At 33.1% G+C, this 103,894-nt stretch overlaps 2 protein-coding genes across 2 annotated transcripts; one reads left to right on the top strand and one right to left on the bottom strand.

Annotated features, from left to right (window-relative positions):
• Positions 1 to 36,485: 36,485 nt before the first annotated feature.
• Positions 36,486 to 75,052, top strand: LOC133335420 (uncharacterized). The gene is made up of 2 exons (XM_061543691.1): positions 36,486 to 36,662; positions 74,528 to 75,052. The coding sequence occupies exons 1-2, from the start codon at positions 36,486 to 36,488 to the stop codon at positions 75,050 to 75,052; spliced, it is 702 nt and encodes a 233-aa protein (XP_061399675.1).
• Positions 75,053 to 79,951: 4,899 nt separating this feature from the next.
• On the bottom strand, positions 79,952 to 95,896 carry LOC133335421 (endothelin-converting enzyme 1-like). The gene is made up of 2 exons (XM_061543692.1): positions 94,135 to 95,896; positions 79,952 to 80,298 (listed from the first exon to the last, which is right to left on the bottom strand). The coding sequence occupies exons 1-2, from the start codon at positions 95,894 to 95,896 to the stop codon at positions 79,952 to 79,954; spliced, it is 2,109 nt and encodes a 702-aa protein (XP_061399676.1).
• Positions 95,897 to 103,894: the final 7,998 nt, after the last annotated feature.

The raw sequence follows: 103,894 nt of genomic DNA on the forward strand, positions 1-103,894 counted from the left end.
TTAATTTTTATTATTCGATAATGTGAGAAGCCTACGAGGGCTGGCTTGAAAACCCGAAGTTATGTAAAGACCGGTATAAATAAAAAATCGTGATTTTTGAGTTAATGATGCAGAATTGTTCGATTTCATATCAGATCAGGCTTGATGTTGTGTATAAATTTAGAGAAATATCTCTATCGCACATTTATTGAGAAGCTGAAGAAGTGCCTCTGTTCCATATAAGGTGGGAGTCAATTGTATGCTTAAGAAGCATTTACTGCAAAATCGATTTTTTGATTTATGCCGGTCTTGTATGATATGAGCGATATGACACAAAAATGTGTCAAACATTTAGAATTTAAAATTAAGTTATTACTATATAATTAAAGAATACTTAGGCTTAAATTTGTTCTTAGATATTGAACAAGAAAATGTATTAACACAATAGAAATATTTGATTTTGGTATACTTGAAGCCTTACTCGACTACCCTTGATTTGAACAATCATGTCTATTTTGTTAATAGGCTATTCTTCTATATTTCTTTAAATATATTATCTGTGACAATATAACATTGATATAACCTTGAAGTTTCTGTAGTTTTTTTCTTTATTGTATACGATAATTGTTTCTTTGTAATGGCGTTGTTAAGTTTTTATTTTGCTATGAAAGCCACACAAAGAAGACGGAAATAGACTTGGAAATGCGTACTTACTTTTTTCATAACTGTAAAATAACACACACATATTGAACTTTAGAAAAAGAATCTTTTGAAAAAACCAAAAGATAACAATTATTATCAGAAGCGAGAAATAACAGAAATAATATCATAAATATAGAATCATTTATCTGCACGTACGAACTGTAACATTTGCAACTTTAGAGACTCAACTTGACGGACTGACTGGCAGAAAGATAGGTCGGCATTCAATCAATTTCCGTTTTTGTTGCTGTTTTGTTTTAATTTTTCTTTGTTGTTTTCTTATTACGGCATATTTCAGTTGATCTGCTAAAAAGAACGGTGTATCAGATAACAAATTAAGCAAATAAACAATAAAATATTGTAAGAAAATATAAATGAAAAATAAAGAAACAAGACCAGCTGAATCATTTAAAAAAACTTAAACACAGATAAAAACTTAATGCAATAATGTTTTTCAAGCATTGGAAACCTTAAACGTAATATTTCTGTATAGCATGCTCAAACTGTAGTTATGTTACATCATATATAACGCCGGGATATAATTAATTTATTTGGCAATAATATGTCCAAACCATTAAGCGGATAAGATTTCAGATCGGAATATGGTTGCCAATTTTCACACACAAGTCTTAGACTATACTGATCGAGACAGTCATAAATATTCGTAGGACAGGCTCCCTTCCTAGTGTAAAATTTCATAATGTTCAGGTCATAATTGTCACCAAAAACCTTACGCAAACTTCGCCATAAAGTGTTTTGGTTTTCTGAGAACGACATGCAATTGATATATATCGGCAAGACAGCTTGTTATTTCCAGTCTTTGGGCCAAAAAATGGAGTACACCCTCTATCTGGCAGCGACTCGAAAATGTGATCATCGCAAATTCCCACCCTGAATTTGTAGACGTTGTACTATGCCCAGATGAAAATATTGAATCTTTTGAATAAACTGACATGCCCGTTTGACTATTTGTCAAAATAAGTTTGTATCTGAGAGCGATAGGGTCGAATTTTTTATGCACGCTATTATCAGAAAGCAAAAAGCCAAAATTCTAGAGCAATTATAAATGTGTAGTTATTCCATAAATATCTGCGAGAGGGGTTTAAATTCCTCATAATTCCCCAAAAGTATTAACAATTTTAGACAACCTCCACGTGGATTAGGAAATGATACTGGGATCTTTGAGAGCCTTAAATGTGAACTATGTTATAATATAGATTACACTATGAGGGTGGGAAATTTTCTATTGGGATTAATGACCATGGTGACTATATGAAAACACCACATGGAAAAAATTACCCAAGGTCAAAGTTCGGAGATATGGCATGATCCATTTTTTACTGGCAACCATATTCAACATGTAAAATCGAATGAGGAAATTTATTGTAGAACATTTCGTCCGTCCGTTTTATCTTCGCAATATTCTACAAAAATGTTGCTCATTATATTTTATGTAGGCCTCAAAGTCAAAAATTCTATATTTTAAAATTTTTTTTTAAAATTTTATTGGTCTATTCCCAATTTTTTACCTGTTTCTTGACACTAAAATCCTATATGTATGTAATTCAATAAATTCAGTATATATTCCTTATTATGTTGAACTGTCGGATTCGTCCGCATTTTTTCTAAAAATTATTATTATTTTCACTATCTATGAGCGTGTAATACCAAATTACAGGCCCATTCGGTTTGGAAATTAGCTTAACCTTGGAAATACTAAAAATTAAGAGACTTCTTTATATGGGGCTATCCCGACTGATGAATTCGATTTTGAGTAGTAAACATCTTAGGTGTGGGAGAAATGTACGTAAAAGTTTCAAAGCTGTATTCAAAACAGAAGTCTGAACAGTAATATATTCATAATGGGTTCTCCGTTGAATATTTGGAATAATATGCCCTTCACCTTATTGTAGGGGACATAAAATCAATCGAATAGTCGAACACCTTCGAAAATTAAATTTGACTTTTTATATGTAAAAATCGTTAGGTTTTCTTGAGTTCATTTCTTAGTTGAATATGATTTTTTTATTTTTCTCTAACATTTTCTAACACCAATATCAGCACACCACAAGTAATGTTTTTAATGCATTACTTTTTTTCCCAGCAAGTGACGTTTTATGTTAGCGACCCCACAGCTCTGTTTTTAGTAACAAGTCTGACGTGATGTATTTCTTATTTATGATCAGCCTGATGCCCGGTATGGTAAAAATATTTAAAAAATCACGTGGATTAATTTTTACTAGCCACCATCCTTGTAAGTTCAATTGTAAATAACTGGCGATCAAAAGAGCAACTATTATTAAAGCACAGTGGGACAAATGATACGGAATACATGTACTTTCTAAATGAGAAGAATATTTTATTTTAATAATAAATAATTGTCAGTTAGAAATGTAAACTTGGGACTGTGTGCGATGGGGAAGGATTTTTATTACAAATTTCTACGGAAAAGTATTTTGAACGTTTTTAAATATTCATGATAGAATTAAAAAAAAAAAAACATTATAATATTATTTGCGAAAACAAAATACCACTGTATTACAGTGTTTCAAATATCTTGAACAAAAAAAAAAACTGCACAATGTTAACAATGATGGTAATAATACCTTGTTTGGCGGTAATGACGTTTTTTCTTCAAACTCCTCTATTACACTAACGGGCGTTTTTGGTATTTTTTGAAATTTTTTGTTTTGTTTGCAATGTCTGCTTTGTTGTTTCTGTCTCAGATTTAAATGCTTTTTTTGCAGTTTCGTTTTTTTGTTTTGGAATACAAATTATCAGTATGCGCTCTCAACCGTATGTCCGCCTTAAGTTTATCCGGGGTTTAGTTTAATTAACGGCACGTCGCCTATTCAACACTCGAAAACAGGTTCATTCGTTTCCATATGAAAAGTGGAAAATGGGGAAAATTGTGTGTTTTGTTGTTGTTTTTCATTTAAATTATGACATGATCTTCATTAACGGAGAATATTTTGATTTGTAGCTGTTGGCATTGTGTCTTATTGCCATTTTGTTTTGGTCAAAGTGATTGATGTTGTTGTTTTTGTTGTCGTTTTTAATGGAGAGGAAATAAAAAAATAAATTTTGAAATTATATGAATATTTTTTGTTTCGTTATTTTTATTATACGAATGGAAATAAATAAAAATAGTGAGGAAACCTTTAGATAACATTTAATCTGTTTAAAATTGTTATGTTTCACTTTCTGAGAATATTCAATTAAAATTAAGGGAGCACGAAATCTTTATAATTAGACAAGAAGTCATCAGGTTAGCCTTGATAACTTTAGATTCGTTCTCGACTATTTATTGGGCAAATATTTTAAATACATTGTGATTAGAAGCACATCCAGCTTAACAGAACAGTAAAGCCTTTTCCATTTGATAATTTTAAAAATAATGAAAATTAAATGTCTAGTTTGGTCATCAGGATAACACAATCATAACTCTTTTTAGTTAGAAACTATTATAGATTTTACATACGAACTTAAGGAAGTATTTTAGACACCTTTAAATGGAGTCTTTATAAACGGGCTGAAAATTTTTGAAAATTACAATTCTGGTCATCAGGATAGCATACCGTAGTTGTTTTTAATTTACTATTTTTGATATTATAGACGAACTTAAGGAAGTATTTTCTAAATAAGCTGAAGAGAGTCATTATAGACGAGTTGAAGGGAGTCTAAATGTGAGCTGAAGGTCATCTTAGTAGACAGTTTGTATTATATATTATTGGATTGTAGTAAAAAACTAAAGTAAAAACTGTTTCCTATTGAGAAAGTAAAAAAATCGTTTGATATCTCTAAAAAATAATCAAAAGCTCGCTACTATTTTGGTCATCAGAATAGCACAATCAAAACTGTTTTTAAGGTAATAACAAGTTTTGATTGTATAGACGAACTTTTTTTGGTCATCAGTATAGCATACTAAAGTCGACTTTAATTTATTTTGTATTATAGACGAGTCTTAAGGGAGTCTTATAGAGTAGCTGGTGCGAGAGGATATTTAGACTATTTGGATTTCGCCTTAATATAGTAATATGTGCCGAACGGATATTCCTTTCGCATCACATATGATTTATTATTTTTGTAAATTATAAGGGAGAGGTACGAGAAAGTGTAAACCAATAGACCCCCTTTCCAAAAATTATGTAGATTTGATAAATTGTTAAGTTGTGCACATATTGGATCGGGTTCTCTGTTCGACAATTTTGTGGTCGAGGTACCAGAAGGAATAACAATTACGATATTCTAACATTCAATCAAATCGGATATTCCTTCCGTTTCCCTCAAACTGGATTTACACAATTTTCAAAACTTTTCCGGTAAAAGATCATAAAAAAGGTTATAAAAAGCTTTATCCAACGTATACTCCGTTCAAATGATATTCACTTGTGAATGTGAAAATGTTGTGGGGGTGGTACCAACAAGATTGGACCGATATGCCATATCATGCTTAAAATGTGGATGAAATATTACGATAGGCACAGTTTGGATAAAGATTCCGCGGCAGTCAGCAAAACAGACAGAAAGTCGGTAATTTGGGTTTTTTTTTTTTTTTTTTTTTGAAAGTGGGTTAAATTATTATTTTCATTTATTCACACATTCAAAGCTTTGGGTTTGGTTTGGTCTAAAAACATATTTTCTGCGTAGGTTCACATTTCATATCCTTCATTTACTATGCATCCCAGTTAAATGCACGAAGCTCAATTTTTAGAAGTAACGATCTATTTTAGGAGATTTCCAGATTTGTGTACCTGATTTTATGCTGTGTTCTTGATATCACTTCTGATAGATATGTAATTTATTCTTGTTAATTTTCTTCGCATTCTGAAAGAGATCTTCTTCCGATCACATACAGTTTTTTCTTGCCTCAATTGTTTGCCAAATGTCCCCTGATTTGAATTAGTTAATTCGTGAACTGTGCAACTCAACTCCCGATTACAATAAACCGTTGAAAACAATTTGTCTGTGCTAACTTGATGACCATTATCATTATATATAATGCACATCACTATGTTATTTTCTTAAGAGCTACTTAATGTTGAGATTCTCAACTTACGGCAGTCAAAAAATAGTTGAGTCAAAATCCAATTGTCCATAGCCACCGTTAAGAATAATTTTGGTAACTCTTCAAATAACATTTATACCACCGATCAAATCACGAAGCATTAATCATCCGTTAACTTTAAGTGACCCTACCTAGACTATTCAGATTTGTTTTCCCCCACAGTTGCTTTGAACTCACATTGACCTCAAATTGAATCGGATTCCCAACTGAATGTGAAATTTCTACATTCAAAATAGATTTTCTTTAAAAAAAGAACACCTCGTTCATAATTTCTATGGAAAAAATCTTTACCTACAGATTCTAAATAAAATAATTCCTCTTCTTCTTTTTCATCGTGATGAACATCGTCATCGGAGGCCATTATGACTCGGCTTGTCGTCATAGACATTCACAGATGACACGTTGAACCGTTAGAACCGTTGCTGACAATTGTAATTAATTCGTACTTAAGTTTAGTACTTGGTGTTTTTTTGTTCGACAGTCATTGAGTCGGTCGTTCGGGCGGTCCGTCCGTCCCTCTCTTACAATTTGGCCAACAGCTAGAGAATGCCTTTTGGTTGTTAATAGTTTTAACCGTTTACGGTGTTAATGTGTGTAATTTTCGTCTTCTTTTGTCTCGATCACTTGTTTATTCTGATCTGTTCATCTGTTTGTCCGTATGCCTGTCTGCCCGTTAGTTGGTTCTCAGCCAGCCAGCTAGCTGGTTGGGGCCTCAGATCTTGTTTATATGAGCTGTTTGCTGGTTGCCATCGGTGCCAGTGTCTATTCTGTTGCTATTGTCGGGATCATAATTTGTTTTGATGTTGTTTGTGGTTTGTCTTCCATTGTTTGCTCTTTTCATAATAATTCTTTTCTTTGGCCAGCATTTACACTTGTTCATAGATTTCCGTGACGAACTTAGTCAGCGGTTGTGTGTGAGTGCGCTCGCTCACTCGCTTTTGTAGGTTTCATAGGAAGCTTTGAATTATCTTTATTATTGGTTTGGTTTTCTGGTTTATGATTACGTCGGGCGTCTGAGGGCACACAATTGCTACTAGGCTTTTGTGAGCTTATGGCCTTTAACGGTTTTCGCGCTTAAGGTTATTCTCGAAACAACTCCAGCCGGTAAACAATTCCGAAACGCCAAAACAAAGAGGCAGGACCGAAGCTATAATGGCGCGTCTATCAGACAGAAAAGAAAAACACTAGGAAAAAAGAACAATAAATCCAATGGGAAGAGAGAACAAAAGGAACTTTGTTTGGTTTTTGTTGTTGTATTTGTGAACCACCTCCGGGTATTGGTGTTGGTTAAAGCCAATATCGACCATTGTAATTGTAGTAAAGTTGTTGTTTTGTGAAAAAAACCTTTGAGCCATTAAATAATATTGTTTTTTCTGAACAACAATAATGGATGGACACTTTAGAAGAAAGCAAAAGAACGGTATTGGAAATCTCGAAAAAAATAAAGCACATAAACAAAATTGTAATTGAAGATGACTTTTTAAAATATCCATCCATCCATTGAAGCATTAAGTACTGCTTTTTTGGAATTATGGCTGTAAACACCTGTTGATGACCGCTCAGTTGAACTCAACTAAAGTTTGCTGTTAGGTTTATGGACTTTAATGAATATTCAAATACCAATAATTACAAAATTAAATGTTTACATGTGTGTAGTTATCTTTTGTTGATTTATGTTTTTTTGTTAGAATATGTTTGGGAAAATATAACATAAAGTTCAAATCAGGGACCGAAAATAACAGTTATTTTTTAAAATGCGAACAAAAAAACTTGAGAGACATGTGACACCTATATGGTCTGTTCCAGTACTTTTTTAATAGTAAATCTAGTAAGAGGGAAACATTTCATAATTGCTCTCAGAGTACAAAATAATATGAAAAGTTCGGGAACGCAAATCTAGTAAATATGACAAAATAGATGACAATACTTCAAAATCAACATAACAGCCAATCAGAAGTAAGCATTGCTGTTTACCATTTTTACTCGACCAAACTTCTCGAGTAAAAAGTATACAAAGAGAACGCCATTTTGTTTTGTGCTCTCTTAAATTTGATTCAATGTTTTACCAGTTTTGTGGTTTGAGGATCGGTTTTCGAGTAAAAAGTTGCAAAACATGTAAAATGAGTAGATTCTTTTAGGTTCTGGAACGGAACTATAGTGTCATATACCAATAGATTCGTATTGAGAAGCCCATTAAGGATATTGAGTGATCTTGAGAAAACACTCTCAGTTCCCATGTTAAGGCTTATTATTCAACGGAAAAAATAAACGTCGATTTTTAACTGTTAAAAATTATTGTTATTTTTTCCGTTAACAAATAAATAATTAAAGTGGATTTTTTTATTTAGGCCACAAAATAACAATTATTTTTTATCTGTTTTGATATAACTTATAACCGTTACGGTCCCTGGTTCAAATAATTTATTTTCATATAGTTGTTTATTACAGAATTTAAATTTCGAATTGCTACTTTTCAATAAATTTAAATAAACATGGGTTCTGTAATATTTCGAATTATATATACAACTTAATTTAAGCTTAATGCTTCTTTATATATGTTTTTGAGAGCGGCCATATCCCTTTATAAAATGTAATAAATTTAGTAAAGATAGTTTAATTTGGGTATTTTGTCACACATTTCTGACTACTATTCGGTTTTTTTTTTTTTTTTTTTTTTTTTTGAGAAAAAATTTCAAAGTTTATATGGATTCCATTAAAACATCTTCCTGGATTGTGACGCTTTCTTCGGAAAATTAGAATAACATATACACGCCACTTTTTATTTCATATTAAGATTTTATATATAGAACTGGAATTGACTAAACTTTATTTTGCGACGCATCAATCGGGTTATTGAGGAAAGGAAACCCTTATAGATTGCCAGTTTGGATTTCAAGCAAAATATTCAACAATCCACACACTGGCCGCATTCTCTACATATGTCACCGAAGGTTTCAAACTGAAAGAAGGAAATAACCATTACTATTGGTCAGGACTTTACCTAGGCTTTTGACACAGTATTGCAGCTTGACATTCTTTATAAGATGCAATTGCTCTGAATCGATAGCATGGTGGCAAGTTTTCTCAAGGATCGAGTATTTCGTGTGAGTGTTGAAGATAAGACGTGTGAACAGCGAACGGTTAAATCAGGGGTGTCACAGGGATCACTACTGGGACCGGTTATATAAAACCTGTACGTATGCGACATACCAGAGCCACCTGAAAGAGGACTACTATTAACTTACGCTAATGATGTTTTACTTGCTCTACGAGGCCGCTTTGGAAGCACTGTGGAAAGAAGATTGAATGTGTACTTCACAACTACGTCAGTGTGTGTGTATCGGTGGTTTTCAAGGGCAAATCCAAGTTCACTCTGAAGAGCTTCCGAAAATGCATTCTAACTCTATAAAGGTTGGAAATGAATTCATAGGAGTGTTAGACAGGGTGAAATACCTTGGAATCTTCCTACACGAAAGATTCGACTTCTGTCGCCATGAGGATTATGTGCTATCAAAGGTCAAAAAAAAAAAAAGAACTTTGCCTATCAAAAATCTTTCGGATGCGAGAAGGACTTTTTTCGCAGGTAATGTTGCTAATATACAAGCAAATGATTCGATCCATCATCACCTACCCCATATATACAGATTTCTCTTCCTCGGCGACTTATACTAAAATTGTATGGATAATAAATTTGTCTTTCATATCATTCTTCTAAAACGAAATCTTGAGGTAAAAATTGGTACAAACTCGGAATAAATGTGAGTAAGCTTAAAATGGGTTTTAATATTTTTATGATTAGATTCAGTGCGGCTTTGTTTGTAGTGATATGTGCTCACTTTTTTAGGTAAGCCAGCTTAATCCCTTTCTTGTTGGTTTTAAAAATATAAAAACAAATAGACTTTTATTTTAAAAGTGGGTTATTGTCACATTGATTACTTCTGGGAAAGGCAGGGAAGACTATATACTTTAGGATTTTTGAAGTCTATGCTGATTTTTGAGTTTGGGTCACTTCTGAGAATTATAGTAAATTTTATAGAATACATTTTTTATAACTGCATCCATAAAACTAATAGAACTTTCAACTGAATTTAAGAGATGATAAAAATGCCGTTCTCATTTTAAACCTCTTACTTTAGAAATTTGACGGAGTACATGATAACCGGTAATGCAAACTTCTGATTGACTATGATATTGATGTTGATCAACAATTTTTTTTTTCGTTCTAACTTGTATTCCAAAGCCGATTTTGAAAACGTATCCATTTATTATTAAAAAGTACGTTGGTCTCTTTCGACTTTAATCCTTTCCCTAGTCGTTATAGTACATATATATTCTTACAGGAATCAAATAACTTGTTCTTACCTAATAAATTTTGGATTTCATTTGAAATGCTTATGAGATAAAATTAAATATGTTATTATATAAATGTTTTGTTTATTTTAAAGTTTGTATCCCGCCTTATTCCCCATTAATCATTTTAGTAGACAATAATAATGGTTTAGCAATATAACTTTGAACTCGTCTCTTTTGATATCTTTATTTGTTGTTTTTATATTTTTCTTTTGTTTCTCATTATTCAGATATAGTGATCAAATGCTTTATTCCAACAGAATTGAATTTTGTAAAATGCCAACAACTTTCCATTTTATTTTGTTTTGTATTTTCGAAAAATACAACACAGCATCTCAAAACTAAAACAAAGCATTTTGCATACCCAAACCGACATTTTCTTGAATAACTACAAATATTTATTGACTGGCGATCATTGATCTTTGCTTTGGTTTTGGTGTTTTGGACAAATGTTACTCCACACTATTGCCAATTCGTTCGTTTGATTTTCCTAATAACTGGAATTTTCGCAAAAGAAAAACAAATAAAAAACCTACAAATGGTCAGAAAATCATAGCCCACTTGTCCAAGGTAATTCCCAGAAATTAACAATACGAAAATTAAAATCTACAATTTTAGCGAAAGATAGTCGTCGGGTTGTGACTGGGCTGTGTTGGAGTTTGATAACAACAATTAAAACAACAACAACAAAAAACCAAAATGTCTTTGATCACACGATCGCTTTGACTGACGACTTATCTGGCTAGCTGTCGATCAGTAGTGCAAGTTGCATGCTACATGTTTTGCCACAAAAATAGTTTTGTTGTTTTTGCTTTTTTTTGGTTAACATTCAATTATGTATTGCACAAAATTATGTACAAACAACGGATGCATTGGCAACCCCAACTGCAACTGCAACAACAGGTGATTTGCTAATACACATACAGTGAACTAAAACATGTACACGAGCAGTACAGATAAATATGTATCTTCCTAATTACTATTATTTTGTTATGCATGTAAACAAATTTTTAATTATAATTATGTAATTATTGTTTAATTTGGGCAATATTTAAGTTGTTGTGAATCCGTCCTTCTCATTATAAATTCTGTCTGGGATAATTGGGAATAATAACAATGAGAGAACAGATCAGAAAAGTAAAACGATAAATGTTCAGAGTAAGAACAAAATGTCAGGTGATTGGGCCAGTAATTCACTCTTTGGCATTACTAATGATGTCCTACACCCTAACCACCCTTAATATCTATAGAAAATGGCGCGCTTCTCGGTATTGGTCCATAAGATGGTTAAGCTTAAGTATAACGTTGTAACCTCTTGTTCGGATATGTGTGGTTGCAGTCTGAACTGCCAATAATTTCCTAAACATTCAAATATATGAGTACCAATCATCAGCACATCATGTAAAAACAATGTTCATAGCCTGCGAATATTAAAATTCCTTGAAATTATTTGAACAAACTTCGAATTTTGTATTCTTGATTTCTCATAGTAATTTAAAATTCGAATATTGAATCATTTTTACCAATTTATTAACAACCCGCATTTTTTTGCCGCTTCTGAACTTAGCGCCGTTTTATATGCTTGTTTTTTTATAATTTTGCATACTAATTTTATGTTTTCTATATCGCCTACAAAATCAAACCTTTGAAATGTATGTTTTGAATTAATTATATATTCATTTTTGCGTAGGTGTCGTTCGATTTTAATGGCAGGCATTTGAATTCCATTCTCCCTATCGAATGGTATCATCTTAGTGCGTGGGAGGTATTAATTACCGTGTTATTACATATACCATATTAAACAGATTTGAAAAAATCGTTAAGGTTTAAATTTGTCTGTGCTAAACAAACCACATCTTTATGTTTTTTAAAGCGCGCTTTGCTAGCATATAAATAACAATTTTTATACCATACATCAGAGTGTGTGTTTGTAACATTTAGAAGAGATTAAGGTAGATCTATAGTTTCAATGGAAGAAAAAATTATAGCATTTTTTTTAAATTCGATGTATGTATCTTTGAACGTATTTGAATTGTATCGGCTCGGTTTAAGCCGATTTCATATACATGATGGACCGTATACGCTATCTGCGTGCGATATGTGTTAAATTGGGTTCCGAATTTGTTATGTAAAATTTACTTTAAATCGGTTCAAACAGTTAAGATTTTGATATACCTCCCGAGTCCATGTATAATTTTATAATATATACACCGTACGTCTTTGATCCTTTCTTTGTTAATTATACCACCACAATAGGGTTGATACATATTAAGTTTTCCATTCCTTTTTTGTAATGCCTTGACCTCTGACGAATAACTTCTTAACCCTTCTCTGCATAGTGATGAAAATTTCCATCATAATGCCCAACAAAATATTAAAAAATATATACATTAGAAAGGTTTCTAATATATGTTCGTGTTATATTAAAATTGATTTCTGAAAAAGTTTGGATTTAAATAAAAATATCATATCATAGAATTTTACATGGCGTAGTAGTTTTTTGTTACATTTATCTTTGTTGAATTTATTATTATTAATATTTTGTTTCTTCATTCTGAGGATTAAATCTATCACCTTGAGTTTTTTTTCACAAAATAGTTTTCTATTTTCATCCAATAAAGGGTTAAGCATTTATATTTTGGTCATAGTAAACATTTCCCCAGTTATCTGTCTGTTCATCTGTTAAAATTTGGAACATGTTTTGCCACTACGCCTAGAATATTTAATTCACGTTTTGGTATAGGCCCCATATATCTGGATCACAAGTTTTTAGCATCATTTTAAAATCGTAGCGACTTCAATTTTGTATTCGAAGTTCATGGAGATAAATAACTGCTCTTCAATATGACTTGGCCCCTATATAAAGAGATAAACATATTCGTATACAGAGTATAAGTAAACAATATTTATAATCATGAGAAAGACACTATTTTTTTCCAAAAACATTTAAACATTTCATTAATATAACAACTATTTTCATAATTGGCTCTACTTTATCACTATTTGCGCTCACTTTTCCCATATCTCTCTCTATTTCTGACAAAAACAAATATACTCCTCCCATGAAAAAATACCACTACCACCAATCATTGTTTGGCAATGTTTTGTTTTGATGTCGTTCTCCGTCTCTCCCTTTACATCAGTGTTGCTCACCCCTTCACATTTTCGTGACAACAAACCACACGTATTATCTCTCAATTTAGATTTGCCCTTTGTTTAGCATAGGCGGGAGAGTAAAATACAAATACCAATGCAAGTATTATGAGCATCACTGCTTTACATGGTGTTTGTTATTTTTGCAACCGTTTATTTTACTACTGTTTCTGTTTTGCATTCCATTGTTTCTTTATTTAAGACTCTCTTGCCGACCTCTGCATTGGTGATACAAAATTCGCATATTTATTTTCCAAATTATTTCGATATAAATGCTAAATACGAACAATAAGACCAACCGAATGTTTAACATTGTATATCCAAAGTTGTTTTTTACTCTCTCTCTCTCTCTCTTTCTCTCTCTAACAATAAGCCAATATTTAATGATTTATAAATTTCATTTATAAAATGCAGAAATCCGGACATTGACAACACTTTCTGAACATTATTCATATAATATACGAATTATTTGTTTAGGTGTAGATAAGTCAAGTCAAATCCTCATATAAAAGTCACATTTTATGCTCTGTAATTTGGCATTCCACGTTCTTGGGGATAAAAAGCTGTGCGTAAATTTTATTTTATTTTTATTATATATAATTTTAAAAAATTAAAAAAAAAACTAGCGGGTCTGTTGCGATGGTTCAAGGTGTTGCAAACAGGGTTCAATTACTAACCAAATATGTGGGTTACTAATTTTAACCAAATATGTGGTTATTTTGGGAAAAAATTGACTTTGTCTCTGCTGATCAAAAAGTGCTAGGAAATAAAAAACCATATAACTTGGAATACTACCGATATGTTTTATAAGTATTTGAAGTAGCGTAAAGAGAGTTTTAGTAGTTAGAATGATTTAAACTAGTTTACATTGAAAACAATTCGAATTAATAATATAACAAATTTATCGTATGTTACTAAATTTATACTTCCCTCTTATTTGCAGGTAAGATTGGTTGAAAATGTGTTTCAAACATCTTTTATAAATTAATGATTATTTGAGGTGAGTATAGTCTTTATAAACTGTTTTACGTAGAACAAGTGAAACAAGCAGTTTGATGGACTAATACAAATATTATCAGGCGACAGTTGTACCCTCAGTAAGTACTCTCATATCGAAGAGTGGCACCCGACACTATTTCAGCGAAATTGGGTGCGTTACATAGTACAACACCACCAATCGATTGGCTAACAACCTGCAGTATTAATGTAACTTTTTGACCTTCGGTGTTCAAGGCTGTGTGTTATCCATTTTAAGACATTGGTCACATAGGTTGATTTATTACAATTACCACCTTTTTGAAACAGTTTGGGTTGTCTTTTGAAATTTCATAATTGTCGAATGAATACGCTATTTATTTTTTAACATGTAGACGGTTTTCAATCTACCTCTAGAATACTACACAACACAAGCTCTATATTTTAGTCTGAAGGACTATGTCTTAATTCTCACAGTCTAGAGTCTGCTTGAAGTTATTATACATAATCGATTCATGTTTTCAATATATATATATATATATATATATATTTAAAATGCTGTTTTTCTACTCCCCAATCATTTCAAGGTTATTAGCTAAAACTTTCGTCGATCATTAATTAAAAATACCAGACATTTGTAAATTGAAACAATACATTCATTTCCCTTTGATAAGGCGGTCGTATTTTTTTTAATTATTTAAATATCCACTTTTACTATTTAAATCAAAACTTTCGCTTTTCTTTCTTTCATTTTTTATATATTTTTTTTATTTTTTTTCTTGAAATAGAAATTATCAAAAGAATGTCAATTCAATTGATCGCTGTCGCTGCTGCCTAATAATGAAGACACTTCTTCTGCAGCCATTCGGCTAGCCGCCCAGTCAACTGGTCGTCCCACTGTAAACGAACAAAATGATCAATTAAATATTCAAAAGCATGACAATCATGCTAAGTTCTGATACTAAACAGACAGTTAATTTTTGTCCCCAACTCTGCGATAAACGATAAAGAAAATTTCCCTTTCATTTTGTCTTTCATGCCACGCATTTGATTAGCTATAGCTATGGAATCGGTTTATAGGTTTTTTTTTTTGAGAAAAAGAAGAAGAAGCAGATATAAAAAAAGAAATTACCTTCTTTGTAAAGAAATCATAAACACAAAAAATATATGAATATTAATTATAAGAAAGAGCTGGGCTAAGCCAGGGTGAAATGTTGTCATTTACATAAATTTTGTTGTAAATACCAATATTCATAAATAATGAAAGAAATGTAAAAAATACTACAAAAACAACAACTGCTAATGATGGATGAATATAAGTTGAATATTTAAAAAAAGTAGATAATTGTGACAATAAATAATATTAGTTATTGTTAAAGTAGGTCAGTAAGGTTGGAATGACTTCAGTACGTTTTTCTAAAAAATATTGAACATTGTGTATTGATAAATTTCTATATGCAATATATTTGGTATATTATATGCGGCAATGTAATATAAGAACAGATTTAAAACGGCTCTTTGTGCAATGTTCCAAACGCCCTTCGAACTGAGAAGATGGTGTCATATCAACATTGGACTTTTATGTAATCGGACTACACTTCCTGGATTCAAAATTGTTTTTAGTGCACACAACAGACCTACATTGGTGTAAATGTAAGTCCACCACTTTCAAATATAAAAGAAAAAATAAAAAAATTGTATCGATTATTATGGAGTTTAAAAAGTGAACTCGATTAAGTTTTTCAATTTAAAAAAAAAACACAGTAGGTCTGCTGCGAGAGATTATTTGCAAAGAATCAAGAAATCGTTCTTGTCGGGAACATAACAATTTGAATTTTACAAAAATAAGTTCTGCAATAAACAAAGTCAATGGTGCATTTCTAAAAAATACTTCTTCTTGTTTTTATGACACATAGATTTCCAAAATGGGGAAGTAGTCCAAATTTACAAGATTAGGCTCCACCTTCGCCTGAAACAATGTTATCTCATTTTACAAAATTTGTAGGGAAGGTCTCATATTTGAACTCGAACAAAGTTTGGATTACTTTTGTATCAATAAATTAGCTTCATATCCGATTAATGATTTATCAAAATGTTGACCTATTTTGTGGGAAGTACTCATTTTTGATATCATAACGTTGAAACATCGGGGTATCCGATGTTTTTCATGTTCTATACCCTCAGCCTTATAGGTATATGGGAAATTACAAAATTCTTTTAAAATTCCATTAAAAAAAATTTGAAAAATTTTTTTGCAAGCACATTCATGATTTTTGGTACATAGGTTAAGAAAAATATGCTGATTCGAAATATGTTCGCGTTCACAAATTCGGATGATGCGCACAAAAGTTATAGCGGTTTTAAATCTTGTATTTCAAATATAAATTAAATGAATTCCTATTTGTTGTAATTCGCGAATTTCTTCACAAATGGTTAAACACATTTGTTTTCTTTGCATACTTGTCGAATCACATTGAATTACTGTTAAATTTTCGCGAAAAACAAATAGAAGCATGAAGATATCTGAAAATAAAATAAATTATTTTTTTAATTAAATCGAAATGTTTTTTGAATTTTCGTTTTTTTTCGGTATGGTTAAGGGAATACGGTTTTGCCTTAATAACAGTTTCAACTGTAAAAATGACTAAATATATTGCAGTTACTATACATAAAAATTATCAATATTTAAAAGCATGCAATTCGCGTATTAGTTGAAATCAGTTGATGCGCATGCGGTTTTCGTATAAATTATGAATTTTTCGATGTTTAATTTAACACTTTACTATGCAAAAAGCATAAAAATTGCTAAAAATCACGCAACGTGCATACGATTTTTATGCGCATCCGATTTCCGTAATCTCCTATGAAAATACACCAAAGGACACCTATTTTAAAAGGATCGGTTAAGAACCGCGGATGTGCCTCCACAATCGATTTTGGATAAAATACGCATATTATTCGCGTATCGATATATTTTTGACCTATTTTCACACAGATTCGCGAATATGATAACACAAGAATGCATGTGAAACCAATTCGAAGAAAAACGCGATTATATACGTGAATTTTTCAAAATAAGTTTTAGCAGTTTTTTCCACATTCAAGGTATCTATATCCGCCGTTTTATTGGGCGGAATTGAACATGGATGGGCTCATTAGATCCGGCACGTAAAAAAACTAAAATCACGCGGGGTTCCACGGAATTTGAATGGACTTTCTTAATTTTAGACTCAAAAAATATGTTTTTCATAAAAATTTACGCACCAAATTTTCGTCTTTGGAACCCAATTGCAAAGAAGCTACGGTGAGCACAATCATGAGATATACACTAAACGAAGCAAAATCACGAGTTCTACAATTCTATAATTAGTTTAGTCCATTATCTGGATGCGCATCCTAATTATAACAAAAATTCAAAAAACACCGAAAATCCCGCTTAAAAATATCAGCATCCGTTTTGGGTGGATGCAGTGAATATATCGAAAAATCATACATTAGAACTATATTATACATGGGGTATTCTGCAACTTAGTCACTGATCACATGTGCGTGCGTTGTGTAGTTTAGCCACAAATCAGGAACGAACACAAAAAAACTCGTTGGCTTCAATACATTTATACCCATTTTTTTCCATTACCACCATCACAGCTTCCACCAAACCTATTATTTATTAACAATATTTTAAGATTTTGACAAGAACACTTCATTTTATAGAAATGAATTTAAATTATATGCAATATGTTAATATTTCGCGAGTTATAACCTTGCAAACCTCAGCTTCAAGGAATTTAAAAGATTTTTGTAATTTCCCTATACACTTTACTGCGGCTAAAATGTGTTTCATCGATATGTTGGTTTTAGACCCGATGTTTCTTTGGACCAAATTTGGACCATTTAAAAAATTTTGGAGTCGATTTACGAATGTTCGTCTATTTATCTGGCAGGCTGATAACGGTACGATAACTTTCGAAGGGGTAACCGATTTCATCCAAACTTTGCACATTGTAATGTTTCTTCCAACATAGTTCAAGTTCGAAGATGGGGAATATCGGTCCACTTCTGTTGTACCTCCCACATAAAATGGTCAACATTTAGTTGAAAATGCATTTTATAATATCATGCAAACTATCTGATTTAAGCTAAATTTTGCACAACCTAATATTTTCACCAAGCCTGTAAAATGTTGGAAGATGGGTCAAAGGGTCGCAAAAAGGCCAAAATTTTGAAAACTAGTTTTTCTCATATGGAGCAAACATAATATCCAATTTCATCCAAACTTTGTACATTGTAATACATATATTTACCTTACATAGACCAAGCTTGAATATGGGACCCGTCAGTCCACTCCCTATAGTATTCCCCAACAAAGGGTCAAAATTTTGAATGTTTGTAAATCTTATATGAAACTTATGGAATATCAAAATTTCATTCAATTTTGCTCATAGTAATATTTCTACCTAACCTAGATCGAATCCAAATATGGGAACCATCGATCCACTCCTTCTGGTACCCCCACAAAGGGTCTACATTTTAAATATGTATAAATCAAATATCAGGCGAATGGAATTTCCTCTTTGAACCAAAGTTTGCACAACCTATTATATTTACTAAGCCTAGATAAAGTCCAAAGCCTAGATAAAGTCCAAATTGAATAACCGATTTGATCAACCCTGTTTTATAAAAATATATGCCTTATATAAAACGAAAAATAAAACCTGTGTGTAACTCCGAAGATCTCCGCAAACCATAGGCTAAGGGTATATACCTGTCGGCAACACCGACTGACACTTTTTTACTTGTTTTATATAATTTTTTTCTTCCAAAAATGTTACCATCATCGGATTGTTCTAAGTTTGAAAAATGTTGCCCGAATTCTTCTGCCTTCGAATGGAATTAGATCAATAATTCGTCGTCAGTTCCGACTCTCTCAAGCAAATCTGGTTTATTGCAGTCTGAGTCAAATATCGCTTGAAATTTAGCACATCTGGTACAAAAATTTAACCTAAATACATCCATGCTTCAGTCTTCATCTCCTTTTCGCAAGCCATGAGCAAGATCAAACTTCATAAATAGAGAAGAATAAAATACCATTTTCGATATATTAATTTTTGTATTCTATATGCATTGTGATGTTTTTTTAATACACACACATTACCTTATTCGTCTCATTTTTTATATCTTCAAAAAAAAATTCCATAAATAAGTGGCCATTGAACCTTTTCAGCCAAAGGTAGCAAAAACAAATTGTTTACTCGAACTGAACACTTAAAATTGACCCAAATCTTTAAAATTTCTTTTTTTGGAGTTCGAAACGATGACGCAGCTCCAACACCAACGAGTTTCAATTCATTGGCAATACAAATCGGGTTTCAATTTTATTATTATTTTTTTGTTGTTTTTGTTAAATTCGACCTTCAATAATGCATAAACAAATGCACATGTGTATGGACGCAACGATCACGCACAATCCATAATTCAATTATTGCATTACCGATTTTTTTATTTTTATTTTTTCTGTGTTTTAAGATTTTGTTGTGCTACTCTTCTTCGTAGTTTTATTTTTCTGCTGTTGTTGTTGATTTTTTAATCTCTTTGCCAAACCTGCTGACCGACCGACTGGGTGACTGACGTCTGGTATTGCAATGCAGGTAATTGTTTTTTGTTTTCTTAAACTCGGCATTGTCATGCATTTTTATGACTGACTAACTGACTGGCCATTTTGGACAGCAGAGGACGTATAAGAAGAGGCAGAAGTCGAAAGAGACCTGTTTCGATTTTTTTTTTTGCTGCGACTGGTCATAATGAAATTCTGTTGATGTTGCGGTTGGTAATGAGGGTAGGTGATATTCGTTGTTGACTCTTAAAATTTCAATTTCGATATTTCGAATGTTGGAAAAACTCAATTTCTGTTGCTGCAGTTGTTGCTGCTGCTGCTGCCGCTTCATGTAAGGTCTTCTGTGTTTCTATTTTGCATTTTCTCGTTTGAAATAAAGTTGTTAGTACTGACCCCGTTTTGCTATTCTCCTAGCTGGCGATGCAACAATTAAACAACAATTAACTTGCTAACGATGTTAATGCTAGCAGCAACAACAACATCAACAACATTTAATGGTTGGATTTTGTTGTTTGCCTTTGCATTTAACGCATTCAGAATAATGGATTTTGTTCGTTGTCTATTTGTTTTTACTTTTTTTTTATTATTGAATGCAACCAGTGGTGGATTAAAACCGCTGAAAAGTAAACCAGTTAATAGGCAAATACAAGAGAATATACATAAAATTTCGTCTTATGTTGGCCAAAGTCTTAAACTGCACTTTTGTGAAGAGTAGAAACAATTGAGTAATTAAAAAATATGTTGTTATATGGAGTAAGAAAAAACAGATTTCTAATTCTTTATAAGGGGAAACTAAGTGGAAATAAGATTAATTGGCCCAAAAGGACATATTTCCAACTTCTTATCACAACATGTTTGTTTCATTGACTGTGATGGATAGAATAAAGGGACAGTTGGAATCTCATTTGTGCCACATATGAAATGACGGGTTTCCTAAAAAAATATCACAGTTGCTACATGTTTTGGTTCCAATACATATATATGTTATTTGGAAAATATGTGCAAAAATTGAATTCGAACAGTATTGTTTTATTAAACACTGTAATGTTGACGTTCAGTACGCATATATTTACGTATTTAAACTTCACGCTACATCAAATGACAATAAAAAACAAACTACAAAATTTGGCTAATCAAAGTTTGTTAAACCCGACACCAATTGTAAATATTTATGAGTAAATATTTCTTAAAATTCCGCAGTTTAAAATCGGTTTAAATTTTTATTAATTTAGTGATCATTTTTATATTTTAAAATTTTTTATAAAAAAATTACATTCAAGTACGGTTATAATGAACTTATATTAGTTCGTAATAGAGGAAGTTCATTATATCCAAGGTAAGGCAAAACAAAGCAGAAAAAATGCATTCATTTATATCAAAATTTTGACAAATAAATTTATTTAATAAAGGTTCTTCATTGCTTTAGATGTGAGAGATCATTCACCATAAAAAAACTAATATTTTTGGAAAATTTTGAAAGCCCTAACATAAAAATGAACTTTTGTGATGATTAAAGTTGGTTACAAAAAATTTCGTTATAAAAACGTTAACAAGATGTTAAAAAATGAATGGGCCCATTGGATAAAAAATCCCAAGCAATGATAGAACATTGATTATATCGACCAAGATTATTGCATAATAGCGTTCAATTGGGCTATACCAAAACGTGGGTAGTGAAATCATTTTAGATGTGCGGGTACGTTTATATGTCACTGTACTCAAACTTGGTTCAGTAATAATATCTTTTAGTACAAGAATGTGTTATATACTGAGAACCCAAAATAAAAAATTACAGTCAATTTTATTGAACAACGTGTAAAAAATCCCAAAAATACCGAATATTGGGGGTACCGTTATATGAGGGCTACCCTTGAGTAAATATAAATAATTTTTGGTACATCCATCAAAGACATAGAAACCATAAAGACTTGACAAAATGCATTTTGACAATATAGTTTATGAAAAAAATATCCGGGGGGAATCAGGCATAACAGAGGTATGTTAACAATAAAAACGCAAATACGCGATAATATGTGTATAAAATGTAAATAAAATTAGATATATGTACTAAAAAAATATGTTTTTATTTTATAAGCTTGCGATATTGCGTTTAAAACGTTTAATATTGTTTGCTCTGTTGTTATGATATCGTAACAACAGAGGAAAATCCATCTATTGGAAATTGTTGAGGTATTGATTGTCGTATCTTTATGCTTTAATGTCTTTGCATCCATGTGCTATACATCGAGAACCCAAAATACTAAATCGGTTGAAAACCGTGTACAAAATACCGAATATTCGAGTGTATTGTTATATGGGGGCTACACGGAAACTTGTCAAATATTCGAGTGTATTGTTATATGGAGGCTACACGGAAACTTGTCAATATACGAAATTTCAGCCAATTCGGTTGAAACATGTGTCAAAAATCGTATAAATACCAAATATACCGTTATATGGGGACTAGCCTGGAATTAATATTTTTTGGTACGGATATGTGCTATACAATGGAACCCAATATACTAAAAGAACAGCTGCTTCGTTTCCCAAATCCCCAAAATACCCAATATTGGGGTGTACCGTTATATGGGGGGCTACCCTCAAACTTGGTCAATAGGAATAATTTTTGGTACGGAAGCTACACCAAAACGTGGACCCACTTGCCATACCGAACATCCTAGGCGTACTATCAATGTCTGTGCAAAATTTCAGAGATCTATCTTAAATATTGCGATCCCATTCATGATTTAAACAGGCGGACAGAAAAATGGACACAAGCATATATGGGTCTCGGGTGAATATTTACCATTTTCGCTAAAATTTACTACGATTTTAATAAAAGATATTCACATAGAATTAGTACCTTCATAATCCGGATTATGGAATACACAATGTAGTCCGGATATGCGAGTTCCGGATTATCGAGATTTTAATGTACCTAAAATCTGTCGATTTTCCCAAAATTGGGTTCTTTACATAAATAAAAGTGTTCTATAAAGAATTTATTTGCCCATACCCCGTAATTTCAAATTAAAGTAATTTGGTAAACGCTCAGTCCTTGTCCCACATATCCAAGAAGAAAAAAATACACTTTGTTACGATAAAATTTGTCTCATCGAAATATCGGTTGAAAACTCCAAAGTTTATTTGGACCAAATACATTTAAGACAAATTGCAGTCGATTTACAAATGCCCATCCTGCCTGGAGTGCTCGATAAACAAGCAATGATTAAATCAAACTTTGTACATCGTAATAATTTTTCCAAACTTAGTACAGTTCGAAGATGAGTAATAACGGTCAACTCCTTCTAATGCCTCCTCCACAAAATAGTTAATATTCCGCTGAAAATTAATGTTAATTAAGTCTTTATAATGCTTTAAATTAGAGCTTATCGGTCCACTCTATCTAGCGAAATATCCAAATTTATCCAAACTGGACACATAGTAATAGTTTTATTTTTAATTAAAAATTTGTAAATACAATATCAATTGAATATAATAACATGTGAATGTACCGAACCTACACATGCTCGTTTATTAAGTTACAATAAGACGGATTTGCCTCACACAGTTCATTTTTTAGAGCTTGACGGTCGGTATAATAAAATGTAGGTCTTGGACCAATTATTCGTGGTGTTATATCTCGAGTGAACACACTTTTCAGATTAGCTCATTTTGCAAAGCTATTAAAATATAATTTCATTTCAAGAATACATACACATATCTATAATAAATGTCTTAGCATATCTTTGAGAGTCTATAAATTAATTTTGTACAAACGTATTTCCTAATTCTTAAATAAATATTGTTTATTTCTTTGCAATGTTAAAGGTCATTTGTACCGCCGGCCACATAAATATGCATGTATGTATGTCTGTCTGTACATCCATCAACACTTACAACAGAACACCAAACACAAATTTTATTTGTTCTCCCACAAGGAATTTATGTTTAGTCGTTTGTTTCGTTTTTGGCTATTTGACCCACCACTGTTTTATTCGTTTTTGTTTTTTTTTTTTATGGAGAAATGTCGTGTTATTTTGTATTTGATTTTAGATTTTGTTGTTTTTGTTAGATTTTATTCTGAAAATGTTTTTTTGTATTTTCTTTACAATTCGGATGGTGCCACCTTGGGATGTATTGATTTCACTCATTTACTGCAAGACCGACAAAAATTAAAAAAAAAAAAAATATCAATATGAAGTCTATTATAGCGAATAATACTGCCTCATTAACTCAAAAATCGCGATTTTTGATGTATGGCGGTCTTGCAACAATTAAGTGATCAGTCTTTATAAACGCCGATTCATTAATGTTTAGGCCAATTAAGAAATAACCACGATGAGACCTATCAACAGACAATTTTCCGATAACATCCACAGATTTGCATTAAATACATAATTAAAACAAACAACTGAAAATGTATTAAATTCTGCTGGTCCGAACTTGTTATACCCTCTACATCAGGTGAACATTCAAAATATCTCAAATCAGTAGGGTATACTGTCAAAACCAAGTACCGAATAACAGACCCAAAAATTACAGGTTAGAAAATTCTGCTAGAATATCAACATACCGGTATGGTGAAGTGATCTTTATATGGTCAAAATATGAACATATATTAAAAACTTTGTGCAAAAAAGTTGTTTAAAATGTGTATTTCCATTAAACATGTGGCAACTCCCATTTTCTTTGCAACTCATAATAGAGAACAATAAAGCGTCACAAGAGAAAATATTTTCTTCTTTCCGTCATTTTGAGAGAAAAGCCATAATATCGACACTAACGATGACGCTGAAAACATGCACACACACACACAGAAACGAACGGTTTTTCATTTATCAAAATGATTTTCCCTTTTGCTGTTGTTGGTGTTGTTGTTCATAATAATTTCAATGTGCTTAATAAACGCAACACAAACGACATGGCATGGCAGTTCTCAGCAGCAACAACAACAGCGATATAGTGCCGACGCCGCATTGTCAGCGTGTCGAAAAGAGGAAACGTGTATTTATTTATCTATAAATACCGATGCCGACACAGGGTGCCTATTCAGTGGTCAACTCTAGCACAAAATGTTAATATAATCCACAGTGGACTGGAGGATATATCGAGGAATATTTATCAATGGCAAAATTTTATTTATTGATCTCCTATAACATTACCTAACGATTGAAAATATGTGAAACATTTTTAACCCTCCACCATCATTTAAATTGTACATACAATTCACAACACCTCGGGTATCCACCGGAGATCACATGTAAATTCTTTAACAGAATAAAATTCTATGTGGATTTAACGATGTCCTTCGTGTAGTGAAATCACCACAGATAAATGTACGTTGCTACTATTCCTAGAATTTTATCGGTACGCTTTTTGGCGTATACCCCCAATAAAATAGCGCCCCAAATTTACGGTTTTTTGAGGATTTCACATACGCTTTTCAATTGAATTAGCCATAATCTGATATATTAGGTTATCCTTGGATGGCAAATGTTCCCATAATCAATATAGGTTTAACGATATTTTAAAGTCCCTGTAGCTATAATCCAGAGAATTTTGAAATGGACCATATATAGGCCCAATAATACTGTGCCTATAATAATTTTCAGTACTTTAAAAGTCTTAGCCGCACTTTCAGCCAAAAAGGTTGTAATTGGCATTATTGAATGTCCTAGGCAAACTTCCCAACCTGTAATTTTCCTGATATTATCTTAATACATCCATTCGCAGATGATAACCTGCAATTAGAACGACCGATTTTACGTATTTTGAATGTCCACCTCAGGTTGGGGGTATAGAAAATTCATCCCGCTCGAATTTTGAATATTTTAAAACTTACGTGGTATATGAATATGAAATCTACCGGGCCTCGAGATCCTAGAAATCCGCAATGGCTACAATGATTGAAAATTTTACATCTGATATGTTCCTTTTACCATGAAGGTAAAAGATGTTCGACTCAATCCCTAGGTTAATGCCGTTCTATTTCAAATACCGATTCAAATCAAATTGATCCTTCAGCTCCACTGTACCATACGATTTTCACGTTGACACCCTGTTTTTCATTTTCTTCATTATGAGTATATCCGAGAGTTTGTGTGAGTGTGTTTGCATGAAGACATTCACACGCTTCTTGCCCATTATATTAACCCAAAAACACCAACAACAACAACAAAAATTATCAAAAAGAAAACTTTTTTTTTTGTTTTGCCAAAATATGTTTTTATTTTGTTAGCATTTTTTTCCTTCGTCATTTAGTTGATTGTTAACATTCGACATGTTCTCGCAAGAGCTAGCCTCTGGTTCGATGTCTTCCGACCGATATTGACTGCCTGTAGTTTCATTGTTTCGAGTTCCGTGTGTTGCGTTTGCGTTTCGGTAATAAAATATTTCAATTTTCATTTGTTCGAATATAAAGGCATTTTACTGAGAACGGTAGTCCATTTTATGATTTGTGTTTGGTCTAATTAGTCCAAATTAGTTGTGTTGTTGTTCTTGTTCTGGTTCCGGCAATATTAGCCAGAACAGGTGAGTGAGTGCTAAACAAAGTCAAACGTCAAATAAAACAATGGTTGTCGTCCACACGTACATATGGCAGCAATTAAAGAGCAAATGAAGTGTAAATATTTATAAAAAAGAAAATACCAAGTGAAGAAAATTGCTTCTCGCGCTATCTTCTACATACATATATAAGTATGTATATACAATTTTTTATCTGTTATGAAGTGATGTTTTGTCATAATATTTGATAATCGTCATCATTATCAAGTTCATGGTTTACAAAAAAATAATACAAAAATCTAAACATATTAACAATGACTACTAGACGAGCACAAAAGCTCTCAAAACTATTTATAGTTTAGGAAATATTTTAATTTTGTGACAATTTAAAACCAAAAAATATTTTGGTATTTTTATCACACAAACGAATTTTTTAACATACCTCAACATCACAAAATTAACCCATTTGAAGGAAAAAAACAATGTCATTGAAACGAGGGAAACATTTGGTACATCGTTTTCAGTTGTATGTGGTTGTGTGTGTGTGTTGTATCTGTGTTAACCTGATTAAGATACAGTAAAATATCGATAATTTGTAAATTTGAAAATTATTTTTCGCGCCTTCATCTGGTCCAATAAACCCAATTTTTACTAAAAGTATTCTGAAGAAAGTACTAAATGATGTGCCGTAAATAATGGATGAGGGTTGATATTTTTGAATTATATATATTTTGGAAATCCACACTATAAGAATTTAAAGAGCAACACTGCTTCTCAAACTTTAAACTAAAACTATAAATCCATTCTGTTCAATATTTCAATACGTTATTCTGGGCCTACATAGCTATTGTTTGAACTAGGATACATGTAATCGGTCATGATGACATTTTCCTTATTTTCCAGCTTGGTTTATGGTCAAAAGTAGACAATTTTTTCAAAAATAATTTTCCTAGGTCCGCCATTTTACTAATATTCGAAAGAAAGTCAATAAACCTAGTTCATACCAGACACAGATGTGTATTCTTTCTAATTGCGTTGGAATTTTGAGATTCAGATGTTCCGGCAATTATACCTGTCGTCGATAAGAAGGAACTTTCTTTAACTGCAAAAACAACGACAATAACATTTTGTCAATTTATTGTTTTCTTTATCATTTGTCAGTTGGTCGAAAAGAGTCTGTTTGCCATAAAATACTAATTTACAGCCTTTTACTGCGAAAATCTGCTGAAGACCGTCGAAGTGTTTCAAATGGGTTTTTTTGGGGATTATTTGTCCAAGCCTACCACAAGGAGAGTACCTTCATCGTTTTCCTCTGTTGAAGAATTCCCACTTCTTTGTCAGCAGTGTTTTGTTATGCATCGTCGAAAATGCGTTCTGCCCTGTACTCGATGCGGCAACCCCTGACAAAGACCGTTATTGAGGAATGTGTGTTTTCCTCACCAGCTTGAGTTTGATAGTCTCGCTTATCGATACATTACTTGCAACTAGTTTTCTCAGGGTGTTGGTGCTCCTTGATGACTACAAATAGATGGGGTTCCACTTGCGATAGGTGCTCCATGTTCATATTAGTGGCTGTGTCGATAACTGCATAGCACAGGTCGTCTCTATTTCGCTTCCTGGTTATCATTGCGTAAGATGGTGGCTCCTCACCAAGTGTTGCTACTCTCTTCCTCTTTCGAAATGTATGGAAAGAAACCGATGCAATGCATCCTTGATATAAGAGCGAGTTTCGGCTCTCTCTGTCAATTGATTTCCGTGACATTTTCTTTTGACTTCGGGTTGGCTCTACATTTCCTTTATATCAGCTGACGGCAAACACTTTTTTCCTTTTTTACAGGTTTGGTCGCTTCTGAGGAAGTTTATCTGGTTCATTCCGGCCAATTTTTGCATTTGCATAACTTCTTCTTTCTTGCCTCTTTTCTCCTCCTGTATTCCGGTTGTGTTTTAGTCTTATCCTCATGTTCAGATTCGGACTTTGAGTCCCAGCTTGAGAACGTTGGATCCCTCGGCTTTGTTTCTTCAGAACGTTTATTTTAGGATGATTGGGTGGTGTTTTCAATGTCATAACCACACACTCATGATTCGTCCCTTTAGTGGAATCATCAGACCTTTTACTTGTAATTACGATATTGATGCGATTCGGTCGTTGATGAAACTGTTAATCATATTTATGAATAAATTTACGGGTTTTATTTTCCTAATGTTATATATATATATATATACAGTTCCGGTCACGTAATTATCACACATCTGTAGGGAAACATGTTTTGATTGACCCTCTAATCGCTAGGAATATTTTTAAATTGTTTTTTTTTATTGAAAACTTTAATGTGTACTGTACTAGATCGATCTAAACGAACGAATTCGAGTGACTTACGAGAAAACTCCTTGGTTTTTAAAAATATGTCATTTATTTTTGTTTTGTATCAAGAAACATTTTTTTACATAAATAAAAAGGAATTTTACAAAAACAGGCTGTAAGTGTAAGAACAGAAAATGATCACGGGAAACTTGTGATATATAACGGTATTTATGTAACAAGTCAATTTTGAGGGGGACACGTAAATAGCACATCTTGGAATTTTTAAATTAAGGGAACCCACCCCCCCCCCCCCCCCCCCCCCCCCCCCCCCCCCCCCCTTCCCAATTTTTTATTTTTAAGATTTTAAATGGTCTGACAAATGAATACCAATGCTTGTTAAGGTTTGTAACTTCGAACATATATATTTGAAGATTTAAAAAGGAAGAAAAATAATTTACAAAAAATGTTTGTTGTTGTTTTTTGTGATATATATTTTTGATGGCGGGCATGATAACTCCTCACTGGAACATATATAACAAGTATGAACTAGGATTATTGACTTCGCTCTAAAATTAGCAAAATGGCGGACCTTTGAAAAAAAATTTTTGGAAAATCGCTTATTTTTGACCACAAATTAGGTTAAAAAATAAGGAAGATCTTCACCGATTGGCTTTATCCTAGTTCATACGAGAGCTATACAGTCCCAGAGAAACGTGTCAAAATTTGGGACCGATTGGATTTTTAGTTTTTGAGTTATCGTGCCCGCCATTCGCATCGAGAAAAATGCGTTTAAATTTTGAGAATCACTCTTGCCGTCCCTTAAGGCTGATACAATAAATCGGCTATATCTTCAAGAGTTCTTGAGATTTTCACTTGAAATTTTGTGGGGACATTCTAGAATTAGAGTAGATTCGAATCATTTTGATGAATCATTTTCAGAAGAAAAAAATAAAGATGGGAATGGACCTGAAATTGCTAGAATAATTAGACATCGATAAATATTTATAAAAATAAACAAAAATTCGAAATAAAAACTCAAATATTAGCAATTCACTTGAAGGACACCTTTGACATCGAAAGGCTTCGGGGAAGCAAATTAGAATATTTTTGCATAATGCAAGGAAGTAGCAATTTGTTATGACATTTGATATATCAAATCAGTTGTTTGAGTAGAACAACAACATATTTTATCGAAAAAAATATCAGTCGAAACTAGATAATAATGGATGTATGTGTATGTTGATCAGTATAAGTCTATATCACACAGCTAAGATATATAACAAATTTATAGAAATAGGGTTTCTAGATCTATGATCATTAATATATTCCGAAATTGAGAATACGATCTTCAAATACATCATTAAAACATTTGCAAAATACATCTGTAATATGTCCAGTATTTTTTTTTTTTTTTTTTTTGTATTTAATATTATACTCATGCATTTGCCGTCAATTATATTTTTTTATTTATTATTATTACTTTTTTTGCAATTTGTTATTATTATTTTGATTTCTTTCATTTATGAATCAAATAGCATTTCATGCATATAAATTGAAATAAATTATAATAAACTGAACGCCAATGTTATACAAATATTTTCATCTCCAACAAATGTACACGTTATTGTTGCTGTCGTTGCTCCAACAACTTTGTCTCTGGACACTGCACAACAAACATCGTTAAGCTCTATTTTCAAGTCAAACAACGAAACAGTCATTGCATCATTGCCGCTGTTTCAAGTGTCCAAAACAATTCAAGTTAATTGAAACCGTATAGGAATTGTGGGGGCGGTTATTTGGAATAACCACAAAACAAAAAAACTGAAACACAGACCGACTGACGATCCAAAAATGCCAAAAGCGAACTATAAACAAACCACGAAAAAACACTTGCAACGGAAAGTAATTTTATTTATTTCCAAAAATTCGATTTGCCAGTTGCCGTTGTTGTTGTTATTGTTGCTGCTCTTTTGATTTTGTTTGCATTGACAGAAAAAGGAAGACCTTGCAAAAGTTCAATGATGTTTGTTTGCATGTACACACACACACACATACGAGTGTATTTCTTTATTTACCTCTCAAATATTCGATAGCTTCCTAAACTGAAATGATGAGCAGTGTAAATAAGTCAAGTCAGTGCAAATAAGTCAAATGTATGCTGAATTGTAATGCTCAACTCAAACAGTAATGATTGTATCTCTTTTATGTTGACGATTTAAGCACCAAAGTCATACGTTTCGATGAAGCGAACTTGTTGTGGTGTGTTTTTAGATAAATATGAATATATTATTTTTTTGGAATTTTGCAATTCAAAGTTTTTAACACTTCTTGGTGTAAATATTAAAAATTATCTCGAAATTAACTTGATCCACTTCGAGGAAAGAGTTTTAAATAATTTCAATTCGTTTGGACATAAAATGACGTAGGTGTTATGAAAATGCTTGGGAAATTATTTTAAAATGTGGATTAAACCAATGATATAAACATCAATATCGCTACTATTTATAATAAATCGGTTATCATTGTTCATGATATCTGCATTCAACTTCGTATATATACACAATTTGCTGCGCTCATTTGCTGCAAGACAGGTATAACTAAAGCCAATGTTATAAAAATAACTAATAAAAACAATTTTGCAGAAAATGCGTTTAAAGTTTTTAATTTACACAGACATTACATAGAACAGAGGAAATTCAATCAGAGTGTGTAAGAGATATTCATATGAGGTCTATTATAACGAACAATCGTATATCATAACTTGAAAATCACGTGAACGGATTTCTACGATATTCATTCATTCGATATTCGGCTAAGATATTTAGTATACCGCATATGCCGCCATGATTGTCATTGTCATTCCAATCCTTGATTGGCAGAACCTGGAATACTGAATTCCAGTAATTTCAGTTGGAAAATTTTATACTTCCCATATAAGGACAATATAATATTTTCCAATACTATATCAAAACATGGATCTATACTGATCATTTTCTACCAAGATATTTTGTACACACGCATAAACTACTATGCCAAAAACCACTTTTTCAAAAATTCTTCCAGAACCAACGAATATACCTATATTGGGTCAATGTCATAACATAGTCCTAGTCCTCATAAGACTATCAAAAATACTTAAAATGGGGCGGGACCTTACATATGAAGTATATACCATAACATAGACGTCTACTGACAATATTCTATGAAAAATTAGTTTAAGCTCCAAGCATGCGGAATGTCAAGCCATGGCATATTCGGTAGTAAAATGCCCTTTGGACCATGCAAATGCCTAGAATGAGGCCAGACCCTTATTAAGAAAACATGAAGCCAAGGTATATTAAGAAGGTAACCTTATCAAGCCAGTTGATGGTAACATTATATGTCATAACAATTGGTCTGTTCCAGTAAACATTTCAAAATTGCTCTCAGAGTACAAAATAATTTGAAAAGTTAGGGAACGCAAATCTAGTAAATATGCCAAAAATAGATGGCAATACTTCAAAATCAACATAACAGCCAATCAGAAGTAGGCAATCCTGTTTACCTTTTTTACTCTACCAAATTTCTCGAGTAAAAAGTTTTCAAAGAGAACGCCATTTTGTTTTGTGCTCTTTTAAATTTGAGTCAATGTTTTACCAGTTTTCTGGGTTGAGGAACGGTTTTCGAGTAAAAAGTTGCAAAACATGTAAACTGAGTAGATTCTTTTAGGTTCTGGAACGGAACTAATTTAATGTTGTTGTTTTTTTTTCAAAACCTATTCCAAATGAAATTTAGAATAGGTTTTGCCATCGAAGATTTGGTTCGGTGGTACCTTTTTTCTTCTTTATATAATATTGCTTTTCAAATTTCATGTGAGGGCATACTACGGAAAAAATAGTCCAAATCTTGTTATATCTCCATACATCCGATGCCAGCAACATTATCACATTTAAAGCGCACTTTTGATGTATCTTTCTCCAAAAGCAATTATTAAACAAACAATTTCAATTTTAAAAACTTTCAAAAAGTAAACAAATATTTTTAATTTTTCAAAATACTTAATTCTGATTGGTTGAATTTAATTTGCTTCGAGTTTTGTACGTCATGGCGAAATTATTATTATTCGCCTTGTTAACAATTTTGACATATCATGTTCCCAATTCGCCGATGCGGCTACCTTATATATCTACATTGCATGAAGCAATACTGACAATTTACTGGGATTATGAAAATGAGGCGTATGTATTCCACAGCATTACAAAATATCAAATATATAGATCTATCGCCTCTAGTACCTCTCCCACAGAAAAGGCAATTTTGAAAAATCATAAATCTCATAAAACGGGAAATTAGTCCCCAATTTAACTTAATATTCTCATTAAACATATGATTAGTAATAATATTCGGTCCCGATACACAGGCTCCATCAATCTACTTTTAGGCATAAATCCCACATAACCTTCCGTACCTTCCGGAATTTGTACATTTTCCCAAAGTTTGTTTGAAATATTCAGACCTGATAATTTGGAAATCTCCATCGAAAAAATATCACTTTAACGGTCGGAAGTTCCAAACTTTCTTGCGAACAGAATCCCTACGGTACATTTTGAAAAATGTTAAACATTTCCTTAAGAATACATCGCATCTTAAGAATACATCGCGTTACTCCGAATTTCCTAAAGTAAATCAATATATTTCCACATCTTTTCATACGCTCCCCCGTTAGTTTGCAACATTGATTTGTTTACAATCTGGTTTACCAAATAAAATCTAGTTTTTCTATTATAATTACAACTATTGCAAGCATAAGCATGTTAGATTGAATTTGTTTGGATGCATGTCGATTGTCGGTCGGTCGATCGGTTGGTTTATCGCTGGTTTACTTTGCTCAAATAACATACATACATTCGCATTCGCATCGGAGGCATCAATCGGGGAGTTGGGAGTTACAGTAACCCGAACAGCGTAATGAACGTTAGCTAGCTAGCTGGCTAAGCTTGTAAAGTAATCTAATGTCTTAAGCAAACTATTTGTTACGACGAGCTATGTGGCAGCCAGCTTGCTCTACTCCAGTATGTCATGATTGTTACCTCTGTGCTGCTGCTGCCATATTTTTTTTCTATACGGATTATTGTTGGTGATGGTGGTTGTAGTGGTGGTGCTGCTGCGGGTTGTATATTTCTTTGGTTTCGCTGCTATTGTTGTTGATTATTAGCGTCACGACATTTTAACATTGCAACATAAATTAGAGTTGCTTCATGTTGGAGTTGTTGTCGTTGTTGTCATCATCATCATCACTACCATTATTACTGTTGTTGTTGTGGTTGCTCGATTCTGTGCTGTGCTGTCATAAGATTTAGTTGTCGTTAGAGAGTTCGAGTTAGTGGCTGCTGGCTGGGCCATTGTTTGTCATACCTTCTGATCGGTTGGCAGCGGTAATATGTTTCGAAGTTCGAGTGTTATTCTGACCCAGAAATCACGTTCAACTGGCATGATATTGATTACAATTTATGACATTTTTGTTCTGTACCTCTCCATTATTTTTCGTTGTCGCTGTTGTTCATGTTTTCTATTGCTTCTTCTTCTTGTTCAGCTTAAATTGCATGGCGTTCGTTGTCATCGCCATCGACTATTTAAGAGTTCTTTTGTTTCTATGTAGAGGCAGCAACAGCTAGCAAATAGAAGAATAAATTAAATCGATAAAATAGAATGTCAGTAGAATCGTCGACTCAACTTGCAATCGGTGGTAAATCCACTTTTTTCTTTGGTTTTACTGGTGCGCAGAACTCAATCTTGGTCGGATAAATTTACTCGAAATTTGGGTTGATGTTGCAATCTATGAAAAATGATATCTGTATTATTCTAAAGAATGATTAGTCGTACTTCGTTCATATCAGTCAGTCATGGCACAACAAAACTAGAATATGTATTACAAATCAACCGACCAGAGTTATTTGGATTGTGGAATTGGATTAGAAAATCACAGGGAAATTCCTTGGAATAGATACAATGCATTTTTGTAAGGTGTTGGTAAAAATGGCAGTGTGGGAGTAAAGAATTCATTTTAATGATTCAATTTAGTGGTATTCTCTAAACAGTCCATGTATTATGGGATATGGGTTCTTTATTTTTCTGTTTGACATGAAATTTGGCGACGAAATTGGTCACCATCAGAGACTTAAGATATTGTCGGGACTTAAGATATTGTCGTTATAAACGATATATAGTTTAGAATGGAGTCCCTATTTTCAAACTGGGAATGGGTAACACCCTTATGCCCCCGAAATTACCATTTGGAGTCCAAAATGCCGGGTTACACTTTTTATTCAAAAATGCAAATATTTTTATTTTCACTATAAATAAAAAAATAAATAACAGACTACACCTTTTTCATATGTTATTCAAAACATATCAAATGTAATTCCCAACATACAATTTGCAATTCGAGAATTCCATTTACAATTCATAAGATATCAGTTGTAATTCGGGAATTACATTTGTAATTAATAGAATACATTTCAAAATTCATATAATTCCATTTGAAATTCATAAACTTCCATTTGATATTAATAAAATTCGATTTGAAATTTAAATAATTCCATTTGAAATTCGTAACATTTGATTTGAAATACATAACATTTCATTTGTTTTTCATAACATTTAATTTTAAATTTGAAAAATATTATTGGTAACACACAAGGAATATGTATAAATTTGAAATGAATTGTTACGAATTACAACTGAACAATTTTGAATTACAAGTAAAATTTTATAAATTTCAAGTTGAATTCTTTGAATTTCAAATGGAAATATTCCAATTACAAATGCAATTTTTTAAATTTCAAATGGAATTTTTGGAATTTCATATGAAAAGTTAAAAATTACAAATGAAATGTTGTGAATTACTAATTACATACTCGAATTACATTTGAAATGTTATGAATTACAAATTGAGTTCTCGAATTACAAATATAATTCCCGAATTGAAATTGAAATGTTTTGAATAACATTTGAAAAAGGTGTAGACTCCGACACTTTTCAATATTGTTTTTATTGTAATAGCCAGTTAAGGATTCGTCACCAGTTATCAAAAATTGAAAAATGTTGTATATATTTCAAATTCTGTATTTTTATTTTACTAACAGTTATTAATTTTTTAAAGTCAAGATATCGTTGCCAAGTCCCGATAGAGTTCGAGCTGCCAATTTTTAAAGTTTTTCTCATGTTGATGGATATAGAAAGTTCGATTTTACTTTTTTGGACTTTGATGTCACTAAAAGGAAATACGGAATGTCCTTATAATAATAATTTATAATTTTAGGAGCAATTTTATTCTGTAGACTCAATACCAATGGATTTTTAATGGGAAAAGGCCCCTGACATTTCCCCCAACAGAGGACCAAGGGCTTTTGAGTACTCCATTCCATTTTGGATAACATATCAAGCCATGGCATCATTAGTGAAACATCGTATGCATAGCATCCCATCTCTCATTTAAATCCTATCAAAAAGCCAAACTCGATTTTTTTCAATTCAATCCTTCACAATTTAATTTAATTCAATTATTTTGTTTTTGGATTTTCATTTATTATTAACAAATTGTTTTTTCTTGTTTTTATTTCCACAGGATAATGTCCATCAATGATTTGCCACCATTGCCAAAAAGTTTAAGCGGCATTAATAAAATGCTTGCCTCTGATTCCGGTCTCATTAGTGATGTGGATACCGAAATGGCCAGGAATGCCAAAAACAGTGAAAGCCAAAAAGAAAATAATAACAATAATAGCAACAACAACAACAATAATAATATTAGCATTAAGGATACTGGTGACAAGTTGAACAATTCAACATTAATAATGGCGGCGACTGCATCAACAACAACATCGCCAGCAGCAGGTTCCGCTTCCGCAAACGAAACAACAACGACAACACCTCTAAAAGAAATAAATGGCAATGAGACCATTTCGGAAATACCGCCCGCGATACCGGGCAGTAAATTGGATAATCAAATAGCAACGTTGCGTAAAGAAATGGTAAGTTCTCTCTTTTGTTGTCTGTATGTTTGCTATTGGGTTTTGTGCTGCCAATGGCATTTACATTGTTGATATTGTTGGATTGTATTTTTCTTAATTTTTGATACCAACATCATTTTCACAGGGCCAACAATTAAATGGTGGTGTTTTTGTTTGCTCCGCTTGAACTTTTCAACCAGACCCAGTGCAAAAAGGTCTGTTTTGAGACGTTTGTTTATGATTTTGACATTTATGTGCGGTTGTTTGGTGTTAGAGGTGTCTTTCTTCCCTGCATCTCCTCCGGCAGCTTTTGTTTGCTAAACCCCCCCAGTTAGCCAGCCGATCTATTGGCCACTAAGCGTGGCAATTTATCTTTACTCTGAGTTTCCTTCCTCTTGACGCTCTGTTTGCCATCCAAATGGCATTTTCGCAACAAAGAGAGCAGGGGGTTTTTGTTGTTTTAAAACAAAAGTAAAAGTCATTTGAACTCCCAACCAGCCAGCCAAGCAACCACCGACAAACCAACCGATGAACAAACGAGCATTAAGACAAATGATGTTGTTGTGTTTGACGTTTCGCCTGCTTTGTTTAGGGGGGCTACAACGTTGATTGCACAATAGTCTCCTAAATTGCTGTCATTTTATAATGAAGCAGAAGAAGACGAAGATGATAATTTGCCATTCTCTGTTTTGGTTTAGTTCTTTTTCTTAGATTTTAAAGTTATTTTTTTTTAAATGGGTGATATAACACGTATTTAATAGGGTCGGTCGGGTAGGCAGATTAACATAAATGGGAAGGTGGTAATTTGTTTCTATTCATGGCTTGGGCTGTGAAAGCAAAGTGTGAAAAGCAATTTGGTTGGTATACAAGATTTCTTATTGAATTTGTAACATGAACCCAAATTGAGAAATAAGATGCCTTTAATGAATATGTATATACCCTCAGCCTATGACATATGCTATACACACATAGGAGAGCAATTTTTCTTAAAAAGAAAAATCCTTATTTTTAATGGCGGGCATAATAACTCCTCGCTGGAACATCGGAATTTTAGAATTCAAACGTTGTTAGAAAGAGTACATGTCTGGATCTGGTATGAACTATGATTATAGACTCCCCTCAAAAATTATTTATTTTTTGATAATCGCCTATTTTGACTTCAAACAATGTTAAAAATAAGGAAGATCTTTACCGATTGGATTTATCACACTTCATGCGATAGCTATATACTCCCAACGTGTCCACATTTGGAACCGATTTTGAGTTATCGTGTCAGCCATTCGTAAAATGCGTTTAAAGTTTGAGAAACACTTCTAAATATATTGCTAGTATAAACAGTATATTATAATAAATAAGGCCCATCAAGTTAAGACCTCACAGGATTCACCATTCTCTTCGTATTATGTATATGTTCTTTATCAATCATTTGACCATCTAAGGGGCGGTACCAGAAGGTGTTGCCACATAGACGTCATATTCGGATTAAATCAAATCGGATACTCAATATGAAATCTTTGACTACGTCGAAGCTGTAGTTTTCCAGTTCCGCCGTTGGACCGAGTCTACTGGACGTCTTGCTCATTGATACCATGAGCTTGGTCTACTCGACATTTACTGCCAGACCCACTTTGGCAGACTCCTTCTCAATTTGTTGAAAGGTGGCTGTTACCGCTCGAAAATATTTAAAATCAAGTTGAAACCCTAAACGCGGACTATCTTTCAAAATTAAAGAACTCTATATTAATAATTACGAGAAAGTAATCAGGCTAACAATTTGTGATGTGCCACCAAAATATCTTATGTTACTTAAGCGGAACAGATGTCGCATGACCGATTTTGCCGAACATACTGCCCACAATTTCCTTCGAAGTGTTTCTTGCACTAACAACATTTCTTGGATTTGATTCGCCTTCATAGACCAGCACGGTAGATTGCTGTTTCGTTTCGGGCTCATACACACAAATCCACAATTCGTATAACGATTCTAAAAATGTCTATGAAGCCCTGCGATCGTATTGTTTACAACTTTCGACCATTCCATCCCTCTACTCATGGATATCCTTGGTCTTTGAGTTGTGCGGTTATATCATTTTTTTGTTGCCCCATCGAGTTATACAAGTTTATCGTTGTAACCCTATGAATGGGGAGATCACCTCACTCAGTTATGTGATTTGGATCCGCTCTGTAGCATGGGATTTATTTGGTTCTTCAGAAATGGCTATCCTCCAAAGTTGCATCTAATACTTTACAGATATATTTACCTTTTAGAACTTATTTCGGTAAATTTCGATTTGACTTCCCAAACATTTGGTGCACAATATTTCTTTGAGTGGCTATATATACTTGAGAGGATAATTTGGACTCAAGAAGTTAAATCTAATTTGTTTACATTATTAATAAGGAAAGATATATGTTTTTTACCAAATGATTATAGTTGTTTTAGTTTTTCTCTGCGCTTCTTATCAGATTTTACAAGTCCTAATTTAATATACATTCGAAATGAAATGAAAACACACGCCTTCATCCAAACCAAATGTAGGGCATTAAACAAAACAGCACTTCTCACTTGCACTATCGAAGAGTTTTTTCTCACTGACTGTCATTGGCCACTTTTACGGTTATAAATTACGGCAAAGAGCATGATCTCATCAGGGGTGATTTAATTACAAATGCCGTGAGATAGCCGTTGGCTTCTATAGAAATTATGAAGCTTTGAAAAAATTAACCTTTAATTTCTGGCTTCTTTTCTTCTTTTTCTTGCCAATGAAATGTGGATTATGGTGGTCAAGTGTTGAAAACCGACGACGACAACATCGACAATGTCACTGTTATGATGATGACCTGTTAAAAGAAAGTTAATAAAAATTTAAGTTTTTTTCCTCCAAATTTAATCTCCATCTAATCTTTTTGTGTATTTTTAATTTTTGTTGTTTTTTATACAGTTCCGTGTTGTTGTTGTTGTTGTTGCATTGATTCATATAAATTATTCTTTGTTGTGGCTGGTTGGGGTTTGATATTCACTCCACATTCTCCATAACATCAACGGCAGCAACAACAACAATTGTTGCTGCTGTTGTTGTTGTTGTTCGGTGTCGTTGTGGTAGTTATGTTGGTGGCGGTGGCACGAGCAGTATTTTTTCTGAGGCCAGCAACTTGGCCATAAACCAACTATCCAACCAACCCAAACATGAACAGAGTTTGGAGTGATTCCTGTTGTCTGATCTAAGAAACGAGTTTTTAACCTTTCACTTTTACAAACGTCGGCGTCGTCGTCGGCTTCATCGCCAATGCCGTTAAATAGAAACCGCAACGCAGTGTATTACCATTTTTTCAAGATACATGGATTGGTCTCGTTGTAGTTATTGTTGTTGTCGTTAGAAACCTTTTTTGCTCTGCTCTTAGGAATGGAGTTGTTGTTATTGGTTTTTCTCAGTATTTATTTATTAAAAAAAGAACCTGTTTCAAATTAAAGTGAAGTGTTTTTTTTTTTAATAACAAATGAATTGAATTTAAAGCAGAAAAAACACTTCCAAATCTAGAAATGTCAAGTGTGGTTTGAGGTAGGTGGTTGGTTGGTGGAGGTGCTGCTGTTGCTGCTACAGCTACTGATGATGACAATGATTGCAAGCAACAAAGTTTTATACAGACAACAACCAAGGAGCGGCAACTTATGTCTCAAACATGACTTACTTGGTTTATTGTCGGCTTGTTCTGCTTCTTCGTCTTCGTTGTCGAGTGGTGGTGTTACATGCCGATAAATCGTGTTTACGGTTCTTTTTTAATTATTTATACAAATATATTTTTTAAACGTTTAACAAGTTGTTGTTTTGTGTCGTTATACCTTCATGTTGTTGTTGTAATGTGATTTCAATATTAGGGCTTGACATGAGCACATACATACATAGCTAACCGTTTGTCTAATGATCGGTGTGACAGGGTCTCATACGCTGAAATATTCAGTTTAGTATCTAACTGCTTTATGTTAGATTTTTACGATGTTGTTAAGATTTTTTTATTTATTTTTAAAAATTGATGGTGTTTTCAAAGGAATGCAGTATCAGGTGCCATTTTGAAAGTGTAAGTGGTTATGTGGGCAGGTTGTGGGTTTATTATTGGCAAGTTGATGCTGTGACATTCCAGATCTCAAATAGACGGTCCACGGCTCTAAGTTCTTAAACATTTTTAATTTACAAAGAGCAGTTTCAGGGTATTCAAGTGCATAGATTAGATTTAATGCAGTTCTTGAAGAACAAATATTGGGACTAGAGAAGACTGGCTGCTGCACAGGAACTACCGAAGGGACCTCACGTCGTCTGGAACAAAAGATTTCTTTATAACATTTCTTAAAAAAACAGCTAGGAAGGACCTAGACGCAAAAACACAAAAACGAAATCAGTATCCTAGAATCAGGAATTCCAGAGTTAGCCCTTCAGAACATCCACAAAAGCTAATCTGATCAGAATTATGTTTTAATACAAAGATGCCACCGTAACAATTAAGGACTTCGTGGTTGTTCTCTACTATAAGAAAGTATTATAGCCACTATTCTCGTCGATCACTGCAAAGCAGAGCTGGTCTCTATAGCACCCCCTGGCAACCTTTGCGTAAGATGACCTTCATAAGATGAATGCATAGCAATTGTTGTTACCTTCTTACATAAAGTCCGGTTAGTCCTTTTGGGGTTCCCGGTCTTTACGGAAAATTCGGTTGCCGCGCTCGTCATCTTTATATTAGAGCTAGCTTCGATTGATAAATTTTCGTTACATTTTTTATTGACTTTGGATTTCCTATCAGCCCACTGGAGCCTCTCTTTTGCGTGTTTGGCGTTCGTATGTTATTCCGGAGACCTAATCCTCTTCGTCGCTTCCGAGCATCAGTTTGCTATTTGCGCTTTTTCTTCCTGGCCATATTTCTCCTTTCTGCCCCAGATAACTGCTTCGTTATTGTTGTGAGCTTGGTGATCTTCTTGGTGATCAAACTATACCATTACCTCCAGATCCACCATTTGGGAATGGATCCGAGAGGAGACTGACAACGCCCTCAGGGCCGGACAAGTTAGCTTAACAATTTCCGCTATTTCGATCACGTTTTCCAACTGGATTGGTTTCCAAACAGTATTTTTTTGTGACGTTGGAAATCATTGCAAAGAAATGTAAGTAACCCTTTGGCACTTATTTGAATAAAAAGGTAACTTAGAAGTCGACAAATAATATTTTCTGCCATTGGTGTGCATTTCTTGTTAGATCCTCTCTTTCCCCATATCACTAAATACACATTTACCAACCTCAAATGCATGTATTTTTCTAATTCCTTACAAAAACTTTCCATGCAATCTGAAAACATTTTTTAATTTTCCATAACCAAAAATATACGAAATTTATTTAATTTTCGGTTAATTATATTTACACGATTTTAATCGATTGAAGCTACTTGAACGCCTAATAAGTTATTAGCATTGATTAATGATTCGGTTACAAGTTGCCCGCGACGAACCAACCAAAGTGTTATCTAACTTTTAATAACTTCTTACATCATTTGTTTCCACGGGGGAGAAAAGTAATTAATATCCACCACCGTTTCCATTTGGTGTGTTAAAAGCCAACTAGCAATTATCGAAATTTAAATGCCACACTGTTTGACAGTTATAACTGACGTTTGCCATCACTATAATGGAGCCAATAAAATAATGAGGGTAAACAAAATCAATAATTTAACGCATTCAAGATAATCGGACGATGATAAATGAATTTTCTCAGTGCATAAAGGGCAAATATTTTTCACAGTTATATTCACATGTGTAGTGGTAATATTGATCTTTTGGAAATGATAAGATGGATTAAGTGCCTCCAATTTAGAGCTCTAACATTTATATTCATGTGACTGTGTATGTACAAGGAAATGCATTGTGCAAAAATTAATTACAGTAGAACTTCGATAATTCGTAATTCAAGGGACCAGCAAATTTGTACGAATTATCGAAGATTACGAATTATCGAGATTACGAATTAACGAGGTTAAAATAAAAAAAATGCGGATATCGAGGTTTTTCGAGGGGACCAAAATGCGTGTAAATTTTACGAAATATCGAGATTTTTTCAAGGGACCGACAGTTTGTTACGAATTATCGAAGATTACGAATTATCGAAGTTCTACTGTAATTTGATCTAAGCTAGTATGCGGAAATCATGGCATGATGTTCATTTTTGTTTTATAAAAATAAATAAAATAACTACAGAGTATATAAAACAGGGTCAGGGGTTCGTGGACAAATTCTTCGCAGATGATTAAATATAGGTCAATGATATAAAAGTATCGCCTCAACTTCTAACAATCCGGTTACAATTGTTGTTTTTGTAGCAATTGAAATACAAGATGGGATTTTTATAGGTTGTCTGGTTCGGACTCCTCTGTATCCTCATGGGCAGGACTCAGAATTCGGAGTTAGTTAAGTATACTTAGTTTGGGCGTTTAAAAACTTGCAACGTACCTTGAAGTCCTAGTCCACATGTTGAGCGTGTGAGGTATCGAGCCATTAATTCCTCCCTGTCGACACATTGGTGATCGGAATCTGTTTGCCATCGACCATTATGTTCAACGGGAGCTTAATTAAAGACGTCCAGTTTGGATGTGGACTTGATCGCGGATATTTTCATATTCCTCAGATTGAAAAAACTCACAAGAACAGCAATTATATATTATCCTCTCACATATGATATCAGGAATTAAGGCAAAAAAAAACATGTGGCCAAACAAAAAAGATTTAGAAATTTAAATGTTTTTGAAAGTTGTTTTGTTGCTTGCTTGAGATAAAAAAGATTCCATAGTTGTTTCGAAATACAATAAATGTTTAAAAGGATTTATCAACTGGGTGAAACGGTGGGAATGCAAGGATATTTTTGGTATCAGGGAATAAAAACATTTTTCTAAAGTTCTATAAACATGCGTGGATTTTAAAAAAAAAAATCCAATTCTATAAACAGGTGGGGACTTTTTAAAAATATTTTCCAGGTTCTATAAACATGTGGGGATTTTTTAAAATTAATTTTCTAGGGTCTGTAAGCAGGCGTGGATTTTTTCAAGTTATACAAACAGTAGCGGATTTTTTTGAAAATATTTTTTTCAGGTTATACAAATAGGGGCTGATTTTTTAAAAGTATTTTGGGTCTATAAATAGACTAACTAAATATTTTTCTAAAGTTTTTAATCACGCGGGGTTTTTTACAAATAGTTTTCTGGGATCTATAAAAAGGCGTGGATTTTTTATAAATAGTTTTCAGGTGCATATAGAACCAGCTGGCACGGGATTGTACTTGTTGTTTCCTTGTTTATTTCTTCCTTGGGACTTTAAGAATATGTTGCATTTATCAACCATAAATACTTCATATTTTGGGATAATTTTGCCATTTTAAGTTATAAGTTAATAAATGATTTTTCTGCTAACCATTGTCAGAATAATTAGATTTCATCAAAAAATATTGAAACAATAGATAGTAATATCAGAAACAATTAAAAATACTTCACATAGAGATTGAAGTGACTATTGATGACTTTCAGCTAAAATAGAATCTACTTACAAAATACTACCAAGCTTATGTTTAATTTCCATTAAATGTTAGCTGTCAAAATACATTCGATACTCAAATAATCCCTCAAATTATGAAATATCAATATTTTTTGTTTTCATCTGCACTCAAATAGTATTACGTACGTCGTACACAATATTATATAACAATTCAATAGAAAATAAATGGCATATCAAGGCTTGCTATTCACATGCCAGTATTATGAGATCGACCGACCGACCATTATTGTCATTATTCATACCGATGCATAGACATAGCAGAATGCCAAAGTCAGAACTCTTTTAATGGCCAAGACAGAATTTAAATTCTTTCGTAATTGCAACAATTACTGTTCGGTTGTTGTTGTTGTTTTTTTCTTTAGTTTTGCCGTTTTCTTTAGTGTTGTAGTTGCAGTTGTAGTAACTTTATCGAATTATTTAAACATTTAACTAAGCTAAACTAGAATGGAACCTCACAAACTGCTTGCGAGAGTTGGGGGTATCTATGAACTAGTTTTGTTGTTGTTTTTGTTTAGATTTTCTATTATTACCACATAAAGCTGTGGTTGGCGATGATGATGGCTTGTGGCTGACGGTTGGTGGTCGTTTCAAATGAACTCAACAACAAAAGACATAGATACGAATAAATGAACAGACAGACAGACATACCGACCGATCTACCGACAATAAGCCAGCCAATAAAAGCGAAATTAATCCGAGTTTAAACGCACACAGCCACAAAAAACATCAAACCTTGGCAGAAAAATTAAAACGTGAAAACGAAACGGATATTTTTGGTTTTTCAACGATTTAATGGTAATCCATTCTGCGGTGCCTGTGTGTGTTTTTTTATGCTGAAACTCAATTCAATGGTAAATTTTCAAAACGAACCGAATAGTTGCACACACATAACCACATAGTTACGTCTGTTGTTCAAGAATTGTAATTATTTGTGTTTAAGTAACTAGTTGCCTTTTTGCTGAGTTTAAGCTGTCAGAGTAGTGCAAACATAGGTGATTTATTGAATCAGGGTAGTGCAAAAGCTTTTTTGCTTAATATTTTAAAAATATCTATATGTTAATAATGTATGGCATATGGAAATATTAAAATGCAATTATTATTAAAAAATATTTCTTATATTTTATTAAATCACTGCTTAGTAGATTTTATATAGATGTTTAGTAGATAGAAAAATACCGAACCGAATCAACATAACTTATACAGCATAATCATATAAAAGAGGGACCTTTAGACTTTGGCATCACATAAAATTACATATATTAGGGTGGCACATCGACAATTTTCATTTACTTCACAAAAATCACAATTTTAGAAATATAGTAGAACTTCAATATGCTATAATGAATACGTTGAAGGTGGACATAATTTGATGTATCGAAGAGAGGGTGTTCGATCCATTTCTTAAAGTAAGTCCAAATCAATAAATCATCTGTTGTTTTTGCTCAAAACTTAGACGTTATGTATACAAAAACATAACAAAATGTACCAAATTTAGTAGCATCTGAACAGATAGAGAAAAAACTTGAATTTTGGAATGCGAATCAAGGTTGTAGAGGAGTAGGGTAGATATAAGGAGGTGGTTTTTGGATGTGTACTTATGTGTACGAAAAGTACTAAATTTGGTACAATCTGAATTTGGATAAACCGATGGAGCTGTAATCCTGAAATTTGAATTACATTATCGTCGGAGTGTAGGATTGGGATATGTAGGCAGTTTTGGAAATATGTACTTATGTGTACGAAAAGTATATTTGGTACAAATTGGATTTAGATGAAGCGATAGAAGTGGTACACCGAAATCTGGAAATAAGATTACTACTGCAATGCCGAATAGATGTAGGAATGTAGTTTTGGAAATGCATACTTATGTGTACTAATGGTACTAAATTTGGTACAATTTAAATTTTGGATGAACCGATTTTGGATATTGGTTTTAAATTTTTTACATATAGGTACTAAATTTGATACAATTTGAATTTAGGTGTAGTAATGGTACTAAATTTGGTTCAATTTGAATTTTGGATGAACCGATTTTGGATTTTTGTTTTACATTTTTTACTTATAGGTACTAAATTTGATACAATTTGAATTTAGGTTAATCGATTGAGCTAGAATCCTGAAATTTAAAAATAAGATTACAGTTGTATTCTGGTGTGTAGGAAGTTTTGGAAATTTTTACTTACTAATACTAAATGTCATACAATGTTGATTTGGGTGAACCGATCGGTCTGGAATCCTGAAATTTGGAAATATGGTTACAATAGGATTGTAGGCTGTAGGTAGTTAGGGAAGTTTGTACTTATGTGTACTAAATTGTAGTAAATTTATTACAATTTGGATTTTGGTGACCCGATTGAGCTGGAATCCTGAAATTTGGAATTAAGTGAAGAATTGGGGTATGGATGTAGTTTTAGAAAATTTTACTTAGAGTCCTAAATTTGATACAAGTTGGATTTAGGTCAATCGATGGAGCTGGAATCCAGAAATTTGGAAATAAAATTGCTATTGAATTTATATGCTGTAATTAGTAATGGAAAATTGTACTTATGTGTACTAAATAGTACTTAAATTGATAAAATTTTGATTTAAGTGAATCGATAGATCTAGAATCCTGAAATTTGAAACTAATACAATAGATAGACGACAGCCTTAATTTGCATTAAACATTTATTAATTTGAATTAATATTTACCCCTGACAGACGAGAGTTTCTGCATTTACGAAACAGTTTTTTGTTTTAAAACATTTGTTTGTCAGTATGCAGAAAGAAAATGCTTACAATTGTCCCGATATTTTTCGGGATTTACATCTTTAGGAAATAGATACATGACATAAAGGAAGAATAGAAGCTATGCTGTTAGCAAAACAGCCCCCCAATTTGAAAAAGGTTGAAATATGCCTTTATTTCTTATTTTTAGTTTCATAAACATAAACAAATTTGACAAGAAACAATTAATTTTGGACAGCATTGCCATATTGAAATTGCCTAATTCAGTATAAATTCAGTTCGATTTTTTGCATTAACAACACATAAAAATGAGGATAATGTACAAGTTAATTTGAATTAAGGCTGTTAATGCAAATTAAGGCTATCGTCTGTCTAGATAACTTTGGAGTGCAATTGGGGTACGGATGAAGTTTTGGAAATTTGTACTTATGGGTACTAAATGCTATTAAATTTGATACAATTTGTATTTAGGTAAACCGATGAAGCTGGAATCCACTTTAATTTTTAACACCCTGTAACTCACAACTGAATGCACCAAACAAAAAACAACAAACTATTTTTTATTACGAAACGTCATCCTTCCAAGGAGCATAAATCTGAAATTGTTTGATCGATACTTTACGAGAAATCTATTAGTACAGCCATCCTTTTTCCCCAACCTAATATATAAAAAGTTGGGTTCGGCCGATCCTAACGACTTTTTACTTGTATTCCTGCAAAAGCTTACTGATTTCTAGGCGCCAGAAATGCTGTTAGTAGTTAAATATACAAAATTAATATAATCATATTTGTAATAAAAATCTGAATACCCAATTTAACAGTCACCTATACGAAACAAATAGTTATCTAAATAAATTTAAATGGAGTTTTGAAGCATTTGTTTTACTTGTTTTTATCAAATTGTATTAGTATGTGGTTTTCATACAGAAAATTCAAACCACTCCAATATCTAAAGTGGTTTGAATGGTTTTTCTTTAGATATCTGAACACCTGAATATGGCAGTTTAGTTACGAATTTTTTTTTGAGAAACCTCAACTATTGCTCAATCAATGTAATTAATATACATACAACAATATATGTATGTATGACTTAGTTTCTATTTGGTTAAAATACAAATTTTCGATTAGATTTTATGATTTGTCTTTTGGTAACACCAACAACAAAAATTTCCTACTCCAATTCTGGTTTTTAATTTTTTTTTGTTTATTATTGTGCAAAAGTTCATTCAACTAAATTAAAGCAACTGAATAAGTCACACACACACATTCACATACACCAAGAAGTTCGCCCAATACACGCTTAAACTGCAAATTATAATTGTTCAAGCCAAGAATACCAAATGAATGGTGTAAATATGGCCAACATAAAATAGTCAACCATTTGTTGTAGTTTTTTTTTTCATGTGAATTAACATATTTTTCATGTTCTCTTTTTTTGTTTATTAAATTAGCGTAGTGTTGTTATTCTTGTTGAAAAACAAAAATAAAATCATGTAGACGCAATACGTCGACTATTGCATGAATTTTCACTAATTAGCACAACCATAAAATGGGGTCTTAAAAATATATCTATTCACCTTATCTTGTGGACAATACCGCCAATGTGGCTTAATGTGACTTGTGCAAAGTTGTTAAGATATTACCAGCACGAAGAAGAAGAAAAGAAAAAACAGAAACTAAAAGAATGGGATTCATATAATTTGCCACTACCCTAGACCATTATTGAGTAATAAAACCAAAAGTTATGGCGACCATAACAAATTATGGCTTAAATGCCAAAAGAGATTTGCTTGAAAGCAAAAACAACAATAACAATAACCACACGCAAATGAAACCTTTCAACAAACAGCATTGAATGGTAAACAAGGGATTTGTGTAGAAGAATAATTTTCGTTTTTCTTTGCCTAGAAGAACTATGATTCCCAATTAGCTGAAGAAGGTGAAAATTTTCTTTGTGCAAAGCCGCAAGCAAAAAAGGCAATAATAAAATTAGCGTCTTTTCAAGATGAACTTGAAAATTCTAGTGCTGTAGAACAGTCAACATTCGTAACCTGTTGAACCGAAATGTAAATCACATACAATTTATATTCAAATATTTAAGGGGTTGGCTTTGATTGGTTTGAAAAATATTAATTTTATTTGTGCCCTTAAACATGATAAAATATTTGGTTGGGGAAAAATAAATCCATTATTTTTTCCGGTAAATGGCTGTACTGATAGATTTCTCGTAAAGTGTCGATCATACAATTTCAGATTTATGCTCGTTGGAAGGGAGACATTTCACATTAAAAAAAGATGTGAGTTACAGGATGTTAAAAATGGAAGTGGACAAGAGACAATTCGGTACATTTTAAGTTTTTCTTTGACAAAGTCGAAAATGCAAACCATGCGGCTAAAACTGTGAATGATGTTTATGGTTCCGATACTGTAACAGCCAATTATGTGCAATTTTGGTTTAGTAGATTCCGTTCAGGAATTTTTAATGTTAAAGATGCACCTCGCACAGGTAGGCCGAAAATGTCGATAAAATCGGAGCAATTATCGAAGTTGGCCGGCATGTTAGCAGTCGTAACATCGCCCAGGAGCTAAAATCGACCATAAAACTGTTTTAAACCATTGACAATTGACCAGAAACGGCCAGAATTGGTCAACAGGATAGTTGTCGTGTTCCACCAGGCCACACACATCAACAGTGACTCACTACTAGAGATTTTTGCATATAAGGAGCAGGACTTCTATGAGAGGGGCGTTATGAAGTCGCCTTTAAAATGGCAACAAATCATATAATAAAACGGTGTAGGTTTGGCTTAAATCGGACATTCCGAAAAACATGTTAAAAAAGTCCTCTACTTCATATAAAAATAATGGATTTCCTTTTCTCCAACATACTATATAACGTAATATGTTTTGTAAACAAAGTTTATATCGGGCAATGGCTGCAAAATTTTAGGCAAACAATTAATTTAGCCACGTAAAAATTCAATGAAAATTTGGTTGATAAAACTCTGACACAAAATAGAAATTATAGTCAATGTGTGGAAAATTTCTTATTTTTTAGCGAGTATATTAAGAAAACTTCGCCATAGTTCAACTTTTTGATTTATGATATGATTAATTTTTTGTGGCAATTCTGCTAGAAGAAAACGATTTATATCTTTGTTTGCGGCTATTCAGATTACATGTCATCAGTCAAATCGATGAAGCATGTCCTCCATCTATCTCGATTTAGAGCTACCAGCAAATAATTAATCCCGCCATAAATCAATCAAATGGTGCCGAACGATTTTCCCCATCTTCAAACTTGATGTTATCGTGCACATCAGCCAGCAAGGCAACGGGAGGACATTTGTAAATCGACTGCAAATTGTCTAAAACTGATTGGTTCAAATATATTTGGGGTTGTACCAAATTGTATTAGCCATTAGGCTGTGGGTATCAGCAAATTAGTGTGAAGAAAATCGAAATTGTATATTGTCTGACACCTTTTACTCATCTTAAATTTTTTCTACATGTCAACATACATCAATTCGTGACTTTCAGTGAAGAACTAAATATAAATAATTTAATATTCATATTTTCCTAAAGAAACTATTACGTATTTAAACTTGATAAATAACTCATTTCTATACAGAACTAAAATTTCCTAAATGGTCAACAATATATCATATCGAAATAATTCTATATGACATAACTATTTTTTCTGTGGTGTCACAAAACCTATTATTCTGTATACCAAATTGAGATTTGTTATAAATATATGTATCACAACTAATAATACTAACGAGGGGGTTCTGTTTTATATCAAAATGTTGTAGTTTGATTAATTCGATTTAACCATATTTTCAAAATTTGAAGCATGTTTGTGTCTTAAGTCTTTTGTTTTTAGTCTAGTCTGAACTAATGTAAACATAAAACATACATTTAAATTTGTTTTAAATTTGTTTCGATATAAAATGTATGTAGTTTGCCTTTACATTCTACATTATTTACAAGCAATTTATTCCCACAAATGTTCTCCTCGATCAAAAATTCATGTAGAATACCAATAGATATAATTATAATTTTATTTCATTTTTTATTCATTTCATTAAATATCTATTTTTTATTCATTAATGTTCCCTATTCCTTTCATTTTATAAAACAATATTAAATTGTAAACGGATACAATTATCGATTTCTCTTTTTGTCTTAACAAAATATTTTTCAATATATACATATCGTATAATGCCTGGTATATTTATCTATTTTATTACCTACCAGCAATAAAATATTGTGTGTCATTTCATACTTACCCTCAGCCAAAAGTAAGTCATTATTCTTAGATCTTGTTATTTTCAAGAATTTACTTTTCCTTATGTTGCAAAAAAGACGACCGCATGAGCGATCGCTAGCGTCTAGTCCGTGCATGTTTAAATATTGTAGCTTATAAGCGTTAATTAGAGTTTAACCCAAATGATGATGGTGGTTTATTCACAGACGTGTAGCAATTTTATGCTTCGGTCATTTAACCGATCACTTGTTCTCTCGTTCTTTGGAGTCGGGGTGTTTGTTGGTTGGTTGGCACGCTGGTTATGTTTTACTTTTCATTCACGACAACATTCCAAACTAACTTGTTCTACTTGACGTTAAGTAAGCAAATGGCCTTGGACGATTAAGTTGTCGTTAATGATTGGTAGATTCTTTCATTCCCCCCACCATTCTGCAGTAAAATTCTTTGCAAATAATCACGAAAAACTTGACATGCATAAGTCGTTAAAAATGCTGAAATTTTTATTAACACGGATGGATGTGAGAATTTACGTCTATGAAAACCAACTACTGGTAGATAATAAATTAATGACTAGAAGGATTATATTTATTCAAGATATATAACCTTCAATTGTACTTTTTTATAAATACATTATGGACAAACCTCATATTGACGATTCCGTGGAGGATATATGCAAGAAGATATATACGAATTATATCCAATTTCCGAGAAAAGCTCTGATGTTAACTCTGAATCAATAATCGAATCTGAAAGTAAGTAACTCAGAACCACAAGTATTCAATAGGTAAACCACTATCTGCAATGACCGACTATGTTTGCGATACTAATATTATTGATTAATGGATGCTATGATTCTTGAGGGACTACTAGAAATAATGAAATATGAATTTAATGTAACATTTCTGCCCTTAGCAATTTTGCTTAGAAATGATTTTAAGTCAGTTTTTATACCCTTCACCACACTGTGGTACAGGGTATTATGTCTTTGTGCATATGTTTGTAACAGGCAAAAATAATCGAGATAGACCCATGGTTCCTTTTGAGAATATGCATAGAATCACTTTCTGAGTCGATTTACGCATGTCCGTCCGTCCGTCCGTCTGTCCATGTTAAATTGTAAACAAAGTACAGGTCGCATTTATGATCCGAATTGGATGAAATTTGGCATAGGTCACTTATTTGGCCCAAGGACGAACCCTATTGAAATTGGGAAAAATCGGTTCAGATTTAGATATAGCTCCCATATATATATTTAACCGATTTAATGTAAACAGTCCCTATATAACTTTCGATTTGCACGAAATTTAGTACAGCCTAATCATTTAGGTCTAGAATGATGTCTGCCAAGTTTCGTGAAAATCGGTCCAGATTTAGATATAGCTCCCATATATAGTTTCGTCCGATTTCATGTAAATGGTGCCCCAAAGTCCCTATATATCTTTTGATTTGCACGAAATTTGGCATAACGTACTGAATTAAGCCTAGAGTGATGTCTGCCAAGTTTCGTGAAAATCGGTCCAGATTTAGATATAGCTCCCATATATAGTTTCGTCCGATTTCATGTAAATGGTGCCCCAAAGTCTCTATATATCTTTCGATTTGCACGAAATTTGGCATAACGTACTGAATTGAGTCTAGAATGGTGTCTGCCCAGTTTCAAGAAAATCGGTCCAGATTTAGATATAGCTCCCATATATAGTTTCGTCCGATTTCATGTAAATGGTGCCCCAAAGTCCCTATATATCCTTCGATTTGCACGAAATTTGGCATAACGTACTTAATTGGGCCTAGAATGATGTCTGCCAAGTTTCATGAAAATCGGTCCCGATTTAGATATAGCTCACATATATAGTTTCGTCCGATTTAATGTAAATGGGGCCCCAAAGTCCCTATATATCTTTCGATTAGCACGAAATTTGGTACAGCCTAATCATTTAGGTCTAGAATGATGTCTGCCAAGCTCCGTGAAAATCGGTCAAGATTTAGATATAGCTACCATATATAGTTTCGTCCGATTTCATGTAAATTGTGACCAAAATCCATATATATCTTTCGATTTGCACGAAATTTGGCATAACGTACTGAATTGAGCCTAGAGTTATGTCTGCCAAGTTTCGTAAAAATCAGTCCAGATTTAGATATAGCTCCCATATATAGTTTCGTCCGATTTCATGTAAATTATGCACCAACATCCATATATATCTTTCGATTTGCCCGAAATTTTGCACAACGTACTGAATTGAGCCTAGAGTGATGTCTGCCAAGTTTCGATAAAATCGGTCCATATTTCTATATAGCTCCCACATATAGTTTCGTCCGATTTCATGTAAATGGTTCACCAAAGTCGCTATATATCTTTCGATTTGCACGAAATTTGGCATAACGTACTGAATTGAGCCTAGAGTGATGTCTGCCTTGTTTCGTGAAAATCGGTCCAGATTTAGATATAGCTCCATTTTATTATAGATTGATTTTATGTAATTGACGCACCAAGGAACCAATAGGAACAAAACGTTCTAAAGTTAGTATAACCTAACCTGTGACAAGTTTGTTTGAAATCGCTTAATATGTGGATATAGCTTACATATATTTTTTCGCCCGATATCAAGCAAATTGGGCATCATACTCCTCATGTTAGTCAGATTGACATCAAATTTTGCACAACGTACAAAATTGAGCATAGAATTACGTAGTTGCGTCTTCTAGAAGTACAGACATAGTCAACCGGATGACCTATTTATATTTGTTTGAAGTCGATTTACACACTTTATGGACAAATCTAGGTAGATTCACATTTAGATAAATATCACATATTTTATTTCATCCAATTTCATGTTAATAGTCCTGTTTAATGTACCCATAGTGGTGAAGGGTATCCTAGAGTCGGCCCCGTCCGACTTTACTACTTTCCTTACTGGTTTCTCTTCCAAATCGAGCTTAATGATCGAAGTTTTGCAATGTTAATAAAAATGTCAGTAGTGTTGGCGGGTTATTTTGGGATACTATTTGTATTTTGTTATTGCAAAAAAGTCAGGCTTAATCCCAGTTTGTTGTTTTTATAAAAAAAGTATGGCATAATTATGGAAGGTAGTCTTATTTGAGAAATAAATAATGCCAACTCTTTTTAATTTGTAACTCATATATCAAAAAATAAAATTTTATGTATGTCGATCGGCATATTTTCATAAAAAATTAAAAACTTATACTTTTTGAAGCTGCACATTGGTCGCAAGATTTAATATGTCTGCATGAGACTACCTTGTTTAATTATGTCATGATTAGTCGAGAAAGTAATGCGAAAATTAATTTTCTGGCATAGATTCATATAGTATTGAAGTATTTTCGGCTTTGGTCACATTTGCCATTTAATTTTCTTTTCTGTTCATATTTAGTCCAAGTTAGAAGATGTACTACATAGGTCCTCGCTTTAACACGACATTTAAAAATCTTAAAGGAATAAAATATATATTCGGTCATCATCGAGGTTTTAGGCACATTCCGAAATCAAAAATCGTCACTAAATTCGTTTGGACCAGAAAAAAACAAGTAAAGAGCGTGTTAAGTTCCAATGGCCCGAACATTTTATACCCTCCGCCATTCAAACTACTTTTCCTCGTCATTGAATACCGAATTTTCGGCCTTCAATAACCCGAACTGACAAATTACAGATATTTCAGTTGGAAAATAAGCTAATGATCAACAATATACCTACAATTGGGTTCCACCTCTCAAAGTAGTATAAGTGGGGCTAAATCGTTACATGGTTGCTGTGCCGAATCCGTGGAGCGATAATAATAGTCATAGAAGTAGTATATTGTCGTAGAATTTTATTCTATACTTTATGGGGTATTCCACAAACATTTCGAGGTTTTATTAACGGAATCACAATTCTATAGTACCTCTAGGATTTTAGTGGACACATGACTTTCGATTAGGTATAATCCGATTCAAATAAATGACGTTTACTACATTTATTACATTTTATACAGGTATATAACGTTTTCAACGTTTACACCTTTTTAACGGTCGGACACTTACAAATTCGTCACACGGACCATCTCTGTTTCGGAATCTCTCTGCTTAGGAAAAAACTCTTCAGAAAAAATTGAAACAGCAGCCACATGTTAAGATGGTTGCCCGCTTATTTGTATTTTCTATATTCTAAGGAGATAACAAAGCTTCTCTTAAAAATTGTCAGATCTCACAATTGATTAAGCTGGGTCTGAAAGTAAATAGTTATGTTTCACAGCTATCTTGTTTGGGCCCTTTTTGTTCAATTTCGACAAAACAATAACTCTTTGATATTTCACGAAAAAATTTGCAATTATCAAAATCTGCTAGAGGAAGTAATAATTGCGACTTAGGTGAGGAAAACGAAACGTTTTCGCCCCGAAACTTGATCTCGCTTGAGCCAAACCCGAAACGGGCACTATGTTTGCTCGAATATAAAGATTTTGCTCACAGTGTTTCCCCAATTGAAAGCCTTTGCCAAAGGCCCAATATTATAGACTATTAAATAATTGTATACACTCAATTACCTCAATTATATTACAGCCTATATAAAATTTACTTTATTTTCCACAAAATGGATAATTAATTTTTGATTTTCAAATCATTCATGAATGACACACAATTAAAACACTTTTGATTCCCCCCAAAATAATAACCGTGGCTTACAAACTTGACACCAACTCTTGAGCGCTGCTTGTTTTTTGTTGTTGCTGATCTATTTAAAAAATGTATCCCAAAAAATAAATGATATCAAATGTTTCTTTACATTGTTTGATTATTTGCGTGTTAGCTGTTGGAGCTTGGTGCTTTTTAGGCAACTGGTCGTGTGATGAGGCACATTTTCGGTGGTTCGTCGTGGTGTTGTATAAGACTTCCATAAACCAAATTATTGTTTGAATGGCTGGATGGATAGATGTATTTATGTACGTATGTCCGTATGTCCGTAAGTACTATACATACAACGAACAAGTAGTGGCTGCAATTTTTTCATTTAACGTTTTTGTTTTTGTATTTTTTTGGTGGCCTATAAAGACACATTGATGTTGTTGTATTTACACATTGCTGAATTACATAATTTGTAACCTCACCGCCATAGTCTGGTTAGAGAGGTTTTCCTCTATTCAAGTATCCACCACCATGTATGCTTACATGAACATCATGTTTATGAGCTGGAGTATGTGTGTGCATTCGTTTGGAAATTCATTGAAAATATTCGGTTTTGGTTATCAAAATAATAAAAAAAATGAAACGAAACGACACATCGGGAAATTTATTAGTGAAATTGTGCGTGAGGAAAACCAGTTGCAAACTTTTGATTATCTAAGTTGAACACATACGTCATGTCATTCGACAAGACATGTAGTACCCTATAGACAACAATGGCGGTATATGGGGAAACATTGTTGAACAAGTATCATTTCGTTGGGTTGTGTTGACATTGCTTATTAGAAGACTCGTTTGTTATGAAGAAAATCTATAATAAATTGTCTTGCACAATGATGTGGAAAAACTTGCAATTTTTAAAAGGGTATAAAATTATATATTTCGTAAATATCATATAAATAAATTAAAGTAAATATCATATAAAATTAACTGCGTAACAAACTGAATAAATTGTCAGCCACAAGAGATCACTTTGACCTTCATAAACATCAATAGCATTCGGTTTTGACCGCGTCGGTTGGAACAATTCATCTAATTTTTTATACCCTCAGCCTTATGGCTAATGAGGGTATATATATACACTTTGAGATCAGTCGGTCTCCTCCTTCTTGTACCTCCTCCACAAAGGGTCAATATTTTATAACCGATTTGATCAACATTAAATCCAATATCTCTTTGATAAAAACATATTCCTTATATCACTTACTTACTTAGCTGACAGAACGCTTGTTCAATAAGCCGAGCTTAAAAAAGATTTTCAGGCGCGTCCGTCTCAAACACTCAAAGATCTGTCTTATGTGTTTGCGCAAGTACCTATGCTTCAGATCCATACAACAGCACGGGTAGTATCAGCGTCTTGAAGAGTGTGAGTTTGGTCTGGCGAGAGGAGGCCTTGTTCTCGAATTGCTTACTCACACCATAGTAGCATCTGTTGGCCAACACTATTCTTCTCCGAATTTCAAAGCTGACGTTATTAATTTTTTATGGCGGTACCGAGGTAAATAAAATCGTTTACTACCTCGAAGCTGTAATTTTCAAGTTCCACGCCATTTACTTTTTCTCTTCTCGCCATTTACTGCCAGTCCCAATTTGATTCCAGGATTGTGTGAAAATCTGGTCTATGGTGGATTTGGCAAGTCTAAAGCCGTATTGGTATGGTCCATTAATGTCATAGGATTGTTTCTGAAGCAGCTCTTCTATATACCCAGATTGTTATATATATATATTTTTTTTTTTTTTTTTTTTTTTTGCTGCACTGATAACTTTTGATACGTTTCTTATGGGTTAGGCCCTTTTCCTTTTTATATTATAATCATTCGTTATTAAAAAATATTTTTGACACATTTCCCTACAGATTTGTTCGATAGGAAAAAGTAAGCCTGCCTATATTAAATCCAATTCTCGAACGTCTAGCGTATCTCCAAAATTACCTGTAGTAGTGTATCTGTGGAAATTTGTGTCAACTGGCATATGGACGAACACAATTAGCATACACGTTTTTCCAGCTGTAATGCGTATATGTTTTTGTTGTTGTTTCTGCGCTGTCGTTGCTTCCTCAAGAGATAAAGTGTTTTGTAGGTTTTTAGGAAAAACGCTTTGTCGAAATGTGGGTTTTGTGGTCAATTACAAATTCGTGGATCAGCGCTTCGTTTTGCCACCACCATCCACCATAGATAGATTTATTTGGTAGTCACCAAAAATGACTCGGCCTTTTCAGCTTCTTTCGTTTGTTTTCTTTGCTTGAAATGCTTATATAAATCATAACATGATATTTGTGTTATGATAATGGAAAGAAAACTAAAGAAGAAAAAAACCTCAAATGAGACAGCGGACTTTCTTTAATTTCTTGAAATACGCAAAAATTTAAGCGTTTTGTCGATATGCAAATATGGCTTCTTAAATCACACCTACCCACAATTCATTAATAGCGACAATGGCAAGCGATAAGACACCAGTGGCCGGTCGGTCGGTGGTCGATCGATGAGTTCCAAGTGTAGGTTGAGGGGGAAGAAACGCAAAAGTCTTTGAAAGTGGATGACGCCACTATAGCATGTTTCTACAACAAAAGTCTTTGGTTTTCTTTTTTGTTTTTCTGTGTGTGTGTGTGTTTTTCGCTCATTTCATTTCTATTTATGCGTATGCTTTTTGCGTAGAATCTTTACTGCTGCTTTCTTGGCATTAACACCTTTTACGGTACCGCGTTTATGGTTCAGCATAACAAATTGAAATTGAAATTCATGGTTGATTGGCTGAATATGCGCGCCATCTAGAAATTCTTACGAATACATTGGCGACACTCACATATACACAATACATTTCTGAGACACACCTTTCGTCAAGAGCCAAAGGCCGTTAATGTGTTATGTGATTTAATTTTATTAGTATTCATATATAAAATAAAGAAAAACCAGAAAAAAAGAAAATAGACGTGGAAAAATGTTTGTCAAGTAATTGGAGGAGAATCCCAGGATTTTTCAAATTAATAATTAATTTAAACATGTTTATAAATATGTAACAATGTTTTTTAATGATTTGATACATAAATTTGATTTGATGGGTACTGTTTACTGCAATAACCTCTCCAAATTTTCTTTCCTTATCTCCACACATTTATCTACAAAATTTCTTCATATCACTCTGCCTATGTTTCCCCTCTACCATTGCATACCACCTCCCATTAGCCCATAAACCCATAATTTTCTTCTTTACCCATTTCCAATATGAAAAGAAAGAAAATCAAATGTTTGCCTAGGTCATCTGCTGGGGGAAACCTCAAACAAACCAATGAACGAACGAAAAAACATAAATTTGCCAAACAAGTTTCCTCCACTGCAATGCAGTCGTCTCACATTATGGGAATACACAAGCATAGCATAGCAGTGGTGCCATGTTACCTACTATAATTTTGGGTTAACATTATGTGTTATTTTGCTGGTGACTGACTCCAAAGGATTACATTGCTGTGACTGTGATTACAAAGAAGACATTTTCATATGCTAGGAACGAAAAATATGGAAATTATATATATTGCACTTTTCATGTCGTTGCTGCTGCTGCTGCTGTTGCAGTGTAACACTGGAATTACAATGGTCTCATCGTATGTGTGTCAGTCAGTCCGTTTCTGTGGGCCTTCTCTTGCCTGCATTGTCATCAAAAATCATTTAACTTTCACTCAATTTGGTGTTGGTTGGCTGTTGGCCGTGCAACACACGAAGAAGTCAGCAACCGCGTCTCTTCTATTTCGATATCCGAAACTGTGAAATGCCGCACACTGTAGATGCCTAGATGTAAAAGAGTGCGCATGTTCAGCCATATTCCACCAGCAACATTGGCAGGGATTGAAAAAAACGTCAATTCACATAAACATGACAAAGTACGTGGCTAATAATAATATTTTGAACGGCGGTACATAAAAAGAACCACGTTATCATTATTTCACCCACACACCAATAAATTTGCACCTACAATTATCTAAATAAAAAATACACAACAATAATGTGTGTTATGATAAGTATTATTTTATAGTACAAAACACAAATAAATATATTTCAACTATGTTCGCTCCTTGAAGACTTAGTTTGTTATTTCCGAACCCAACGATTTCATGTCCTTGTGGACCCTATATGCAATTTCTGTAGAATATTTGGAGGTCAAAAAATCTTGTCTTGTGGTATTTAGTTTACGGATCAAAACATAATGAGGAATATGACACAAGAACCAGGGAAAGAAGGAGTACATGTTTTACAAATTTTTTTTATGAGAGAAAACCAAAAACCACTTATACTCTGTTTGAAAAACTGGGTTAGGAACATCAACGTATCCCGAATAAGCGGGATCTTTGCAGGGGAGCGATGTAAAAATCATAAACCTGTATTGAAAACTCTAAGCAAAGACATTTTTTATTAACCAGGAGTAAGGAAAATTACAGCACCTTTAGAGAAGCGAAAATGGGTCAAGTACACCTTTATATGGAGGACCATCATCGAAAATTTCCAGCCAACTTATTTTTCAAATTACAATAACTTTTGTGGGAAAATGCTTCCAAAGCGTAAAAACACGTAAATGGAACAGACAGTTTAAGTTCAAATAAATGGGTTTTAACTTAGTTTGTAAAAAATAATCAAAAACCAGTGAGCGGTAATCTTACTTTCAGCGGATGTTTATTTCGGAGTTGTTCTTGACCGTAACTGGAACCTATTGGAAAATTTTAAAGCGATCAGCGCTATATTTCTGTTCTCTAATGTTAATGACTTACTAAATAATATCTGAATACGAAAGCACCTGTAAATATTTAAGTTTAACTCCCACATCCGAGAACATCCAACAACATAATTAGTATCAATTTAAAGGCCAACCACTCCTTTGGATATACTATCCACTATATATATATATACGCTATAGAAAAAAATTTCATTTTTCACACAAAAGTCAGGGTCCATTTGACCCGCTAAATAATGACCGATCTTTATTAAAACAGGCCCAATCCCATTCTCCATGTAAATTTTCGAGATGTTTGGAAATAATTGCGGCCTCTGGAGCGACCAGAAAATAAGACAAAAATAAAGTTTTTGGTCCATTTCATCCTCTAAATATTACCCGATCTTTACCAAAAACAATAGGGTCTTCATTGGCCAGAACCAATCCTACATGAAAAAATTCGACATAAACAAAAATTGATATTATTTAGTAGAGAGATTATCTGCCCAAAGAGAATACAAAAACAAACATAGAGCCGACTCAGGTAAAAAAAAACGTTTCTACTGTCACCAATTTACACAAATTTACGGGTTACCATTATATGAGGGCTATCCCAAAAATTGGCTCAATATTGATCATTTTTAGTAGGAACATTTTCTACCCGACGAGAACCCAAAATACCAAATTACAGCTAATTCACGTAAGACGGGAGTCTAAAGTCCTAAAATACCGAATAATCGGGTGTGTGCTAAACCAATATTTTTTGCAGCAATATTTAATATCCAATTAGATCTTAAAATATCAAATTAATGTCAATTCGATTGAAAAGCGTGCAAAAAATCCCCGAAATACCGAATCAAATTTGGAGGCTATACCAAAATGTGGACCGATATTTTCCATTGTCAATAACAAACATCCTATGAGTAACAACAATATCTTAACTATTGCGAGATTTCAGCAGACGGACGGACTGACAGACATGTATAAATCCACATAGAAATTTATTCTGATCTAGAATATATTTACTTTATAGGGTCTCTGGTGAATATTTCGAGGTGTTGTTGGGTTTGGAATAAAAAAAAAACACAATAACATTTCATTAAAATGTTTGGTGAAATTTAGGTATAACCTACAATAGCCGCAAACAAATATATAAAATGTTCTATTTTTGAATTTCAAGGTTACTACCAAAAAATCATTACAACATTACTCAAAAATTTGAATTTGTCCTTCTGGGTCCTTAAAATACAAAATATTTTTCACACCCCCAGACCATGAGCTTCATTTTGTTACATACTGTAATCGACTCTGAACTCTTTAATGAATTTAATTCATAAGTAGATACCTGCCACTAGGTTTGCTATCTAAAAAATAACAACAAAATTTCAGTGTGAAAAAAATGCAAATATACAAGAGCCAACAACAACGACACGTCAACAACAAAAACATATGTTTGCTCTTTTTGTTTTCAAAATTTTTGTACACGAACAACTTTGTTATTGTTTTTATTTTCCTCCACTTAAAATTCACAACAAAGCGTTTGTAACGGGTGACTGAGTGGCAAGCATTTATGTATGTGACTCCAACTCCAACTTGTTTAATGGGCCGATCTGTCACTATGCTGAAACTGACTGACTGTCTGACGAGTATTATTCCAGTGACTTTATTCACATATGCAACATACAGCGACAGACAGACATACATACATTGCCCCCATAAGCTGGCCTATTGTTGCAGAGAAATATCTGACGACGGGTGGGTACCGCCACAGACTTCTATTGTCTTAATTTTGTATGTGTATATTGTGTTGTGAAGTAAACAAATTGCTTGTTACCTAGTCATTCATTTAAATTAAAATGAAATCGAATTAAAACAAGTAGTTCATACACAAAAAAAATAATTTTGTATTACGATTTTTATAAAATACATGTGGCAGTTTTCATACAAAGCAGATTCTCTACAAAAAATGTGTTCTCTATAATGTTAATATTTGCTACGTAATCAGAACTCAAAACATCAAACTACATCCAACTCGGTTAAAAAATGTGGCGTAAACATTAGAAAAATTAAACATTGTGCTATGACCAAACGTGGGCTAATATAGCTCAATTAGAACAAAATACACGCCTGTGTTGTATTTCAAATCATTAGGATGTTATCGTTATTATAAAAAAAGGCGAACATACCTGATTATGAATGTATAAAGTTAATACACCCTCCAGACCATGATAGAGGATATACCCAATTTAATTAGCCGTTAGCTATACCATACCTTGCAATAATTGTGCCATACTTGAATCTAAGCATTAAACGGCAAATATTACCAAAAATAAATAAAATATATGTAATCTAAATTAAAATATCAAAGCGTTCATTAAATTTGTACATTTTCTGCGAATTATGTTAACCGAAACATAAGTCCGTATACACAAACTTGAGCAACATACTTTGTTACAGACTACAACCTCATACCATAGCAGTTTTATCTATTTTTTCATTAATTTGCTATCTCTTTATACCCTGCAATAACTTCCAGGCTGTTGGCTGCTGTTGCCAGTTTGCCTGCTTAGTTTTGTTTTTCTGTTGCACATTGCAACTAATTTAGTTACTGCTCTCCCATTGTGGCTTTAATGTGGCATAGCACTTGAGTTTAGTGACATGCTTTAGTTTCATGCCTACGGACGACAGCGGTATGCTGCTGATGGTTGACGTAAGTGTGCGTTGTTGTTTTTGCTGTTGAAATAATCCATTGCTCACACACACACATAGCATAACCTTTGGCCCCAATTTTAGCAAACATTCAAATAATGAAAATGTGTATGTGGGTGTATGTGTAAGAAGTGAATTTATGTTACCTGTTTTCATCGCATTTATGAACATGAATGTCATTATTATGAATAGCAAATATGAACAACAACTAAAACAAAATCAATGTGGAAAATGCACATATTTCAAATTATATTTTTACAAAATATGGTTACTTTAAACCAGAGAGTAAATTAAACAAAAATTCCTAATTTATGTGTTCACTTTAAAACTCGCCACAAATTACACAAATATATCGACAATTTGTTGTTTTATTCACAATTGTTAAAAAACTAAAAATTATATTTTAGTGTGTTTTGTGGATACTAAGTTCCTCCCCATATATCAGCATAACTGCAATAATGTACGAACGAACAAAATTAATATTTACCGGAACTGAAAAATATTTTCGCATTATAAGTAACCTTTATATCTACCAGAATTATCTCACTTGAAACGAATAGGCTATAAAGTAACGGGCGACATTTAAGTGAAACACCATCCGGATCGGGGATCTTGAAAAGATATGTTCACACGCTTGCTGAAAGTTAATTATTATTAAACTTTCCTTAGGATTTTTCATCGTTTTACTAAAAATTGGAAGCCTTTCATTAATATTTTTACACCCTCCAACAAAACTTGAATGCGCTTCATTATTCCTACGGTCAATAACCAACAAATATACGAATATCAATAACCGTGGTACAGTTGTACTCATGCAAATATAGCGCTGCAATTCATTTAAAAATTGGACTATGATGCGGTTTTTTATTTTTACTTACACCCTGTTGTTTAATTACTACCCGACTATAATGTCAGAGTATTATAGCTTTGTGCAGCCCCAAGAGTTTGTAACGCCGCGAAATATTGGTCCTAGATCCACCTATAAGTATACCGATCGTCATATCTCGACTAGCTGAATCGATCTACACATGTGTGTTCATCTGTCCATATGTAGGATGGCTTTTCCCCAATGAAGACCCCTATGCATGTCCGTCCGTCTGCCTGTCTGTCTGTCTATCCATGATAAATTGTAAACAAAGTACAGGTCGCATTTATGATCCGAATGTAATGAAACTTGGCAAGGCTCATTTATTTGGCCCAAGGACAAACCCTATTGAAATTGGGAAAAATTAATATAATTAATCTCTGGAAAGTTTCGTTGAAATCGGTTAAGATTTTGATGTAGCTCCCAGATATATTAATGTTTGTCCGATTGACACGAAATTTTGCACAACGTATCAAATTGAAACTAGAATAACGTTATTACCATCAATATATATTTCGAACGGGTGTCTGATTGAGATTGAATTCTCAACAGTGCGAATAGCGTATATCGAGTTTACTATAAATCGATTTACACACATTTGTCCCATTGTCTGAAAAATTTTGCATTGAACGTATCAAGTGCGAATAGCGAATATCGTTATTACCTATATATATATTTACACACATTTGTCCATGAGATTGTGAACAGGTCGCATTGATGATGCGAATGAATCGATTTGCACGAAATTTGGTACAGCGTAATCATTTAATGAAATTTAGTGCATAGCGTCCCTATATATATCGATCGAAAATTGGAGTATTAAATTAAGCCTTACTAGTTTAAATCGATTTACACACATTTGTCCCATTGTACGCAAACGAATCTAAATCTGCCAGAATGAAATGAAATTTAGCATAGGTAGGCATGTGTATGGATTGATGTTAGTCGGTTCACTTATTGATAAAGATTACATATTTAAATTCGTTTAATTTCATGTCAATGTTCCCTCGAAGGAATTGTTAGGATGCATATGTAGAATATACACAAAGTGGTGAAGGGTATCATATAGTCGGCCCAGTCCGACTTTACTACTTTCCTTAATGGTTTTTATTTACATCTGCTATTTTGGCAAACTTGCCACAGATTTTTTGCTATTAAGATGTGCGTATTTCTAAACAAATTGAATTAGTTTTATTTGTATTTAAATTCGAGTCATAAAATGAAACAACATATCCATTTATTGCGTAACATTATATAATATAATATACACATTCTCTTCTCATTTGACACTTTTCTTGTTACCCTTCAACTTAACGAAAGTGAAATTGACATTATTCCATACAAAGGTCCGCTTACCTTTCATCTAACAAATGACACATTTTTGTTAGCATTAAATTTGATTTCCTGTTGGCTTTTCAATTTTTTATTGTTTCAAAATTATAAAACTTTTGTTTTATTAAAAAAAATATTTCGATTTGTATCGCAGGAAATACTACAAAACGACGTAACTGATATCTGTAACCAATTCAAAATAATACCCATAAATTGGTTTTGTGACAGCGTTATCTACCTTTTACTTTTCGATTTGATTTCGATTTTTGTTTGCCAAATTTCTGTAGCAGAAAAAATGTTTGATTTCATTTCATGATAAACCTACCAACCAGCAACCAACACAATTGCATTAAACGATCCAATCGGAATAACAAGAACAATGTTTTGAAATGACCTCAACTAAGACAATTGGCATTTTGTGTCAGTCACAGATGACATGACATTTGCATAAAGTATTCCATGCATCCATCCATCCATCTATCCATTCACTCATTCGTCCAATCAAGCGTAAATAAAACAACAGCAACAACAATGAATTTTTGTTTGCTGTTCATCCGAATGACAGAAAAGTGCCTAATGTGGTGTTGTTCGGCTGCTTGTAATGCCCGCTTTAAATAGTGGCCAAATTGGCGACACACTTTTGATCTACATAAATAACAAAACAAACAAAAAACAAATACGAAAAAACACACACAACCTAATGGTATTAATGTCAACTGCGAGTAGTTTAAATACCAATTCCACTTCTAATGGAGGAGAGGTGGTTTAAATGAAAAAAATCAAATTTTGTTTTAGCAACAATTTTGAATGTTTGTTATTGGAATATTGTTAGAATTGTGGCAAACATTTTATTAAAATATGTCTTTTTGGGGCATGTTCGATTGGTGTTAGGTATACATACATAAAAACAAAGGCCTAAAAACGTAAAGACCGGAAAATGCATTATGAAAAAATAATAATTTGTGTAATAATATGGCCATAATTATGAAATGGCAAATATTTATCATTTTCAAAAACAAGTTTTATTTTTTTTTTTAAGTCAAAAACATTCGGAATATTTATTTTTAAAAATAATTGTATATGGTGGAATTATTGAAATAAATTTTCCAAAACCATTAGAGTTTTTACTCAATTTTCTACTAAAACAAGTTTTTTGCTACTAAAAATAGACCCTCGAACGTTACTTAAGCGTAACAATCGCTACATAGCCGATGAAACATTCGAAACATTCCCGAAGACCCCATAAAAATTATATATTCTTGATTCAACTATCAATTTAGATAGAGCTATGAATATTTAAGATAGAGCTATGAAATTTTGCATATACATTGCTATGTCGGACCACTTTTTGAGTAGCCTCCATATAACGGCACACCCCAATATTCGGTGTTTCAAAGGTTTTAGATACGTTTTTCAACGTAATCAGGAGTTATCTTGTATTTCAGGTTCTCACAGAGTAAAAAAAAATTCTTACTAAAAAGATTCATATTGGTCCATTTTTTAGGGTATGACGCTACATCCCAAATTGCGGTATATTGGGGTGTTTGAGCACGGGTTTCTATTAAATTGATTGTAAGTGTATATTTTGGATTCTTACTAAGTATAAAACCTCCCTAGCAAAAAAACTAGTGAGCAAGCGGTATAGTCGGACGTGGCCGACCATATGATACCTTACACAACTACACTGAGCTCGATGTTACTGCGGATCTATATTCCGAGCACGGGAAATAAAATAAATAAAAAATTTGTTATTTTACCTACAAAAGTCTTGTTCAGACCAGTCATTCAAATTAGTTGGTAAAATCGCCTTCACCATGGAGAATATATGATGTTCGGCTTAAAATATTGGCGTTAGAGCGACTATAAAACCAGACAAAAATAACGTTTTCGGTCCATTTCATACCCGAAATATCATCTGATCATCATCGAAAATATAGTCGTCGTCCTTAACCATAATCGGAACCTCAAGCAAAAATCCCTACCATCAGCGGAACATTTCCGCTCTCTAGTGTGGTAATAGTAGGACTAAACTATATCAGAATACGTACACCCTATTAAAGATTTGCTTATTACTCCCACATACGAGTACATGCAATTGGTATTAATTTAATGACCAAATACTCTTCTTGGATATACTATCAATTTTTCGGGTCTATTTTTTGTCCTACAGGTCTACGTCTTCAGGAGTAAATATATACGCCATAGAATAGACATTTTGTTATTTTTCACACTGAAGTCTGGGTCTTTTTAACCCGATAAATATTAACCGATGTTCATCAAAATAGTCATGATTATTCTATGGTCAGACTATGGTGTTCTGATTATAATTGTGGCCTATAACGTGACCAGAAGAACTGAAAAAAATAAAGTTTTCGGTCCATTTCATCCCTCAAATATTAACCGATCATTATCAAAAAATAAGGGTTCTGCTTTGGCCAGAACCCATCCTATATGCTAAATATCGTAACGATTGGTCCATGACTGTGGCCTGTATCGGGTTTACAAATTACAATGGACAGACAGACGGACACACATGTCTAGATTGACTCAGCTAGTCGAGATATAATCGGTATACTTAAACGTGGGTGTAGGACCAATATTTCCCGGCGTTACAAACTCTTGGGGCTGCACCTTGGGTATAACACCTTGTCAACCGAATTGGTTACAATTTGATTTTTCAGGTTTTCCAGACTTTTGAAGGCCGAAGTTATCGACGTTTTTTTTTTCTTGTAGCGAATTGCACAGAAGACTTTGAAGCACCGCGATTATATTTTTGCCTTTTTTCACCGATACAACATGAATAACATTTTTGTTCGTATCGATTTTCATGAAATATAGGGGACTTTTTTTCTTTTCAAAGGGGACTTATTGCCTTTTCAGAATTTTAAATGAAAAAATTAGGTAGGTATCCATGATTACTCTGTTTCATTAGGATATAATGAAATAATGCTAGCATGTTTTATATACAATTGCCCTTGACTCTAAATCCACTTCTGTATGTATTTTATACATTTTTCTGCAAGGAGTTCTAACTTGTCTTTCATTTTTTACAACCCTCCCAATACTTCATTCAAAATTTCTTAGAAAACATTTAATGTCTATGATATCCACCTTTTCTAGATTTGTAAACATTTAATAGCAAATTACATACAAACGCTGACAATATAATATAATCTTTTACATGAACCAGCAATAACAAAAAAGATGATATGTTAACAACAACAGCAAAAAAGTCAGCTTCAGCTAATATGCGTTAAATGACAAGCATCTGAAATGAGTTTTTAATGGCCTCTCAATAAAAAGAAAACAGAAGTCTTTGATTGTTGCGTGCGACAAAATACTGCGGCGGCTGCTGCTTCTGCTGTCGTTCCTGCTGCATGTTTGCATTTATGTTTGGGTTTGGTTTTTTTTGTATCATTCGCATGCCAAGGAAATGCAAAAAAAGTGCACAATACAACAGCATAAACCACATTCAGACGAGAGGTACTTAGCCGCAGGCACGCGGTGTTATGCTTCGTCGAGTTGCATGGAAAATAATCAAGAACAAATACTAAGATTCGGTCTGTCTGTCCATACATTCATCTATCCATCAGTCAAGTCCACAAACCACCACCCAACCAACCAGCCAGCCAGCCAGTCTCCCAGTTTGCTGTTATTCTTGTTATTACATTGCAAATGTTTCATGTTTCCAGAGAGTTTTACTTCAATCTTTTCTGTTTCAGTTTCTTTTTCTTCCCTGAATGTCTTGGTATTGCATGACCTCAACAATTAACCTTAGGGGCTTTGATTACGAAATGTTTTTCTACGAAGGCATTGGTCTCCATCGTCGTCGTCGGTGAAGTAAATTACTGTAATTCTGGCCTTTAATACTTGTTGTTCTAAATGTAGACATAGCTAGGTTATGTTGAGATTTTGTTTTTTTTTTTAACTCTAGGGTCGAATGGAAGTAGTCAGTTGCAAATTTTCCTATTGTAAACATGTGACAAATTTGCATGTATCCCTAAACAATTTATATGTACATATCGCTCAATTGTCGCAAGAGAAGCATAACTCAAAAAATGTGAATTTCGAGTTAATGATGCACGATTATTCGCTATAATAGACCTTATGTGGTGTAAAAAAAATCATATGGATATCTCTTACACACTCTAATTGAGAAGCTGTAGAAAACCCTCTGTCCCATATAAAGTGTGAGTAAATTGGAAAATTAAAATGCATTTTCTGCAAAATGGTGTTTTTTGAGTTATACCCGTCTTGCAGCATATGAGCGATATGTTTCGGCATAGCCTCCATATAGAGAGGACATCATTAAAGCATAATTTTCAAGCTCCTTCTGGTGCATCCCCCACAAATGGTCAACATTTTCAATATTTATAAATCCATTATATGGAGAATGGAATGTCCGATTTGAAGCAAACTTTGACCAACCTATTATCTTATCAAGTTCGAAGATGGGACCCATTGGTCCACAACTTCTGTTACCTCACCCAATTTTTTATAAATTTGTGAATGTGAATAATTGAATGATGAACATTAAATCCGAAACATCTTTGATAAAAAAAAACATTTATAAAACGATAAAAAACCTGGGTATATTTCAGTCGGCAACACAGACTGTCGCTTTTTACACCCTTCACCATACTGTGGTAGAGGGTATTATGTCTTTGTGCACATGTTTGTAACAGGCAAAAGGAAACGAGATGGGCACATGGTTCCTCTTGAGAATATGCATAGAATCACATTCTGAGTCGATTTATGCATGTCCGTCCGTTTGTTGTTGTTAAATTGTAAACAAGGTACAGGTCGCATTTATCATCCGATTTGGATGAAATTTGGCACAGCTTATTTATTTGGGCCAAGACGAAACCTATTAAAATTGGGAAAATTTAATTCAGATTTAATGTAAATGGCGAACCAAAGTCCCTAAATATCTTTCGATATGCACGAAATTTGACATAGCGTACTGAATTGATTCTATAATGATGTGGGATATTTTTCGTGAAAATCGGTTCAGATTTAGAGAGCTATACTCATATATATTTTCGTCCGATTTAATGGTGCACTAAAGTTATTTTATATCTTTCGTTCAATTTCATGTCAGTGTTCTTACGAAAAGGCGACGTCTGTTAGTAGACTATGTAGAAAATACCCAAAATGGTAAAAAGTATCATATAGACGGCCCAGTCCGACTTTGCTACTTTCCTTACTAGTTTTACTTGTTTTTTGTATTTCGTTTTCTCCGGGAATTAAAAACCTTCTGATAGATTATTAAAAATGATCTAGGCGCACATAAGATTCTCAACCGATGTTAGATATTTTTAATAGGTGGTAGTGTGAAATGTTCGGAACTTGATTTTATTTATTTATTATTATTATTTTATTTATTTTTTTTTTTTTTTTGAGTATAATTTTTAAATCTTTCAGTGACTAGAAAATCTGTGAGAAGAAGAATTACAACGTCTCATAAAGTGGCATGTATTAAAAAAATAAGAAAATTTAAAATAAAAAACAATCATAGCCCAATTATAAAAAAGCAACAATTAAATTGTTTTGCATTGATTTTTTTTAAATTTTTTTCTGTCATTACATCCTAATGTTATTACTTATTATAAACAATTCTCAACATTCATAAATTACTTCCAACTACTTATTTTTACTGTTGTAACAATTTTTAAGCGATTTGTTTTTTTTCAATTCTAATACACGTTTTTTCTATTTATTTCAATCTCAATCTGTAATTTTGAATGTTACCGTTTTTCAGGCCTTTACTTTTCGTTTTCATTCAATTAGTAGGAAGGGCGACAATGGTGACCAGTTTTTTTATGTTTTAGAATTTCAATCCGATTAAATTCTATTGATTTTGGATTTCATTGTCGTTCTTGTTGATTTGTCATTGTGTCTGTCGTGTTTGAGTTTTCGTTTCAATTGTGTTTTGCTTTTTGCCTTTGGCTAGATTTATTATCCATTCAAGGCAGGCACATTTCTAGGTGTGTGTGTGTGTCTGCGTCTTTTGATTTATTTGTAGCCATGGCTATTTGTTCTAGCCAATGGAAATAACCAATATCTAATATTATTATGTAATTGTTATTGGTCAATTAATACATTATGTTGCAAAATTGTTGTGTGAGGTCAGAATGTCATGTGACTAGTGAACAAAAAGCACTTTTTCATTGACAACACATTTTGTGATGACATTCAATGTCAATGGGTTGGTTATTTTGTTACTATTTCGAGACCTTTAAAGGTTAACAAATTTTAATTATTTTTGAAGGATTATTTCTCTAAATGGTATAGCATAAACCAGGAGGTAATTAGTATCCTCGTGTCTTAAGTTCCTCCTATTCGCATGGTTTTAACGTAAACCTCTTAGATTTAGATTTGACAAGGGTCGTTAACAGTTCCACTCTAAATTAAAATGGTATTAGCTATATTTAAATGCAAAAACATCCTCAGCAAATGGAAATCAATCGGTATCTTATGATGCATCTCCATTAGAATTGTTTTGTGCTTCTGCTGGTTGCCGCTGCGGTGACAACGGTTAAAAATGTTTACGGGTCTTAATTTCATCTCCCCATTCATGTTGAGACCGCAGATTGAAATTTTCTTGCGTTCTTTACATCAAAGCGTTTAAAATCCGAGTGCTTGGCTTGTTCAACAATTCTGGAGACATGTAAAGAAAGCTAAACAAAAAAAGAAGCATATTTCCATGGAGGCAGGCAATGCCTTGTCACAACCGCCAATGCGGAAGAAATATTGTAATGTTTAATTTTACAATCAAACAGCAGCTCATGCCGCAGAAACAGCAACAACAACATCGAAGTCATTGTAATTTAATTAAATCAAACATTATGCGAACGAATCATTCGAATATGCCGCAAAAGAGGCGCGAATTGTCGATTCTAAAGAGAAACATGGGAGTAGACCTGAAAAATCGTATAATAACAAAGGACCAGAATGCCGCATGCGCAGCATTCTAACGGCAAACGTCAAAGGAGGGTATGTAGATAAAAGATGTGATGTGAGGCTGGGTGGAAAAAATATACAAATTGCTGTTAGGTCATAGCTGTCTATCAATGGTCGAAGAGAAATTTTCTGTATTTATGACTTATAAATTTTATAAATTGACAATTGAATTAAATACTCTCCATTTCGATATGTGAATGTTTTATCAGCAGTTCTCAGTGAATAAGGAATGTTCATATCGGTTGTAGTTATAGCTCCATAAGCTTATTATTTTGAAGATTTTCGGACAAAATATTTTGGGAAAAATTGTCGGAGCAAGTCGTTAGAAAATGTTTCGGTGTAGGTTAATTTTTTTTATTATATCCACTATATAACGGACTTTGGACGGATGTTTTTTTATACCAATGTTATGCGGTCAGAGTAATATATTAGCAGAGTTATCAATATACCGAACTTGGCGCGCGTTTATCTATCAATTTCTATTGGGAAGCATGAGCTTTTTATATCCTTCACCGCATGTGTTTGTAACAGGCAGAAATAATCGAGATAGACCCATAGTTCATTTTAAGAATATGCATAAAATCACTCTCTGAGTCGGTTTATCCATGTCTGTCCTTCCATATATATTTTGTGAACAAAGTACAGGTCGGATTTATGATTCGATTTGGATGCAATTTTGCACAGGTCACTTATTTAGCACAAGGACGAACCCTATTGCAATTGGAGACAATCGGGTTAGATTTAGATATAGCTCCCATATATAGTTTCGTCCGATTTTAGGTAAATGGAGCACCATACTGCCAAAATGATGTATGCAAAGTTTTGTTGGAGTCGGATTCAGATTCAGATTTAGATATAGCCCCCATCGAGCACCACTCGGCCAATATTTGTCCGATTCAAACAAAATTTTGCACAACGTATTGAAGTTCCTACAGGTTGTTGAAATAACTTCAGATTTATATATAGCTCCCATATATGTTTTCGTCCGATTTTATGTAAATGGTGCACCGTGGAGCAGCGGTCTAGAATGTTTTTTGTTAAGTTTGAAATTTAAATATAGCTCACATATATACATTAGTCCCATTTTATGTAAGTGGTGCACCACTCGATATATATTTTCATCCGACTTCATCTAAATGGTGTACCAAATAGCTAAAGTCTGTTTCGATTAGGACGAATTAGTGCACAACGTACCAAATGAAACCTAGAATAACGTGTATCGGATTTTGTGTCGAGATAAATTTTGGATAGCCCACTGTGCTCGGCATATCAAATGGTGGATGTCACGGTATTTTTGCTCGATTTCATGCTAATGATTGACATTCAATTTTTCATAAATTTCAGAGTGGTAGGTGTACGGGTTGTTTTAATTTAGTTCAAATATCTATGTACTTCACAAAGTCAATTTCGTCAGATTCCATTTCAATGGTCTTACAAATATGCTATATCTTTTCTATATACAGGATATTGTACATATGAGCATCTCTTGTATGTCCCCAAAATCGGCCCGCCCGACATTTGAACTTCCCTTACTGGTTTACAGCAGTTAAACGTCTATGGAGAAGATGTGAAATATAGCGAAATATCTCCTGAGCAAATGAGACAACGCTAATTCCCTCGACATTTTGAACTATATCGACATTTTTCGCGCGGAGTCAATCTATAATCTGAGAACCTGAAATGTCAAATTACAACAATCTCACTTGTACAGAAAGTAATGGTAATATGGGGCTTGTTCCAAATATTATCAATAACGCTATAATTTTAGGATAGCCCTCAAATAACGGTACCGCATATTATTCGCTCTTTTGCGGGGTTTGGGCACGATTTACAACCAAATTGGCTATAAATTGGTTATCTTACCTACCAAACATTTACCATAGCATAGCCGGCATTTATGAATGTCCTAAACAATGTATAAAATGTTCGGATCGACCGAACTTAACGACGTTTTTACTTATGTATTCATTTTCAATTATCCAAATTCAAAATATGTTATTTATATCTTTTACACATGTAACTATGATTTCTAATTTATATTTTCTCGCTCTCTTTCTCTCTTCCAGTTTGGACTTCGCCAATTGGATCTCACCCTACTCTCACAACTGTGGGCCCTCAATGATTCTATACAAGAATTTCGCACCATGATACAGGAGAATGAGCAAGAAGACGATGAGACATACTCGACCCATTCACGTTCACCCTCACCCTATGATTCCGTATCATCCGACGGCGATGATGAGATATCAGCGTTGAAGGGTAAAAAACTCTTGGATATGCAAAATGCCAATAACAATGCCAGTGTTATTACAACCCAACCGAAATTAACGCCTAAATCCTATGGCTCAGAAAACGAAACGACCACTAAACAACTCGCCAACAATCGACAATCAACAACGTCAAGCATCGGTAGTAGTGTTGGTGGTGGTGTTGGCAGCGATATGGCAACATTCTCCGATCAGAGGTCCCATTTGATGAAGCCACCGTTGCCAAAACCGCTGGATGTCAAGCCTGTTCCACGTATGCGTAGTGCGCCACCACCACCACCCACGCATCGTAAGAGCCAAAATGCACCGCCCCGACCCACATGATGCTACCTGTCCGACTTCTTAGCCGAAGTCAAGATGGTCATGTGTAAAGTGATTGTGGGCGATTCGGCCAACACGAACACCAACAACAGCAAAATCGAGGTCAAGAGGAATTCGGCATTTTATGTTAGCAACAATGAGGCCGTCGTTCATCAACTGGCCTTCAAGAATTCCTCCATGTCCAATGACCATCCCTAATACAGGCGACATCTACTACTACACCAGCAACAACAACAAACGATATTTTATATTTATAATTATGATGAGGACCAGAATCCCGAAATTCCAAAATGTAACCACAATCCAAGTCGTATTGAGAATGCAGACAGTCAGATGATGTTGGCAAAAGTATCGCTATGAAGATCCGGAATGTATCCTACAACGTGTGTGACAAGTGTCAAGTGGAGTCGCCCGATATGTAACAACAATAACAGCAACAAAAAGAAACAACTACATATTATATTGAATGGCTTTAGAGTTTAGAGTGCGTATTGAGTATTCTATGATTTATTTTATTATTATTTTTTTAATTTTTATTATTTTCTGTGTATGTGACAATGAATCAAGCAATCGATCGATCTGATAAATGGATCATCTATGTGAATGTGTGTGATTATTATCTTATGTTAATTAATTATTAAAACCTATAACTATAATTATCGATTTATTGTTAAGTTTATGTATTTTATTTTTTTATTATTATTTTTTTTTTTCTGTGCATAATCTTATTATCTGTTTTGTATTAACTTTTTTCTATTTTATCTGTTTTTTTTTAATATTTTTTGTGAATTATGGGTCCAGGTCCACCGGGTGTCTATTTATATAATTCTATTTAATATGATTCAATATTTTGTTTTTTATGTATTTTTTTAAACTCCCTAAACTAATTTTGTTTTTGATAAAAAATAAGATGCTAAAAATGCATTTCTTTATATAAACCTAAATTAGATTTTCGTTTCGTTATTTGTTTATTTTTTATTACTATTATTCTTTTTTTTCTTATTATTATTTGTTTTGCTATTTCTTTTTCGTTAAGATATCTTCTACATTGAGTGGATAAGCGAAGAAAAAAAAACAGAGGCAGGCAGAGATTTAAGATAATTTAACAATTAACAATTAATAATCATAATGACGATGATGGCTTCGAAGATGACGACGACGATTGGATTAAATCCTTTCAATGCTTTCAATCGACTAACTGATTGGCCCAAGAATTGAACTCTCATATTTTGTAAATATATCTCTATAATAAAAATAATATTAATCATTACAATAATAATAACAAAGAAATAAAGCTTAAAAATGCATCTGAATATCTTTTATACTCTGGCGAAAAATAATAATAAACAATCAATAAAAATATATATTAAAAATAAATAAATTGTGTTTTTATTTTTTCCTTAAAAACGGTACGAATTTCAGAAGTATTTAAGTTTTGGACCATTGCTTTTTATTTCTCCGTATTTTTTCCGAAATCGTAATGAGAAATAAATATTTTTTATCATCAAGTTTATACAGACTTCTCCCGGTATCCTGGGAAAACTTGCAGTTGGGATGGTGAGCCCAATACCTGAATAGTTGAATCGTTTAGGATTTTTGTAGCCCTATTCAGAAAAAGTAACACCATACCCAAACGGCCCACTATCATAAAAATCTACTGCCAACTAATTTTATTTGCTATACCAATATCCCATTGGATTCCCTGCAGGGGAGCTCATGGCTCTGGGAAGTTGCTCAGAGGATATATTAAGAATCTAAAAGGGGAAATTCGCAATAGATCACGTTTTTAAGTTATGGATTGACGTTTTTTTACAGACGGCCCTAAAATTGTTCGCAGATATTGCAGGTTATCTTTGAAATGACAGTCAAATCAAATGTGGAAATTTTTATAATATCCTCCCGAGTCTTTCTTATTTTTTTTTCATCCTTTATATTCTTGATATTATTGGATCTTATCAACGCGGTTGATTTTCACACTGCAACAAATTGTGGAAAAGCACATCGACACATTCCACTTATTCGATGACTACAAAGTGACGGCATTCCTTCAAAATTAATATGGCTATGCAGGATAAAGTGACTCAGCAGGTAAAGTCGGAAAGGAACCCTCGGAGCCCTTCAATATATAACGATTCAGACAAGTTGACAGTTTGTCATACGAGATGCAAAGGTTACCAAAAATGGGACTCTATACACCAAACGCCGATGACATCGACATAATGGGTCTAACATTGCGAGCGTTTGAACGAATTGAAAAGGACCCTGCCAAAATGGGACTGACAGTAAATGGCGAGAGGACAAAGCTGATGGTATCAACGCACAAGACGTCTAGTAGAATTACAACCAATTCGGTTGTAAAATGTGCTCAGAATATAACAATTTCCGGATATGGCAGCTTTCATCAATTTTTGTTAAAATAAGTATTTTACCACCTAGGGAAATACGTTTATTGGTCTTCAGGAGACATATTATTGCGATATATCATTATACTCTTCACAATACTTCGGTACAGGGTATTATGTCTCTGTGCATATGTTTGAAACAGGCAAAAGGAGAAGAGATAGACACATGGTTCCTTTTTGAGAATATCCATAGAATCACTTTCTGTTTCGATTTATGCATGTCAATCCGTGCGTCTGTCTGTTTCTGACAAATTTTAAACATTGTTATGGATTAACTGAAGTCGATTCACCAATAGATGTCAATGGTCTTGCAATGCTCTTTGCAATAAAAATCTTACGAACATGTCTTTTATATACCCAAAGTGGTGAAAGGTATCATGGTGCAATAATAAGGTGATGTATCAAAACAAAAACCGTTGTTTTTGTCTCGATTATCTGTCAAATATTTCCATATAATATTTCAAATGGTTGGCAACACTGCACATCGAATTCATGTATTCATTATGCACTTTGACAGTTAATCAAATCATCAGCTGCGCTAATCATTGTGTCATGAAAGGTATCATACTGTGAACAAAAACACTAAACTACAGCATATTTTTAGGAGCTTATTAATTTATTTTAAATAACTTAAATTTAAAATAAAAAGTATTCCCAAATGTATACTGAGAACAGTTTAACAAACGCCATTATAAAATAAGCATATTTTGTAATGAATTAGGTCCATATTGATGTATACGCAGTTTTGTTGAAATCAGTTCAGATTTAGATATAGCTCCCATACATAGTTTCGTCCGATTTGTGATAAATTGTGCACCAAACTCCCAATATTTGTCCGAATCAAACAAATTTTAGCACAGCATACTAACTTAAGTCCAGTTTGATGTCAGAGAAGTTTTTTTTTAAAATCGGTTCAGATTTAGATATAGCTGCCTTATATAGTTTCGTCAGATTTTATGTAAATAGTGTACCAAACTCCCAAAGATTGTCCGATTGATACAACAGTTTGCAGAGCGCGTTGAAATATGTTTATAATGATGTATACGAAGTTTTGTAGAAATGTGTTCAGATTTAGATATAGCTCCCAGATATAGTTTGGTCCGATTTTTGGTAAATGGCCCACCAAACTCCCAATATTTTTATATATATTTGCACAGCGTACTGAATTAGGTCCAGTTTGATGTCTTTGATATAACTCGCATATATAGTTTCGTCCGATTTTATGTAAAAGGTGCACCAAACTCCCAATATTTGTTCGATTCAAACAAAATTTAGCATAGCGTACTGAAATAGGTCCATATTGATTTTTCGAAGCTTTGTGGAAATCGGTTCAGATTTAGATATAGCTCCCATATATCGTCTTGTCCGATTTTTTTTTTTGTAAATGGTCCACCAAACTACCAATATTTGACCGATTCAAATAAAATTTTGCACAGAGAACTATATATATTTTCGACCGATTTTATCTAAATGGTGCATCAAACTCCCATTATTCGTCCGATTCAAACAAAAATTTGCACAGCGTACAGAATTAGGACCACATTGATGTATACGAAGATTTGTGGAAATCGGTTCAGATTTAGATATAGCTCCCATATATAATTTCCTCCGATTTTATGGAAATGGTGCACCGAACCCCATATATTTTTCCGATTGAGACGCAATTTTGCACAGCCTACTGAATTATGTCCAGTTTGAAGTCTGTGAAGTTTTGTTGAAATCGGTTCAGATTTAGATATAGCTCACATATATAATTTCGTCCGATTTTATTTGAATTGTCCTCTAAAGATTATATGTCTGTTCTATCTACAGAATAGTGTATATATTAGCATCTCTTGTATGTAACCAAAGTGGTGTAGGGTAAATATAGGATCATTTCTTGACATAACCCAATATAAAAAATACCTACCATCATTTTCGGATTATTAATGGTTTTACTGATATCCAGAGTACCATTTTTTTATTATTAATTGTCTGAAATTCTTACAGAACAATCAAACCTCCTGACAGATACTTTGTAATGTAGGTAAGTGTTTTGAACTTAACGGTGGAAATTAACGACGTTTCTAATTGTGGTTAATGACTTTATTATTCGTATACATCAATGTGGTCCTAATCTTGTACGCTGTGCAACATTTTGTTTGAATCGGACAAATATTTATTGAAATCGGACAATATTTACATAAAATCGGACGAAACAATATATGCGAGCTATATCAAAGAAATCAAACTGGACCTAATTCAGTACGCTGTGCAAAACTTTGTATAGCTGGGGAAAATATTGGGAGTTTGGTAGACCATTTACCAAAAATCGGACGAAACTATATCTGGGAGCTATATCTAAATCTGAATCCAAATTAACGACATTTCTAATTGTGGTTAATTCTGGAATTTACCATTTGAACAATCATTTTCTTATTTAGTTTTAACATAATTTATTTAAAAAACACACACACAAAAAAATGCAAAATTAAATTAATTATCTCATTTTACATACAAACTAAACACCTGGACTATTTTCCTCAATTACCTTAAACACATCATGATTCGGTTCCACCAATTGCACACCCGAACTACCAACATCCACGCAACCAATTGGCCAATTGATAAGGTTAAATGTTATGACATTGATGGTGACATTACCGCAAGCATGCAGGGTGTTGAAGTTGTGATGGCCCAAACTATGCACTTGAAGACATCCCGTTAAGAACAGTTGCGGACTGATGGGAAAACAAAACGGTGGTATTTGCCAGGCAGGAAACTCATTTGTGTATAAAACTCTGTCATTTAGGCGAAGATTTACTTGAACCATCCATGTTCGAGAAGTTACAAGCCAGTCGAGGCACACTAAAAAACGAAGAAAAAACAAAAAAAAAAAATAGTAATCAATACATCTGTAACAATATTTCGTTACGTTTGAATTATTTTAGTTTCTTTTTACTTTATACTTACAGTTCTGATGAATATTCAGCCGATCTTTGTCGATTTGCGAACAACATTCACATTGCCATTGCGATAAACACTGGCAAGAACTTTTAAGAAAATCGGACATTGTCTTTAATTTCTGAACTTCATTGGTGTCGGAATTGCAGATGACCTGAATGTTAATTAGAAGCAAAAATATCACAAACGATCGGTTCTTGCAGAACATTTTGACTGGCATCCATATTCCAATAACCAAGAACTGTGGCTGCTATCAAGACCGAACTTATTTTTAAGTCATTTACATTTTTGGCTCATTTATGTCTTTCAACAAGTGCAGATGGAGAGAAAGTAATGCGAAAAACACTGGCATACATGTGAAGAACGTTTTATGTTATAATCAATGAAAATTTCGTGTTTTGAATAATCTTTGTTATAAACTATGTTTGGAAATCCAATAAAAAGAAGCTGATTTTTAACACCACTCACCAGCTGTTGTGGTGGAGGTTAGAAAGTATGTTGTTAAATTGCGCCAAAACTAAAGCAACCAAAATTGCAAATATAATAAATGCCGCATAACTTTTTCAAAAATAAAGATATCGTGTAGGTTTTTTCAGTTTTGAATCGGGTACTTTATTATTCAATTAAAAAAAAAAACAAAATCATAAACACAAAATTCGTTTTGAAATAAATAATGTATGGAAAAGGAAATTGTCTCAATTTTTGCTTGGGCAAAACTATTGGGACTCTACTGTACAAACAGATGAACTCTGACATTTTAGTTATCTTTACCCTTCTAATAACAATGTTTTAGTTTTTACACATATTTCGATCCCTTTCATTTGAAATTCCAAGTATTTGCGTTTGAAATTCATAAAATTCCACTTGAAATTAATAAAATTCCATTTGAAATTTAAATAATTCCATTTGAAATTCTTAACATTTGTTTTGAAATACATAACATTCCATTTGTTTTTCATAACATTTAATTTTAAATTCGAAAAATATTATTGGTAACACAAAAGGAATATGTATGAATTTGAAATGAATTGTTATGAATTACAACTGAAATTTTGTGAATTACAAGTGAAATGTTATGAATTTCAAATTCGATTCTTTGAATTTCAAATGGATTTCTTTGAATATCAAATGAAACTCTACGAAATACAAATTGAAATATTCGAATTACGAATGAAAGTTTTGAAATTTCAAATGAAATTTTTTGAATTTCATACGAAAAGTTTAAAATTACAAATGAAATGTTGTGAATTACAAATTACATACTCGAATTACAAGTGAAATGTTATGAATTGCAAATTGAGTTTTCGAATTACAAATGAAATTCTCGAATTGCAATTGAAATGTTTTGAATAACGTCTGAAAAAGGTGTAGATCTTCTACAACACGTGACGATTTCTTCTACAAATTCTTTGAGATGATTGTTAAATATCGGTAGATTCCTCTGTTAAGAGTTTTGACTTTAAAAATGACCAAATATATTGCAGTTACAGTATATGAAAATGATCAACATTAAAAAGCATACAGTTCGCGTATTCGTTGAAATCAGTTGATGCGCATGCGGTTTTCGTATAAACCGAATCAATCTCTTCCAATAATTATGCATTTTTCGAGTTTTCATTTAGCGGCCAAAGTGTGCTGCTCGATGCACTTTACTAGGCAAAAACCCTAAAAATGAGTAAAAATGGCGCAACGTGCATACGTTTTTTATGCGCATCCGATTTCAGTAATCTCCTATGAAAATACACAAAAGGACACCTATTTTAAAAGGATCGGTTAAGAATCGCGGATGTGTCTCCACAATCTATTTTGGATAAAATACGCATATTATTCGCGTATTGATATATTTTTGACCTATTTTCAACAGATTCGCGAATATAATAACACAAGAATGAATGTATGTGAAAACAATTCGAAGAAAAACGCGATTATATACGCGAATTTGTCAAAATAAGTTTCTGCAGTTTTTCCCACATTCAAGGTACCTATATCCGCCGTTTTATTGGGCGGAATTGAACATGGATATGCTCATTAGATCCGGCACGTAAAAAAAAACTAAAATCACGCGGGGTCAGACTCAAAAAATAGGAATTTTCGTCTTTGAAACCCAATTGCAAAGAAGCTACGAAGCTACAGCAAAATCACGAGTTGTACAATCGTATAATTAGTTTAGTCCATTATCTGGATGCGCATCGTAATTATAAGAAAAATTCCAAAAACAGCAAAAATCCGGCTTCAAAATGTCAGCATCCGTTTTGGGTGTATGCAGTGATTATATCAAAAAATCATACATTAGAACCGTATTGTCCATGGGGTATTCTGCAACTCAGTCATTGATCACATGTGCGTGCGTTGTGTAGTTTAGCCACAAATCAGGAAGGAACACAAAAAAACTCGTTGGCTTCAACACATTTCACCCATTTTTCAACATTACCACCATCACAGCATCCACGCAACTTATTATTTATTACCAATATTTTAAGATTTTGACAAGAACACTTCATTTTATAGAAATGAATTTAAATTATATGCAATATGTTCATATTTCGCGAGTTATAAGCTTGCAAACCTCAGCTTCAAGGAATTTAAAAGATTTTTGTAATTTCCCATATATTCTTGTCTGTCCGTCTGTCTGTTGTAATCACTCTAGCGTCTAATCGAATTGAGATAGATCGCCAAAATTTTGTCTGCCGGCAGGTGAAGTTCGAAGATGGGCTTTATCGGTCCACGTTTAGGCATAGCTCCCATATAAAGGTACCCCCCAATTTTCGGTATTTTGGGGTTCTTGAGCGCGTCTTTCAACCGAATTCGCTGAAATTTGCTGCATTGTGTTCTTATTGGGTAGTCCCCATATAACTCCCTTTTTATACCCTCCACCATAGTATGGAGGGTATATTAATTTTGTTTTTCCGTTTGTAACTCATTGAAATAATCATTTCCGACCATATAAAGTATATATATATATTACTAGCAAAGTACCCGCTACTTCGTATGCGGAAAGGGAATACAAAAAATATTTCATATGGTATCGTAAATACTGTAAATTTGTTGTACTATAGTTTGCGATTTAGTACTCTTCATACACATAAGCACTATTTTCCGAAATCTCTCTTAGTTCCATTAAACAGGTTAAAACCAGTAAGGATGTAGTAAAGTACCTAATTTCGTGCAAGTCGAAAGATATATAGGGACTTTGGTACACCATTTACATTAAATCGGACGAAGTTATATATGGGAGCTATTTCTAAATCGGTGCCGATTTTCACGATGTTTAACACACATCGTTCTAGACGTAATTCAGCCCGCTGTGCCTAATTTCGTGTAAATCGAAGGAAATATAGGGAGTTTGGTGCACTATTTACCTAAAATCGGACTAAAATATATATGGGAACTATATCTAAATTTGAACAGATTTTTCCCAATTTCAATAGGGTTCGTCCTTGGACCAAATATGTGACGTATGTCACGTATGGTACGTATGCTTTGTTTACAATTTAACATGGACAGACAGACGGACATGCATAAATCGACATAGAATGTGATTCTATGCATATAATGTGATTCCGTTGCCGAAATCGATATTTAGTGCATTTGCTATTCTATTTACTATTCGTACAAATCAATTCGAGTTTCCATAGTTATCTCTATAGCTAAATACTACACTTCAACAGTAATCTAAATCATCATACTTATACCATCATACTTATAAGTAAGAATTTCTAAAACTACATCAATCTTACTCTTCAACAGTAATTTTAATTCCACCAAATTTAGTACTTTTGGTACTCATAAGTACGAATTTCCAAATATACCTCAATCCTTATTTCAAATAGTAATCGTAAGTCAAAATTTAAGAATTCCAGCTCTGTCTGTTCATCAAAAACCAAATTGTACCAGATTTGGTACCATTCTGTACTTTTCGTACCCATATTCCAAACTTTATCAAATCTACACTCCCACAGTATTGTACCCTATTTAGTACCATTTAGTGCTTCTATTATCCAAGAGTACGCAATTCCAATACTACCTTAATACTGTGATTTGCATTCTAAATTTAAGTTTTCCATCTCTATACATTCACTCTGATCTAAACTGTACCAAATTTAGTACACGAAATGACAAATTTTCAAAACTACCGACATATTTCAATCCTGCACTCCAACATTAATATTAATTTAATAAAAATTTCAGGATCTCAACCCTATCCATTGGTACCATTTAGTACTTTTTGTTTCTATAATTAAACTACGTCAATCCTACACTTCAAAAGTAATTTTAATTCCAAAATTCTGGAGTCCCACTCTATCCACTTAATCAAGTTGTACCATATATAGTACCATTTAATACACATACGTACTATGCTTCCATACCTTAATTCTATATTCTAAAAGCAACCATTATTCCAAATTTTAGGTTTCCAGCTCTCTCCGTTCACCCAAATCCAAATTGTACCATATCTAGTGCCGTTTAGTACTTTTCGTACACACAAATACGAATTTCCACAGATGTCTCTATAGCTCAATCTTCAACAGTAATCAGAATTCCAAATTTCAGGTTTTAAGCTCATCCGTTTAAGCAAAATCCAAATTGTACTATATTTAGTACGATTTAGTACTTTTCGTACCAATAAGTGCGAATTTCTAAAACTACCTCAATTCTACACTGCAACTGTCATTTTAATTCCCAATTTCACGACTGCAGTTCTATATGTGAACCGAAATCCAACTTGCACCAAATTTAGTACCATTAAGTACTTTTCGTACACAAAGGTACGATTTTTAAAAGCTACCTCAATCCTGTATTCCAACAGTAGTCCTAATTCCGATTTTCAGGATTCCATCTATATACACTCAACTAAATGCAAATAGTACCAAATTTAGTACTTTTTAAAAACCATAAGTACGAAAATTTTAAACCTTTTCTATACATCAACACCACTTCCCAACCTGTATTCTATATAAAATTTCAAGATTTTAGGTATATATGTTCAATATATGTAGAATTAGAACTAAATTTAGAACTTTTAGTACACTTATAGATCGAATTTCCAAAAACCCTTTTGTACATCTTTCTAACTTTCCATCAGAGACCCACATTCCAAATTTCAGAATTCTAGCTCTTCTCGTTCGCTTAATACAAAGGGTACCATATTTGGTACATTATAGTACTTTTCGTACCCTTCTAGTACGAATCTCCAAAAACCCAGCCTTATCTCACGCCTACACACCAACAACAACCCACACTCAAAATTTCAAGCTTCTAGCTTTAGCCGTTTCGTCTGGGCGATGATCTATCAGTCAGTCACTTACTTAACACAAAGCTCTTTTATATAGACAGATTGATCAGCTTAAAATTCTAGGACGATATAGACATGTCCGACTTTCTGTCTGTTGTAATCACTCTAGCGTCTAAACGAATTGAGATAGATCGCCAACATTTTGCATAGAGTGGTCTTTTGTCTGCAGGCAGGTCAAGTCTGAAGATGGGCTTTATCGGTCCACGTTTAGGCACAGCTCCCATATAAGGGTACCCTCCAATTTTGGGTATTTGGAGGTTCTTGAGCGCGTTTTTCAACTGAATTAGCTGAAATTTGGTACATTGAGTTCTTATTATGTAGCGAATCTCTCCACTAAAAATTATAAATATGGGTCCATATATGGGTACCCCTAATTTTGCGGCATTTTGGGGGGATTGATCGCGTTTTCGATCGAATTCGCTGAAATTCGGTACTTTGAGTTCTTATTGAGTAGCAAATCTCTGTACTAAAAATTATAAATATAGGTCAATTTTTTCGGGTAGCCCCCATGGAGGGTACCCCCAATTTTCGAATCCGCTGTAATTTGGTACATGGGGTTCTTATTGGGTACCACTAAAGTTTATAAATATAGGTCCACTTTTGCTGGTAGCCCCCATATAGGGGTACCTCCCATTTTCCAGTTTTTGGGGGGTTTTGACCGGATTTTTTCACCGAATTGACTGTAGTTTAGTAATTTGAGTTCTTATTGGGTAGCAAATCTCTCCACAAAAAATTATAAATATAGGTAAATTTTTTGGCTTGCCGCATATAAGAGCACCTCCAATTTTCGGTATTTTAATGTTCTTGGGCGCGTTTTCAACCGAATTCGCTGAAATTTGGTATTTTGTAGTCGTATATGGTAACAAATCTCCCCACCAAAAATTATTAATATTCACCCCTTTTTAGGGGTAATCTGATTTGTTCCGTGTGTTGCGGTTGGGTAGTCCTTACAGGGAATAGTCAATTTTTAACCTACAAAGACTATTTAGCCATCTGTTGTAAACATTCCGCCTTCTAAAGACATTGTGATAAAAAAAAAACTATAATATGACTATAATGAAATATGTCGGCAGAATCTAGGCATCTCCACAATATAGTGATACCTCCTGAAGGTCATTAATTAGGCATAGCCCTCATGTAATCAATATTAAAAACGCATACCCTCATATAACTTTGTAATCTAAATTACAGTAGTTTGAGGATTTTATACTCTACCATGCATTCTCAGTATCAGTCCACTTTTTGGATCTTACAGATTTTAGGAAAAATCCCCATTAAAAATTGCTGAAATTTGTATTTGGTGTATATAATGGTTTACATAAATCGGTTTGTAGAATTATCGTTATATGTCCACTTTTTGGTATGTTCCCTATATTTTCATTGCATGTATCTGGTGGAGGGTATCCAAAGTTCGGCCCGGCCGAACTTAACGCTTTTCACTTGTTTATATTAAAATAGTTACCTGATTTGTTACTCGTTTTGAGTTTGGTTCTAAGACTCTGTTGTAATCATTTCACCTGCGGAGGATAGCGAGATAAACAATTAGAACGTAAGGTTCGATATTGAACTATAGAAGCATTTAGACCTAGCCCCTGTGTGGAGGTTCCAGAAGGAGGGGACCGATATTCCCCATCTTCTAATTTGAACAAAGTTTGGAAGAAATAATAAGATGGGCAAAGTTTGGATGAAATCTAAATTTTCTGAAACGGATTTGGTCCTAAGAAACATGGGGTCTAAAACCAATATTTCGATGAGGCACATTTTCACCGTGTTATAGTGTATATGGCTGAGGGTATAATTATCCATTAAAAATTTCTGAAATTTATATTATGGTTTACATAATCCGTTTTTAGAAATGTCGGTATAGGTCCACTTTAGAATACTAATGCTTGTTAAGGTTTGTAACTTTGCACATATATATTTGAAGATTTAAAAAGGAAGAAAAATAATTTACAAAATTTTTTTGTTGTTGGTTTTTGTGATCAAAGAAAAGTCCTTTTTTTGATGGCTGGAACATCGGAATCCGAAAATTCCACCGGTGTTAGAAAGAGTACATGTCTGTCTCTCGTATGAACTAGGATTATTGACTTCGCACAACAATTAACAAAATGGCGGAACTTTGATTTTTTTTTTTTTTTTTTGGAAAATCGCCTATTTTTTACCACAAACTAAGTTAAAAAATAAGGAAGATCTTCACCGATTGACTTTATCCTAGTTCATACGAGAGCTATACCCTCCCAGAGAAAAGTGTCAAAATTTGAAACTGATTGGATTATTAATTTTTGAGTTATCGTGCCCGCTATTGGTAAAACACTGCTTCGAGAAAAATGCGTTTAAAGTTTGAGAATCACTCTTGCCGTCACTTGATGCTGACACGATAAATCGGCTGTATCTTCAAGAGTTCTTGAGATTTTAATTTTGTAGGGACATTCTAGAATTAGAGTAGATTCGAATTAAACCAAAAAAAACCAGTAAGGAAAGTAGTAAAGTCGGACGGTGCCGACTATATGATACCCTTCACCACTATGGGTATATTAAACAGGATTATTAACATGAAATTGAATGAAATAAAATATGTGATATTTTTGTAAATGTGCATCTACCTAGATCTATCCATAAAGTATGTAAATCGAGTTCAAACAAATATAAATAGGTCATCCGTTGGGCTATGTCTGTAATTCTAGAAAACGCAACTGCGTAATTCTATGCTCAATTTTGTAAGTTGTGCAAAAATTGATGTCAAACTTACTAACAATTTACTTGAAATCGGGCGAAAATATATATGGAAGCTCTATCCAAATATTAAGCGATTTCAAAAAAACTTGTCACAGGTTAGGTTATACTATTTTCAGAACGTTTCTTTCCTATCAGCCTATTGGTTCCTTGGTGCGTCAATTACTTAAAGTAAATCTATATTAAAAGGGAGCTATATCTAAATCTGGACCGATTTTCACGAAACAAGGCAGACATAACTCTAGGCTCAATTAAGTACGTTATGCCAAATTTCGTGCAAATCGAAAGATATATAGCGACTTTGGTGTACCATTTACATGAAATCGGACGAAACTATATATGGGAGCTATATAGAAATCTGGACCGATTTTATCGAAACTTGGCAGACATCACTCTAGGCTCAATTCAGTACGTTATGCCAAATTTCGTGCAAATCGAAGGATATATAGGGACTTTAGTGCACCAATTATATGAAATCGGACGAAACTATATATGGGAGCTATATCTAAATCAGAACCGATTTTCACGAAACTTGGCAGACATCATTCTAGGCTCAATTCAGTACGTTACGCCAAATTTCGTGCAAATCGAAAGATATATAGGGACTTTGGGGCACCATTTACATGAAATCGGACGAAACTATATATGGGAGCTATATCTAAATCAGGACCGATTTTCACGAAACTTGGCAGACATCATTCTAGGCTCAATACAGTACGTTATGCCAAATTTCGTGCAAATCGAAAGATATATAGGGACTTTGGGGGACCATTTACATGAAATCGGACTAAACTATATATGGGAGCTATATCTAAATCTGGACCGATTTTCTCGAAACTTGGCAGACATCACTCTAGGCTCAATTTAGTACGTTATGCCAAATTTCGTACAAATCGAAAGATATATAGGGACTTTGGGGCACCATTTACATGAAATCGGACGAAACTATATATGGGAGCTATATCTAAATCTGGACCGATTTTCTCGAAACTTGGCATACATCATTATAGACCTAAATGATTAGGCTGTACCAAATTTCGTGCAAATCGAAAGATATATAGGGACCGTTTACATTAAATCGGTAAAATATATATATGGGAGCTATATCTAAATCTGAACCGATTTTTCCCAATTTCAATAGGGTTCGTCCTTGGGCCGAATAAGTGACCTATGCCAAATTTCATCCAATTCGGATCATAAATGCGACCTGTACTTTGTTTACAATTTAACATGCACAGACAGACAGACGGACGGACGGACAAGCATAAATCGACTTAGAAAGTGATTCTATGCATATCGTTTCCTTTTGCCTGTTACAAACATATGCACAAAGACATAATACCCTGTACCACAGTGTGGTGAAGGGTATAAAAATTGACACCGAAAATGGGAGGTCCCCTTAAAGGGATTTTATTACAATAACATGTGTCTGTTTTCAATTTTGACTTACTGCCAAAAATATATAATGCTTAAACAAATAAAAAATAACAATAAAACCGATAATTACCAGTGATTGTGAAAATAATTTATCACAGAAAATGATTTCGGAGAAATATTCCATGAATAATCAGTGATTTCTCGAATTATATGTTGATTTTATGCAACTATATCAGCAGTGACAATTCAGCACCGAGGAAGGCTGCAAAAGAACATCAGTTCGTACTGATCAAAAAAATTTTCATAAAAATACAACCCATTTAAGACTTCAACGGAATTGGTGAGAGGGTTATTGATGGATAAAACCGCGAGAACAGCGCGTGGGCGAGCTATGGTAGCAGGACTACATGCCCGGGAACTATCAAGAGAATTCTTATATTTCTGAAAAGAATCGGAAAGCTATAATACCTATAACAAAAGCTCATATTAATTGGAGTCCGAATCATTAGAGACACATTTTGTTCTCGGATGAATTCAAGTTCAATATTAAAGGCTCTGACAAGAAGACAAAAAAGGAAAGGTTCAAGCCTTAGTACTGGGGCTACTGGGAAGCATGGAGGAGGGTCAATAATGGTATTGGTCTGTTTTTCTTTTTATGGAGTTCGATCTAATTACGAGATTTATGAAGTAATGGACCGGATTGTTTATACTAAGGTGTTGAAAACGGTATGGTTCCCTTCCCCCTATTTGGATGTTTCTGCTTGTCGATAACCACAAACATACAATGAAACATGTCAACAGGGATGGTGCGTGTGACGAATTTTTATGTTTTCGACTGTCAAAAAGGTGTAAACGTCGAAAGCGTCATATACGTGTATAAAATGTAATAAATGTGGTTAAATCCATTTATTTGAATATTTTTACAATATACTGTCATTTTCAAGAATATATATTATTTTTACATATCGACGCCTCCGAACCATAGTATGCTAAGTCGACTTAGCATGTTTTAAAGTTCTTTACGTTTTTAGATACTACGGTCCTTAATTTACATTCACTGAAATTTTGGTAATCATCGGCCAATCCAAACCAAAGTTATAAGCAAAAATGTACTTAGCATGGCACGTTCAAATAAAGAAACTTCCATACTTTGAAAGCTTCTACTGAAAAACTCACTTTTCAGACTTAGCATACTATGGTTCGGAGGCGTCGATATATCTGTCTATTCCTTACTAGAACTTATAAGAAATTCTAAACTTTTTGGAGAAGAAAATTTTGAAATTTGATATGGATTCGAGTAAAGTATACGTAATTTCGAAATTGATTAATGGAAATAGCTATTTTGTCAAAAGCCTAATGGTTTTGGTTGGGCTTCCGAAGTTTCTGACATATGTGTTATAAGTCGGAAATGTATGTCATTTACGTCACTATTTCTGATGGACCATCTCTGCATGTCAAAGATTGGTTGCGGAAGCCAAAAATCCGGTTTTTATAATGGCCAAGATAATCATCAAATCTTCACCCTATAAACAAATTTTTGGAGATATCAAAATCAAAAAGGATACACACACATAACTAAAGATTCAGAATGCGAGAAATTGTACATTCAAGGATCAAATTTAGCATTTTATTTTTAGTTTCCAATAGAATATTTTTTATTTCAAAATAATTTTTGCGTTCATATTTTTCTTTTTAAAAGTGGAATCTCTCACTATAACATTATTTTTAAAAAATGCTAAAGGTCATTTACCATTTCAGTTGCTTTAGTTTTGGCCACCAGTGTATATATCTATCTAAACTAATAAGAAAGTAAAGTGATTGACTGACTTTACGATTCATCAACGCCCAGACGAAACGGCTGAAGCTAGAATCTTGAAATTTTGGGTGAGGGTCACTGTTGGTCCAAAAGTGACAGATATGGTTTGATTTTTGGAAATTTGTACTAGAATGGTAGGAAAAGTACTAAATGTGATACCATTTGTATTTGACGAACCGGTAGAGCTAGAACGCTTAAATTTTAATTGAGGGTCACTGATGGAGGTTTTTTTTTGGAAATTCGAACTAAAAGTATGTGAAAAGTACTAACCTTTACAAAATTTGGTACAATTTCGTAGCATGTGAATGGATAGAAATTTGGAAATTTTAAGGAGATAGTTTTGAAAGCGTGTACTCATGTGTACGAAAAGTACTATATGGTACTAACTTTGGTACAAATTTAATTTGGAGTTGCAAATCGAGCTGGAATCCTGAAATTTGAAATTGACATTATCGTCGGAATGTAGGAAAATATTTGGAAATTTGTTACTTATGTGTATGAAAAGTACTAAATCGTACTATAACTGGTACAGGATCACTGTTGGTTTAAGAAATTCATACTTATTAATACAATTTGAATTTTAGGTGAACCAATAGAGCTAGACTCATGAAATTTGGAGTCAGGGTCACTGTTGAGGTGTAAGATTGGCGTATGTAGGAAGTTTTGGAAATTGGTACTACTATGTACTAAATTTGTTACAATTTGAATTGGAGGTAAACCGATAGAGTTGGAATCCCGAATCTTGGATTTAGGATCACTGTGGAGCTGTAGCATTTGGGTATGTAGAAAGTTTTGGAAATTCGTACTACTGTCTACTAAATATGGTACAATTTGAATTGTGGGTGAACCGATTGAGGTGAAATCCTTTAAATTTGGAATCATTGTGGGGGTGTAGGAGGGTACATATGGAAATAATGTGTGGTAAATGGAAATAAATTTGGTAAAATTTGGATTTGGGAGAACATTTAGAGCTTGAATCATGCAATTTGGTATTAAATGATATTCAAATTGAATTTATGTTCGATATTAATGTGTGGATTGTTTAGTTTTTCTGACATATGCAGTAAAATGTTAATACATGTTTAAATATTACCCACATTCGCTAAGGAGATAGCGGGAATATGCTAGTATATATATAGAAATTAGTCTGGTCGAAACGAACTTTAAACATTTCATTTGAAGGTTAAGCTTGGATCTTCAAAATTTAGAAAATCTACTGCACAACTGTTTGAAATGACAAATAATTTTAATTCGTTTGGAAAATGTGGTTGAAAGCTTTAAAATACAAAAAGCGCACAGACTCTTCAACAACCGATGAAAATATTAAAACAGCGAAGAAAATGATTTTGGATAATCGTACGGTCTATAAGAAAAACTACCTTGAAATTATGTGCCGTTTGTGCGCAACAATTCGTCAGAAACGCACAAATTTATGACAAACCAAAGCATGGATTTTGCACCATGATACGAACCAACTCAAAGAGAGAGTTTTAGGTTTGTGGAATATTCCTATTGCGATCTTGGTGAGTGTATAAAAACCTCAGAGGAAAAATTCGACTTAGGTCATTTTTTGCTGGCGACCCTATTATACTTGAAAACATATCTTCATTTACAGCTATTGTTTGTATTTTTTGCAGAGTACATTTCTTCAGTGAAATCGAACGAGGAATCTTTTGTACGACATTTCTTCCTTCAAAGTCTACTCCTTGTGTGTCCTTTTCGTCCTTAATTTATTGAACCGGACTCCAATTATCACAAGATGCGATTTTTCATCCTCGCCATATTCTACAAAAATGTTGTTCATATGATTTTAGTTAATTCCTGAAAGAAGGGAATTGATATTTTAACGTTTTATTGATATATTCTCAATGTAACACATTTTTTCAATAAAACCTTTTTTATATGTAAATATTTCAATAAATTCTGTATACATATACAACTCTTCCCACCCAAAAATATCAATATTGGTTCACTTTTTAGGATAGCCCGTTTCGTTATTTTGGGGAGTTAGGGCACGTTTTTCTACCAAATTAGATATAATTTGGATAAAAAACAACAACATCGAACATCGAAAACTGGGAAGGACATTTATATATAGCCTATGTCAGAACATGCAGTTTAGGGACGAGACTTTTATATGGGCCTATATTAACATATTTTATATCGTAGTACAAAATAAAACATCGCTTTTGCAAACTCTCTGGCTACATCGCTGCATTGGTCAAATACAATAACATAGCACAGAATAAATCAAAATAAAAGTATGTAAACCCATATTCTAATATTCTACTGATATCCCTCCCGAAGTAGACATAACCTCATATAATGCTCCTAACATTATTTTAAAGGTCTCACATTATTTTTATATGTTGAAAAGTTATTTCAATTTATTTGACCGCCTATTTTGGACAACTACAATATATGTTGTTACCTTCTCAACACTATCAAATAAAAACTAACTTACAATTTACATAAATAGATAACAAAATTGTATTTATTTAACAAATTTACCAAAACTTACATTTATGATAAGGATTCATAGCACTACCTTTGGAACATTTAAATACTTTGGAAAATTCATCAAAATTCTGGAGCGGTACTAACACCCGTAATTCATCGTGAGCATGGCCACCGGATGCGACAATACCCTCCATATTTTCCTTTTGCCAAGTATCCGCACACCACAATTGAGCATAGTTAATAAAAAACAATTGATCATGCGTATATTTAAAAGCCACATCCAATTCATAATTGTTGTCCTTCCTGAACGTCTCATAGGCCAATACAATACCTGCATTGTCTGCGACATTCTCATCTTGTTTATGATCTGGTTTGTGGAGTTTTGATAGAAAGCTGGGTTTTCCCGTGTAATTTCCATACTGTTCGACTAGACAGGACTCTAACTCGTTGTATTTGTGTTCAGCAAACGTATTCCAATATTTGTAAAAATTACCCTCTTGATTGTAGTTACGACCTTCGCCACTAAAGGCATGCATAATTTCGTGAGCAATGCAAAATCCCAAATGGGCCAGGTTTGTCACATTCGGATTCGAAGATGACCACAAGAATTGGGAGTTAAGAATTGAAACTGGTACAATAATTGAGTTTGAAGATATCACATAAACAGGGGTCCTCAGATCCAATGAAACGTGTTCGTGTTGGGGTTTTTGGTGTAATAGCTGGCGTTTCCTGAAAGCTTCAAATGAGCGAAGAGTCCTTAAGTTTTCTATATAATCGTTTGGGATAAATGACTGCCAGCGATATTCGTTTTCAAAATTGTGATGTTCATATGTGGCCACCTGTATGGTCATTGAGTGTAACTTGTCTAATGCCATTTGTCGAGTGTTTACATCAAACCACGTGGGTCTCTTAGATTCCAATATCCTTTGTAAAGATGATTTTAACTGAGCCCATAATCGTTCAATGCCTTTTATTTTTTCTTCTATCTCAGTATTGGATTTGATAAACATTTGACTTAGAATGTGTGGAAATTTCTCTTTTGCCACCTTGACACATAATTCCATTTGACCAAGGTGTTGATGTCCCAAGTCCAACCAGAAATGATGAAGTAATTTTGTAACGATGTAGTTCATCACCAACTTTTTGGGTGTGAATTTTAAAGTTTTTATTAGATTATCCAAATATCCGGGATTTTCAAGCCATACAATTCCGGCAGGTACATAACCAAAAGAGATGTTCAGGAACCTTTTAATATCCATTTGGGGGAAATATTTATTGTGAATACTGTCCACAGAACCGCTGACTGGACTTTGGGCTCCATAATGATTTGCTTGCAGTAGTGATGATTCAAAATCAATAATTTGCCATGCAACACCATTTGCAGTCTCTGGATGGAAATTTATATATTTTAGAATTTCTTCATATTCATGTCTCAAACGTTGGTGGTGGTGGAGTTGAAATTTCTCACTGCCTAAAATTAAATTGTGCGAGGTATGATCTTTGGCATCGGGTTTTACGGAAACCCCAAAAATAATATTAAAGCCATAGGTGTGGGAAATTTTGGCCACTGTCTTCAGCCAATCGAATTCTTGCTCTTTCCTTTCACTGAGAAATTTTGAGTGATAGGGGAACAAACCAAATTCACTTGAAATTTCTTTAAATTTTTCTTTGATATATAAACTCGTTGCACCCGTTGCTGAATTCACACATGAAGAATAAAATGTTTTTATTTTACGCTCCGCATCCGTCCAGTTCCCCACCTCTTCATTATTGAGAAGTTCAATAAGTCTCCTATCGAAATCTTTATTAAGTTCATCAAACATTCGTGTGTGTTTTACACTTTGATTTGCCGGATAATACGATCTCCAATTTCCACAAGCAAAATCGTAAAAATTATCGCATGGGTTAACCGATTCATTCATAAATTTACGAACATTCTCGAAGTGGATGACAAGAGGTGAGCTCTTTAAATCGGTTATTGATTTCACACTTGGTTCCGATGGTAATTTTCGCACACCACAACACCATAGCACAAAGCATTTCCAAAGAAAACTATATAGACCCATTTATAACGTGTTCACTTTCAAATGTTCAACTCCATTGTTTTTCTAATATTCTGTAGATATTCTTCCACACAACAACTGTCAAAGAAATCAAAAATCAAATAACTTAATCATGTGCCGTTTAAAGTAGCTGAGTAACTGAGTTGAGCGAGTCATATTTCTACTCAACCACAGCTTATTTAATTATTTTTTATATTCGACAGATTTGCATGCCAAACAAAGTCGTTTTGAAACTGACCTACATCACCGCTGATTTGAAGAGAGTGAGATTTCAAACTTGTTTCCTATGCCATGGCAATTGAGTTTTTATTTAAAAATAGTGTTTCATACAATTAGCACTAAAATATTAAATTTTCCACTGGAGTATGAATTGCATTAACAAATAGTAAAGCAATGTGATTTGTCATGTAGATCGACCAAAGATGTGTAGGGTATAGGCAACTCATTATCATCATTATAGAGCAAAAACAAATATGATTTTTCGGTTCTCCTATGTCATATTTCTCACAATAACTAATTACCTCGGAACCACAGATTTGAGCTTTTACTCACAAACGCAAGGCATCCAAATAGAACTCTTAATCTGATGGAATATAATGAGTAATATATTTAAAAATATGCAGATGCGTAATAACTCAAATAAGTCATTCATTGAATTGCTTGATGCTATTCAATTGTAAGAAACGTTTTGTTTTTAGAGAATCCATCCACCCATTAAATTTAAAATTCGTATTAAAATGACAAAAGTTAAACATGGCCGACTATATAATACACTACACCATTTAAATATATACAAGAGGCGATCGATAAATCAATGTTAATCTTAAAAAATCATTGTAGACGTAATCGCATGTATCGTTTGACATGTAGGGGAGACTGGGGCATCTTCGGCATCGGGACACGTTTGGCAATCGCGATATGAAGCTCTGACTGTACATCTCTAGCTTCGATACATAGGTATCGAATATCAAAAGAAATAACTGTCGCAAAGTTTGGAATCTTTTTACAGATGTTTTTTGTAATATTTCCATTTCGTAAGTATTTCGTGTATCAAACTTTTCAAATTTTAATGCAGTATTATTAAAAAGTAGTTAATTACTAGACCTCGGATTTTTGCATATTTTTTATGCTTTATCCGATTGGACTCAAATTTTGTATTTAGGCGTTTCATGCTTTAATTGATCGATATTTGGGGTCATGTCAAAAATATGCAAAAAATATGCAAAAAATATGCAAAATATATGCAAAAAATATGCAAAATATGCAAAAAATATGCAAAATATGCAAAAAATATGCAAAATATGCAAAAAATATGCAAAAAATATGCAAAATATGCAAAAAATATGCAAAAAATATGCAAAAATATGCAAAATATGCAAAAAATATGCACGGTATGCTAGGTCAATATGCGATAAATATATGCAAAAAATATACAAAATATGCATTGTCGATATGCAAAATATGCAAAAATATGCAAAATATGCAAAAATATGCAAAATATATGCAAAATATACAAGCATATGCAAAATATGCAAACATATGCAAAAAATGCAAAAATATTCAAAATATATGCAAAATATGCAACATATGCAAAATATGCAAAAATATGCAAAATATGCAAAAATATGCAAAATATGCAAAATATATGCAAAATATATGCAAAATATATGCAAAATATATGCAAAATATGCAAAAATATGCAAAATATGCAAAATATGCAAAAATATGCAAAATATATGCAAAATATACAAGCATATGCAAAATATGCAAACATATGCAAAAAATGCAAAAATATTCAAAATATATTCAAAATATATGCAAAATATGCAACATATGCAAAATATGCAATCATATGCAAAATATGCAAAAATATGCAAAATATGCAAAAATATGCAAAATATATGCAAAATATGCAAAAATATGCAAACATATGCAAAATATGCAAACATATGCAAAATATGCAAAAAATTCAAAAATATTCAAAATATATGCAAAATATGCAACATATGCAAAATATGCAAAAATATGCAAAATATGCAATCATATGCAAAATATGCAAAAATATGCAAAATATGCAAAAATATGCAAAATATGCAAAAATATGCAAAATATATGCAAAATATGCAAACATATGCAAAATATGCAAAATATATGCAAAATATGCAAACATATGCAAAATATATGCAAAATATATGCAAAATATATGCAAAATATATGCAAAATATGCAAACATATGCAAAATATGCAAAAATATGCAATCATATGCAAAATATATGCACGGTATGCTAGGTCGCAATATTAAAGATAGAACTTTGAAATTTTGCACATATATTATTATTACTCCTAGGATGTTTGGTATTGGAAATGGGATATATCGGTCCACGTTTTAGTATATCGCCATATAACGGTTATATATGTTTCCATGTTTTATACATATATTTAGCAAATTTTTCATAATGCCCCAAAAATCTAACAGTTGAACCATGAAACGCATACATACACAATTAGATTTCTATAGGTTAAAAATAAAGAAAGCACACAAATTCGAAAACTACCCTGAAATGTTTTTTTTTTTTTTTTTTTTGATTAAAATGATTGCATATGTGAAATATGTTGCTCATATTTGCACATATTTTGCATATTTTTGCCTATATTTTTTGCATATTTCTCGCATATCGACCTAGCATACCGTGCATATTTTTTTTGTATATTTTTGCATATTTTGCATATGTTTGCATATTTTGCATATATTTTGCATATATTTTGCATATTTTTGCATATGTTTGCATATGTTTGCATATTTTGCATATGTTTGCATATTTTGCATATATTTTGCATATTTTGCATATATTTTGCATATTTTTGCATATTTTGCATATGTTTGCATATTTTGCATATGTTTGCATATGTTTGCATATTTTGCATATATTTTGCATATTTTTGCATATTTTTTGCATATTTTTTGCATATTTTGCATATTTTGTATTTTTTGCATATATTTTGCATATTTTTCCATATTTTGCATATATTTGCATATTTTTCCATATTTTGCATAGTTTTGCATATTCTGCATATTTTTGCATATTTATCGCATATCGACCTAGCATACCGTGCATATTTTTTGCATATTTTGCATATTTTTGCATATTTTAGCATATATGTTGCATATTTTATGCATATATTTTGCATATTTATTGCATATCGACCTAGCATATTTTGCATATTTTTTGCATATTTTGCATATATTTTGCATATTTTGCATATTTTTTGCATATTTTGCATATATTTTGCATATTTTTTGCATATTTTGCATATTTTTTGCATATTCTGCATATTTTTTGCATATCTCGTGCATATGCAAAATATGCAAATATGCAAAAAATTAAAAAATATGAACCCTTCAAATAATTCTAAATCCTTTGAAACGAATTTGTGTCCAATCAGAATTTCGATATCTTCATTATTAAAAAATATGCAAATATGCAAAATCCGAGGTCTATTAATTACAATGTACATAATGTTTTTAGAAGATTGGTAGAAAAAATGAAAAAAAAAACTATAAAAAGTAGATTCGGCATTTTAAAGCGGGACACATTCGGCCATACACAGGTAGTTCAATATTATTTCCTTAAAATGTTTTAGAGTTTGTCTTTAAAAATAATCCTTTAATGTAGTTCGAAATTATATATAAGACCAAACGGTCTTGTATTGTCGAAAATGCGATAGAAAAAATCTATTTCTGATGGTGCGTGACCTTGAGGTGTCAACGCCCGCCACTAGAAAATATAGTGTTAAAAGTCTAACATCGAGTCGGATATTAAAACAAAATAGAACCTTTAGAGGATCTGAATTCCAACCAGACTGATGTGTGATAATTACCAGGATATAACGTTGGTGCCGAATGTGCCCCATCAAATGCCGAAGCTATCCTGGGTAGGGGCACATTTTTTATATGTTTTTTGTACTAGTTTTTATAATTAAGTATCTGATAAACTCTCGTATCCGGTTTCGGCGTGTAATGCTCGAGTGGAATGTCTCCAATGCATTTTATTTAACTTGCATTTAGCAGTTTTATACCAGACTGGAGATCCGTAAGATAAAATAGGTCGTATCACACATTTATACAATAAGTTTTTATTCGTCTACCTATAATTGGCATTAGTGATCCTAATGTTGTTGTAGCCTTGTCGCGTGCATATTCAATATGGTTCCGGAAAGTTAGTCGAACCAGGATAGTGGCCTTGATGAAAGGAAAAGTAATGGATTCGTTAATTATAATATATATATATATATATATATATATTGTAACATACTTGCATACTTCTCCCCATTTTCTTTAATAGGGCACTGGTTAGCTTGTTGGGCGAGATGAGTGCAGTATCATCAGCATAATATGCTGTATCGAAATTCGTTAACGGTTTAAAGTCAGCCGTATACAATGAATAGAGTAGTGGGGAAAGAATAGTTCAACTGGATATATCCACGCAAACCATCAGGGCATACAAAATTATAAAAAACCAAAACATTCCAAACGACATAGTTGATAATTTAATCCTCTCCATGCCATGAAGATGTGCAGAAGTCAATTAAAGTCGATTACTAAAAAAATTTTAACTTTTTTCAATATCTGTGACACATAGACACTATATGCCTGGTTATTGCTATAGTTTTTTTTTAATTTTTTCTATCAATCTTCTACAAACATTATATTTTTAATGTTTTTTATAAGAATATACATTTGAATAGATTTATACGCGAAATACTTACGAAATGGAATAGAAATATTACAAAAAACTGTAAAAATAAGCTTATTAGCTAGACATTTCAAACTTTGCGACAGTTATTTATTTTAATATTGGATACCTATGGATCAAAGCCAGTGATGTACAATGTGAGCTTCATATCGAAAACGCCATTGCCGAATGTGCCCCAGTCTCCCCTACATGCAACTACACTGGTGAATTAGTTATAATAGTGTTTGACTGCATATTTTGAATTTCTCCTTATCAAAAATACGAAGCGAGGGCTTTCATTCCCATAAAGGAAGTAGTTTTATACACTACTATGTTCTATTGTCTTCTACGGAAATTAATTGTAAGACTGATATACTTTTGCCTTTATATTTTACGCAATTTCATTTTGTATGAAATTGCTAGATGTAGTAACAGAACATTGGTTAAAATAACAGCCTAAAAATATACTCTGAAAAATGGAAACTAATTCAGAAGACACACCAAATGTGAAACTAACCCAACAAACATAAATATGAAAGACCAAATAATATGTAGGAGAGAGGGGGCACTTTTGAACAGCGCTCTTAAAATCTTGGTCTAAAATTTTTCCGATCCGCAACCAATTTTTTGTATATGCCAATCTTGTTCTTTATCTGTGTAAACCATTTTGTCTAGCTTTTTCAGGTATCGACAAAATTTATATGAGTGACCATGTTTTTGCAGTGCCATTGTAAACATTTAATTTTTTGGTTGCAAGGGCGCAGGAAGAATTCGGTGATCGTTTTCTTTCGTTAAATAATTTTTTGCATTCCAACAAGCATTTCAAACATAACTAATGTATTTTCATTCATATATTTCCTACAAAAAAATTGTTATAAATTTCCGTAAAATGCCACAGGTGGGGCACCTTTGAACATGCCCAATAGACTCCAGTAAAAAACGGAGTTTTTAACTTTTGGCTTCGATTTCTCAAAATTTCAAATGGGCTAATAAGATTACGAAATTAACTGTATTTTTCACCATATTAATTTTTGTTTTTACTAGTACGTTTACATTTAACCGGATTTCGTTAACCCAGTGGGTTTCATTTGTCAATTACTTTGAATATATGTCAAATAAATCCTCATAAAGTAGGTTAACCCGGTAAAAAGTTCTAATGTAAATGTCGTATAAGTCATTTTATGTTTTAAAAAATTTTGATTTGAATTTTTTACTTTTCAAAACTTTTGTATATATTTTTAAAAAATAAATGCATTTCTGGTATGTATGAATAAAATACATACATATTTGAACAAAAACACTGCAAAAAACCATGTCGTTCAAAAATGCCAACCCTTGTTCAAAGCTGCCCCCCCCAGGGGGTTACATATGTGCCTATTATAAATTTTATAAAATTAATTAAAATTATAAAATAAAAAAAATTATAAGGTTTGAAAGAAAAAAGTGTTCAAAGGCGCCCCCTCTCCCCTATGTATACATAATGAGACAGATGCACTTCTGTTTTTGGTTTAAACTATTCAATACACTTTGATGGGATTCTGGTGTTTTCAAGAACTCTTAATGAAATTAAATTGTAATTCATACATCGATGGAATAGTCTGGCGAGTGAACATTACACTGGGAAGGATTTACCAGTGTGAACATTATCTGCATATACGAAATGAAACGTGCTATTATTATATTTTCATTGATATTATAAGTAAAATAACTGCAAAGCATTGGGGTTTCTATTAAGAGGTGTTTTTTAATTACCCGGAATGGATTGTGATATCGATAGATGATTAAAGATTTTGTATGATCGGAGTTGGATGATGCGATTCAATACCCCAAAGACAGAATTCGTTAGAATGTAGAGGACATTCGTTTGAGACTTTGCGATTTGGTTATGCAAACGGTGACCAATTGATATACTCAACAGTACGCTGTGGTACATGGTATTATGTCTTTGCGCATATGTTTCTAACGTGAAAAAGGAAAACGAGATAACAATTCTGAATCGATATTATGTAAGATGTACACGAAATACCCTACGGAAAATTTTACAGGAAGTTTTGCACAGCGCACAGTAATAAAAATCTATAAAAATCAAATTATACAATAACGATATTGTTCATAACATCGATAACTGACAAATTACACACATTGTATGTTGTATAATGTTCATTGAATTGTAAATATAATTTACGAAATGCACTATTTATGGATACCAGAGAGAACGATCCTTATTTCAAAAGCCAAACTAGAACCTCAAGAAACAAACTTCTTGGCATGGAGAAACAAAGTACAGGTCGCATTTATAATGCGAATGAGAGGAAATTTGGCACTGCTCACTTGTTTGTCCAAGGACGAAATTGGTTAAGATTTAGATATTGGTCCCATATATTATATATTAGGTCGGATTAATGCTCCTTGAAAGGGTGACCAGTAAGGAAAGTAGTATAGTCGGTCTGCGCCGACTATATAATACCCTTCAACACTTTGGTATATTCTACATATGTCTCCTAACAGACTTATCCCACATCATTGTACACTATGCCAAATTTAGTGCAAATCGAAAGATATATATGAACTTCGGTGCACCATTGACATAAAATCAGACGAAAATATATACGGGAGCTATATCTAAATCTGAACCGAATTTCACGAAACTTTGCACACATCATTCTAGACTCAATTCAGTGCGCTATGCCAAATGTCGTGCAAATCGAATGATATATAGAGACATTGGTGCACCATTTAATGAAAATCGGACGAAACTATATATAGGAGCTATATCTAAATCTACCGATTTTTCCCAATTCCAATAAGGTTCGTCCTTGGGCCAAATAAGTGAACTATGCCAACTTTCATCCAATTCGGATCATAAATGCGACCTGTACTTTGTTTACAAAATTTTTTTTTTTTAATTTTTAAAATAAAAAGAAATATTTAATTTGTAATTTCCTTATAAAATTAACGCTTATTTATTGGAGTTTCGCCTTTTTGTAAACTGGAAGATACAAAAAAATCATAAGTTTCTGCAAAA

This window comes from Musca vetustissima, unplaced genomic scaffold (genome assembly GCF_032173495.1).
Source record: "Musca vetustissima isolate MV318-11 ecotype Yass unplaced genomic scaffold, APGP_CSIRO_Mvet_v1 utg7762, whole genome shotgun sequence".
NCBI classification, from domain to species: Eukaryota; Metazoa; Arthropoda; class Insecta; order Diptera; family Muscidae; genus Musca; species Musca vetustissima.

Excerpts from the sequence above, each read along its gene's own strand:
- LOC133335420 (XM_061543691.1), top strand. The coding sequence starts at position 36,486 with ATGGCGGCGACTGCATCAACAACAACATCGCCAGCAGCAGGTTCCGCT. Across the intron at positions 36,663-74,527 it reads CAACGTTGCGTAAAGAAATG|TTTGGACTTCGCCAATTGGA; the intron begins GTAAGTTCTCTC and ends TCTCTCTTCCAG.
- LOC133335421 (XM_061543692.1), bottom strand. The coding sequence starts at position 95,896 with ATGTTTGATGAACTTAATAAAGATTTCGATAGGAGACTTATTGAACTT. Across the intron at positions 80,299-94,134 it reads TATGAATCCTTATCATAAAT|TGTGCCTCGACTGGCTTGTA; the intron begins GTAAGTTTTGGT and ends TTCGTTTTTTAG.